Genomic DNA, 144,179 nt, shown 5'->3' with positions numbered 1-144,179 from the left:
AGTTCTGTTTTTATCTAATACACTTGAACCAACAATTATGCTATTTGTCTCACTGCAAATTGCTGACTATTAAGCACATATAAAGATTAACTCAAATCTAAAACCAACACTATAAAATATCACCCACTGAAAGGCCATCTATAAATATGTATATTCAGAAAGATTATTGCATACATATGAGGTGTGAGCTGATAACATTTATTGGGGATATTCTGGAATGGAGCCAGTTCTCTCCTCCATCGGGGTAAGCACTCAGAAATCTACATTAGGAAATCCAATATCATGTTGCCTACATATGGAATTCATTTGACAGACCCAGCTGTTCTGAGACATTTACACTGATGTAATTCACCTAGAAGTAATCAGGGTTAGAAATTTGCTGTCATGGGAAAAGGTAGCACTTCCCCCACAGAGGAAGGCCTTTATCTCTACAGGCAGATTGTACTACCTATGATAATACGCTGGACAAATGAATTCCATATGCCATGATGTAATCACCTGCAGAGGTCAAAAATATTTCTTCTCAGTCTCCCCACCATGAGACAAAATGCATTAACCGTGTTGGCATCAAGCCTAAGCACATCTACTCAAAAGTCAATGCAAGAAGCCTTTTCAGCTTCGGCCCATGGTGGTTGTTTTTTTTTAAAACTCAGAAGCAAGTCCCACTTTCTTCAATGAAGTGTGCTCCCAAATAAATGTGCATAGACTGTAGCTTTAGAATCATATATTCTTAGGGCCATTCCGCACCGGGATCCATGTAGCAAATTGTTTGCTGAACGAAAAATTACCATTTTAAATAGTGGAATTTGGCGTAATGCATACCTGCCTTTGTAGTGAAATCCAGTTGCGTTTCTATGGTTTCCCACAGGGTTCTGGTCTCTGCAAAAATTGCTAGCCAGGAAGCGCTATTGCTAAGCTGTGTCCCGCCCCTGGCCGTCAAGCAGCCAATGGGTGGCCGTTATCATGCTCCCAAACAGCCCCTTTCCCTTTAAGGAAGTTTAAAAAACAACAACACACACACACCCGTTGCAACGAATATGCATTGATTCGTTGCAACGGAGAGACCCATCCAGCTAGCAGGTGGTGTTTGAGCTGCCGTTTCATCGTTGCCACGCTCCCCCCAAGTGAAAAAAAAAATCCCCCCCCCTCATGGGCGCGATTTTTGGCCGAAAACAGTGTGAAAATAAAGTGAAAATAAAGTGAAAATAAAGTGAAAATAAACCAGCAAACGGGCTTGTGCTTGGTGACTTTAAACTGCAGCCAGGGAAGCCTCGCTGGGTAAACGAAGGCTCGCTGGTGCGTTGATCTCTGCTCGCTCGGAGAAAAAAAAATGGAGATTGCTTCGCCGGAAGATCAGAGGAGAGAGCCAGGGGGAGGGACTTTGCAGAAACCGCAACAATGGTAATGCACAGAACTTTCCCGCTAGTGTTGCAGATTGGTTGCAGGAGTGTAGCGCTTTCCGGAGGGTGAATCCACTTTTTGGGATTTCCCTGAAAGCGCTACAACGAAGCGCTTTTTGCAGATCGGTTTCAGGAGTGTTGCAGATTGTCAAAGACGTTGTGCATAAGGGCAAAACTGTAGCGATTTCAATTAGTAACCATTGTGCTATTTTGGACGAATGCGGAAAGCCCCTTAGATTAATATTTCTTTCAGTGAAGGAAAGAGGGCATTTTTGCTGGGATTCTGGCATATGTGCAGCAATATGGAGGGGGGGGGGGTGTTGATTTTTAGGTGTCTCATAGAAACATAAATCCTATTAGTTTCCCTGTGTACAAAGTTGACATTGTTATGATTTCCAAGAGCAGGATTTCAGAAAATGCATAAATACATTCATGCATTTTTATCAATTAATTTAAAAAAGAAGGTTAATTATAAATATATCTAATTAGACTACCAATCTAACATAGGACCCATGATGATATAGTTACATTCTGTCCTAGGAATTGCAACACTTGATTGCACTGCAGTCATTCAAGCCTCTCTTGCTATGACATTGGCCTGTTATTTTCTGTTAGCTCAGCTGGAGTCACAAACTGTGCTGGCTATATTGTTCCCTCAAGTACAGTAGGCTACAGGATAGGCTAATCTTGGCCTTGCCAGAGGTTGACTGTGATGAAACAGCCTCTTGAATTTACAGCTTGTTTACAATTATTGTTGCTCTTCAAGCACAATAATTCAGGGTATTTCTGCACCCTTTAAAATAGTGAAATGCTTGGTCAGTAAACGGCCGCCTACATCCTCCATTTTAAAGCACTATTTGGTGAATCCCAAAACGTGGATTCACCAACATATGTAATGCTAGCTACAGGAGAGCAACCAGCAGCCCACCAGCCAAAGAAAGGTATGGAGGCAAAGAAGTTTTGGGCTGTATCAACAGGGGCATCACATCAAAATCACAAGATGTCATAGTCCCATTGTATACGGCACTGGTCAGACCACACCTGGAGTACTGTGTGCAGTTCTGGAGGCCTCACTTCAAGAAGGACGTAGATAAAATTGAAAGGGTACAGAGGAGAGCGACGAGGATGATCTGGGGCCAAGGGACCAAGCCCTATGAAGATAGGTTGAGGGACTTGGGAATGTTCAGCCTGGAGAAAAGGAGGTTGAGAGGGGACACGATAGCCCTCTTTAAGTATTTGAAAGGTTGTCACTTGGAGGAGGGCAGGATGCTGTTCCCATTAGCTGCAGAGGAAAGGACACACAGTAATGGGTTTAAACTACAAGTACAATGATATAGGCTAGATATCAGGAAAAAAAATTTCACAGTCAGAGTAGTTCAGCAGTGGAATAGGCTGGCTAAGGAGGTGGTGAGCTCCCCCTCACTGGCAGTCTTCAAGCAAAGGTTGGATACACACTTTTCTTGGATGCTTTAGGATGCTTTGGGCTGATCCTGTGTTGAGCAGGGGGTTGGACTAGATGGCCTGTGTGGCCCCTTCCAACTCTATGATTCTATGATTTTATGATTCTAAGTGCAATCTCCACCTCCAATGTCCCGCCCTCGGAGCCATCTCCCTCTCCCTTTTCCCAGGGATGGGAGGTTTTCTTTTTAGCAAACTTCCTGGAGCAACAAATAGGTGTACAAGCATGCAGGCAAAGCAAAAAAAAAATCCCCACAAAGTTGTAGCACAAAGCATGCCTCTCTAAGCTTCCCCCCCACCCCCCCAAAAAAAATCAGGAAGGAAATTCATTTTTAAAAGAAGCAAGACTCTTGATTCCATAAGGGGTGAAAATAAAGAAACACTATGCATCTATGATTCTATGCACAGGCATTTTAACGAGGTATTGAATTAAAAAAAAAACAGCAGGCATTGCTGGCCCTTTAAAGCATGGAGAAAGGAGGTTGGCTGACTGGCTTGATTGACATGTATAAGAGAGTCACGTATAAAGCATGTTTCTCTCTTCCACCATTTCAAGCAGAACTTGTGGAGGGGGAGAAGTGCGAAATGGCGGCAGAGAAGAGCGAGACAGCAAAAAGGTGAGGAGGTGCAATTATATTTAGTGTTATGCCATTCAGCTGGCATAATGCCCTCACTTTTGACCTGCATTTTAAAACTGCTCTAGAAGTAAGTCAGATGCTATTATGAACTAGAAGAGTGGTAAAGAAAGACTAAAACTCCAAGCTTTTTATTAATCTGTATTCTATGTCAGTGGTCCCCAACCTTTCTGAGGCTGGGGACCGGCAGGGCATCAGGCCGCGCCCGCACGGACCACACCCGCGCATCGGGCCACGCCTGCGGGCCGCGCCCGCACGGGCCACGCATGCGCGAATGCGCGGCCCGGCCCTGATTCCCTCTCCCCGCCCTCCCGCAGTAAGAAGCTTCCCGGGCCGCAAGCTTGCGGCCTGGGAAGTTTTTTACTGCGGGGGGGGCAGGGAGAGGGAGCCGCAGCCCGGCGCCATGGCCTTCGCGGCCCGGCACTGGGCCGCGGCCCGCAGGTTGGGGACCACTGTTCTATGTGGTCATAACTACCAGCAAAGTTGTATTCAGGTGAGTAGTCATGTTAGTCTGAAGCAGCTGAATGAAGTTTGAGTCCAGTGGCATTGTTAAGTAGCTGAAGAAGTGAGCATGTATAGAAAAACTTAAACCTTGAATATAACTTTGTTGGTCTTAAAGGTGCCACTGGATTTCAACTTTTTAAACAGCAAAGTGGTTATTTCTGCAGAGTTTGACAGAACAGAGTTCCCATGACTGGCCTGTGCGTGTCCTCCAATAATAAACAAGCATGCATGGTTGTGGTAATCTGGAATGTCTTGTCTCTTGTAGAGTGGGATCTTGATACACGATGACATCAGGGGAAAACAAATCTTACTGGCCCTGTAAAGAAGCCAATGCTAATACAGTGCTGTTAAAAAAAATGACATTGCCACCTTCCTTATAAACTGTTGAACATGAGTGAATTGAAGGCATAAATTGGTCCAAAATGTTTCAGTCAGGCTACTGCCAGGGGTTGGTTACAGGGTCTGTATCATCCCTGTGCTGAAAGATCCATACTGGTTACCCATCTGTTTCCTGACAGAATTCAAAGTCCAGAGTCTCACCTTTACGCTCTGGAGGATCCGCCCCACCCATATTATCCCACCACCAATTAAGAGCTGTCTGTCAAGCTCTACTCTCTGTGCCTTTTGCCTTCAGAGATGAGGTGAGCGTCAACTAAAGGCAGAGCACTTTCTGTGGTAGATCCTCACTTTCCACCATGAGGTTCTCCTGGCATGTGTTTACTTTCTTCTAGGCACCAGGCTAAAACAAGTCTTTTTACTTTGTCTTTTAAGTTACAGGTTTTATCTTATCAGGTTTTTTTAATGGTCTGTTTCTTTTTTATGGATAGTTTTCATCTTGCTTGCATTGACCAGGACTCTGAACAGGCATATATTATAAATAAATAAAAAAAACCAGTGGCTAAGCCTCCCCACACACCTTGATTCAAGCTGGTTTAAAACTAAAAATAGAGGGATTCTAATGAATTGTTGAAACAGGCTGATGAATATTCTGCACACCAGTCTTAGTCCTCATAAAGAGAATTTTTTAGTAAATGTCTTGATTCAGACCATAGGCACCTCAGCTGAAACATTAGGTCCAAGGAAGTATAGCAGCATTTCCTGTTTCATGAATCATCAACCGCACTAACTGGAAAGAAAGTTCTGCTTTCTGGTATCTTAGTGAATCAAAGATAGCAGCCAGCCAGCATTTTCCTTTTAACTTATGACAAAAATCAAAGCATTTTGTTTAAAATAAACAGTATAGTCAGAAACAGTATCTATGGGTGACAAAATAGACCAAAACATAGTGGGCCAGCAGATGAATCAAACAGCTGAAATTGCATACATTTGGGGTTTCCCTTCTCCCTTCAAGACACATCAATCACTTTTGAGAAACTAACAATGAAATTAGTCCAGTCTATGCCTATTGACATCAGTAGGCTAGAGTTAGTTTGCTTAAAATTCCACTGTTACAATCTGTCCTAGTGCCTCATCACAGGTGAAAAGAAAACTTTTGTGGGTAAGCCTTTTGAGGAAACTTTTGCAATACAAAACAGGGGAAGATACTCAAGTGAAGCCTGTAGAGCCATGCTCAGGGTTAAAAGAGGGTGTAGTTGATCAATTGCTGACTAACGAGGACCACTGGAGGAAACTATGAAAACCACTGCTGTGAACTAATTGTGGTATCGTCCCCCTTCCCCCACTTTGCAAACTTCACACCACAGTAAAGTTGAAAATGGCAACCCCCTTACTTTATGGTGATGGATGCTATCACCAAGGTGCCAAGGGTCAAATTGCCGACTCATGATACACGCTCCCCCCCTCTCTGTTATCAGCAAATCAGTGGACCTCAGGGTCTTAAAAATTTCTGCATGTCATTGATATAACAGGGAAAAGGTCTTGCAAACACTGCATTGGGAAGTGTGACAGGAAAAGTATGGATTGTTGGTGTCTAATATCTGTGGGCAATAATGTGATAATGGCGCCAAAGGAGTGTAGGCCATTGTTTGAGAAAAAAGCCCCCAGGCATTCTTTGTATCTTCTTCTCACTATAACTGGAATCTTGTATTGATGAATGCTACAGACACTTCTGGCCTTTTGTAATAGGAGCAATGTATTGCCTGGGAACATTTGCCAAAATTGACTCTGAAAGCTCAGTCTCAGGTATTTTGGAGTGCTATTTGTTAGAGCCAGCTTGGTGTAGTGGTTAGGAGTGTGGACTTCTAACTTGGCGATCCGAGTTTGATTTCCTGCTTCCCCACTTGCAACCAGCTGGGTGACCTTGGGCTTACCACAGCACTGAAAAAGCTGTTCTGACCGCGCAGTAATATCAGTGCTCTCTCAGCCTCACCCACCTCACAGGGTGTCTGTTGTGGGGAAAGGAAAGGGAAGGTGATTGTAAGCCGCTTTGAGACTCCTTCAGAAAGAAAAAAGCGGCATATAAGAACCAACTCTTCTTCTAGAGTAGATACTGTCAAATTATTGCAGTTGCCACAACTAGTCAATGCATTAGACGTTCTTTCTCATGGACCAACTCTAGATCATTATGTGTGCACACAAGCAAAATATATATTTGTTCATCTTTGTACCCAATTAGGGCCCTCGAGGGCCCTAGTCAACAGCTGAAAAAATATTACAAATCAAGTTTAAAACAGTATAATTAAGTTCACTATATAATTTCTGTACATCTGACAAATTGAGTTTATATATTAAGAATGCATGGCCTTTAGGCTGCTAAATCCAGGGAAACTCATTAAAAATACCAACAATTAAAGATTTGAATTGTGATATTTGTTGGAGCAGTAAATTATCAAAGATCAGAATTTGAGTCCAATGGACCAACAAAGTTTAATCAAAGTGTGAGCTTTAATGTGCATGCACACTTCCTCAGGCAGTGCAATAGGAGTACAGATATAAAGAGAGAGTAAATTAGTAGTAAACTTCATCATGAGGATATCAAACAAATATGCAGCATAATGAAGAACAAATAATGCCTTACTAGAATAACAAACTGAGTTTATTTTGGGGTTCAAATGCCATTCACAAAACATAAGGGGAAAAAATGTTAAGGTAGATGCTTTCCCAATTGCAAAGAGAAGTAATTAGAAGAGACCTGTTGCTAGCCCCATTTGTCTCCAATGAGGACCTCAGAGCTGTGGGGGCCAAATGAAAGGAGTGTTGCTGGAGGAAAAGGGTCCATACCAAAGGGGAAAGCCCCCTGATTATACTCCCCTGATGGAATGAGCTCTATCTGTCTCCATCCATACATGGAAGCATCCCCACAAATAACAAGTCATGTTGAGTTTGGTCTCCTGTCCTAAGATCAGAGAGTTGATGTCAGAGTCTAAATTACATTACATACCTCATTACATCACATTATAGTCTCATTGTCCCAAATGAAATAGAATGAAGAGGGGATTGTAAGGAATGCACATATAAAACCTAAATGAGGTTAGCATATGTAGTGAGATAAGAAACCAATTTCACTGCTGTATCCTGGGGATTCCATTGTTTTGAGTGTTGTAATAATTTGCATCTCAGCAATTTCCTTTTCTAGCCTGTTCTTGAAGTTCCTTTGTAATAAAACAGCTACTTTTAAGGTCACTTATTGAATGTCCTGGAAGGTATTCTCCTACAGGTTTCTCAGTCCTGTGATTTTTGATGTCAGACTTGTGTCCATTTATTCTTTGGCAGAGGGTTTGACCCATTTGCCCTATGTAGAGAACAGAAAGGCATTGTTGGCATTTAATGGCATATACAATGTTAGAAGATGAGTGAGTCAAATGGCACCTTTGTATCTGCCATTAAATGCCAACAATGCCCTTCTGTTCTCTACTTAGGGCAAATAAGTCAAACCTTCCACCAAAGAATAAATGGACACAAGTCTGACATAAAAAATCACAGGGCTGAAAAACCTGTAGGAGAATACTTCAGTCTACCAGGTCATTCAATGAGGACCTCAAAGTAGCTGTTCTATTGCAAAGAAGAAAAGGTGGGGGAAAGGATCCATACCAAAGAGGAAAGCCCTCAGATTATACTCCTTTGCCAGGGCCTGTGCAATCCTGAAACTGGCCCTGTTCAGAGAGAAGCTCATTTGTGCTGCAAACCAAAATGTATGTTGGATTTTTTTTGTTATTAATGTACTATATAGAAGGCCAAATTGCCTTCTGGTGCAAGTTGTTTCATACCCCATTATAATTCTGGTTGCTCTCCTGTATTCTCTTCTCTTCCTAGGCCTGTTGTGGTGCCTGTTTTGGTATGTTCAAGAGCTCAGTTTCCCACCTTTTTACTACCTCTGCTCCTATATCTCTGCCAAACAGAAATGCTGTGGTGTCTTCCCCGGTATGGAAATAAAGGGATAAGTGTTACCTGTTGCTGCTATTAGGAAGCAGAGCCAATAAAAATAACATTTGAATGCTTATTCCCTCTCCCCCCTGATTCAGGACTGAGTACTAGACTTGTCCAGAGCCATTAGGCAATTTGCCCCTGTTTTACCCATCTTTTAGTCATCAGTATTTTACACCATCGCCAATGACTTTAAATGTTAGCTAGGAGTTTTGTGGTAATATGGTTTATATATTGTACCACCATTTTCTGTTAATATTAATTTTACTGTTAAGGTTTTATGGGATTGCTAAGGGTAGAGGAACTAAAGAGCCTGTTGATGCGGGTGAAGGAGGAGAGTGAATCCAGCTTGACACTACAACTTTAAAAAACATGCCCAGCACAAAACTGGCCAATAATAAGGGGAGATTTGCGATGCAGTAAGCATGCATGCACGCACAACCCCCCCACATCCAACCAATCTGCTTCACTATTTGCTTATCCTCAGTGATATGTAGAACACATACTTCACAATTCCATAGAGAAAATTGGATTTCAAAAAAAGGTGCAGAGTGCAATCACAGGATTCAAATTAAAGGCATACTGGCTCTAATTCAATGATAATCTTTAAACCGCCCGTGGCGCTGCGGGCGCCGCGGACTAAATAAAAGAGTAAGGGCTGTGTGGGAGGAGTTAGGGCGGGCTCTGTCCGGGATAAAAACTCAGAGGAGCGAATCAGGAGCCGCGAAGCGACTCCTGATTCGCTCCTCTGAGTCACACTCCAGGGCCAAGTGTCCAATTGGGCCAAGTGTCCAAGTGCCCCATTGGACACTTGGCCCGTCTCGAGGACAGCCCGCCGCTAAGTCCACACTCCTCCCGAGCCGCCATCCTGCCCGGATGGCCGCCAGGGAGGAGCCTCGCCCCACTTCCCTGGCCTTGGGGGAAATGGCTTCCCCTAGGGCCAGCGAATGCCCTTCTCCGCCGACGGACCTGAGGACCTGCCGCACGGCTTCCAATATCGCTGACCACAACACGAGGCCGCACCCCAGCCACCAGCCCGGCCCACCCTCCACAATGGTCGCCGACACCACAGGACCCAAGCCGACCTGCCGTCCGCACTCCGACAGCCACTTCCCCCCTTGCGGCCCTCTAGCGAACCATCGCCTCCGCCACCAGACACTACGCTCCCCGGCCACTACCTTCCCAGCCCACGCCGCCCCCAGCCACCACGCTCGCCGCTTCCTCCCTTCCCGGACTGTACCCGCCCTTCGCCGCCGCGACCATCCGCTGCTCTCGCCGCCCTCTCCACCACCTTCACAGCCCCGGACGCCCCCAGACTCCGCGATCGCCGCTTACATGCGTCCTCACCTCTACACAGCCTTTGCTGCTGCTGCTGCGCCCTCCCGACACGCTGGAAGATGGCCGCCGACAAGACCAGCCCGCTGCCGACCCGATCCGTGACCAGCCGCGCCCGCAACCTCGCTGCCCGCCCTCAAAATCACGCAGCGCGCACGGATACCACCCTGCCGCCGCTCCGCCGCGCTGAGCTCTTCCCCAGGACTACAATGCTGCGCGACTCACACCTCACCTCCTGCGCCCCGCCGGTGCTCTCACCAACACATCCACCGTAAGTGCCCCCCTACTACACTGCCCCAGCCCTGCGCCGCCACTTCCAAGATCCATGCCCTCCTTCCGCGTCATCCACGCCTACCAAGGAGCCTTTGAGAGCCGGGGGGGGGCCCACAACCCATCTAGCGCCCATTTTATTCTAATATATAATGGGCTTTTAATCTAGTTGAAAATAAGTGCTGTGTGTGCAGAAAGGACCAGTGTCCCTCTGAGAATTAGCTCCATGAATTTTAAAATTAAAAAAAGAACACAGGAGGTTTGGGAAGCTTTTTAATGCCATGGTTTGACATACAAAGTACTAAACTGAATTACTCAGCCATAGTTGTGCTACCTTGTGCTGGGCCTCTCTGAATTCACAGTTCGATATGTTAGTGCCACAGAGGGAGGCGGAGCTTACTGTGCTCAAGATCAAGCATAACCACAATTAGTCATGGTGATAGTCCTCCCACCGATGGGCTAACTGTATATCTCTCTTCTCATTCCACTACTATTCTTAACTGTGTTCTTTTTCTGGCTAGTTCTTGAGGTAGGATCTGATGCCAACTGCTATTATATACCAGAAGGGCTTGGAAGGCATTCAGCTACTGCTTGAACTCTTGCAGCTTGTGCAAGCTTTCAATCTCCTTTCCAGGCAAACAAAATTTAGCTCAGATGTTTTGCTTGGAGAGCACACATAATAAAATACAATGTTGATTGCTCCGATCACTCAGGGGAAGCATGGAAGGAAAATGCCTTCACTGAACGGAGCTAAAATGTTGAGTGAGACTTAATTAAAGGTGTTGGGTTAAGCTTTTGAGCTTTCACTGATGATCACATGTGGATTTCCCATATATTCTAAGACTTTTTATGCAAGGGAAAAGGCAGAAGAGTAGGAAAGTGGAAAGTGTCTAGGGGGTCAAACTAGACACAGGAGTATATTTATAGCTATGTGTCTGGACTCACTATACAACTAACCAGGGGGAAATTGCCTTTAAAAAATGGAGCATACATTAGAGAATAAAATTTATTTATTTATTTATTATATTTATATACTGCCCGAGGGCTCAGGGCGGTTTACAGAAAACAGGGAGGATACAATTAACACATGGTAACAGGTAACAGTAACAGCAGTAATATTATCTTTAAACTGCCCGTGGTGCCGCGGGCGCCACGGACTAAATAAAAGGCTAAGGGGTTCTAGGGTGGGATGTGTCTGTGATGAGGAAGGGTCCGGATTGGACCCTTCCTCCCGACAGACAATCGGAGGGACCAATCGGCAGGCGCACAGCGCCTGCCGATTGGTCCCTCCAATTCCCAGCCCCAGCAACTGCAAGCCACGCGCAGCGCGGCTCGCAGTTGCTCCCTTTGCTGCTGGCCTGGCGAAGCGCCTCTCGCCGCGTCAAGCCACCGGCCTGGGAGCCCCCGGATCCCTGCCCTCATGGCCGCAGACCAACACAAACCTCCAAGGAGCCACCGAAAAAAGAAAAAAAACCCCAACAAGCGCCATTTCCTGGCTCGCCATCCATAGGGCAGGTTGCCGCCTGCCCGCGAGACCAGGAGGGCCCAGATGCTGCCGCCAACAACGGGACGGGTCGTCGCTGGCCCGTGCAGCCGGGAGCAGCCTGCGCCGCCACCCGCCGCCACAAGACGCCCCCGCCTTGCTGCAGCCGCCGCTCGCCCCGCCTGCATGGAGCCGGGTCCGCCAGCCTGAGCACCGTGGGAGAGCAGCGACGCCGGCCACCCCGCCCACCTGATGCCCAAGCCTCTCGAGACCGCGTACGAGGAGCCGCGCCACCCGTACAACGCTCTGCTTGCCCGCTGTCCCAAGGAGCCAGGATCGCCAGCCTGAGCACCGTGAGGGAGCGGCGCCGCCGCCCACCCGACACCGGAGGTGCCGAAGCCGCACAAGACGAGCCATGCCGCCCGCACAACGCTCCGCTCACCCGCTGTCCCACGGAGCCGCGAGCGGCAGCCTCAACATCATGCTGGAGTGGCGCCTCCGCCCACCCTGCCCACCTGACGGCCGAAGCTGGCCCAGCTGTGCTGCGGGAGCCGCGCTGAGCGGCTCAAGACTCCACCAACCAGCTCTCTCCTGCCCTGCAGCCTGGCTGTTTCCGCTTCCTGCCTTGCACACTCCCTCCGGTAAGCCACGGGCCGGGGGGTGGGCCAGGATTACTCGCTACCGCCTCGCCAGATGGCCAACACCTGGCCTCGGGTACGTGCTCTGGCCCCGCTGCCACCTCTACCTCCACAGCCTCCCTTGAGCCCGCTGTATTTTGATTACAGCGGGCTTATTTTCTAGTAACAATAATAATTTAACATGATAATAACAATGATACATAAAATAGAAATTGTCAGAGCCTCAGCTCAACTCTTACTGGACCCTGTGGGCAACCGATTAATATTCGTCGTAGAGGGGGGGGAGCTTGAGGGCCAGCTGGAAGCGGTGCTTTGGTCGACCTCAAGCAAATGACAGGGGGAGGAGCTCCCTTTTGCAGGCCCTGTGGAACTGTTTAGGTTCTGTCAGGGCCCTGATCTCCTCTGGGAGCTCGTTCCACCAGGTGGGGGCCAGAATGGAGAAAGCTCTGGTTGAGGTCAAGTGGGCTTCCTTGGGGCCAGGGACCACCAGGAGGTTGGATGTAGTAGAGCGCAGGGCTCTCTGAGGAGTGTAGGTGGAGAGGCGGTCCCTCAGGTATACTGGGCCCAGACCACGTATGGCTTTAAAGGTGATAACCAACACCAACTGGGAGCCAGCGCAACTGCTGGAGGATGGGCCGGATGTGGGACCTCCAAGGTGTTGTTGTGAGGACCCTGGCAGCCGCGTTCTGGACTAGTTGCAGTTTTCGGATCAAGGATAAGGGTAGGCCAGCGTAGAGTGAGATACAGAAATCCAGCCTAGAGGTGACCATCGCATGGATCATTGTGGCCAGGTGTTCTGGGGCCAAGTAGGGCACTAGTAGCTTGGCTTGGTGAAGGTGGTAAAATGCCAGCCGACCTACCGTCGTGATATGAGCCTCCATTGAGAGGGAGGCATCAAGTATCACTCCCAAATTCCCGGCAGAGTGGGCCACTTTTAGCTGTACTCCATCCAGATTGGGTAGGCGCGCTTCATCGCTTGGACCTTTCCTGCCCAGCCACAGGACCTCCGTCTTTGAAGGGTTGAGCTTCAGACAACTCTGTTTGAGCCATCCTGTCACCGCTTCCAGGCAGCTGGCTAATGTTTCTGGGGGAGAGTCAGGGTGGCCATCCATCAGGAGGAAGAGCTGGGTGTCATCGGCATATTGGTGACAACCCAGCCCAAACTTCCGCACCAGCTAGGCAAGAGGGCGCATAAAGATGTTAAATAGGGTTGGAGAGAGGATTGCCCCTTGGGGGACTCTGCAAGCCAGTTGGTGACGGCTTGATGAACTCTCTCCTAATGCTACTCTCTGTCCGCGATTCCAGAGAAAGGAGATCAGCCACTGAAGGGCAGTCCCTCTGATCCCGGTATTGGCAAGGCGGTGAGCTAAAAGCTCATGATCTACTGTGTCGAACGCTGCTGAGAGATCTAGTAAAATAAGCAGTGCCTATCCGCGCTGATCCAGCTGGCAGAAGTAAAATTCTGTTACTTCCCCCTAATAACCTTTCTGTGTTTTGTAGCATTCAGAATTCTTCCCATTACTGATTCTGGAAAACAGGCCCTCTCCCCTCCACACGTACACCACCACTCTTCAAAAATGAAGTAGTGTTATCATCTCATCTCATGATAATTTTTAGTTTGGCCTTTAAAATGGTAAATTATAAGATCACAAAAAGGCAATGAAATCCACAGAAATCCCACCAAGAAATCCCATTGTAAATATCAAATAGGTGGGGAAAATGGGGGAGGGGGACAGATAAGGATTAAGCAATGGACTTGGACTACCAAACCCCATGTCCCCGACAATAATGGTTTTTTTTCCTGATTTGCCTGTTTGAGGTTTTAAGAGCAATAATTAAGGCTCTTCATCTTTCTTCCAGCCTAGACTTTAATTAGTTGGCTGGCACAACTCCATGCTGGCTATCCAAATCCACACAGCAGTTATTGCAAAAAGGCTTAACCCTTTGGACACTAATAGGCAAGGGAATATTCTCATGAGAGCTCATGCAGAGGTGTTTTTATTTTTCCTTTTGTGTTACTGAATATGCATGCCAACCTATGATTTGATTCTGGCACGGGACCTTCATATCTGGCCCTGTGTATGATCCACTCTTGTAAAATCCCCATTCCTCCCCCAAAATAGCAGAAACCTTGGAAGAATTGTGTAAATTTTATGCATATTCAAGGCAATGTATAAACAAACAACTTCCCCTCTCCATTCAACCATTTTTTTTCCAGTTATAGACTCATGTACATAGTGAGTCAAGTTGTTTTTACCTCACCTACTAACCAGTGATTCTCAAGGACAATTGCAGCATACAGTACAGAGTGCACTTGATGACTGAACATATCTGAAAATCAAAATCAACAGTTAGGGGAGTGCCCCCTTGACCCCTCCATTGCCCCCCTTTCAACCCCCCACAAAGAGGATTTTGGGGGAAGGGAGTGATGGCCCCTCTGCCCCGATGCAACCCTCCCTGGGGAAAGAGGCCTCTGCATGGGATCCAGCCAGCTCCTCCCCAGGAAGCAATCAAGGAGGCCTCTGAGGGACAGAGAAGCATGACTATTGCTTCCTGGTGGAGATGCCCCAACTAGAACATGGCTGTGCAAATTGCTTCTGAGGGCAGGAGATATTGTTTACCTCCTGATATCTGGGCCCTCCTTTGCTCCGCCCCCCCATGGCTGAGCATGCCTGCATGTGCATCCCCCACCCCACTCCATCGCACCCCACCCCTGGCCAGGAGAGAGAGAGGGAGACGGGCTGTGGGATCCAGTCCCTTTCCCAGCCTTTACCATAGCCTTTGCAACTGGGAAGACCCTGCCACCAAATCCAGCAGTGAGCAAGACTCTACAGCCTTGCAAGAGGTGTTTGGTGCAGAAGAAAGGGAGTCTCAGTGGTGTGTTGCTGATTCAGGATAAGGCCGCTTCAAGATTGTTCGTGTAGGAAGGACTACTTTAAGGGGAGGGTTGCCAACTTTGGGTTGGGAAATACCTGGAGACTTTGGGGGTGAAGCCAGGAGTGGGTGGGTTTTGGGGTAGAGAGAGAAATCATTGTATAATGCTATGGAGTCCCCCTCCAAAGCAGCCATTTTCTCCAGGAGAACTGATGTCTGTTGCCTGGTGGTAAGTTGTGATTCTGGGAGATCTCCAGGTTGGAGGCTGACAATCCTAGCTAGGTCCACTGATCATACCTTCAGCAGCTGGGGGCTATCAGAGCCCAAGTCCTGAATTTGGGACTTGCATTAGTGGTAAGTTGCCAGCTCTGGGTTGGGAAATATTTGGTGATTTGGGTGGTGGATTTGGGGCAGGTAGGACCTTGATGGAGTATAATGCTATTATACTCCCGACCAAAGCAGCCATTTCTCCAGAGGAACTGATTTCTTCCGTCTGGAGATGAGCTATAATTGCAGGAGGTCCTCAAGGCCTACCTGGATACTGGTATCCCTATTTTGGGAAAAACCTCTTTTTGGCATGCAGAAGGTCCCAGGTTTAATCCCTTGCATGTCTGGTTATAAGGATCAGCTAGTAGGGTCTGTGTAAGACCTCTGTCTAAGACCCTGGAGAGCTGCTGCCAGTCTGAGTAGACAATACTGACTTTGATGGACTGAGAGTCTGAGCCCAGGTGAAAGGCAGCCAGGAAGGCCAGAGTGCAGGACGGGAGGGCACCATGCAACATCCTCATCAGGGTGCCCCCATTAGCAGAGGGCGGGAAATGCTTTATATTGAGGGCTCTGGGCTGCCTGGAAAACCTTTTATAAACTGGCTGTCCAAAGCGTTTTGGTGTGATTGGAGGCACTCTTCCCATGTTAAGTGGCAGCCCCCCTACTACTACTACTACTACTACTACTACTACTACTACTACTACTACTACTACTACTACCACCAAAACTTTAAAAGCTCCATCGGTGCCCTTGATCCAGACACTCTTTTTCAGCATAACCTATGTATTTGCCTTAACTGCGCCCCCCCCCCCCTTACTGACTTGTTCTCAACCTTTCCTCTCCATATCATGCAGCCTGTGACATTTATCATACGAGCGGTAACTGGAATAGTAGAACTGTTCTCCTTGGATGACCTCCGCCGCCACCTGGATAGAGGCGGGTCAGCCGTGCTGGTCCTCTTAGACCTGTCAGTGGCCTTTGACATCGTGGACCATGAGTTGCTGGTCCATCACCTAGCCGGCACGGGGATACAGAGCACAGCTATATGCTGGATACACTCCTTCCTCCAGAACTGGTCCCAGAGGGTTGCTGTGGGGGAGGAGTTCTCGTGGCCCTATAGACTCCCTTGTGCGGTCCCTCAGGACACAATCCTCTCTCCCACCTTGTTCAATATCTTTATGTGCCCTCTGGCCCAGCTGATACGGAGCTTTGGGCTGGGTTGCCATCAGTACGCCGATGATACCCAGCTCTATCTCCTAATGGACAGCCACCCGGACTCTCCCCCGGAACCATTAGCCAAATGTTTGGAAGCGGTGTCTGAATGGTTCGAGCAGAGTCGCCTGAAACTCAACCCCTCCAAGACAGAGGTCCTGTGGCTGGGAGGCAGGGGACAGGAACAGGCAGCGCATCTACCCACCCTAGCAGGGGCGCAATCTACCATCGTGCCCCAAGCTAGGAATTCGGTGTGACCATCGACGCCTCCCTGACTATTGGGTGTGACCATCTACGCCTCCCTGACTATGGAGGCGCAGGTCAAGAGAGTAGCGAGCCAGGCATTATTCCACCTTCGCCTGGCCCAACTACTAGTGCCCTATCTGTCCCCTGACCACTTGGCCACAGTGATCCATGCGACAGTCACCTCCAGAATAGATTTCTGTAACATGCCCTATGCAGGCTTACCCTTGTCTCTGACCCAGAAACTTCAGCTAGTGCAAAATGCAGTTCCTGATTGGTACACCTTGGAGGGCCCACATCCAGCCTGTGCTGAGGCAGCTGCATTGGCTGCCAATAGCTGCCCGGATCCGGTTCAAGGTTTTGGTTTTAACCTTTATGCCCATATGCGGGTTAGGACCCACATACCTGAGGGACTGCCTATCGCCCTGTGCTCCCCGCAGGGCCTTACACTCTGCGGGCGAGAACCTACTGATCATTCCCGGCCCTAAGGAAGCACGCCTAGCCTCGACCAGGGCCAGGGCCTTTTCGGTCCTGGCCCGTCCATGCTGGAATGAGCTCCCAGGTGAGCTGCGGGCCCTGTGGGATTTGCCAGCTTTCCGCAGGGCCTGTAAAATGATGCTCTTCCAGGTCTATGGTTGAGGCTGGGGTCAGTGAATCAGGGATATCACCACCACCACCCCAGGAGCCAGGAAGGGTACATCGCTCCCTTCCATTATCTCCATCATTTAGTAGGGGGAGGGTTGGGGATTTTCTGCCGTCATGTTGGTATTTTTTAAAGTCTTTTAATGGGGATTTTAATGGGGTTGAGACTACTGTGACCCACCTCGAGCCTATAGGGAGAGGCGGGAATAACAATAATAACAATAATAACAATAATAACACAGCAAAAGAAGCCTCACATAGCTATGGGAATGGATAGTAGCCTTGCATCTGTACCTTTTGGATGGCTGCCTGGAAGATAGTCAAGGCAGGAAGAGTAATGTTCAGCAGCTATAGCAAGAGCAAGTGACTTTAAGAACTCTGTGCACAATGGTGAGCTGGTATTTGAAAAAGTGGCACCACCTAGATTTTTTCCCATCAGTACCTTTTGGATGGCTGCCTGGAAGAGAGTCAAGGCAGGAAGAGTAATGTTCAGCAGCTATAGCAAGAGCAAGTGACTTTAAGAACTCTGTGCACAATGGTGAGCTGGTATTTGAAAAAGTGGCACCACCTAGATTTTTTCCCATTCCCATGCTCATTTTGCTTGCTCAACTGGACATTAAAATTCCCTTGTCAGGGAGACTTCTTATGAAAATGAAAACAATGATTCTATTGCTGTTAGGTGGATTTGTAACTGGCTGACAGATCGTACCCTAAAAGTGTTTGTTGGTGGTTCCTCATCCTCTTGGAGAAGAGTGACAAGCAGAGGGCCTCAAGGACCTGTCCTTTGGCCTGTGTTATTTGACATCTTTATAAAGGTCTTGTATGAAGGAATAGTGGAGATGCTCATGAGAAGGACAGCAAATACAACAGAAGATAGAATCAAGCTATAGGATGATCTTGACAGGCTGGAAAATTGGGCTAAAAATAACAGTGAATTCCAACATATATAAATGTAAGTTCTGCATTCCTAATTAGCGTATTTTTGAAAGAAGATAAAATCCCAGATTGTTATTGTTGTTAGGTGCAAAGTCATACCCATCGCGACCCCATGAACAATGATCCTCCAGATAGGGACAGAGAAATCTAGACCATTTCCACATGAGGAATCTGTTCCTGGAAGCATTCAGATGTTGGCTTCTCCACATGACGTTGTCTGCATCCTGAGGCTGTTCAGTAGCTGGGTTGAGTTTTGGCCATTTTTAACTCGTGATTTTGGGAATGCACGTCCCATCGGTGAGCAATCCAGGATAAGCCCATATGGAGGAGGAAATGCACAGCTTTGTCCTGACCTTGCACCTGCCCTCCCCTCTCCATTTCCTATTCAGAGTAATGTTCTTTTTTTAATGGCACCGTCCGCAAAGCTACATTGTCAAAGGTAAAATAAAATCTTCTTTAAAGTGGCTGTTTTGGAATCAGGCAGGCAAAACGCAGCCCTTATTCTGTTTTCTGGAGGTGGGGAATGAGCTGGGAAAGAAGAGGGTGGCGAGGGTGATCAAGCATCCTTCTCCCAATCATACAGGGATCTGAGCACCTTATTTTTAACCTGACCATCAACACAAAATGTATTTTTGGGCTCCAAAGATCATGTTCAGCATCTCAGAAATCCACCCAGACAGAAATAAAGTCCCCCCCCCCAAAAAAATACAAATCTCAAAAAAGGGGGGGGGGATGCAGTATCGTTTTGGTGTTTATCAATGTGGCAGTGCTGGTTTTTATTTTTTAAAATGCATCTGTGTTGTGGCATTACTGCATAGCTACACAGAATTTCATGCGTGTGGGTGAGTGGGGGGGAGTTTCAGTCCATGAGAGTACTGCTGTGCTATGATTGGTGGCTTGCTGTGATTGACAAGCCAGAGAATAAATAGCTGTTTGATTGGAAGAACTTCCTGGTCCGTGTTTACTGAACCCACAGACAATTCATCTTGAATGAAACTTAAAGATGCCACTGAACTCAAATTTTGTTCTTTCTCTCCTCCCTTCTTCTCCTTTCCTCACCTTCCTGCCTATCCATCTCAGGAGAATGGGAGAGGAGATCTCAGCTGATGGAAAGAAAGAGGTTTGACCTTCTGTAGTTGTCTGCCCAATTGAGGGAGACAAACTGCAACACAGCAGCAGTGCCAGGGAAGGAAGGAGAGAGTCTTGCTTTTGAGCCAGAAATAGGCCCTTGACAGACTGGTTCCAGTACATGGGCCATATATTTGACACCCTGATCTAGGGATCTAAGTAGGCCATACACTAAATGTGAGTCAACAGTGTGACGGGGTAGTGCAAAAGGCAAATGCCTATTTTGGGCTGCATCAATAGAAGTATAGTATCTGGATCACACAAAATGATGGCAGCATTTCACTATGCTTTGGTTAGATCTCACTTGAAGTATTGCATTTAGTTTTGGTCACAACAGTTTAGGAAGGGTCTTGACAAGCTAGAACATGTCCAGAGGAGGTCAATGAAGATGGTGAGGGGTCTGGAGACCACATCCTTTGAGGCAGTGTTGAAGGAGCTGGGTATATTTAGGCTAAAGAGGAGACAACTGAACGGTGATCTGCTAGCCTTCTTCAAGTATTTGAGGGGCTGTTACATAGAGGAGCTGTTACATAGAGGGGCTGTTACATAAGAGCCTCTTGTGGCGCAGAGTGGTAAGGCAGCCGTCTGAAAGCTTTGCCCATGAGGCTGGGAGTTCAGTCCCAGCAGCCGGCTCAAGGTTGACTCAGCCTTCCATCCTTCCGAGGTCGGTAAAATGAGTACCCAGCTTGCTGGGGGGTAAACGGTCATGACTGGGGAAGGCACTGGCAAACCACCCCGTATTGAGTCTGCCATGAAAACGCTGGAGGGCGTCACCCCAAGGGTCAGACATGACCCAGTGCTTGCACAGGGGATACCTTTTACCTTTACATAGAGGATGAAGCAGAAATGCTTTCTGTTGTTCTCGAAGGTTGAACCAGAACCAATTAACTGAAATTAAATCAGAGGCATTTTCAACTAAACTGTGGGAAGAATCACAACATGATTTCTCAGTGGAACAGACTTCCTTAGAAGGCGGTGGACTCTCCCTCTTTGGAAGTGTTTGAGTTCTGAAGTACCAGTTAAGGTTATGAGTATAGCTAATTCTGTGAATTTAGGCAGAAGTTGAGAGGGACGGTGGGAAGGGGTGAGTCAGTGCTCAGCTCTTGTGGCCTTTTCATACATGCTCAGGGTAACACTGATTACTACTTTGAGAAGAAGAGTCGGTTTTTATACCGCACTTTTCACTACCCAAAGCAGCTTACAATTACCTTCCCTTCCTCTTCTCAAAACAGACACCCTGTGAGGTAGATGGGGCAGAGTGAGCTCTGATAGAGGTAAAAAGGTAACTCTAAAAGGTAACTCAGCTGGCTGCATGTGGAGGAGGGAGTAAACACACTTAGCTCTCCAGATTAGAGGATACCACTCTTAACCACTACACCAAGCTGGCTTGTTAGGGTCAGGGAAGAATTTTCCTCTAAGTCTGATTGGCCAGGGAGGTTTTTTGCCTTCCTCTATGCATACAGTTGGGGTTACTGGGGGAGTGAAGGGGTGAATTTCCTGCATTGGTAGGGGTTGGGCTAGGTGAGGTATTGAAGGGAGTTGCAGTGAATTATGCTTGACCTTGAAAATAAAAAGGAGTTAAGAATGTTTGGTGAGCAGTAGTAATGGCTGTGTTCCCTGTTAATGTCATCAGAGCATTACTTGCATGGCTTTTATCCCTTTTTACGCTGTGTATTCTTACCCTCAGCCAATATTTAATAACCATATATTACAGAGAAATATCTGCTATGATCATGCCTTGAGGGCATGATACCTATCTACTTACCTTCTCTGTGTGAGGTGAATAGTCCTTGCATCCCCAGCTGAAGGATCAGAATAGAAGGTACTGGTGGGTATTGGTATTCTAATGTGCCAGTGAAGATATGCATTAGCTGCTCTTTGCAGTCACAAGAATGACAGAAATAATTTTTGATAAAGTTACACTGCCATTGTCTCTCCCCCTTTCAGTTTTCTTGGAGGATTTCCCACTTTCTGGCCTCTCTCCCTAACTCTTGCCTTCAGGGCAAACCAATTTTACAACAGGCTGTGCTGTAAATTATGCATCTCTTAGAAACCTGAGCTTAATGCACAGCAAATTCAAAGGCATATATCTGAATGGAGCTAAAAGCAGCAGTATAATCCATCTGAATGCCAGGGGAACGAGCCTGTTTCAAATTTTGCCAGATTAATTATAAGCAATGACATTAACTGGCAGAAATGTGCTATAGCAAGTTAACCATTGTGGGAGCTGAAAGAGCAGAGGCTGGCTAATATTCTATTGGGCCCAATCATTATGACACAAAAAAGAAATTGCATTTAACTATTTGGCAGACAGAAAACCAAACCTCACTTTGTGGGGATTTCTGTACCCATTAAATGTAGTTAAATGTTTACCTTACGTAGTCATTATATTCCAGCCCCTCTATATGACATTGCCAACATGCTGTGTCTGAGCAGTAACTGACTGGCTATATCCTCCATTTTAAAGTGCTAGTTGGGGAATCTCATAAAGTGGATTCACCAAACTATTTAGCACTAGATAAGGGAGAACAACCAGCAGGCAACCAGAAGAGGGAAGATATGGAGGCAGAAATGCACTAAAGGCGCCTGCTTCGGCCTGCCCTCACACCCACCTCCTTCTCCCTTGTTCCCAAGGATGGGAATGTCTTTAAAAAAATGGTGAACATCCTGGAACGGGTGATGCCAGAAATTGTACCACAAAGCATCCCTCTCTAAAGTCCCCCGACCCCAAATCAGAAATGAGATTAATTTTCTATAGTATCAAGACTCGTGATTCCATAAGGAGGGGCATTCAAAATGCACTGTGCATCTATGATTAGATGCATAGGTGTTTAAACGGAAAAATATGAATTTTAAAAAATTAGTGAGCATCGCGGAATCTTTAAAATATGGAGAAAGGGGATTAGTTGCCTGGATTGATTGCCAGGTGGAAAAGAGTCATGTATAAAGCACGTTGCTCTCTTCTGCCATTTCCAACAGCAACTGTGGAGGGTAAGAAGCATGAAAAGATGGCAGACAAGAGGGAGACAGCAAAAAGGTGAGGAGGGGCTGGGAGGCGTGATAATATTTAGCGCTACGCCATTCAGCTGGCATAACACTATTTTTAGTGTGTGTGAAAATGTGTGAAAATGCCCTGTCTGTTATAGAAACAGATAGTGAATGTGGTCCTTACAGATAAACGAGACATCAAAATGATGTGTGGCCTTTAATACTGTCAACTGGTCTCCCACTGGCTAAATCTAGCCCCTGAAATAATTTTTGATCCTTGGTAACCTTTCCAAATTTTGGATTTAGTAGAAATTTTGTCCAGTCACCTTGCATTTTCAAAAGTTCTGAAAGAGAAATCCCATTTCTAATTGGAACCTTTCTTGAGCATTGAGTTCTCCATTGTTTTGGAATTGTTACTGTGAAATGGGTTTCCTTTATTAGAGTGTGATAGCCTCAGGTCCATTCCGCTCAGCATTAATGTTGCTGAAGTCTTACCATTGTTTAACGCTATTTTTTTAACATTACTCACAACGTTGTACACAATCTGCAACACTCCCGCAAAAATTGCTTCATTGTAACACTTTTTGGGGAAGCCACAAAAATGGATTCCCCCTAAAAACCCCCGCTAGACTCTTGAGAACAACCTGCAACACATCCAAAAAAGACATGTGCGTTCTTAATATAGTGGTAGCAAGAATGTCTCACCCTAACCTTTTGCACCCGAGCTTCCGTCGTCGCGATTGCCATTTCCCCCCCTTAAATTGGCATAAGCAATGAATAAGAGATGCTTCTTCGGCTGAAATCCCTCCACAAGCAATTGTCTGTAAAGTTTCCAAGCACAATACAGCCCTCTGTTTGACACTGCCCGTAATTTTGGCCAGAAATTGCACCTGGGGGGGGGTTAACTTTAAGAGCATGTAAACGATTAAGTGCCAACTCCTATGCCAGTGAGAAAGGTATTTCTGATACACTGAATGAACAAATATGCATTGCTACAGGTGTTTTCAGGTTTTTAAAAAACAGTTTTTAAAGGGAAGCATAAACACAACAGTTCATTGGCTGCCAGGTTTGATTGACGGCCAGGGGAGGGAGGAAGTGCGGAAAAATATTGCCTCTTTTGGTGCGATTCTGGCGAGACTGGAAACTTGTGCATTATGAGAACAGTGCTAGTGGGAGAGCCTTTTTTCCAAGAAAGATGGCTGTGTGCATTACTGAGACCTGCCACTATTAATTGCAGTGCTTTTCGATATCGCTCAGAATTAGCTACATTGGCGGTTGTGTGGAAAGCCCTCAGAATTACTTAGTGCAGTGTGTGTGGTGAATGTCCCAAATATACTTCTGGCCGTTGGTCCATCCTATAAAGCAAAGCAGCCATTGAGAACACAGATGTTACTCATCCTTGCTTCAAAATCTTTACACCACTCTGCGCCCGTCCCCTTCTCTGCCGATCGCCCGCCCTCCTCCCACGCCTGTCCCCCTCCTTGCCGATCGCCCACCTTCCCACAATGAGTTCAGCCGCTGGGGTGGTGCAGGCCATGATGAGACATGAGCCTGGAGCAGGGAGGGAGGCCGCAGAGACATGGAGAGATGGAGGCAGAGGGAGAGAAAACCAGACAGAAAGGAAACACTAATGAGAAAGGAGAAAAGCAAGGAAGCAAGGAAGGGGGGAGGGACAGAAAGGGAGATAAAGGGATGGAAAACATAAAGGAAGAAGGATGGCTGCATGGCTGCCTGGAAGGATACAAGGATATATGACAGAAACACACGGAGAGAGACACACAGATGGAGAGATAGAGGCAGTGCGAGAGAAATAGAGACAGACACCAGAGAGAGAAGGACAGAGAACAAGGAAGGAACAAACGACTGAAGGAGTTTTAAAGGGCTGGGAGAAATACAGGGAGAAGGACAGACAGTAAGACACTTAGAACAGACAGCCATGGATGGAAGAGACAAAGCAGATACAGGCATTGGTGGGTGGCTGGGTAGAAGGATAGGAGGAAGGCAGACAGAAAGAGAGCAAGGAAGAGAGATTGATAGATCGATGCAGAGACAGTGAGAAACAGACAGAAAGGAGATTGAGACAGACAGGAAGACAGGAAGGGAGACACACTACAAGCCAACACAATCTCTACCCCACCCTTCTTAGAGCTCATGGTCTTTACTCATCGCTGGCCATGCTCCCAAGGCCACGGGAAGCTGCACCCACTCTCTGCCCCACTCGCCTGCCGGGGGAGCTGAGCTCAGGAAGCTTCCTTCTAGCGCCCGCTGTCTGGCAGCCACAGTGGGCTTAAATTCTAATCTACCACAAAGCAAAAAAAAACATTTTTTTAAAAAGAGAGAAAAGGAAATATAGCTGTTCTCTATTTGTTAACTTATGGTAACATAAAAAATAGGTTCCAAAATGCATTTTGTCCTATAAATGCATTTTGTGGGGCTATATTTTTCTATCAGTTTGTGCAAGTGAGAAGTAGCCATGCTTTTTTTTTCCTGCTTTAATTTTACTATGTTGCCAGCTGCAGCTAATTGTGTAAATGTGCCATTTATTTATTAATTATATTTTTAGAGCTCCCAAACCTTTTGATCAGAGCATGCTGCACTACAGTGCGAAGCACAAACAGGAAATGCAAAAAACATCACACTCCTAGCTTCAAAAGCTGCTTTTGTAAATATTTTCTTTTAAAGAGGATAAAAGTCCTTGCTCAGAGTGATTAGTAGCATTATTAAAAACTTCAAGTCATTTAAAATGATGCTTTTCATTTCTTCCTATGGATTATGGTTTCATCTGTACCTGCCTCCAGTTTTTTTAAAATATACGCTGCTGGTTTTCTGTTTGTGATGTGGTTTTTTTGAGGCTCTCATTCTTAATTTTGTGTTTTATGATTTTTTTTAATGTGGAGTCATACTGCCATTGTTGAGTTATTTGTTCAATTCTTAAAACTATATTACTGTTTTTTAAACCCTTTCAGATAATTTTGATTGAATCAGAAGTTCAGTGGACTGTATTAAAAACATAATACTATCTGTAACCATGAATATATAAAAATAAAAATGTTAAGGGGTCCTGGAAGGAGTTTGGCATGACCCTTTACGGGCCAATCAAGTTGCCTGTAAGAGCCTGTATGCCCCTGATTGACTGTCCGTCCAGTGGCTGCCCAATCAAATTACAGCTCCTGCTCCTAACCAACTCTTCACAGTTCTGCCACTTTGTTGAAGTTCTTGACTGCTCAGATGCCTATCCCACGGTGAACTGCCAGGGTTGCATGGGGGCCCTTCGGCTTGGACTGGTCTAATCTAGTCTCGTCTCTCAGGGCTCTGCTGCCTCAGTTCTGCAGGTACAAGCCAGGTCTGAGGGGCCATTAGGGATCCAAAGCTGTTCTAACAAATATTCCCTGCTCTTTTCCTGTTAAAATATGGACTTTTCATAATCTCCACCCTCTGTACTTCTGTACCTTCATGTCCCCTTGAACTTGCTGGGGTCTACTTTTTTCATGTCTCCTACACAGAAGGTCTGCCTATCAAGGAGCCACCAAAAATGTGGGCTCTACAGAATAAAAATTGTCCATCCTCAACATGTCCCTAAGAAGCTTGAAGGGGCCTTTAAAACCCTGTAAGCTAGACTCAGTGAGGGTCCCTTCATCAGACGGTGACCAGATCCAATGAGAATGTGGGGAAAGGAGAGTCAATCAATTGGAGGCAGAGCCCTCTAAGGCCCAGCTTCTGAATTCTTTATTGTAATAATTTTTTTATTTTCATAAAGATAGAAATATAGGATGCAACACGAGTTATTGATACAAAAAGCAGTAAATAAAATATAATCATCATTTGAAAATATACGACCCCACATTGACTCCACAGTGATATAAACTTTTGCCCAAAACTCTAAGAGCCATGAGTCTAAGAGCCATCCACATTTCCACTACATTAAAAAAAAAGGCCTGTTTAGATATACAAAAGAAAAGTTATTATTAATCAACTTACTTGAGAGATCGTAGACCTCACATTAACTGCTTGATACAATCTAAGAGCTATCCTGGCAGATATTTCTAGGTTTAAGTTAGATGCTTAACATTAAACATTTCTTATAGAACAGTATGAGTTTTGGCCCTGTATCAATACCCTGATGAAGGGAGAGGAAAGTAGGGCTTTGCCTTAAAAATATACAAAGAAAAAAAATTACAAAAGGATTTCATAATTTCTCCTTATCCTTAATACAGATACATCTACAAAACCATTTATACTTGACCCATTCTAAGAGCCATCCTGACAGGTATAAGTTGAGAGCTTTGCATTTTCTACAGATCAATATGAGCTTTGGCCCTATAACAATACACCAATAAAAAAAAATAAGGGGGGAAAGCCCCATTTTATATTTCCAGCACTAACGATTATATTACCTATATGCCTACTAAGGAAAAGAAACAAGAGAGAAAAAAGGCACTGCTTCCCCTTTTTCATAAAAATAGCAATGTAGGATACAGTATATGTTGTTAATACAGAGAATAATAAGATTTCCAGGTTTAGATTAAATGCTTAACATTAAACATAGAACAATATAAGCTTTCAGTCTTCTATAGCTTCTCCTTATCCTTAATTCTGATACATCTACAAAACAATTTATACTTGTCCCATTCTAAGAGCCATCCTGACAGGTATATTTTCAGATTTCAGTTGAAAGCTTAACATTAAACATTTTCTACGGGTCAGTGTAGGCTTTGGCCCTAGAACAATACACTAATAGAAGAAAGAAAAAATAAGGGGGGAGAACCCCATTTAATATTTCCAACACTAATGATTATATTACCTATATGCCTACAAAGGAAAAGAAACAAGAAACAAGAGAGAAAGAGACACTGCTTCCCCTTTTTCATAAAAATAGAAATATAGAATACAGTATAACATTAAACATAAAACAATATGAGCTTTCGGTCTTCTTAAGGGGGTCTCATCTCAAGGCTTGCTACATCTTGTCGTTCCCATAGACTTATATTCTGTCCCATTGGCCTTTGGCGTAGAAAGTGCAGTTGTACTCTTTCCCGCAGAATATGCATCGATAAATCTTGAGGCCGTTGCACCTCCTGGACTCCAGTATCAATACAATTTTTTCCCCAAAGAGCTCCTTTAAATCGGTTACTTTCACTGCAGATCCATATTTCTTTTGATTGATTTTTGTACACTGTTGCTTTGAGATGGCTGTATGTCTTTTTAAAAAGGGTGTCCTTATCTGGGCCGCAGAACTCCGGCATCCCATTTTCCGTCTCCAGAATTTCAGATTTCTCTTCTACTGTTGGTTTTCCACCTTGTTTAGAGCTGTCATCAGCCACTGTTATTGATCCATCATTCCTGTTAAAGACTTCTTCCTTGGCATCTTGGATCTCCTTGAAGATATGAATTTCAGATTTCTCTTCTGCTGTTGGTTTTCCACCTTGTTTAAAGCTGTCATCAGCCACTGTTATTGATCCATCATTCCTATTGGAGACTTCTTCCTTGCCATCTTGGATCTCCTTGGAGATATTTTTGACCAATCCATCTATAAATACTTGGAAATCTTGGGTTTGTATCTCTATTAGATGAGCCAATCTTTTTAACATAGACATGTTTTTGACTTTAAAAAAAAAACGGCCTCAAACAATTTTACAAGTGGCCAGTAGAGGTCCTCTGTTTTATCCTCTGGCATATGACGTATTGAAGTCAGTTAAGGCAGATATTCTCGTGCTGGCACAGAGTTCTCGTGAGATCTTCCCATTCACAGCTCTTATCTCTTATCTCCGAAAACCAAAACAATTACAATAAGAGCTTTTGCCAATTAATTCGAGTTGATTTGAGTCCTTCTTCTGCTTAGTTAGGAGAATTAGCCTGCCTCATAACGAGGTGGCTTCGGGCAGAGCAGAGTAAGAGGAGGGGGGAAACAAAGGGCTTTGATGCAGGAAGAGAGACGGAGAAAAAAAAAACGAGAGATACTTGCAGTAAATGATGTTTTGGAACTCAGCCGATGTCCTCCCCTCAGTTCAAAACGTTCATTTGTGGTAAATCATCGTGTAGGGTTGAAGCAGATACTTTAAAATTAAAGAAAGAAAAGAAAGTCCGAGATAGAAAATGGCAGTCGTCCTCTGGACCTGGAACGCTGACAGCCTATAATCCAGGGAGATATACTCCCTAAAGGATTGGAGACGGCCCCAAGAACTTCCTGGGTAGAAAGGTGAGGTGGGGTTTGCGTACCCCTCCTCTTTTCTGCCAATTGCTTGCGCAATTGACCCCTGTCAGGCTTCAGAGATAGCAGAGCAGATGCCCTGCCACCCTCTCAGGACGACATCTTTAGCCTCTTTTTCGCCCAGCTTCTGATTTCTGAAGAGGAATCCCTCTGGTTGGGGGTGACTTGAAGATTCCTTGCCAAATATTGGATGTATTTCAGCAGGACGAAACAGCTGGGGGAAGGAGAAGAGCAACTCTAGCGTTAGTTTTTGAGAGCCATTGTGTGGTAACCGTTAAAGAACAGCAGCCTCTAAACTGGAGAGCTTTCTCAGCCCCTCCTCCCTCCCAGGGTGTCTGTTATAGGGAGAGGAAGGGAAAGCAATTGTAAACTGCTTTGAGTCACCTGAGGCCTGGTGGGTGACTGCAGGCAATTCCCAGTTCTCTCAGAGCTCTCTCAGCCCCACCTCCCTCACCAGCGGTCTGTTATGGGGAGAGGAAGGCCCTCATTTGCCACCAGGCTACCACATCCCACACACAACACCCCTCACCCCCATGCCCTTGCAGGCTGGACACCCTTCCTCTTCCCACCCCAATACCCCCAATACAGTGGGTATTGCCTCTAGTACAAAATGATATCACATATATACAATCTTATATATCTCAATATAACAAGGTTGGGATCATTAGAAGAGTTGTTCTTTATACTCTGCTTTTCACTGTCTGAAAAAGTCTCAAAGTGGCTCACAATTACCTTCCCTTCCTCCCCCCCCCCCCCCACAACAGACACCCTGTGAGGTAGGTGGAGCTGGGAGATCTCTAAGAGAATAGCTTTAACAGGACTGTGACTACTCTAAGGTCACCCAGCTGGATGCATGTGGAGGAGCAGGGAATCAAACCCAGCTCTCCAGATTAGAGGCATTCACTCTTAACCACAATACCAAGCTGGCTGGCTACTAGTCATTAATAACTAATAATTCATTCTTGCTTTAGGACAGGGGAGGGCAGATTTTATATTTCTGAAACGTAGCTCTTTTCAAGAGCCTTGGGACCTAACAATCACGAAATGGTAGCTCAGTAGGTGAAGTAGTCACAACATAACATCTTATACAAAAATTACAGTGTTTCAGAGCAGGTCTATAGTGTTTGGGTGAGGAAACTTTTCTTTTAGTCTTTGCAACACAAACCACTATCACCTCTCCAAATTGTAATTTACCCTGCAGGGATAACATACGCAGGCTTTGATACAGGGGGAAAGAATAAGCTTACTCCTTTCTTGTCTAGAACAGTAGTGCATATGTGCATGTGTGAAGAGGAGAAGAGGCAGTTGTGAAAATGTTGTTTTCCCATTCAGAGCAAAGGTCTGTGTGCACCTCCTTCACATGAAATTTAAAAAGGAGAGAATCTGCTGCGGAAGTTTCAATGGGAAGAATCAAAAAGTGATTACATCAGCCCAGGAAGACTGGTAGAGAGCTGCTTTTACATGCTTGAAGAATGACTGGTCACTCTGAATGACCTTCTGCCCACTCTTAGAACATAGAAGGGTCTTACTGAATCAAAAGAAGGACCATGGAGAATAGCTGTCTTTGGAGCAGCCACAGGTGGTCTAACAGAAACCAGCAAGTGGTCCACTGTTTGTGATCTTCCTTTTGCCTTACCCTGGCTTTCAACACCGCATGTACAGATTCCAGACAAATGAGAGCAGTCTTTTCAGAATCTGGACTAAAATTCCACCTGGAAGGATTGGGATAGATCTGATGTGTACCTGATACATACTTCATAAAGGTCTGTACAACAAGCACTGAGGCAAAGAGGTTTATTGAACAACCATGAAAATAAAATCTTAACCCTCACTTGAAAATCCTGCTAGCTTGTGGCTTCCTTTTTGTGTAGACCACACTGAAGCATCATATAATATTTTGTGGTGTGATGATATACAACAGCTATAAGTTAAGGCAAACTGAAAGCAAGGCAGGAGGATAAGAGGAAATTCAGTCCTTTCTAGCACTGAAAGGGTTTTCTTCTTTATTAAATGTTTGCTATTAAAGGCCTCGTTGTTTTGTACCAAGTCAGGCTGAATAACTCCTGGCTGGCATCCCAGACACAAGTTTTCTGGGTTTGATACATGAATGATGCCAGCCCTGGCACCAACATCTTTTATCCCCACCCTGTTGATCTCTAAGGACACAGTCAATAGAGCCCATATAAGAAGATCCTCATTATGTTGAAAACCAACCAGTATAAGAATCAAGGCTGTTGTGGAAATGAAACAAGCGTCAAGAGTAAGGCCTTTATTCTTGAGACATATTTATATCTGTAGGGGGGCAATACGGATTAAGGCTGTTTTCCCAAGGAGTTGCAGCCTCCCTAACCTGATGCCCATTTATCACAAAGTGTAAGCAACTCTATATTTCACTTAATGTTATTATACAGTTTCTGTTTTATGGGACTCATTATCAGGGTTCAGTAAATATCTGCTCAAAATGGTATGGTAAGCAGATAATAGAATAATTCTTAGATAAAGGAATTTCCCCAGCATAAGGCCTTCTTAGATAAAGGAATTTCCCCAGTCATGAAACACTGCATGAGTCACTTGACTTCTCACATATTCGGTTGAAATTAGAGTCTTTTGTCAAAGGCACATTTTTCATTATGGAGATACCAAATATCTGCTATTGAGAATTAGCTCCACCAATTTCACAAACAGGGCAGAGTGTTTCAGAAGCTTTGCAATGTCAATGTGTGATATATCTCAAGTAGAGGGGAGGTACTTGGAGACAGGATAGGACATATGAGTAGTATTTTTTCTAAGTTAGGTATAAATATGTTGGCATACTGTGATGCAGACAGAAAGGGAAAGGGTGTTCTCAAACTGTGAACCACAAAAAATCATCAGCATTCAGCAATCAGGTGTCATGACAACCACAAGAAAAACATCCTGATGGGTGGGATGGGATGTGGGTGCGATGGTGATATATGGAGCATCTATATCAGTGTTTGCCAGAATGGACATTTGTGGGATATCAGAAGGCTATGAAGGCCCCTACAGATATCTAGGAAGAAGTGCTGGAAGCAGAGGGCCTGGGGATAAAGTTATCTGTCATGATAAAGACACACTTCATCCAAATGCAACCACCATGATCTCATACTAAATGGACTGAAGCAGAAAAATCCAGAACAATCCACCAAATACACAAATTGCAGTGTGAGAGTGCTCATATCTGAAACAACAGCACCCTCTGATTAGTACTGAGTGTAGAGAGACTAATGATTAGAAGGATACAATCATCTGCATATGGCACACCATAATGACTACATTATCATTGTGTGATACAATATCCGATAGTTAAAACGGCTGGGTTTTAATTGTTTTTACAGCACTTGGAACTGCAAGAGTTCTTTGAATCTTAAAAGCAGGATACAAATAATAAATGCTAAATAAATAATTAAATATAATAATGGTAGGGAAAGTTGAAGGCAGAAGGAAGAAAGGAAGCCCCAATATAAGGTGGATTGACTCAATAAAGGAAGCCATCGCCCTCAGTTTTTGTGACCTAAGTAAGGTCGTTAGTGGTAAGATGTTTGGAAGAACATTATTTCACAGGGTTGTCATAAGTTGGAAGCAAGCTGATGACACTTAACCCATACAAAAATATTTAAACACTAGCTTCAAAGCCCATTCTTAAGAATGGGCCTTGAAAGGGTCCCCTCTCCTGGCCCCCGGCCAGGCAGCTTAAGGGTGGGGGCTGGCCAGCTCATTCGCAGGCTTGGGACAGAGCTTCTTAACAGGCAGTCAGCAGGCCAGGAGGCCCTTGTTAGCAGGCCCTGCTTAGCTGGCCGGGAGGCCCTCATTAGCTGGGCCAGTCTAGCAGGCAAAGAGGCCCTCATTAGCAGGCCCTCCACCATGAACATTTACCCAGGGCCCTCTCCCCTTATCTGCTGCTGGCTTCAGGCACTGAGGGCATCTGAGAGCAAAGAGGCTAGAGTCCAGGCATGGAGGGCGGGAGCTGCAGGGGCAGGGCCAATCAGGGTGCAGCTGGCTGCATCCTGATTGGCCCTATTCCAACTTGGACAGCCAGACACGTTCCACCCACCAGGCTGTTTCACAAATACATAGAGGAACCATGGATAAGGATGAGGAAAGGTACCCTACTAAAGCTTTAGTAATTGTAATGCCACACTGTGGTATGAATAAATGCTTGCAACACAGAATTTATTTATGAAAACTGGGGCAGACAATTTTTGTTTTCTTCAGGGGACCCTTAACAACTGTTAGGACAGGCAGAAATTCAACAGGGGCACCTTGACTGCATTGCTATACTAGAAGCAGCAACACATATTTATTTTCTGCCTGCCTGCCAGTCTGAAGCATTTAGTAAAAATTAGTTGTCTCTGGAGACACCAATATAAATGTTCTGTATGCTGTGGCTGAATGATGCACTTCAACATGTACCAGCACATCTTATTCTTTGAATTATGTTTCTTAATCATTTCTTTCTGGGGTGGAGTTACTTGTTATGGGACATAGTGGCTACTATTGCCAGGCGTTGTTGTTTCTTTCTGCGTGAGGATTATACCTACAGCAGTTGAACAGAGTTGTAATCCTCACAGGTCTTTTGAAGAAAAACTCAAAGTGCTAATGATTCCAGTATGGAACATGTCCTTTTATGAGGAGCATTTTTAGCTATATATGGATGAAATGAATATTTTTTTTCAAGTAAAAGCACCTGATTATCTACACAGGGATAATGGTTATTCTAAATAGTAGGTGATCACTAATATGTTCCACTTATCTTAAAACCCTCAGTTTATTTTACTACTATGCTTAACACCCTTCCCATAACTTTTATAGTGAATTTAAATGGAATGAAGCCAGAGGAGCAGATGCCTTGATGGTCAGCATGGTGCTCAAAATCATGCCCAAAATGAACTACCTGCAACTAGGTACACTTTTAAAGAGTATTCCATGCCACTGACACCAGCAGAGATATCTTTCATGCTGCTGTATTACCTAGGCTACTGTCATGCAGTGGGCTAATCAGGACTGACCTGCATTAATGAATTGTCACCAATTTGGCAACCAAAAATCACTTTTACTGGGCTTAACTTCAGGGCTGCTAGTTTATATGTACTAATTTGATTAGATCAGCACTGCATCTGACTAAACCCGCTCTACTTTACCAATCAGTCCTAAGCACATGTGCTTAGAACAAGTCCTATTGAACTCAAGTGTGCTTAGGATTGCAACCTTAATGACTGAACTAGATAAGACAAAAAGCAGACCATACCATGAATTGCCACAATGTATCATTGGCATGGACTAGGGAGCAAGTAGAGTATCAAACTGTTCTGGAGGCATTTTTATACTGTCAGAAAGGATCCCACAGAAAATAAATAAGGAAACTGTTCAGGAGGGCATTTGTATAATGTGAATAAAGTTATAAAACAAGAAAGGTTATGTTTTTGAGGGTTTCCACATTGCACTATATAGATAGAGTGACACCAAATGCTGGTGCCTTCCTTCCGGTGATACTGTTTAGTTTCTGAAATATGTGTGATTATTACATCATGCATTTCCCTGCCCAGTAACAGCCAATAAAATAGACTGGAATGAGCAAACATGCCATGTACAGACAATGTGTCACTCCTTTTGGGAATGAAACACAATTGGTGTCACTTCCACTTTCATATTTAATGGCTGCATGGAAAAGTCATTAGAAGTCCAACATGATAGGCAGAAGAACTAACTTGGAGTCAAAGTACTCAGTTACATGCAATGCAAGGTACTGATTATATTGCCTAAATAGTTCTTGTTAACATAGGTCTTACACTGTACTGAGCAGTTTTCTTTGCAGCCACCCCTCCCCAGCTGAGTTCCTAACTTTGTCTGGGAACATTCTAGCAGCAGTTTCCTGGGCAATATTTATTTTATTTTTCTGTTTGTCTGCCACCCTTGCTCAGTGGGTTCAGGGTGGCTCACAACAGTTCTAAATAAAACATAAAATTATATAAAATCAATAAAACCATAAAATTTGTAAAATTACTGACATTAGAATTACTGCTTGCAATTTCAGACAGGCCACCTCTTTCTCTTTAGAGAGAGAAGGGCCCATTAAATGGCATCCTTTGATCATTGGTGGTGATGTTTGTCAGTATATCAAGTCTTTGGTTGAGGCCAGGCAGCAAGGAAGATCAAGGCACTCCTCTATAAGAGTGGCAGTAGCGCATTTCAACAGTAACCTCTTTCACCCTTCCCTCTAGAATTGTTTTTTTTGGTTGATTATTAGTATGTGATATATTTTACCACCACATCTTATCCCCGAATTGGGGTTTTGATTGTATGTGTTTGTATTTTTTTGTATGTTTTTAGGGGTTTTATTGGGATTTTATTCTATGTTGTAACTTGCCTTGAGCCTTCAGGGGAACATGAGTAATAAATAACATTAAAAAATTAAAAAGCAATAAATAAATAAATAAATAAATAGGGCGCATTAAGTAGGGAGGTCAGACTTTTCATGTTATTTCCTGGAAAGTTCTTGAGATGAAATGTTTCCATCAGCTTAGCCAGTGATCAGAACTTAATCAGCACAGTACAGATATGCTCCCTGTTGGTGTTCCATGAACAGTCTTTCCAGTTTAGCATTAGCTTTGATGGAAAATTGTGGCCTGAATCTTGCCCTTTGATTTACACACTCATCAGTATTTGCTCTGTTGCCAGCTATGCTAAGCATTTGTTTCCCATTTACTTCTGCACAGAATGCAAAATTCAAGCTACTTCTGCCTCAGATTCAGGCTCAGGTGCAAGCTTATGTGCAAGGGCTGAATACACCTGCAATGTCCTTCTCTTAAGCCACTTCCTCTCCATTTTGTGGAAATCTCTTATCTCTTACTCAGTATATAAAGTCTGACGTCACAAACCGACTGGGTAGCCAAAGTATAAGTAGTCAGATATCAAGTACTGTGGTGGAATTATACTAGAAGCACAGAAAGTTACCAGAGGGTAGGGGGCGGGAGGAACCTTTGAACCTGAAAATACTACGGGGGAAATAATCCAACCAATATTAATCCTTAAAAATATACAACTGCAGAATATTCATTTTTCCTTTGATTAAAACATTAGTTTACAGAATTACACTGAATTAAAGCAGCATCATTCCTTCCAATACATGATACTGTATTTCTCTGCCAAAGTACAAAAGTCTTCTTTGATTTATTTTCTCCTCACGAGACAGACACTTAGCTTAAAGGCAAAAAGGTGCCAGTGCAAAATATGTTTATACTGTTAATTTGCTGTTGATGTTGTGCTCCAATCTAATTAAAAATGATTTCCTTGCAAAGTTACCCAAGTTCAGGAAGCTGGAAAAGAAAAAAAATTCTGTGTTGTAACATGTGTTAATAGAAAACCAATAAGAAACATATAGAGGACATTGTGTACTTCTTGCACAGAATGGAAAGAGGTTCACAATGAAGAGCAGGGCAAATTTTTAAAAATGCAACAATTCATGTATTATTTTAGCATGCGCACACGCCCCTTTCCCAAACTGATACAGACAGGCATATCTTCTTGCTTTCCCAGTGTATAATTTCCTTTACCCAAGCTCGGTGAGTGGGAAGTCTAGAAAACAGAGTAGCCTGTCAGCCACTACATACCTACTGTACATTGGAGAACAACTACAAAATGTGTTTATGTGCACGTTAGCATACTACAGGCAAAACCAGTGAAAACTAAAAATCTGGCACAGGAAGAATATAGCTGGGAGAACAAAAGAAGATGAAGCAAAACAAGCTGAGATGAAAGGAAAAGTATGGAGTGTTGTGAATTGGAAATAAAACAGGAGAGACAAAGGAAAACCTGAATGTGTGCCTTTTACAATCTACACATTAAATCGGTGCTTGAGAATTAAAGACATGTGCGACTTTCTTTCAACCAGCTCAATATTTCCTTATCCTTCTAAAACTTACCATCTTCTCTCCCTCTTGGCTCTTGATACTAGGTAGCCTTGATTCATAGAGTAAATAACATACAATTAATATTATGTTCAAGAATAGGACTTCAAGGGCAAACATTTTAATATGCTCTAAATTTATTATACCATTTACCTCTGGAATGATGATTTAGTCTCACAACTTCTCCTTGTCAGTTTTCAGGTGTGGTAAAAATGTAAATATTTAGCTCACCAGTGTGATCACTACGGGAGAGATGAAATAATTGTTTTTCTCAATAGCCAATTACATGAGCTTGAAATACAGATGAATGTGAAGATGGAAAAAATGAGTCAGTGCTCAAGTAGTATTCTGGGGGATGGGAATGAGGCCAGGATGTCTAGGCAGCTAGAAAGCGGGTGGTGGTATTGTAATACTCCATCTCCCAGTACAGCAATTGAGCACAAGATTGGAAGCCACCTTCAAACCGATCTTTGAGGTGGAAGAGTGGCAGCAAGGAGTTGCCTTCTCTCAATATTCACCTCATAAAACTGAGCAATATGTGGAATTATCATTCCTGGATCTGTAAACCTCTGCACAATCCTGTTAAATTCTATGGATACTGTAAGAGGGGAAATAACTTTGCAGTCAACCTGCCATGAAAAACTGTTGTGTATTCCTTAGAAAGCAGGTTAACTGGTGAAAGTAAAACATAACACCTTGTAGACTATGAAGAGGTGCTTTATGCATCCATGATGCTATTCAGGAGTTCTAAGAAGCCTGTTTCCAGGCTCATACTCTACAGCAAGCTTTCTCAAGCAATGTTTCATTAAACCCAGGTTTTTTTTTTAACAGCCCTTGGTTTCCCGGATGGGTGGGAGTTAATTAATTCTATTTTTTAAATTTGTTAAACATTTTCAGGTGATATGACCATATGTGGTCATGTCAACTTGTTCCCCCCCTCCTAAAATGGCCAATGATAGACCTGGAGGATGTGGAAAGGGGGGAATCGGGGGGGGGGGGCTACACAGCTATACTTCCCAACCATATTCTGCATGATCGTGCCACTTCTGGGATTTCTTGAAGCCTGAAGAATTTTTCAGTGGTTTCTTAATGGTAAGAAAGTTGAGAAAGGCTGCTCCAGAGAGCAAAAAAACTATTATTTTGCCACGATTCTCTGTAAAGCAGGAAATAGGCCTCATGTGATAGCTGCAATGAAGATTGTTATGCTTCTATATCAGGTTCTCTGTACACATCCATCAATAGATTTTTATACACCCATATATAATTTCTTCTGATATAGATTTCACTGTCTGTTTATGAAATAGGACAGTCATAGGAGTCCGGGGTAGTGGGGAAGTACACATGCTGTGCCATGTCTTTTCCCCCTTTTCTTTTAGCAACTGGATTCAGATGACAGTTCAGCCTAGGTCATATAGACAAATTCTGGGTGGATCTTCTCAACAGGTTTCCAACAGGGGAACATTCATGACAATTAGAATTCCTCCCAGTAGCTGCTCATCTTTTGATTTAAACAACTGATACATAAAGATTTGATATAAGTGAGGGAAACTTATTCTGCATCCTTGAATCTAAAAAAAAACAAATGATGAGAACCTTCTGGCATTCAAGATTTGTTAATCAATGAACTTCTTGGGGAATCAAAAGAAAGGAAACACATTCTCACATTCCAAGAACAAATTGCAGATCAGTTTTATTCTATTGCTAGGGTATTTCTGCATGAACCCAGTGATCAGGAATGAATCATGTATATTTTCTTGAGTTAAATACTTTCTGTATAGGTTAAAAGAGCCAGAATTCCTGTTTGATACTAGGCAGATATGTAAAGTGCCATGATCTGGCTACATCAATGTCCAAAGAGCAGAATGAATCTATTAAATAATAATGCTGATCAGATTGCCCTCTCCTGGTCCAATCTATATTTGCATGCAAAAAGGCAAATTCCAAAATTGTTAATTGTTATTACTGCCTCTCAAACAAGTTAAAATCTGGCCAGTAGAGCAGATAAAATATTCAAGCAAGCAGGAATGGGCCAACACAACTACAATGCTGCAAGACCCATAAATAGATTTCCCTGCAGCTTTCTAGAAAGAAAGGTATCAGCAACGGCAAGAAGCACTAAATGAACACAGGCTCAGGGGAATAAGAAGTTTACCCTCTCTCCACAGGCTAACAGTACTGGAGGAAATGTATCAGCTTTAAGTGCCAAAAATGCACTGGGGAAATGTTAAATTCTTCCTCTCCCCTGGGCTGAAACCCTCATCTGAACTGGGATACCACATGGTCATTTCCCCTTTTTTGAAATGTGCTCAGATCCAGTGATTTGTCTAGTTTGACCAAGTACTCTCATACATACTGCAGGAATAAATTAGCTCTCTACATGCTTTCTCAATTTCTTCCCCTTCTGAGCAATTTTTTAAATATAGGCAACTAGAACAAGCAAGGTTTAGTCAAAGGTTGTCAAGTTTGAAGGAGTATGCCACACTATGATTGATTATGCATGGGCAGAGAAGACCGAGCCAGTGCCTGCATGACAGGGAGGGCTAATCCGCATTTATGCACGATGCAAGCACCATCTGGGCTCCCTCCTAGCCCTGGCCCGCTTTAGGGCCTCTGATGGCATTGCCTTTTTTGCAGAGCATTCCCTTTCTTCCCACAGGGACACAAAATGTCCTGTTCAGCTTCACGGTGCTTCAGAGCCAAATGGAGCATTTCTACACCCCCCCTTAATGGTGGGATAGTGGCATGCTACTATCCCAGCATCCTGCTGTGCGACCCCTGTGCCCATGGCCCCCCTGCCATGGCGGCAAGGTGCAGTGGAACCTTCCAGCCCCAGAGATGTGCATGCACAAACACAACTCTAAGGTGGACTGTGTATATCAGAGAATTTAGTCCCCCGTGCATACACAGGAAGTGGCGGGGCAGTGAGAAACTGGTGGCAGCCCAGCGCAGCCATCGCCATGCATAATCGGTCAATACTGAACATAGTAGTAAAACAGTTTATACCTTGCTTTTCACTGCCCAAAAGTCTCAAAGTGGCTTACAAATGCCTTCCTTTCCTCTCCCAACAGTCACCCTATAAGGTAGATGAGGCTGAGAGAGGTATGACAGGAATGCTTGGTCAGAACAGCACTATCAGAGCTGTGATGAGCCCAAGGTCACCCAGCTGGCGGCATGTGGAGGAGTGGAGAATCAAATTGGGCTCTCCGGATTAGAGGCCACCACTCTTAACTACACCATGCTGGCTGGTACAATAAATATCTTTGAAACTTGAACTTATTTTGTCCAGTTATTTTGGAATCTGTATGAAACATTTCTCAAGCCCCTTCTATTGTCCAGCCTCCCCCCACCGCTGTCTCTGCTTCTTCTCCTTATTATTGGGATTCCCCACCCCCTTGGGTCTCCCTTTGGTGTTACTGTATCCTTAGTTGAGCTCGGTGTTTGGGAGCTAGCCATGACTGAACAAATTTGATCTCCCCAGTGTTGTTATTTATGTTGTGTTATAAATTGTTACTTGGTTGTTATGATGTTGTATTGAAACTGTATGTTATAGATTAAATTATAATGTTCCATGTAAAAATTTCATAATGTTCCATGTAAACCGCCCAGAGCTGTGAAGAATGGGCAATATAAAAATCCAAATAAATGAATAAATGAATGAATGCATGAATGAATGAATGAATGAATGAAAACTGGAACATTCTATTTTGCTACACTGGATAAAAACAAAAAGCAATGTCCCTCTTGATCTATGAATGGAATGGAGGCTCAGACAATTATGAGGGGCCAGGACAGCTATTGATGGCAGCCTCTGCACTGCAGCTGCACTATGGCATGTTTGGGAGTAGGGGGATGCAAGTGGCTGAAGTAGGAGAGGGAAGTTGGCAAAGTCCTTTCTGCGCACTTGTACCATTTACAAAAGGCTTGGATTCAACTCATTGGAAATACATTTTAGGAAGATTTGAGGGAACAAATCACACCCCTCTTTGTATTTTTTTTTGGGGAGGGGAAGCACAGAAGAAAGTACTCCTAGCTTCCCTGTTCAGTGTCATGGTGGCATTCCCCAACACAGCTAGAATCTTGGCTTGTTATAGAAACCCTAGGCTTGTGTTGTATATCAGGGAAATAATTTTTGCAAAGACCTGATTCTATGTTGGTAGAACTTTCCTTTTAGAACAGGGAAATAAAGCCTCTTTCCAATCCAAGTGGAAGATCACTGTTTTCTCAATAGAGGTTAAAAGTTTTCATGGTTCACTATTATTATATTTATTTCCCGCCACTCCCTTGCGGCTCATGGCGGGTTACAACATCCTAAAATCCCCATTAAAAGACAATAATAACATTACCAACATTACCAGCATGGCGAAGATCGGCAACTCAACTTCCCCCCCTCCCACTACTGGCGGGTGGAGAGGAGGTCCTGATGATGTTTACTTCAGGTCCCAATCCCGAATCCCGGGGGGGGCGTAGATCTATATTATCATGACAACTGTCTCTTTTTAAACATAACAGGACTCTTCTAATGCTCTATTTTAGGACCACCTTTTTCCAGAAGTCCTGATAACTCTGAGAACGGAGAAGTTCCTACCATTCCAAAGCGTGGAGAAGCTGTGTTAGCACAAAACACGTACAACTTACTCTTAGAAGATCATACTTTACCAGAAGCTGCTCATATGTGAGAACAGTTCCATATTTATATTAAAAATACACACACCCCTGAAATCTAATACATTGAATTAACAATCCTTATCTGAGCCTCTTGTGGCGCAGAGTGGTAAGTGGCTGAAAGGCTGTCTGAAAGCTCTGCCCATGAGATTGGGAGTTCAATCCCAGCAGCCGGCTCAGGGTTGACTCAGCCTTCCATCCTTCCAAGGTACCCATCTTGCTGGGGAGGGGAAGGTAATGACTGGGGAAGGCACTGGCAAACCCCGTATTGACTCTGCCATGAAAACGCTGGAGAGCATCCCCCCAAGGGTCAGGCATGACCTGGTGCTTGCACAGGGGATACCTTTACCTTTTTAAGCCAATCCTTATCCATGGTTCCTCTATATATTTGTGAAACAGCCTGGGGGGGGGGGGTGGAACATGTCCAGCTGTCCAAGCTTGAATAGGGCCAATCTGGGTGCAACCAGGCTGCACCCTGATTGGCCCTGCCCCTGCAGCTCCCACCCTCTGCCCCTGGACTCTAGCTTCTTTGCCCTCAGATACACCTCAGTGTCCGGAGCCAGCAGCAGATAAGGGGAAAGGGCCCTGGGCAAAGGGTTGTGGTGGAGGGCCTGCTAACAAGGGCCTCTTGTTCTGCTAAGTATAGCCTGCTAATGAGGGCCTCCAGACCTGCTGACTGCCTGCTAAGGAGCTCTGTCCCGGGCTTGCTAACAAGATGGCCAGCCCCTGCCTGCCCACTTTATGAAGCTGCGAGCTGCAGCCCAAAGCCTCCTTAAGCTGCCTGGCCAGGGGCCAGGGGAGGGGACTCTTTCAAGGCCCATTCTTAGGAAGGGGCTTTGAAGCTAGTAGTAAATAATATTTAGAGCATGACAAAACCACTGCATATAGCTTTTTCTCCACGAAACACTGGGACACAGTATATTGTCATTTAATGCCTGTTATAACAACAACAGTGTTCTAACTAGAAGAGGACAAAAAAAGTGGCATAAGTAACAATAGGCCATGATATTTGGGCCCTCCATTCCTTTCAACTTTGTATCTAGCACTGGAATGAAACCTAATTTGTTACCCTACTATGCCGTAGTATTTAGCGCGATGAAAAATATCATTTATAAACCAAGCATATTTACTAATGGAAACTGAAAGGCTATGTTGTCAGAATATTTTACAGATTTCTGCAAATGGATTTGGAGAGAAACGAAACATAAGAAACCATGTAGATGCAATATGATTCTCTTGGCAATTAGGATACTTTTACGTGTCTAACAAATATGCATAGCAACATTGATTGTGGCCTGGTTGATATCACTCACAGTGCTCAGATCACATGGAGGCATTAACTATCACTGCTAGTTAGAGGCTTCACAGGCACTAGGAGTGATTGGCATGACTGGGGCAGCCCTTTTTCAAGAAAAGCGAAAGGGGACCATACATCCTGGCAAAAAGCACAGAAAAGGGGATAAAGCTTTCCTGAGTGCAAAGAAAAACATATTTAGGAGAATCACCTAAGGACTGGCAGCAGTTTGAACCGAAAAATAAATGCCAGCATTATAGTAATTAGGAACTCACTGACAGGTAGAATCCACCATGGCTGTTCATGGCATATGAACACAATAAAGTTTTAAGGCAGAATGAAGAATACAACAAATGTTGTATTGCTGTAGAAGCAGCAAGTGAGCTTCAAATTAAAGCCTAAATCTCTTATTTAAAAATTGACTGTTACCAGGAAGTGTGTAAACACACCTTATTCTTCATTAGAAAATATGCACCTTCAGAGATCAAAAGGGGTATAGTTAGGCATAGGAAATGTTTGTCAGAAAGCTCATTTTGTGTAAATTTAAATCCTTTGCAGAATTCTCTCCTATAAAGCTCATTTTATAAAGGGTGCTCTAGCACATCGGTCACGTTTACGTAGGATTTGCATGAATTCCACATTTTGTGATAAATCTACATTTTGTTAGATGTTGAAATACATGTGTCATGTATTACTTTGTATTTTGCTAATTATCATGTCAGAAATGGTTTTGCAGGAAGTGCCATAATACAAAGCAGGTATATCAGCAATTTAGCATATTTACAGTTAACAAGTATGAACTGCAGCAGATGAATTACATGAATTTCTCACAATAATATATTTAGAGATATTCATTAAAACATACATATGATAATGAAAACTCACTTTACTATGAATGCAATTTGTATAGCTGCTATTTTAAGCTTTCATAATAACAGAAGTGTGTGATCAAAATAAGTATCTTTCTTACACTAATAATAAATCTAGCAGTTATATTGCCAAGAAAATTTAAGAATGTATTTCCAGTGATATACAGTGCAATAGTAAAAGGAATTACATCCTTCTATTGAGGTTGATGGTATAATTCTGTGACTAATGAAAATATCCTGTAACAGAACTCTTACATCTGCTATGCAAACCTAAAAACAAGACTCTTCTATCCAGCTGTTCTCTGGTAAAACATTAGAGTAAAAACAAGCTTGAAAAAGCTGTATATTTGTAACAGAAACTTTATACTGCTGGGTAAAATGAACATATATTCTAAATAACAATGCTGTTCAGAAATGCAAGTCCCCAGGTCTCCTGTGATTTGATTTTACTCCTCAAGTAAAGTGCAAGAGGCAATTCAACCAAATGCACAATTTCATTCTGAAGGAAATCAAATCAGTAATGTGTGTTATAATAAAACCAGGTATACAATTTAAAGTCCAACAGGTTTCAAAAGACAACTGGAGCATAACTGTGAGCATGACCCATAGTGAAATGTCAGAATGACCAAGATTACCAAGGAATCACAGGCTGACATCATATGCAATGAGTACTTTTTTTTAATACTATTGTGAAATTTAAAGACAGCACTAGGCATTAATTGTTATAAATTATATATGCACACTTCTTCCATTTATATTCACTTGCAAATTCAGTCAGCATTCTAATTTTTATTTCCTGTTTACTGTCAACCAATACATCTACAGTGTACAGAAAACTCATACAGACTTACTAGCAAAATTGACAAAATATTTCAGCTTCTAACAAAACTCTTTCCTTCAACTAAAACAGTTGCATCAATGATACAGACTAGACATCTCCTGGCTTCAAAGGCTGGCAAGTTTTATATCCTTTTGCTTGAATACACTCTCTGGTCTCTTCACTCTGGAAAAAATGTTGAGTTTATGCCCTCTTTCTGCTTTTCATATATACCTTCAGATAACTGAACAACCGCCGTATGTATTAAAGCACATTGTGTAATTGCTCATTAACAAGTTTGATTCAATATGTTTAACAATATCAGTATATAAGAGCCAAGGAGAGAATCTTGGGATTCTTTTGGAAGTCTTTCAAGTTAATTCAAATAAATAAATAGTTTCATTGTTCATTTTATGCAGTTTTTATCTCAGTTTTTGTACCAGGTTTTTCCTGTTGTTTCCTTTTCTTATTCCATTTCCATACTTTTGATAAGACCATCTCTCATGTCAACACAAGGCAAGACGGACTGGATTCTCCAAGTTAGCTTTAAGGCTTTCCAGAAATTTTGAAGCAAGCTCATCATTCACCATTCGGCCATCGCTTGACAGAGTCACGGTCATGAGCTGGTGTTGCTGAAGTTTCTCATTCCCTTCTTCATCCACCACAATCCCAAGTTCTGTTCGAGTTCGTCCCACAGCTAAGATACAGGCTTGAGGAGGATTTATAACAGCAATGAAGCTTCTTATACCAAACATGCCAAGGTTTGAAATGCTGAGGTTGGGGGAAAAGAGAAAAGACATTGAAAGGTAAATATAAACACGGCAGTCACCGGGTAGGGGGGTATCTAGGAGGTAGCCATGGAGGAATTCAAATGTAGGAATGATTAACAAACATGTAATATTTACAAATTTTGCTTAACATTTTGTGATCCAATGTAGATTTTAAAAAACTGGAAATGGCATACAAGAGAAGTCCTCAGCATTCCCTGTTCATGTTAAAATGGTTAGCTGGAATTGATTTATATAAAACTAGAAACTAAGCCCGCTGTAATCTAAATACAGTGGGCGCTAGTGGGGCTGGCGAGTTTCGCGGCTCGGTGGGGCCAGAGCACAGACCCGAGGCCGGGCAGTGGGCGGCCTGTGAGGTGGTGACGATTTGTCCTTCTCCCCCCCTTCCCCCGGCCCACAGCCTACCTGGGTTAGCGAGGGCAGGGAGGAACTGGCTGCGGGCGGGCTGGGGGGCAGCTGCTGGGCTCTTCCAGCGCGGCCCCCCGAGCTATGGACGGCGGGTGGGCGGGGTATCTGGCACCACCGCTCCAGGTTTGCTGCTGGCCGCTCCTGGTTGCCTGAGCTGGCAAGCGAGCAGCGGTGTGTGTGGCTGGGGCGGCCGGCGGGAGCAGTGACGCGGCCACGTCCTGCTGTGGCGGGTGGCGCCGCGGGCTGCTCCCAGCTCCTCCCAGCTGTGCGTGGTGGCAGCGAGGGGTCCTGTAATCAGGCATGGCAGCGCCACGGCCGCTGGGCCCTCCTGGTCTCGGCGGGCAGGCAGCGACCTGCCCTGTCGACGGCGAGCCACGGAATGGCGGCCACTGGCCGCATGCGAGCGCAGTTGTAGGGGGGCGGATCCAGCGGCAAGGGACCAATTGTGAGCCAGTGTACTGACAATTGGAGGGCCCAATGTGGCAGAAGTGGATATGCTCCAGCACTAAAATGTGTCCCCCTGGAAAATGCAGTTGCAGGAGACAAGGGGGGGAGCAGGGTTTTTTTTTTCAAGAAAGTGGGATTGCAAAAAAATTTTAAAGCCCCACACTGCCCTGCAGCACAGTGTAATGCCACAAAGCTGACCGAGGCATTGTTTGCCCCCTTTGGGCCACCATAGGATGACAAGGAGCTGGGCCTGGAAAGCCCGCTCTTTCCTGTTAGGCCTGTGCCATATCTGCATTCTGAGAACTCTGAACATTGTTCCTATATTTATTGTTACATAGAGATTTTGCACAATCAGTGACTAATTAGCTGAAGAACAGTTTCAGAAAATAGATTCTATGTGGTAAAAAGCAATTTGCCAGGGTGTAAAATAAATTTCTATGGTAGGAAACACCACAGGCACCTGGCAAAGTGAGAAATTTTTTTCATGCCTTTGTAAGCGATCTATATTCTAATTAAGTCATGTATCTTAAGTAGTTATCCATCAACAGCGTGCTTTAGAACCTGGTTATAGCAACCATTTTTCCATGATAAGGCCTGAAAGCTCAAGGAACAAATATCCTGCAAAGATAAAACTTATACATAATACCAGAGATGTTAGGTTTCCATAACTATGAATCTAAACTTATTGGTTAACAGGACATAGGTTTATAGTTAATTGGAGAAGCATCCAGTTTCCCTTTATATGGCCAGTGCTTGGGGATACTTTTTATCTTGGAGCTAGTTACTGTACTTAGCTAATGCTTCTAGCACGAAGTTGCATTCTGCTTAGAAATATATGTTACACAGATACACAGAGCAAGGTCAGAGTTGAGTGAGATCAAAGGTATGGCTGGGAAAGACAAGTCTAGTGAGTTCTACTTCTCCAGCTTTTTGTTTTGGAGCAGTAATGCATGCAGAAAAACATGTACTACTACTATGACCAATGCACAGTTGTGGACGACCTCTTCCACCACCAGTAACCAGGCAGTTTAGTGCACAGAATACTAGCCCAGCAGAACATCACAGCATAGGCACGTCACGTAATATATTCCAGGACAGCCAGGTGGATGCATCAGGATGCATGCCATGAGGCCATAGCAGTCTGCTCTCACTCCCACAAACTGCATATAAACAATCATGCAAGAGACAACGAGAGGAAACCAATGGTGGGGAATAACAGACACAAATGCTCCAAACTACAGCCACTACCACCACTCCCATGCACATTCTCAGATTCTTTCATAATTAGGATCACAGTCTAATGGTAAGGGAAATTAGAAGAAATAAATTTCTTACACATAGGCAACTTTCAAGAACAACAACCTTCTGATACATGCAGCTGTGGTAGACCCTGATTTTTAACGGTTGGATAAAACAGGTGCAAGAGTTTATTTTTTACCATTTCAGCAAAGTTCTTACTGTTATATCCTTGGAAAGATAACTGTGAATTACTGGTTGCTTGCCCAGAAATAAATGTTGCAATGTGAAAAACGGACAAATCACTAGTTTGCCACCTGTAGTACTGCAAGCTCTGAACCCAGAGCTGCTTACAACATAAAATCAAAGGAGACAAATTAAATGATTTTGACAGGATCATTTGTGTTTCACAGCATTAAGTCTAAATACGACATCCACACCTAAAAAACCTCTGAATCTCTCAGATGTGGGCTGCAGGAGACTATCTAATCTTTCTGAAAGCACTCTGCTGAGGACCTCAGAAGTAATATTACACCTTTTAATCTTAATACAGATAAGATAAAGGATATGTACATCTGCCTGTTTCTGATTTCATTTAGGTATGCAAGTATTTTTGTATCTGTGCTTCTTTTACATTTGCTCATTTTGAAAGTTATTAGATTTTTTTTAATCACTCACATTTATCTTTTAAGAGTTTTATTAAAACTCTTTTATTATTTATTATCTTTGGCTGGCACACAAGGTTTTCACGTGATCCCTGGAATAAATAAACTTCTGACTTCTTTTCAGTCAGAAGGCTGTAACCTATAGAGAAGGGGGCATTGAAGAGAGTAGCCATCTCAATATAGCTTAGTAGTTAATGTGTTGCTTTAGAACAGGTGAAGGTATTCTTTGCCCCATGTGTGTTTTAAAAGAAATGTTTCCCGGGGGGGGGGGGGGAAGGGCACAGAGGGTTAATACACCATTACATAGCTAAGAGGATTTATAAGGCGTACAAGAATGATTTATGAATCCTGAATTTCCCACAGCATTCTTTATTCTTTTTCTTCATACTTCATAGTTTTATGATTTAAGACTCTTCAAGTTCTAATTGTCAAAGATTTCTGCTTCATCTAAACTAGACAAACATATACAAATGCCTGGGATAAGTCTTTATGATCTCAGGCATATCTGAACACAAACTTACACTGAGTCTGGAAAGACTATTAACTTGGGGGAGGGAAAGAGATCCAAGAGCACAAATAGCAGCCTGGATGTTATGTAGACATGTATCATTTTAACAGCTGCCCAGAGCCCTTCTTCTTTCCTTCTTAGAGCTTTTTCAAGTCCTCTCCTTACATCTAATTTCTTTTTTAAAACCATGCAGAAACAATTTTCAGTTAATCAGATAAACACGTAAGAAGACTAAGAAGTGACAAATATGTGGACAATCTCTCTGAAACTTGGTAGGAAAACAGTTTAGATTCAGAGGAAGTTTGCTTCTCATTTAAGAAAGAAAGTCAAGGGAAAGTAAAGCTCATTTCACTGCAGAAAAGATCACAGTGGTAGATACACCTGCATTACAGGAAGTTTAAGATAGTCAGGTTTAACTGTTCTACCTGTTCTAGAGCATACACATTTAATTGCAGAAGCTCACGTGGTCAGTCAAACAATAAAGAGTAAAGTACCTGAAAGATCCTCCTTGGTATTCTTCTGGTCTCAGTTTTCCATCTCTTGCTCTTTTTGCTAGAGCCTAAATAAAACTCAAAGTATATTATTGAGCATTACTTTCGGTAACATGGAAGAAATTGGTTTAGTTGGTTAAGATTCTTTTAAACACATTTTGTTTAAAATTTCTGTTAGACAGTTGTTGTCCTAAATGATTAGTCAATCAAGAGATTTAGCCAGCTGTTACAATTTCTGACACCTGACCTGCAAGCTGTATCTAGGTTTATATTTCCACACTGGAGGTTTGATCACTCTGGATCTTACCTAGCAATTTCTCTTGTTAACTTGGGTCGCAAAATTTCAATGTATACCGTATGTTGCCTTAGTCAGCATTCTGCATTATTTATATTCAACAGAGCCATGCTAACAAGAAGAAGACCCCAACGGAGAAATACTTTGAACATGTTACATATTGCTCAGTTCAGGAGGATATATGACCCAGCATGCCCCTATCTATGGTGTTGGTCTTTCAGTGCTTTAGAATCCAGCACATAGAGAGTGCTTTCATATTCACAGACGAGCTCTAAGTATCAGTGAAAAAGTAATATTTCAAAAGAATTCTATTAGTAAATATTAAACCACCAATGCTTGCTCGAAACCATTATGATTCAGTTTTGTCATCACCAAGAATACAACCCACACAAGCACAAGCCTATGGGTTGGTATAACAGTGCCAAATCATTGCCTCTGAGAAGTAACAAAAGCATAATTTCTTATGATTTCACATGGTAAACCCTGGCACATGAAACCTTTTAAAATGATATCATCATAGACTGTTCAGAGCAATGATCCAGATTTATTGTAACTGAAAAGTTATAGAAGCTACCCAAGTATTTGTTGGACAGGTGTTACTTTATTGAGTATTGAATATACCAAGTTATATGTTCTATCCCATAATGAATATTGATGGAAAATAGTTGCACAGCAGGCAATCATACATAAAACTGGGCATTCTATTAGCTGATTTAAATCCAAAAAATGGGAGAATTTACTTCGGCTGCTTATAAGATTAAATGGTAACATTTATATTTAATTGGCTAATCATATGCCTATTACAATAAGTAAAACTTTTACAATTGCTTACTACTTTACATGCTTAGCTCAAACAAATGTTATATTAAAGAGGTCATGCATACATTTGACGTTTCTAATATACTCATCCCCTTAGTTGTTACATAACTATATGAAATGTAATTTTTATGCCAACATTGATATTTGCTATATATTGACATGCCCTTCAGCTAGCCAACACAACTACAAAATTTACTGAAAACCTATGGATTAGGAATGGCTAAACATCCTGCAGTAAATCTGCAATTAGATCACCAATTACAAACAAATTCTTAAAGATTGAATTTGGAGATAATCCAAAACCAGTTTAGAATGAGATTCTGCATTTGCAAAATCCTTATATTTAAAATCTTTCATGACCTTGCAGTCCTTAACAGTTAAGTACATCCTCTCCTACAACTGTAACCTCTCCAGCTCCAATTGTTTGAGGATCAATAGTTCCCACCAGCTAATCCCTTTTCTCCCTTGCTGCTCCTTATCCCTCCCAGTATGTATGTATGGCAGCACTGCCCTTATTTCCTTCAAATACTTTGATCTTTAATGGCCTAAGTGGCTCATGCCCAGAATACCACAGGAACTGTCTACTTGCATTGTCTGACCCAGAACTTGAGATCAACACATGGAGTTCCCTTAGGGAAAATGTTTGTTAGATGCTTGGGACCTGAGGGAGGGTATTCTGATGCCCCCCCCCAATGATATGCTACCTTCTGCTGCAAATCCCCCCAAACCAACGGATATTCAGTTCAATCCTGATAAAAAATAACTTATCTTTATGCTATTAGTGATGTGCCCTCCCACAACTCCTAGAGGGTTCTCTTTTTTGAAAGTGAGCCTGGCCCAGCAGCCAGCACTTATGAACTGGGCTATATTTTTCCTAGGTAAATTCTGCTGGGAAGGGGAACCTGAAGACAGAGGGGCTAATGTTGGCTGCTGGGTGGGAAGGAGAAAAGAAAGCAGGAAAAGGGAAGAAGTTAAGGGGCTTTCAGTTAAGAGAAAGAGGAAACAGTGGAGGAGGGAGAAATGAGATGTCCCCCATTAATTCTTGTGGGTCCCTGCAGGCTTACATGCATCTAGAGAACTGTGTTCAGTGCTGGAGGCTCCAGTTCAAAAAAGATGTGGACAGAATGGGACAGTGCAGAGGAGGGTCATGAAAATGACCAGGGGGGCAGAGATGAAGTCTTTGCAAGGAAAGGCTGAAGGACCTGGATATGAGACTGAAGAAGGGGAGATTGAGGGGGGACATGACTTCTCTTTAAGTACTTGAAAGTACTGGAAAGGTTGTCACTTAGGAGGGCATGGAACTATTCCTGATTGCAGCAAAGAATAGGACTTGTAATAATGAGTTTAAATTATGGGCAAAAAGATACCAACTTGATATTAGGATTTTGTTTTTTACAATATGAGTTGTTCAGCAGTGGTGAGCGTCTCTTTGTTGGTAGTCTTTAAACAACTAATCGACAAACATTTGTCAGAGAGCCAGCGTGGTGTGGTGGGTAAGAACAACAGACTCTAATCTAGAGTACTGGGTTTGATTCCCTACTCCTTCCTATGCAGCCAACTGGGTGACCTTGGGCTAGTCCCAGTTCTCTTAGACATGTTCTTGCAGAGCAATTCTCTTAGGACTCTTTCAGCTTCACCCACTTCACAGGGTTTCTGTTATAGAAAGAGTCCCTGCTTTGGAACTCCTTCAGATACTAATAAGTGGATTATTAAAAAATAGTTATTTTTTCAAGCTGATCTTGCAGTGAGCAGGGGGTTGGACTAGATGCTTGTATGGCCCCTTATAATTCTATGATTCTATGTATATCTTAATACTTTCTTGTTTTGAGATACAATGGACATTACAACTTCACCTCATGATGCAGGAATTCTCTGTGACATTAGGAGTCATTTACAATTTTAATAGTGGGCCAGACAATATGAACTGTAAGACATAATATTTCCAAGTCAATGTTGGCTGGCTTACATGTTTCCTTACATGAATCCTCAAGACTTTTGTAACTAGCACCGCCAAGGTAATTTGAATCAAGTCTGATTGTACTGTGTGTGGGGTGGGTGGTGGGGGCAGGGATGGCTGTTCTTGAAAATGGAATTGGCTCCTTGGAACTGCTATTTGCCTCATTATGCCCAGTTTGGTGTAGTGGTTAAGAGTGCGGACTTCTAATCTGGCGAGCCGGGTTTGATGCTGCACTCCCCCACACGCAGCCAGCTGAGTGACCTTGGGCTCGCCATGGCATGGATAAAGCTGTTCTCACCAAGCAGTAATATTAGGGCTCTCTCAGCCTCACCCATCTCACAGGGTGTCTGTTGTGGGGAGAGAAAAGGGAAGGCGACTGTAAGCCGCTTTGAGCCTCCTTCGGGTAGAGAAAAGCAGCATATAAGAGCCAACTCTTCTTCTTCTAATGTGTATCCAGAAATCAAACCATAGATTTTCAGGGCAGTTTCACTTTGGGAAATAGTCCAGAAGGATAGCCTCTGATGCTGCATTATGATCTCCATTTATTCCCCCATCCCAAGTTCCTGTTTAATGAAAAACAAAACAAAACCAGGAATTGTGAATATGGAGCTTTCTGGTGTCTCATTTACACAGACCCATTTTTAAAATCAAGAAAGTAATGCCTTTTCTAACTTAGGACTTCCTTTTTTGGCTAACTTTTACCTCTACAATTTTTTGCCTGATTTATGCCATATGTTGTAGCTTTGTAAGTGCTGTATACATCTTCTTTCCTCTATTTAAAGGTTTATAGCCCAAACATAGCCCTAATTTGTGTCTCCATTTTTATTAAAATCATTTTTCCCTTTTATTTTCCACTATATTAAAATCTGGAAAAAGTACCACACATAAACATCGTCATTTATGCTTAACTTTTGTTCCTGAGCAAGATAGATCCACAGAGAGTTTAGTATGGCTTGAAATATCTTTGAGGCTTATTTCTACTTTCACTAGTGCTAGCAATAATCCCATAAGTTAAAAAAAAATCCCTTTTTGAATAAGAGACCAATCTGTACTTTCTAAGACTTGGATTGAAAAAAAATTAAATAATTTTGTTCTCTTTAGTGTCATCTGTGGAATACTTGTTAACCTGGGGTTTTTTGCCAGTCATATCAGCTCTACTGGCTGAAAATTAATCCTTTATGGCAGCTACAGTATTTGCTGGCGTATAAGACTACTTTTTCCTCCTGAAAAACATGCCTCCAAGTGGGGGGGTCGTCCTATACGCCGGGTGCGCTTCAGTTGGGATAGACATAGCTGCCCATAGTGGCCCATAGTACTGTAATGTAATGTAACAAACTCTATATTTTGAGTGGAAATGTTGGGGGGTCGTTTTATATGCCCAGTCGTCTTATACGCCAGCAAATACGGTAGATAAAATAAGCAGCATAATTGTTCACTACAGGAATTTCTGCTCCGTGTGAGAAATTTAAGAACAGGCATTACACAATTTAAGAACAACTTGCCAATTTACTATACTGTCACAATTTCAAATAATCCATAGGGTGAATGTATGAGAAAACAAATAATTAGCCTAATCATCTGCACAATAATCTAGCATGCCAAATATTCAGCAGTGCCGTCAATGACCAATGATCAAGTAGCCAGTAAACAAAATATTTACTATACAATTTGGGATTTATATTACACCCTATCTTTGGGAACTCAGGGAACAAAGAGGTCATGAGAAAAACCCAGTACTTGTTGGGAAAGGGTTAATTTTTTCCATTGAGAACTAGTATTACTCTCTGTGTTTTTGCTGAAAATGGTACTGTTCTCTTTCAGGGACTTTAAATGCATGTAGGGCAGAAATGAAATGTATTTGTTGACTTTAATCTCAATTAAAATCCCTGAATATTTGCCAGGAAACAAAGTAAGAGATGGTAATTCCCATGGAATGGGACAGTATCACAGATGTTTCATATCCAGCAGAAGACTGAAAGCAAGCTGGAGGATTTTTTTTTTTTTTTAGGCACATCATATACTTGGTTGCAAATCTATGTGCCTTCTATTCTACTCTTAAAGATTACCAAATAAGTGGCAACCAACCTTCGCAGAAGCAGCAATTTCCTGAACTCCCTTGGTTGCAGCATCTTTTATAATTGGTGTAATGAGGCCTCGGTCGGTTGCTACAGCAATAGAGATGTCTATAGACTGCAGCTGCCGGGGGCCCTCTCCATCCCAGGTCACATTCACATCTGGCATTTGCTGGAAGAAGGAAACACAGTGAGACACAGCTGTTAAAGGAATAATGGTGCAACCAATTACTAAGTATACAGAAAACCTTTTAGAATTTATGGAGAGATAGGTATTCACATCTGTGCACAGGTTTTAGCTTAACCAACACAAAGTTAATAACAATGACAAAAGATTTGCCATGCACATCTCTGAACAGATTTCACTTATTAACTGATATTCAAGCATGCCTGTTTTGTCACAAAGCATGAATGTACATTGTAAACATGGAAACTCTATAGCTGGGGACAGCCAGAAGGAATGATAAATCTATATAGTTGCTGAGCTGTTGGTGATTTATTAATACAGAAAATGCATATCCCGTAACCTACACCAACCATAAGGATTTTCTGCCCACATTTTGATTAAAGAAAAATACTGCTGAATACTAAAAGGGCAGGAAACCTACAACACAACTGTGTCAAAAGTAACGGATTAGAAGAGCTGATTTTTTGACATGTGAAACTTGTTAATTTCAAATTTGACATTTTATAATTAGATTGAAATATATCTCAAACACATAGTTGTGATAAGGCTTAAGGCAATAATGTTAAACATCAAGTTGCCAAATTCAATACTTTTTTGTCAACTCCCTTAAAAACTAAGTTACTATAATCAGGAACAATGGAAAACATTCTGAAAAGATTTTTTTTTTTACTTGCAAAGAAGTCTAAAATAGGGTAATTTGAAATATCTGGCCTGGATACTGACTTGGATCCTCAAAAGCACACATATGTGGTTGTGGATCTCCCCCCCCCGCCCATGACTCTCTTGAGACCTCCAACATGCTGCTTTTAGAAGCCAGGAGAATTCCCATGGGCAAAAATCTAGGTAACTTGTGTGGGGCTGCAGTGAAGTGGGGGTGAACCCGGTCAGCATTGTTCTTGTGTAAGGTGACCAGATTTTAACATTGGTAAAACGGGACACCATTGACCGGGGGGGGGGTCTTGATTAAAAATGTGGTCTATATGGAAAAACAAAAAGATTCATAGAACACATAGAACGCAAAAATAGTATTGTAATATATATTTTTTAAATTTCAACATAAGTACAATATGCCAGGTACCCCCAGATGTCCCTCCAAAAGTGGGACAATCTGGTCACCTTATTCTTGTGCCAACAGAAATTCTTGCATCATCATCAGAAGGCTAAAGAAACAGGAAGGGGAGACCAATTTAATCGGGTTTCCTCTCCACATTGCTATTCCATAGCCCCATGGTTTTTGCCCACTTAAGCTCTGCAGCCTCCAGCACCAGCATTTGGGATGGCTCAGCATCAGATTCTTTTAGTCTGGCTATGCAGGTTGGAAGAACTATTTAACAGTGGTCCTACTCCTATCTCATTGGAAAGTCACAAGTGATAGGTTGGGAAAATTCCCATGACATGGACATTATCCTTCAGATGTCACAAGGATCCATTTTATCTTGGATGCTGTTTATCTTCAAAAGGCCACTGGGACAAATTGTCCAGAGGTCTACTCTATGGCATCCCTACAACACAGTTATTGTTTATTCTTCTCTGGTTCAGAAGCAGCTGTACAGTGTCTGATTAGTATCATGGGCTGAAGGAAGAGAAATTTGTCTACATTTTAGGCACAGTGCAATGTCACTCTTCTGACACACAGACACACAGAAACAACGACCCCAGAGACACCTTTAAAGTTAGGCCTTTGTGATTTCAAAACCATTTTTGTGTATATTATAGCACACAAAGGGCTAATTCTGAAGAGGTTTCTGTTTATTTGTTGCAAAAGAAGGGTGACCTCTTCCAGAGATCTCTATAAAAATATACACCTATGGGACTTTTATATTTCTTAATCTACAAATAAAATAAATTGTAGTCATAATTTTATGATTAAAAGCTCCAAAAACGTTTTCTTTCACTGTACAGCAATTTTAGACACCAAAAGCTTTTGCTCTTTATCCTGCCCACCTGACTCAGTTACTAGGCTTATAAAAATGCACTCGTACTAACATTTAATGCAACTAAAATGATAATCCTCCATAGATAAAACAATTGGAGCAGAAGTTATTTGGGAGACCTATCTTTATTGTATCTGCTTCATTTTTATGAGTGTACATCTGTACACTCAGCTATATGCTGATGTTATCTGGGAGGGGGGAATCAGTCCCCTCCGCCCAAACTGACATGGAATACAAGTAAGAGAAAAAATTTAAAATACCTAAACCCAATCTTAACACAATGTATGCCACAGGAATGTATGTAGTACTTGTAATATCAATGAGATGGATACTATATACCACATATGGAGCAGACAAGTGGCAAACATTCCAAATTCTAATGTAAGTATCAGGGCAGAAATCAGTTTTAATTTGCTGGCCTTTGCTGGGGCTGCCTTTCAAAACAGTCCAGAAATATCAGCTGGGCCACAATATAACAGCTAAGCTATTGTCAGGGGTTGGTTATAGGGACTATCACCACTGGACCAATCTGTAGTTATTTTAGGGGGGAGGGAACACCAAGACTGTTCCCACACTAGTGATTTTGTTTGGATTCATCTTTTTAAGTGCTACCTTTTGCATCCATTTCCACGCTAAAATCTGCCTTTCCAGCTGCAGACTTGAATTGCTCTCTCACTTACCCCGCAGCAAGGAAATTCTTGATTACAGCAAGTTCATTTTTCAAAGCGGAACCTAATTTGCATCTGCCAAATAGGAAAATGCTTGCACTAAGGGTTTTTTTTTTTGCAGCTGCCAATTTGAGTTGCCTGTGCATGCCCTATTCCTCATTGCCATTCTCTCTCCATCCTTTCTTCCCCCTCCTTTCTTCCATCCCAAAACATCTGACTTTTTTAAAAAAGGGGGTGATTGCATGACAATGCTGTTTCCAACTGAAAAAAAAACAGTGGTTACACTGCGGCAGTGTTGTAATGTGATCTTATTTTTGACTCACATTTTGAGGGAGGTGGTTGAAGGCACAGAATGGTGGGATTAGGTGCAAGCAGGCACAGTTTTTTCAAAAATATATATTTGGAAAAGGTGAAGGGAGCAAAGCATGATAGGAGGCTGCCTCCAGCCTGCCAGTCAAGTACTCACAACAGAGTCATACAATCATGTACTGTGTCGGGGCTTCTTAAAAAGGAACCTCTGTTCTCAAATATTTTTTTTTGCAATCACTATCTAATACTAATTAAAGTTATCAGAAACCTTGACGGTTGATATTTGTGTTCTTAATAATCATTAGGGGTCACCATGTGGATAAAAATGGCATATTTTAACCATCAATTGGGCCAACAGCAGAAAACATCTAACAAAGAGCTAAGAATCTTCTTTCAGCTATACCATGACTTCAGAAGTATAGAAAATACCTGAACTACTTTTGTGTTCTTTGAACATAATTGAAAACACCTATTTTCACCAAGACTGTTTCCACCTATTTTCAATTAAGTTTTAATTCATCACAACATCACTTGTCATAAAAAAGTGTGAACTACAATGTATTATTAACTGCTACTTACTTTGAGGGTAGAAGCTGTTGCTTTGATAATGAAGTCATTTACTGATACTTTAACGTTATCTGGAGGAGAGAGAGAGAGACAGAGAAAGAAGTTACAATGTGTGGTTTCAGATAATTCAAATTGGTTCCAGATAATACAAATTAATTTCTATTATTAATAAGCTAGCATTTTAAAATAATTAGCCAAGCAGCAAAATGAGATCTTACAAAACTGTACTGTCAAAAACATTAGACAAATTACTTATCCTTACAGTATAAAAGCTTTTATAGCAGCCTAAACATGAATATTAAGTGTTCTGGATATTATCCATTTTAGGCTCTGTGTGTGTGGAGATGGATACTACATAAAATTCCCCTTTTCTTGCCGATATGAGAGAATTTGAAGCTCCCCAAGAGTTCAGACTAAGGAACTTTTTTCATTATTTATTCCAGGTGAATTGAAAGGAGTTCATCTCTAATAGCTTAGACCCATGTATTGCTATTAAGTCCTATCCTGCCATAATGACAGATGAAATTTCATCTCACCATCGGAACTATTAGCCTCCCTACACTTTAAGCCACCAGGGTAGAACATAAACCAGGACTGTCACAAACTTAGGCCCAGCCTTTACAACGTACACTATAGTGCTAGCTGCTGCTGCTACATAAAACAACAGCGCATCCTGGACTAAGATCACCTGACTGAGTTACAGCATATGACTCAAGGAAACTATCACAGTCTCAGACTGAGCCAAACTAGGCTGTCTTCTTGGAATTCTACCCTGTCTGTCTTAGGCTGCATTTTTCACCTCTGACCTTTGCACTCTGGACGGCTCATTCGGACTTCTGATATCCTGTGTTTCTTTCCTCTGACCCTTGAAATGCACCAAAGCTCCAGACATATATACTCACCCTCATCCTGTGCACGAATATCAACTGCACACAGGTGAAGCTAATCATTCTAACAAAGGAAGGTTAGAAAGACCCAGGAAGCCTTACTTGCTGATGCACAAGATCATAACCCCAAGCTACAAAAATGTTTGCCAGATATTAGGCTTCCATTTCAGTGAGATGTTGGTTTATCATATAATTTATTATTCAATATAAATGAACAGAATACTGCTGAGGCTTAAAATGAGGGGAAGTGCCAATCATTCAGGACCAGATACAATGTTATTATGTCAATATTTCATTTACAGCGAATATATTAAAGTCTACTTTCCGTTTTAAAAAGTATACTGGAAGCTTCAGGGCTACTTCAATAATATATGAAGACCTGCAGGGCATTCTATAATACTATGGAATTGCATTAAATAATCCATAAAGTATGATTTTCCATATGGAATAGTTTTCTAGATGAAAGTGGCACAGTTCAACACAAACTATGGCACATAAATAATTTCCTACATCTGCCTGTTGAAGTCCAGTTGATGTTAAAAAGCAGAATTACCAGGAAAATAAAATAAACTTAATTTAGCAGAAACTGATAATAGTACTGTAAGAATCCGAACACTTGTGGTAGCAATCAGAGAACCCATAACTTTATCACATATCACAAAGTGTCCAGCAAATGAATGGCAATTTGAACATTTTAACTTATCAATGTACTTTTTAAAATAAGTTTTAAAATAAACCCAAAAGACAAACTGCACTGTTTCTTTCAATATCCTCTGATGCATGAACTGAAAGATTCAAGAAGATTATCTTGTATATATCAATTTAGCTGTAAACAAGAAACTTGCCTTTCTGCAGTAGCCCTCTGGGGCCTTATGCTGTTCAGATTACTGAAGCGGAGGCATCTCTGCACATTCTGAAACTGGGTTAAGGATAATAGAGAGCAGGTCGGAATTCCAATGACTGGAAAGTCTAAAATGTCTAAGTCAAAGTTTGAGGTTTTGAATGCCTTAATTAACAATTTAGCCTGAAGCACTGCAGTGATGTTGAGAGGTCTGGATTTTTCCAGCACATACAACAATGAAAGTCTTAATATTGCTGAGACAATATGGAACTCCCTTTCCCCCAAGTAGCAGGTAAAAGTCTGTGTTCACTAAGGTATCAGAACTGTTAGAGGAAAAACTAGACAAACAAGATACAAGCTGTTCTGTGCAGACAGAGCATCACAGACCACCAACTCAGTGTATCTTCATACTCCCAGTACAAATATCTCAAAGGCGTTTGTGATATTTTTATTGTTTGACATGACTAATCAGAAATACCTCCTCCTATGGTTGTCAACCTCCAGGTAATAGCTGGGGCTCTTTTGCTATTATAACTGATCAAATCCCTTGGAGAAAATGGATGCTCATTGGTTTACAGTGTCTTTGACCTAACTACAGTTGGTCACAAAATCTGAATCTGTAGCACTTCAACAAATCAGTTTTTGTTCCTGACCCTAAAGCATGATTAAACCATGGTTAAGAATCCACTGATGTCTTGCAGAAGCTTCTGAAAAGGCCACCTGTAGAAGTAGGGCCACCTGAAGGCTGCCGTGAAAAAATCTGCCAGCTTAGAATCATAGAATCATAGAGTTGTAAGGGGCCATACAGGCCATCTAGTCCAACCCCCTGCTCAACGCAGGATTAGCCCTAAGTATCCTAAAGCATCCAAGAAAAGTGTGTATCCAACCTTTGCTTGAAGACTTCCAGTGAGGGGGCGCTCACCACCTCCTTAGGCAGCCTATTCCACTGCTGAACTACTCTGACCATGAAAAACTTTTTCCTGATATCTAGCCTATATCGTTGTACTTGAAGTTTAAACCCATTACTGCGTGTCCTTTCCTCTGCAGCCAGCAGAAACAGCATCCTGCCCTCCTCCAAGTGACAACCTTTCAAATACTTAAAGAGGGCTATCATGTCCCCTCTCAACCTCCTTTTCTCCAGGCTGAACATTCCCAAGTCCCTCAACCTATCTTCATAGGGCTTGGTCCCTTGGCCCCAGATCATCTTCGTCGCTCTCCTCTGTACCCTTTCAATTTTATCGATGTCCTTCTTGAAGTGAGGCCTCCAGAACTGCACACAGTACTCCAGGTGTGGTCTGACCAGTGCCGTATACAATGGGACTATGACATCTTGTGATTTTGATGTGATGCCTCTGTTGATACAGCCCAAAATGGCATTTGCCTTTTTTACCGCTGCATCACACTGCCTGCTCATGTTTAGTTTACAATCCACAAGTACCCCAAGGTCTCGTTCACACACAGTGCTACCTAGAAGCGTATCCCACATCCAGTAGGCATGCTTTTCATTTTTCTGACCCAGATGCAGAACTTTACACTTATCTTTATTAAATTGCATCTTGTTCTCATTTGCCCATTTTTCCATTGTGTTCAGATCTCGTTGAACTTTGTCTCTATCTTCCGGAGTATTGGCCAGTCCTCCCAATTTGGTGTCATCTGCAAACTTGATTAGTAGTCCCTCCACCCCCTCATCTAGATCATTAATAAATATGTTAAAAAGTACCGGGCCGAGCACCGAACCCTGAGGTACCCCGCTACTCACCTCTTTCCAGTCTGATGAAACACCATTGACAACAACTCTTTGAGTGCGGTTCTCTAACCAATTCCCTATCCACCTAACGATCTGAAAATCCAGATTGCAGTCCTTCAACTTATCCATCAGAACATCATGGGGAACCTTGTCAAAAGCTTTACTAAAATCCAAGTAAATGACATCAACCAAATTTCCCCGATCCAGCAAACCAGTTACTTGGTCAAAAAAGGAAACTAGGTTGGTCTGGCAGGACCTGTTGGAGACAAATCCATGCTGACTTCCTTGGATCAACAAATTGTCCTCCAGATGTTTGCAGATCGCCCCCTTTAATATCTGCTCCATTATCTTCCCCACAACAGAGGTCAGACTCACTGGTCTGTAGTTTCCCGGATCATCCTTCCTCCCTTTTTTGAAGATCGGAATAACGTTTGCTCTTTTCCAGTCCTCCGGGACATCTCCAGTCCTTAAAGAGGTTCCGAAGATGATGGACAAGGGCTGTGCAAGTTCTCTGGAAAGTTCTTTGAGTACTCTCGGGTGCATTTCATCTGGACCAGGGGATTTGAACTCATCCAGTGCAGCTAAATGCCTCTCGACAACCTCTCTATCCATGTTAACCTGCCACCCAGACACTATCCTTTGGCTACAGCCATCTCTAGATGTGCCTAAACACTTTGACCTGTGGGAAAAAACAGATGTAAAATAGGCACTAAGCCTTTCTGCTTTCTCTGCATCTTTCGTTAGAGTTTGTCCATCCGCACCCAACAGCGGGCCTATTGCCTCCTTTACTTTACGTTTGCTCCTCACGTAACTGAAAAATCTTTTCTTGTTACAATGGGCTTCCCTGGCCAATCTTAGCTCACTCTCAGCTTTGGCCTTTCTGATGATTGATCTACAGTGCCTAGTAACCTGTAGGTACTCTTCTTTAGAGCTCTGTCCTTCCCTCCATTTCCTGAACATTTTCCTTTTCTTTCTTAGTTCCTCTTGAAGTTCTCTGTTCATCCAAATAGGCTTCTTAGAGCTCCTGCAGTGTTTTCGTATTTCTGGAATAGTCATTGATGTTTTCGTATTTCTGGAATAGTCATTGAATAGCTTGTCACTCACTGCAGCAGGGCACAGGAAGGACCAACAACTGGAGCTATTTTAAGAACCAAGAAGACCCCTTTCAATGACTTTCTAGCTCTGGGTGCACTGTGAACAATTAAGAGACCATCCAAGGACTGGGCTGTGGACTTTGCTTTTTATTATTTTACTAGAGGCAAAGCCCAGTGCACCCAGGAATGCACTTGGCGCTAGGATGCATGCTTAGTCTGTGGCCTTCATGGGTGCTGGCCACATGGCAAAAACATAAATCATGGTTTTGACATCTTCCTCCCCCTGCTTCCCACTCAGTCTTAAGATTCAGTGTGGTGCAGTGGTCAAAGAGTGATGGACTCTGATCTCAAGAGCTGGATTTGATGCCTCCTCCATGTGCAGCCAGCTGGGTTGCCAACCTCCAAGGGAGCCGAGAAAAAGAATCAATAATTGGTTGTGCTATAAAGTCCATTTTGAATAAATTCACTTTATCACACAGCCAATTATCAATTTGTTTCTTGGCTTCTACTTTGTGGGATCAGTAGTGTTTAGTTTTTGACCCTCATGGCCTGGAGATCTTCAGGAATTACAAAACGTCTCCAGGCAGCAGTCCCCCAGGAGAAAATAGGTGCATTTGAGTTTGAAACCCCTCCTCACCCCTCTGGATGCAGATAAGGTAGAGAAAAGCACCTGGCCAGCAGTTGCTAATCTGTGGGCTGGTGTAGGTCCTGCCGGGGGAATTTCACACACACAAACATGCATGTCAAACATGAAAACATTGATTGGCAAAGATCTTACAAAGGATTTTGCAATTTCCGCCTCTATGTCATATTTTCTCAACCTTTTTACCATTGAGAAACCCCTGAAATATTCTTCAGGCTTTGAGCAATCCCACAAGTAGGATCTCCAGGTCCCAGCTGGAAGCTAGCATTCCTGCCATTGTTCAGGAATGCCAGCCTCCAGGTGGGACCTGGAGAACCCCCAGAATGAAAGCTCCTCTCCAGGAAAGAGCTGCTTGTGACAGGGATGGGGGGGGGCTGTATAGCACTCCCCTCTATACAGACTCACACACAGAGAAAGAGAGAGAGAACACAGAAGACAAAATCATTCCTCTCTTCTCCAATTACAAACCTTACGAAGCACACAATCACCTCTCCATGTAGGAAATACCTGAGTGTCTCCTTCCTTGGATTGCTCTGAGAAGCCACTGCCCAGAAGGTCCATATTTAAAGGGAAAGAATCCCATAACAGTCAATGAGCAAGTCAAAAAAGACTTACAACATTCTCTTGCAACAGCTTCTTCTGCCTGTATTCTAGCTACAACTCTTTAAGGCAATTTGTACAGCTTGGTGTAGTGGTTAAGAGCAGTGGCTTCTAATGTGGCGAGCTGGATTTGATTCCCTGCTCCTCCACATGCTGGGTGACCTTGAGCTGGTCACAGTCCTGTCAGAAACTCTTCTCATGAGCAGTTACTATCAGAGCTCACTCAGCATCACCTGCCTCACAGGGTGTCTGTTGTGGGGAGATGAAGGGAACACTACTATAAGCCACTCTAAGACTCCTTTGGGCAGGGAAAAGCTGAGTATAAAAACCAACTCTTCTACTCGGAAGGTGCTACTGGGAAACAGTGTCTCCCCCCTCCACATATCCCCATGGCCTCATTGTGCTTCTGTGCCCCATCTATAGTTTCCCCATCATCCATGACACTGGACTCAAATTTGCTTTGTTGTGATGGAAAGATTGCGGCAAGACCGAGGTGGTATCCATATGGAAAGGGAAAGTCTATATCTTCTCAGTCCCACCCACAGCATTATTTTCCCTGCTGCAATTACCTGTGATGGTTACCCCAAAAGCATTCCTCCCTCTCAGATTGCAAATTGCAAACCTCACATGACTTACTCATGAGTCATACTTACTCATACTTAAGGAGGGGCTTTTCTTGGCTGCCCTGGGTCCCAGCTGGCAGGGGGGCGTTTCTGGGCATCCCACAGCCTCACTTACAGAAGGTGCACAAAGGCTGTGTCAGGAGGCAGCTCATTCCACCCTCTTTCATGTCTTCTGTGTTGAAAGAGGCCAGGGCAACTTACTGGCAGCAGAGCATGCTCTTCCACCAACAAACTTCTGAAACTGGTAAGAAGTTAGAGGCAGAGAGCAGACAGCTTATTAGTTTTTCCTGGCTGTGAGCTTCATCCTGATTGGGGCTAAAGTACCAGTGCAAGCCATTCCTGGCTGAGAGCCATGACTTACACATGAGTAAACATTCCCAGATTACAGGCTTTACCTGGCCACTCTAAGTCCCAGAGGGCTAGCAGGGGGTGGGGGAGACACACTCCCTCCTTCAGAAGTCATACAAAGCCTGCCCCAGGAAGCAGGTCAACCCCTCCCCCCCATTCCTCTGAGTTGACAGAGGCCAGGGCATCTTACTAGAAGCAGGGTATGCTCTGAAGCCGCTTCCTCTTCCACCCAGCAAACTTCTGAAACTGGCAGGTAGTTGGAGATTGAGGCTAAACTACCAGGGAGGGCCATTCCTGGCTGAAGACCATCTACTAATGGGGGAATATTTCCAGGGGAGGGGCAATCAGGTAGAAAGTGAATCATCTGCATTCAATTTGAGCTGATTTGCCATCATTGGCATAGTGCAATTTGAGCTGATCGGCCTTTATTGGCAGAGTACATTTTGAACTGATTGGCCCCCATTGGCAGAGTGCTCTGTTTCTATTGGTAGCACACCCCCAGGGAGGGACAATCAGGTAAGGAGTGACTTTTGTTTACTTATTATTTGGATTTTTTGCCCACCACTCCCAGCAAACTGGCTCATGGCAGGTTACAATACAAGTTTCAATCCCAAAAAGTCCCCAATAAAACCCATTAAAACACAGTAAGTTTGGATTTTATAAAGTTTACTGATGGTGATGGTGATATCTCCTGTGGCTGCCCAGTAGTGCTGCAAATACTTAAAAATACATTTTGGACTAATTTTTAAAATGGCCATTCTTTTACTTTGACCTTTATAAACCATCTTGGGTACCAAATCTTAGTTTTTAGCATACACAAAAGCAGAATGGGAATATCAACTAAGAACATATTATTATTCCAATTTTTTTATAGGAAATAAGTTAAACTCGAAAGGACCTTGTGAACGTTATAGTCTTTGCTAAAGAAGATTAATATTGCAATTCTATGCAAAGTTACTTCAGTTTAACGCCAATTGCTTACAACTGACTTTGAATTTACAGTGCAAATCTATGCAGTCTACTAGCTTATAATGGCATCACTTTGCTTAGGGTTGCACTGTTAAGGTTCAAGCATATATTAAAGAAAATTAATTTGCCAAAATGTTTCAAGAAGAAATGAAGATAAGATCATTTTAAAAAAGGCATCACAGAAAAGACAGAAGCGTGATAGTTCTTCCCAAGTATCAATCTAAGCGGGCTTACACCTGAGCAAATTACCATCTACTCTCCATACTTTTTAGGAATAAGAAAAAGAACACTGGAGGAACATTGGGGAAATGGACAATAACTTTTACTTTTCTAGGAACTTGAGTCCATGACTTTGTAGAAGCTGCTTTCTTCCTCTCTGCCCTAATAAAGTACAGCGGTACATGAGTGGGCAGGAAAACTCATTTTACAGTAGCAATACTAGACACTGTTATAAGGCATTAAGAAGCCAAATAAAATATCACTTGCTGGATTTTTCTACGTCTCTCCCTTCTCCCTGTCTCCAGCTTTTTATTTGTATTGCAAGTCTAAATGACTAGAGAAGAAAAGTTCAAAAACAAACACAAAGCCCAATACAGTTGGCTCAACTGAAAAGGCCTGATCATCATATGAATAAGCTGTACCTGTTTAGAATTCTAATGGCAGACTTTGGCCTTAGCACTGGGCCAAGGTTGCCTATTAAAAGGTAACCTTGGAATTCTTCATCCAAATGACATTTATGCAAGCAAAGCCATTCATGTGAGGAAGCTTATGGTGGACTGTGTTGATTCTTTTTTGCTGTTAGGAATATGGCAATATCAAAGCAGCTTAGCTCTTCATCTGGATGTGACCCCCATGGTCATCAAACACAATTTAATGAAGATCACCGCAATCAGTGGATTGCAACTATGGTCACACACACAGACCCAGTAAGGAAAGAGAAGCAAACTCCCAAATACATCGAAGGGCCAGAAGTCAGATACTGAGCAAAATTCTAATTCCCCAACCTGATAAGCTCCAATTTAGATTTAGACCTAAGCTTTATACGCATTGCTGTCTAAGACAGCTACTGTGGGGCGGGGGGGGGGGGGCAGAATGGACTGCCTATGCAGACTTCACTATAAAATAAAGCCCAGTGAAGAGGGAAGCTTCCGGAGTAAATGATCTGTAAAAAGGTACAGTGACAGATCTATTGAACAAAAGCCCAACAAATATAGCTCCCCTAAGGAGAGATTATTGTAGTCTAAAGAGCACATTTTGTTGCTCTTGAACAAGTTGACTTCTATTTCCCTCTATGGATTTCTTTGTGCAACTTAGGAAAAAATGTTCAGTGACTTCAAAAAAATAAATAAATCTGAACTACCCTTTTTTCCTTCTCCATCTCATAGCTAATACAAGCAGGTCTCAGCTCACAGAATTCTCCTTGCTTGCAACTTGCTTTTCCCAATCTATGCCAAACCTTTAGGGCTTGAAACTTGTTGCTACCCTAAGTCAATACTTGTGAAGCCAATTTTGAGGTATATGCAAATAACTTCTGTACTATAGCTTCTTCATCCGTCCCTGTGCTAGGTTTGACCCTGGAAACAGAGAGCACGGAGACCAACCACTGGCTCTACAAGAAACCCACTCAGCTCAGAATCCTCAGTGGCCTACAAGATGTGGCAATTTCTGTATCACAAAGCACCTTGGTTTGGGGAAATCCCATACAGAGTAGCTTTTGGCAGTGATGAACAAATCCACCCTATAAAAACTCCTCACATCAGGACTCTGCAAGGGTAGGGGAGAGATAAAGAACAGAGAACTCTTGTTCCCTGTATCCACCACAGTTGATCATGGACATCCCTGTGTGTTACAGCAGATTTCCTTACTTCACTTCAGAAAATGTAAAAATAAAAATCAAAGGAGGTGACAAATGCTTGTATTTCATGTGGTATTAGGGGTGCTATCTCCAGGTGGCACCTGGGGATCCCCTGGGGTTACATCTCACCTCAAGACTACAGAGATCAGTTTCCCTGGAGAAAATGGATGCTTTGGAGGGTGGACCAAAACATGGTATCCCACTGAGGTTCTTGTTCCCCTCAGGCTCTACCTCCCAAATCTCCAGGAATTACCCAACCTAGATCTGGCAACCCAATCCCCTATCCCTCATTGATGGCTAGGGAACCTGGCCAACCCTACATGCTATGAAAAATTTATTGAGGCTGAATATTATCCTCTTTTGTTGCCAGTAGTTCAAAAAGTATGTCATCCTCAGTGAGACACTCTCATTGGGCTAAACTGAATAAAATGAAGTTCAATAGGGAGAAATGTAAAGTTCTGCATTTAGGTAGGAAAAACCAAACACACCAATATAAGATGGGAGAGACTTCTCTTGGCAGGAGCATGTGTGAAAAGGATCTAGGAGTCTTAGTAGACCATACATTGAACATGAGTCAGCAGTGTGACTCAGTGGCTAAAAGGGCAAATGGGATTTTGGGCTGTATCAAACGGAGTATTGTGTCCAGATCACAGGAGGTGATGGTACCACTTTACTCTGCTCTGGTTTGGCCTCACTTGGAGTACTGTGTTCAGTTTTGGGCACCCCATGTTAACAAACTGGAACGTGTCCAGAGGAGGGCAACAAAAATGGTGAGGGGTTTGGAGACCAAGATGTATAAAGAAAGGTTGGGGGAGCTTGGTCTGTTTCGCCTAGAGAGGAGATGACTGAGAGGGGATCTCATAACCATCTTCAAGTATTTAAAAGGGTGCCATATGGAGGATGGAGAAGAATTGTTCTTTCTTGCCCCAGAGGGACAGACTAGAATGAATGGAATGAAATTTTTAAAAAAATTCCGTCTAAACATCTGGAAGAAGTTCCTGACGATTAGAGCGGTTTCTCAGTGGAACAGGCTTCCTTGGGAGGTGGTGGGTTCTCCATCTTTAAACAGAGGCTAGATAGCCATCTGACAGAGAGGCTGATTCTGTGAAGGCAAAGGGATAGCAGGTTACAGTAGATGAGCAATTGGGATGTGAGTGTCCTGCATAGTGCAGGGGGTTGGACTAGATGACCCATGAGGTCCCTTCCAACTCTATTATTCTATGATTCTATACTTCCAGGTCATCTGCTAGCTGTAGACCTGAGCTACAAGTCCCCACATGTGTCCATGTTATCCAGCTCTTTGCCCCCAATTTTGTAATGATAATAGTCTTCCAATAGGACTATTAATTAATCTGCTTTACTGAAGATACACTGGACCCACCTCATCAAACAACACAAAACAACAGTTCTCAGACATTGAGTCCACCAGCTCTTCCCATGCCAGACTGACTGGTTCAGAATATACACAAGCTTGTGGCAGAACACACATGAACAGGCAGAACATGTATATCTTTATTATCCAGGGGTAAGGTAAGAGAGCAGAGGACCCAGTCTACTTGTACTCCTTAATTCTACTTTAAGAGATTGATAATGATGTATCACATACATAAAAACTGCTGAACAAATGTTGGGTCCAGAGATCAACAAAGTTTAATTCTTGCTATAAGCTTGCTTTAGATCTGAAGAAGTGTCCCAGCGCTGGACTCAACATTTGTTCTGTTGCTTCAGACCAACACAGCTCACCACCTGAATAGAAACTTCTATTACATTGGCAAAGAAATTGCTATGTTCCAGGGGGGAAACTCTATTTTTCTTTTCATAAAATAGTTTAAACAGTATCTAGTGGAGAAAACGTCAACTCTCAAAAGCTTATGTCTTAGAAACGTTTTTTTAAAGTGTTACAGGACTCCAATCCTTCTACTGCCGATCAGATCAACACAGCTACCCACCTGAAGCTAGTCTAAATCAGTTATCATTTGCCAAATTGTTCACAACCACATCTATAAAACTAACAGCGCAATCCTAAGCATAGTTACACTTTTCTAAGGACAATTAAGTCAGTGGAGTTAGAAGGGTATAATTCTATTTAGTACTGTACTATAAAAAACCAACTTAAGCTTATATATTTGACAGTCAAAAAGGTTCTCAAACCTGAATCATCTGAAGTGATGCCATGCCAATTAGGACCTTCTTAAAAATGTAACATTATTTTATTAGATTTTTATCCTGCCCATCCCCCAAATGGGGCTTATGGTGGCTAGCAACATAGCAATACAATAGTAATAAAACCAGTTTCAATAAAACTCATTTAAAAACTCAGCATGCAACAAACTAATGCTTTTGGCATTCAAAATCAGTAGCATTGGTAGCAGAGTTCACCAAAATTACATTAGTGGAACAATTGTTGTACAAATCTTGTGGGATGTAGACAGGTCCTGCAGGGCATGAGTCTCCTTAGACCAGGCATTCTACCAGGTTGGGGCCATAATGGAAGAGGCCCTCACTATTGTCACATTCCAGCAAACTGAGAGCCAGGCCCACACGTGGCAGAACAAAGGCATTATGGGAAAAGGTCATAATGGAAAAAGCGGCCCTGTAGATACGGCGGTCCCATACCGATTAGGACTTTTAATGGTCCATACCAGCTACTTGCATTTCATTCAGAAACCAGATGGAAGCAAGTGCAGTTGCTACAAAATGGGTTGGGTGAGTGCAAGCTACAGTAAATTGGTCAACAGCCTGGCAGCTGCATTCTGAATAACCTGAAGTTTCCAAAGTACCTTCAATGGCTGCCCTAGTAAGAAAAGAACTGCTGCATGGCAAGGTCAAAGCTGGACAAGTAGAGGGACAGTTGACTGGCCTGGCAGAGGTAAAAGGAAGCCTAATTTGCCACCAAGGACCCACTTGCAAAATAACTTCATACTACTTTACACTTCCACAACATGAAATATAGGAAGTTCACATCTGTTAACAATGAACATGTGCACAGTCTATTTTTCATGTTTTGTTTTTGTGTACAGCATTATTGAGCCACAGGTTATATTGCATGACTACTTAAAGTATTTTGCAAAGGATAACTCAGATTTGCCATTGACTCTCCTCTTCTAGTTTATCCTATTTCACCTTTACCCTCCTAGCCTTGAGACTCACTTTTAAGAGAGTAAAGAAGCCTTTTGGGATCCCAATTCACAATCTGAGAACCAATGAACTAATCTAACTTTTAAAAAGGCTATTTGAAAAGATGTTTCTGCCACCGTGATACTTCTGTTTTTTCCACTTCAATACAAATTATACATCTCTAAGAATTTTAATTTATCTCCCTATGGGAAGGCTAGAAATAACTAGTTTCAGTTATAATGACCAGCCCATTTTAACAGGGCATTTTAAGTCAATTAAAGAAGCAATTTTATTCTATATCATTATATGTAAGATATATGAAATAGTAGCAGGAAACTAGAACGAGCTGCTACAATTGAAACAGAACTAAGGAATCAAGGAAGTTTAAACAGAAATGTAATAAAAGCAAGATTATTTAATCAGTTCAGTATATTATAGCAAAGGTATCATTACCAAGTCAAATGATAATGAAATCTAAAATATTAAGTATGGAAGGCACAAACCAATATTTCCTGCTCCTTTCTTTTGGCAGCCCCATTTACTTTTCCTTTCTATGCTTCCTTCTCATCCATCAGCCAATCTGTCTTTTATCTACTTAATATCTTCAGGTACATTTATTTTGTATTTACTTCATTTATACCCCAAGCAGCTTACATTGTTCTCTTGTTCTCCATTTTATCCTCAAAATAACGCTAAGAGGCAGGTTAGGCTGGCAGTATGTGACTGCCTTTGAGGTCACCCAGTTAGCTTACATGGCACAATGGAGATTCAAACATGGGCTTCCCAGAGCCTAGTCTGAAACTCTAACCACTATACCATACTGGCTATTGAGTGTTGGCTGCTGTTGAATAGCAGCAAGCAGCCAGGCCCGTGGTTGCTGACAGGCCTGGCACCAAAGAGTTTTCTGTCAAAGGCCCAAACAGGCCTTGAAAGGGTCCTGGCCTCTCTCTTTTCTTGACAGAAGCCAAAGCTTTAACTGGCAATTGTTATGGTTGCCGAGAAATTTATTTCTTAAAGAGTCAGGCACAACTATCATTTTGGGTTTTTTTTAATTAATTTATTTGTTTTTTAACACCTAAAGTGTATTTATGATTACATTTCATATTTTTCCGCAAACCTGCGGTGCTTTTCAGGTTTGCAGAAAGATTTTTTCCTGTCTGTTCCAATTCCTGGATTTGCATATCCACAGATCTGGCCACTTAGATATGTTGATACCCATCACTATGGAATATACAAACAACAGAGTATGATTACCAATTTATGCAGTATACTGCATTAAGAACAGCAGTTATAAACAGTAATAGATTCACCTTTTGCGAGTTCTTGCCTGAGCTTCAAAACAGCACCAAGGTCACAGTCAGCAGTAGCATATGAATGAGGTATAGTAGTTTTCGATTCTGTTAATCTCTTAGCAATAACTCTTCTAACATTGCTAGCAGGAATTTCGGTGAATGTACCCTGAAACAATAATATTTTACATACTGAATAAATAAGGAAGCACAATTCAGATCTTGTTCTGAAATACATTAATGAAAATAATGTTCAGTGTCCTCACTTTAGACTGTTACTGTGATGCAAGTGATGGAAGATACACTAATTTTGTTTTTTACTTTGCACTTCCACTACAAATGAAATAATGCCTCCTATCTTTGTAAATACACTTACAGAAAAATAATCAACCCACTACTAGAAGCACTGTTTCACTGGAGACATACACAAAATGAGCCAGACTTGAGTCAAATACCAACTAAGAGAACAAGAAGATTTTTGGAGTATAAGCTTGCAGTAGTCAAAGATCATTTGGTCAGATACTGAACTCAGACCTAGATCTTCCACGGCAGACCAACTGCAACCCTCTGATGTCTTTGTATCTTTCAATAGAAAGAAAATGAATTTACTTTTTACTCTGCCTTCGGTATTTCCTCTCTAAACTTAGAACTTTATCTTCAGTATCATTCACATCTAGGCCTTCTTCAAGTTTCATTGAGCTATGCTTCCTCTGTTATTTGAAAAATGTATTAGGTGCTTGCCTGGTTTTGTCCAATCTTCATGGGAAGATGGTACAGAAAATGTATAACCTGTATACTGACACTTAAACCAACTGCTCCAACAGTAGGACATGTTATAAGCTCTCAGAGTATAGCTCGAACCAGCTGAGAAATAGAGAGAACAAGGAATCCAATAAAGATGCTGGAAAACTCAGTGGTATCGGGCTGGAAAACTCAGTGGTATAATACAGTTCTTTGGATATCAACCTTTCATTCTGAGTTCTAAACGACTTGATTGTCTGGACAGGATTCATCTGACAGAGGCTACTCAAATTACATACTCTTGACTATGTCACACTCTTTGACTTGAGAGTGCATAGTTATATCCTTTCCAATGAAAAACAGCTTTGGAATGGAACAATTTTCAGCAAAGAAGTTGCAGCAGGGAAATGGGGACCCAATACTTCTATTGCCTGCCATTTATCAGATTTTTAGATGTGTTTGTAAGAAAAAAGCAGTTCAGAGGAAGGAGGGCTTTTCTACAGAAAAGCTGTGAGCAAAGCAAATTTTATTTGCTAAACACCTCTCCTTCCAAAGTTACTTGTCTCCAGAAGCAGCAGTTATTGAGTATTAAATACAAACGTCAATAACACAAACATTTAACTGTTTTCCAGCACACAAAACAACCTTTGTGACATTATAGCACTTGCTCCTTGCTAATGGAATGAGTTGAAGTCCTAAGAAAAATCAGTGGGAATAAAGGTGATCATCATTTTGCCACTTCTGACATCAAACTCTGATTTTAAAAAAAAATTATCTCTCCAGATTTTGTTATACATCTAAAATAGTTGCATCTTCTAATATTGAATCTAATGACTGCTTTAGAAATCGCAAGGCAAAAATGATTGAAAACACAGCAGTAATCTCTCAGCAGTTTTCTGATGGAAGAATTAAATCCATATTCACATCTACTTCCATCTCTATAAAACTCACAAGTCAAACAAAGTAATGCTGTCACAATTATTACCACAGAAGAACGTTGTCCTGGCACAGAAACTGGAGGAATGGCAGGACGAGGCATGCGTGCTAATTGTGGGGCTGCTGAAGGCATCCCAGTTGGCTGTGCAGGGGGTAATGAAGCCATCGGTTGTGCTTCAATGGATTTGCTCTTCTTTTTTTGATCAAGAAGCTTGAGAGCATCCCTGCCATTCAAAAGGGCAATAGCATTGTGTTAAAAGAGAGCAACAATTTAAGAGAAACTGACTACCACATAACATATTATTTTTAAAAAAATCCTACTATCTCAAACTGAAGTGAATATGGATTCATAACTACCAAGCAGTTTATTCGAATGTTCTGGGGACTGCAGTGAAAAGATACCACGTAAAAAAACAGTGTAGGTTTTTCAAATATTTCATTTGATATGGGACTTTAATCTTCAATAAAACCAAAGAGGCCAATCTGGACAACCCCCTACTCATGTAAATGTGAGGAGATAAAGTCACTGCATCAAGACAACCACCTCATAAACAAATGTGTGAACTGGAACAGTTTGGCAAAATACACATTTAAAATGATATAGTATTACTGAAAGAACTGGAGTATTGCAACCCAAAAGTTCACTGCAGATCTAATTTTTGGACTCATAGTAATAAAAGTTTTAAGGAAAAAAAAGAGTTGAAGTTAGAAGACCAAGTTCAAGTGTGTGTAAGCAGGTCTTAATTTGGGTTGCAGATCAACCAATAACATAGGAAGTAGGAAATTAAACACATTTGCATTGGACTCTTCTGTTCAAGCAAAGTCCCTCAGGTCCTGTCAACACCTTTTCTAGACCCTGCCTACAAATACAATATATACTGCTTAACACAAAATAAATCAAAATAAATCCCACTAAGGAAAAACAAATATATGGGGCTAGACTTTTGCTTCCAGGTTCTTGTGCAACTGGAAATGTAGATTCCACTTTAAAAAAAAATCTTATTTCACTTTAATAAAGTTTTTTAAGCTAATCATGCCTATCATTTCAATCAATAGTCCAAAATGGTGAATTACCGTAATAAGATATCTTAAATATGAACATAATGAAATGGAAAAACAGTTTCAAATTCTACAACATTAATTTACTGCAAGATTTACTATCTGATCAGCCTATTCTTTTAAGAAAGAAGTTTCCTGGACCTTCGGGGCCATTATGCATGTACCGGTTTTCAATGTAGTCCACCCTTTTAAAATGACCTTTTAAAAACGTTCCTAATTATATATGTGTTCTGATACTGTGTTGTTGTTTTTGCACCAATTATGCATTTGAAACAGAGAACTTCCTCTGTTGTGATGCAATGTCACCTGATCACCACTTTGACACATGCTGCCAGTAGGGCCTCATGGGAATTGTAGTTCATGGACATGGAGACTTCAACAATTAATTTCTGTGGGGATATGCAGGCTTTTGAATGCCCAAACTTTCACTTTCCCCCTCTGGGGTATACTGCTCCTTGTAGAGAGTGGGCAGGATGGACCAAAGGTTCCCATGAAAACTTAAAGCCCCCACCATACCATCCCCTCTCCTGTAAAAATGTTTTTTTAAATCACTGGTGAGGTCAAAATGGGAGCCTCTGCCCATAGTCTTCCACTGTACTACACAATAGCAAGCAGCTGGGCAAATCATGCAAATCAGTTCTTCCTCATGGGGGTAGACTGACCATTGTGGGCCCTGGGATGTCCCCACTGGTAGACTAATGGCTTTCCCTTCCACCTGGGCTGACCCAGCCCTGTGGTAGAAGCCCTTCGTCTGGCCTGCCTGTAATGGAGCAAATGCTTTTTATGCATCCACAGATTTGGCTACATTGAGTATACATTATTAGATATATTGATATTACATTCAGGACATATGTGTTTGTACCAACTTTCCCATCCCCAAATTAAACTTCTCAGCTGGTAACATACGTTCTATATAAGCTATATATCTACAAAATACTTGGGACAGTTTAGAAAGTTCATTGCAAGTCACTAATGTATTTACAGACTATCAAAGATGTTCTAAATGGAAAAATTGTTACTATTAGATTTCTTGTTCCTTTGAGCACACATCCTCCCTGCTTGCCTCCACAACAGACTGTAGAACTTTTTCTCCTCTCTCTCTTCACAAAGTTATTTCTCTTCCAAATAAAACTTATATTCTTTTCAGCAGCCTGGTGCTTTATTTCTTTTTGAATACTTAAACCCTACCAACATGTACCACAGAATTACTCCATCTATTGCAAAACTTCAGTGCATGTGCCCCCTCAAAAAGACGAAAGCCTCTCATTACCTACCCATAGTCCCCCCCCCCCAGTGTGGGGTTGGTAGGCCTTTCAACTCTGAATACCTAAAATACTCATGTTTTCTAGTTTGTGACTATACCTGACTTGATGTTAAATCTTCCTGGCTGACAAGCGAGAAATTCACTCTTCACTAGAATTCGCTCTGAGGTTTTGATCAGCATTTCTCAGAGTTATGAAATATTTTATTTCAATGGAATTCAGATGATATCACAGTGTTAACCAGAGCAACCCTTGAGGCTCACGGATGATGTCTTTTCCATAGAAATATGGGGAAAAGGAAGTCTTTCTGTTAGGGCATAATGACATTGATTTCAGAATGGCTCTTTGTGAGATGAAATGAGTGTAGGGCTGCAATTAGTTTTTACAGAGGAACATGCCAAGAGCCAGTCTCAGAAACTCTACCTTTGGCTTGAGTAAATTTCCACCACAACTGAGGTTAAGCAAGTCATTAGAATCCACCTTATTTATGGTTAATGTTAACCACAGTTCCTGTACAAACAATGTTTAAACTTTTGGCACACACAAAAACCTCCTTTAACTGTGACAGGATAGCTTAAGTAGAGTCATCTGAAGCTCAATCCTTCAAAGACATATGTCCTATGGCTAGGCAGAAAGGGTCCAAGCAAGGAAGCGTGACTACCCAACCTGGATGTTGTACAACTGTCGGTGACTCACTCTGCCAGGAAAAACCTCGGAGGGCTGAAATCCGGCCCGTGCTCCAACAGCTGCAATGGTTACCAGTTGAATCCCAGATCAAGCAAAGGGTTTGGTTATTACCTTTAAGGCCATACACAGTTTAGGCTCACTGTGCTGCCTCTCTTCCTATGCACCACAAAATGTGCTACAACTGGTTACTGAGCTCTGCCAACTACAACTGCTTAGTGATCTCTGGCCCCAAGGAAGCATGGTTGGCCTCAACCAGGATCAGGTTCTGGTAGAATGAGCTCCCAGAAGAGATCTGGGCCCTGTCAAGAGTTAGCAGCTCTTCTGCCAGGCATTTGGTTGAGGTCAGTGACAACATCTATGGGCCCCCCAGAACCCCCTACCATTAAGATATGTCCAAACTGTGGGGTTGCAATCATAATGTTACCTGTGATTAATAAAATGTTCAACCATTGCTTATGTTATGGCTATTGTTGCTGATGCCTCATTGCTGATGATAGTTACCTAACTTCTTGTATACTGTTACACGGTTCATGTTCTTTGTAAACCGCCCTGAGCTGCAAGGGAGGGCAGTGTATAAATGCAATTAATCAATCAAACTATGGAGGGAGTGGGTACAAGGAACAATTCATAGGGATGGAACATGCATTCCAAAGGATTCCTCTTGACTTCTTAAGTACAGTTCCAGAAAAAGCACTACCAAGTTCTGTACTGTCTCATTGTAATTACAGCATCTGTAGGATTTTTTATGTCCTATTCAGTCTCTTGGATGTATAAGAGGCATTTAGTTTCTAAAAAGAGTATTAGGCATATTCATGAAGGTTATATCTAGCAGCGGTTATTAACCATGGCAACTAAATGGAACCTTTATGTTCTGAAATAGTATACTACAAACACCAAATGCCAGGGATAAACAATAGCTAAGGACTGTTCCCTCATGCCCTTCTTTTAAGCTTTCCTAATTGGCTGCATGTGTAAACAGAGACCACAATCAGCCCTCACAACAAACCTACATCCATGAAAGGCATAAACAACCTTGTTTTCATGTTCCTTTTTTCCTGCTTTCCACTTTCCCCTCACACACAGAAATCGACTAAAAACTTGCTGGTTTGAGATGCCTTAAATCAAGTTCCAGTTTGCTATTACAGATTTGCCATGGATTTGGTTTGTGTGTGTAAGGAACATGCTCTGGTGTACCCATGGCAAACCAGAGCTTCAATCATAGCTTTCCAAATCAGAAAGCCCATCATATTTTGTGCTGAACTTTTGAAAATAACAACAACTTTATATTGTTGCATGTTACTGACAGATATCTGTTGATTATGCCTGAAGCCAGCTAGAGTATTGAACATGATCAACCTGAATCTGATCCAGCGAGGAGGAGGAGGAGGAGGAGAAGAAGAGGTGGTGCCACTTTTCTCTACCCGAGGGAGGCTCAAAGCAGCTTACAGTCACCTTCCCTTTCCTCTCTCCACAATAGACACCCTGTGAGATGGGTGAGGCTAAGAGAGCCCTGATATCACTGTTCAGTCAGAACAGTTTTATCAGCACCCTGGCGAGCCCAAGGTCACCCAGCTGGCTGCATGTGGGGGAGCGCAGAATCGAACCTGGCATGCCAGATTAGAAGTCCGCACTCCTAACCACTACACCAAACTGGCTCTTTTGCCATTTGCAAAGGCCATTTGCAATTTTGTTTCCTTATTTTGTCTGTACAGCTCATTTTAGACATCATTCACAATCCAATACAAGAACAAACAGAACTGGTGAATATATACCTGTCAGTGCTAAATCAAACATAAATGTTTAAGCAAAGGAAACACACACAAGAAATTATAAGTGCGAGCAACTGCTATTTTAAGTAATGAAGTCACAAAATTATACAGTCTTCAATTCCTTAATTTAAAAAGCCATAACCATCAGTTACAAAAAAAAATTACAAATAACAGTTTGGAACTTTATAACATTTCCCACGTTAGTAAGAGGTTTCTGCCATGCACATAGTATTTAAAGGCATGAAAACTTACTTCAACTACAGCCTTATAAACTGTTAGCAACTTTTTGATACTGTTACTGGCTTCAATGACTTCCAATTATTAACATATTCATAGCTATATATAAACCTTAATAACAGTAATAAATAATAACAGGGTTAAACAGGATGTACCATTTGTCAGCCCTGAAGATGCTAAAATGTACTAAAAATTACATATACAGCATGCATATATCTTCTTTTAGATGCCACGGTCTGCCATAAAATTTAATTGCTTCCCCTCTGACTTGTATTGGTAATATATGGCTGCTGGTTATGAATGAATTTATTCGTGACATGCAGTGCTATAGTTAAAAATTATGGAAGCAGACTTGAACCATTAAAATCAATAGGGGTTTTGCTACAGATCTCAATAAACTATGGATCACAGTCTTAAACAACAAACTAGACATGTCATGCAAATTCATTTTGGCAATTTGGAAATGTGCAAACCACTGTTCAAATGGAGGATAAAAATATTGTGGTTTTTTGCACAGTTCTTGACATCACAATTTTCTGGAAGTATGTCATATACAGCTCTCTCTCTCCCCACCCCCCACTCACCCCCAAGATGTTTGCTTCAGTTCTGCTTCAAATTCAGTGGATTTATATGGAATATTTTGTTTTCAGGATCTTCTCTTCCATTTAACAAGAAAGAAACTGCATTTCCAGGCAGTAGTAACAAATGGACACAATATCTTCAATCAAGATAAATCCTAGTATCACCAAACAATAACCACATCTTTGCTAGTGTGGACTTATTAGTAAATGAATACTTGTCATTTGCATCTAAATGCGTTTCTAACACATCACAAGAAGTATTACTGGTTAAGATTCAATAACTCTGAATTCCATTTCAATGAAAATTGTGTCTTACTGCCACCTGCAGTTTTCAAAAGAACCAGACTAGGAATTTTCAGAGCAAAATACTGCCACTTGGATTAGTGAAATCCTGCTAATAGGAGATCAGATTCCTACAAGGGACTATGGCAGAACAGATTCTAGGACCACATGAACCCAGGGAGGAAGAACTTTCCACAATGAATGGACATGCAATGCTTTTAAGGGAAATAAAGTGGGGAAGCTAAAAAGAGGTCAAACTGTTATAATGACATTCTAACATCCTCCTTTCCAACTTTTCCTCTATTAAATGTGGATTGAACTCTGTAGTCTTTCACAAAACAAGAAGTCACATCGTGGATCAAATCATGAAATTATTCGAAATTGAGACGCCACAAAGGTGAAATCATCATACAAGAACAAGTGACGGTGAGCCTTGCCTGGATTTATATCCGGCACCCAGCAACATACAATTGCTTGTATTCTTGCTATTCGAATAATTTACCATGTTTCTGGGTTTTAAAAAAATGTAATTTTCTGGTTTTCCTTTTGTAATAATTTTTTTATATTAACCTGCTCCTGCCCACTCTGCTGATGTGTGCTCCTGTATGCTAATGTGGACTTATACTTTGGTTATACATACTACAAGGTTTCCTTGGGTGAATATATTTATATATTCTTTATAAAAGAAGATTAAGGGGCTCTGGTCACCATAAAGATCAGGAGGGAAAGCGTTCTGGTATCTGAAAACTTTTATTTAATGCCATTTCCCCAGGAAACCCGTTCGAGGTGCTTTACAAAATAAAATACAATAAAAACATAACTAAAAACTCAGCCAGAGTATAAAAATCACAACATAGTGAGAATTTAAAATGAGTCTCATAAAATAGTTCCCAGGCTAAAAGCAGATTATTAAAATACTAAAAAACAATTCCTTAATTAAAAGCCTAGATAAAATAGAAATGTTTCAAACTAGCTGCAGAAAGAGAGTGTCATATAGAGTTATAGAGTTATTTAATACAGTTTTGGATCTTGGATTGGGATTACGAGTTGCAGATTGCTTGGGACATCAGGAATATGTTGCTGAAAGGTCTGTGCATGCCTCTAGATGTTTGCGCTTCTGTCACAGACACATAAAACAGCAGTTCTAGCACAGCTTGAGTACGTAACCGTTTCTGCTTGAATGCCAGACAAATAATGACTACAACTAATGTATTAGTTCAGGCAGTAAATAGCTGAAGTGCTGTGGTTAGGACAGGACTGTCACAATTCAATTTATAAGTCGCTCTTCTACAGCTAATGGATATCATTCAATGGATAGTTTGGGTTGTTTAGGAGTAATTCGAGCCAATTTAAAAGTTGCTTTCCATGTCTGTGCATGCATGTGCAATCACTGTGCATGTGAAGTGATTCCCCCCTCCCATCATGGTTTGCCCTAATTCCACTAATATAGACTTCTCAGGTGACAAGGAGTTCTTCTCAGGACCTGAAGCACAGGCCCCCATGAGTATTCCCCAGGCAGACCACCTTGACCCTGCCACAAATAACTGGTTATGCACCCTACCCCCAGTGAACAAGATCCCACACTCACAGAAGTCCCCTTGGAATATGAGAGGAAGGATGACCAGGGCAGAGACAAGGATCTGACAAAGAAACATACAATGAGCAGATTGGTGTCATCTTCTAACATCGAATCTAATGACTGCTTTATAACATCGAATCTAATGACAGCAAGGAGTTTTTTCAGATACTTCCCTATATTTTAAAGCTCTATTCTATCAGGCTGTAATCAGGAGTGAAATATGAAAACAGTATTAAAACCATTTACTGTGACAGACAGGGAGGGAAAGAGAAGTGACGAGATGACATACTCCTTAGTGAAGATTCCTCGAGGGCCTGAAGGAGTGCTGTGATGTGCATCAAGTCCATGTGTCTCCAGAATATTGCGGGCTGCAGGGCTTAAGCGAAAGCTAAAAACAAAAGCAATTAATTGATTAAGAGGACATGTAAAAAAGGAATCCAGGTTCAGTAAGGAAGTTTATGCCTTACACACTGTAGGTAGACAGCAGGGCAGGGTGTCCAAATTGTCATGATACATTTGCATATATTTTAGTTACCATTAAGAAATATGAGGGTGCCTCCATATATCCTTTTCTCTAAAACTCCCATTTCTCAATGTGGTACAGTGGATCATGGGAAAGATTAGAAGACCCAACTCAACTTTCAAAGCATACAACTCAAATCGTGAACACCACATAATGTCTGAGAAATGAGTTCCATTACAAGCCTGGGGTGGAGGAAGGGAAGCTGCTCTGAAACTTCCTTGGGTAGTAAAAAGCGGGGAACAACAACAACAAAAAAAAACAGCTCTTCTCTTCTAAACTGTATCCATGAATATTTCCTACATTTAATCCCAGTTTTCCTTCAAGGAGCTCAGGGAAGCAGATATGATTTGCTCCTCCTCCATTTAATTTCCCCAGCAGAGTGAGAGAGAGAGTAATTGATCTAAGGTCACCCAATGAGTTCATGGCAGCTAGAGATCTGAACCTGGATTTCCCTAGGTGTAGTCCATTTCACTCCTCTTTGATCCCTTGGTTCATTCTGCAAACTTCTCCGGTACCATACAAATACCAAAGTAAACATCAGTGAGGGGTGATATACAAATTAAATAAATAAGTAAAATAAAACAAATAAATAAAATGAGCCCCATTTTCACTAAGATAAAAAGCTAGCCTTGGCTAAGGCTTTGTACCTTGACCAGGATTAATGATGGCAGGTTCCTGAATTCCTAATTGTCTCTAAATAAATAAATAAATAAATAAATAAATAAATAAATTTTCTTACCTCAACCATAGACCTAGTGGAACAGCTCTGTTTCACAGGCCCTGTGGAACTGTCCCAAATCCTTTTGGCCCCCACCTTGGTTGAGGGCAGTTTGACATCCTTGGGGCCAGGGATCTTGAGCAAGTTCTGCTCACTCAATCTTAAGACTCCTTCGGGGGACGTTACAAAACCTCTGAAGCGTGGCATCAGCCACAAAATTACTTACCAGATTCATTTTATAAAATGTACATTCATCCCAATCTGAGCCTCAATATCCTCTCTGTCCCTATCCCTCTCATTTTAGATATGTCCTTGCTGTATGTCAGTTGCTGAGAGATGACACTTTTATCTAGCAATATAACTAAGTTCAAATCTTCTGTTCAATGGACAGCATTTAATTATTGCATCAGGAAAACTGGAACTGGGCTTTTACAGAACCATGCACAGCCTCACAAATGCATCGGGCAATGGTGTTGACAACAACCCCTAGGAATCCCTCCTCCACTTATTCTCCTCAGATGGAATTCCACTACTATTTGGTGAAAGGATAACAGGAACTTCTGTAAGGTATTCTACAACCAAAGATTTCTGTTCTCAATCGTTTTTTATTTGTGATGGATATTCAGCATTAATCATCTGTATACGGATCACATTCAGCAGGTTATCTTTAACATTAATGGTGTTTTCATTCTAGTGCCATGAGGACAGTTTTAAAACAGACTTCCTAAGATCCAAAGCCTGCTTTCCTTTTTAATAAGTATTATATTAACATAACGAGGTATAACAATATTTACTTTTTTGTAACAGAGATTTAGAAGGAAATACAGTCACTTCCACACAAGAATTACACAATTAATTAAAAATGTTTAATAGTGAATGATAAATTAACCAAGCACTCTGTTTCCACAGAGCATAAGGTACTGGAATGTCTATTTTCAAATCCAAAGGGAAGGAAATGTAACCAGATCTATTGAGGGGGGCAATATTGGAAATGAGAGAGAAGTCAAAATTATTATTTGGCGTTTTGAATAAAATTATTTAAAATTATGGAAATAATAGCTGCAGTAGAAAATATCACTGTTCCACATTTTGCATTTCTCACTACAGCTTTTCAGATACATGGTAGCTGAAGCCACAACTACTTGCTTGTGGCCACACAAATTAGGATCATGAGGAAATGGAGATCAGAACCCAGGCCCCCATTCGCCAACATTTGGGTATACTCCAATGAAATAAATCAAATATGAATTATTATGTCATATGCAAGACTGAAAAGACTGGTTTATAATAAATACTGAAAACTCACTGTAGTTTTCCAGGTTGTTGTTCTATTTTAGGCACAGGAGATACAATGGCAGGGGAAGGGACGGCTGCTGCTGCTGCTGCTGCTGCAGGAGACAAGGGAGGTGCATCGGCTGTTTCACTTGGTATTTCAACTTGCTGCCAGTTTTCTCCCTCTTCTACCAGCAAGCCGATGATCGTGCCTAGACGTACATTTTTGCTTCCTTCTTCCTTCTAAATCACCGTGGGGGGGGGGGTAAACCTGGTTATCATTTTAATTTATGTATAGATACACATAATGCTGTCTAGGCTAAAAGATCAATAAATCTTTGTTGGTCTTAAAGGTGCTACTGGACTCTGATTTTATTCTGCTACTTCAGACCAACTCGGCTACTCATTTGAATCTAGGCTAAAAGACATGAGAACTTCAGACAATGTTAACTATTTCATCTGTTAATATAGCCCAGCTTTACTTTTGAAGTTAAGTTAAAGTCAGAGAAACTGGCTGAGGATATTTTAATAACTATTCCAAAAGCTATACCCATGTCATGTATCTCTGTCATTGGTACATCACAAGTTAGCTAACCACATTATTTAAGCCAGCAGAAGCTGCTGCACAAATGACTCTGGGAAGAAAGTTAGTTTAAACAAGCTGAAACAGCATACATAGCAAGTGATCATAGGATGATCTTACTGATAATTGTCTTCAATAGGATTTTTGCAAGTGAGTCAGAAGTCAAAGAATGCAGCAACTAAGCATTTTCAGATCGAAAAGCCAAAACCACTTTGGGTGTGTTCAGACCAAGGTCTGGGGATACAATAGAAACAAAAGTTTGGAAATGCTAAGCTTGAAGAAAGTTGGGGAAATTCAGGAACAAGCCTTCTGATTAATTGTTACAGATCTTTGACTTGGATCTGAAGGCAATGTTCTGTCAGTGCAGCAGTAGCTTCTCTTACAAGACACTTTTTCTGTCTGTAAAAGAGGAAAGATTTTAGATGCCTCCCTGCCATATCTGCAGAGTTTCAGTTTACTTCAGATCTAGTGATAGATAGGAGCACCATATGGGAGGGCATAGAAGGCTACAGTGAAACAGGAGAAACGGGGAATGTGACTTGCTTTAGCTCAAGTCCTTTTGCATTACTTAGGATCCAAGCCTATCACCAGGGATTTTGTTCAACAAGACTAGACATTAGACTGATATGGTTGACACAATACTTCCAGACTAGCTATACATGATTGGGTCAAACCACTTCAGCTTCTCCTTTATGCCGGGCTTCATTTTCCACAAATGGCATCTTGATAAGTGAGACACAATCTCTGATTAAGCAACGTGCTCCTGCCTCTTCTAACCAACCTTTGCCTCCTTTCTCATGCACATACCCCATCCAAAGCTTGCACACTACTTCTAAGTAAAGATTTGCAGGGCTGGACACAAGTTGAGGAGAAAGGACTCACGCTAATAAGGTGAAGGCAGAAATCTTACACAAAAACTTCCCACTACTGGAAGTGATAAAACATGTTAATGCAACACAAGACCAAAGAGTAAAAGCAAAGTAGACCTTGTCTTCTAAAGTGAATAGCAACCATTTGACATTAAAGCAAGGCAACTGTAGCACTTATGTTTTTCTTCTTTTCTCTTTTTCTCTTTTTAAATTCCACTGAACTCCCCTGGTTTTCAGAAGACAGGCACCCTTCTGCTAGTACCCTCGATTCTGATTCCTAGCAGTATCCCTCTGCCATTGTAGGGGTCTGATGCAAGCTTTCTCACACACAAACCTATGGAAATTCTCACACCTAATTTCTTCTTTTTAACTAGGTAGGGGTCCTCCTTTTCTCCCTAGAAGAACTCTTCCTTCTCCTCACTGCCCAAATTCTCATTATTAACTAACTGTCCCAGTTCTCCAGATATTGAGTAGATCTAGTTTCAGCTTTAATAAAGACTCTTCTTCTTTAACTAGGATTTCTCTTCAGAGTAGATGTTCAGCTAAGCCAGGGTATCTCAACGGCTCTGGAAGGGTTTCCTGAATGGGTGGGAGTTAAATAATTATTTATATATGTTTTAAAATTTGTTAAACATTTATCAGGTGATATAATCATATATTGTCATACTGACCCACCCTCCCCCATTCCAAATTGGCCAAAGATGGGCCTGGGGGTGGGGGATGGGAAAGGGAGGCACTCCAGGTGGGCATGCATACAGCTATGCTTCCCAACCATCTTCTGCACCATCACATCACGTCTGGGGTTTCTCGAAGCCTGAAGAATGTTTCAGGAGTTTCTCGGTGGTAAAAAAGTTGAGAAAGGCTGAGTTAAGCACAGGCAGGTCTTTCCTAGTTGCTGCTTCTATCAGAATCATTTCCCTCCAGCACACACTAACTATACTATACCCTCTCAGCTGTTGATGGTCAGTCAGAGTGCTTGGAGTTGCCTGTTGCTCAAGTTATCTCTTAGTGAGAGAATTTAACCCTTCATTTACTTTTTATTCGTTTAACCCTTCATTTAAGTGCTACATAAAACATATTTTACATGTGCACATGTATGCATTTTTGAAAAAATCATACAAAGGAGATACAGTTAAGAGTTTATTGTCTGGTAAGCTATCAGTGCAGAAGTCATAACATACCATTATTTTAGCCAAGATGCCATCATCGCTTGACTCCATGGTAACAACTGCTTTGTCTGTTTCAATTTCACACAATGCATCTCCAACATTCACAGTTTCTCCTATAAAATGAAAAAAATATATAAAAGTAATTTAATATATATATTAATCTCCAACTGAAATGCTGGATTATTGTGATCGCAGATAAACAAGAACAGCAAAGGACCACAGAATGACAAAAGAGGGTACAAGATATACCCTGAGATGGCCCATTATTGCAGACCCTGACTCGGTAATAAGCAGGATTCATGTGATAAACTGTTTAGAGCTTCTAAAAAGGGCTTTCTGATAACCAGTATTTTAATTTGAAAATGTGCTCATGGGCAAGCAGCTCCCCCACCCACCCATTCCCCCACAAATGAGAACAAATCTGAGGCACAGCTGTAGGTCTATTTCTTTTTAGTATCTCTTTAACTGAAACAAGGCATTAATTTTGAATGAAAACCTGTGTCAGGTAGAACACAGCTTCTATACATGGCATATCTCTCTAAAGTAGAATCATTGTAGCAAGCATTTTTGTCCACTTTTAAGATCATATTCACATCTGCTGCCTCGTGATAACAGACCTATGAACACAAAAGCTTTTGCTAAGCAAAGATGCATGGCACTGCCATGTCTTCTATTAAAACAGGATTACTGTGGAAAGATACCTGAATGGTTCTGGAGCCAAAACAATTGAATACACATATTTTCTTTACAGAGTACTAAGGCAACAAAAGGCTTGCTTATATAGCAGACTTGTATGCAATGCAGTTTTTGTTAAAATATGAAAAAAAAAGCTTTTAACAGTCTTGCCTAAAGGAAGGAAATGAAATGACTTATCTTAAACCCTAAATTCGATTTGTTTTTGCTTTCTTTATGAAAAACTTGAAAATGGAGCAGTAACAGCAGCAATTTGCAATAACCCTGTCACTGAAATGACACACACAGCTTTGTCTTGGCTTTCTGTATTACGCTTATGGAAAAGTAAATAGACAAAACTGAGGGACAGTGCAGTGTATATAACTTGGTTGCCTTTGGCAACAAGGAAACAGCTGCCACATGGAAACTCCTTTCAAACCAATATTTGGTCTCTGCAAACATTGTACTTGAAAAGAATGAATAAAAGACTGTTTATCTGTCCAATAAGCACCTGTTAAAGAAACCCTTTTTATTAAGGCCCAAGGAACTGAATAGATATCTATCTTTTACTACAGAGACTTTGTCTGAAGTCTAAGATACTAGCCTCTTGGATCATAAAGAAGTCCTTTATTCAGAATGTCAAAGCTCAGTAGAATATATCATGGCTCCTTAAAGTCCCTAAGGTATTCACGCTCTTTAATTTGGAAGTCTTCTCAGTTCTGAAGTTAAAGATTTAAAGCAACTTTATAAGACAGTTCAAAAGGATATACTAAATAAAAATAAAAATTTGTCAATTAAATAAACTCATATCTGATATGATTGGGGCTCCTCCAGTGCTGGGCAATGTTAAGACCATCTGTTAATTATGGGCCCCCTCTTCCCACTTCCCTTATTAGATGTTTTATTGGGGGATTGAGGACTACTGCCATGGGTTTGTTGTTGTATATTTTTGCTTTGTGTCCTTGGATTGTTTTAATGGGATTTTATTGAGGTTTAAGCATGGACAATTGTAACCCGCCACGAGCCAGTCTCGGGAGTGGCAGGAAATATTTTTTAATAGCAATAGTAATAGTTATTCTGCTTACTTTTTACCCTATTAGATTTGCAAGCTACTTTTTGACCAGGTACCCTGAAGCATTTCACAACATTTGCACAATGCATCTGTAATCAACTTAAAGAAAAAAGAACATACCATTCAGTTAAACAAGCGAAAGATACTTGAGGACTATGACCCAAGTATCAACCAGGGCTGGCCTAAGAATTTTGGGCACCTAGACTACAGCACCTGAGCAGCTCCCCCACTGTGCCACAGGGAGATCACAAGATGGTATCCGTTCCTCTCACCTCCAGACTGTATTAAATTGCTGCTGCCTGCTCTACTCATTCCCTAGTAGTGGGGCAACACCTGCCTTTCTCACACTAGAATGGGTCACCATTGCCCCCCCTCCTCACCTCTCTACTCAGTCAGGTGAGGCAGGTACCTCCCTGGACAGGTTCTGATGTCATAGCCAGGCTAATTGATGCCCCTCTGCTCAGCAGAGCCCTTCTGGTATCAACAAGATTCAATGTAGTATTGTAGGAAGCTAAATGCCAAGTATTCATGGCTAGCTTTGGGCACAAATGATCAATTTATACTTATTTGAGGAAAGGAAAAAATTATTATGGACAGAAATCCAGGTTGGTGATTAACAATGTTTTCCAGAAAAACTCTCTGTCAATGTGTTTTGAAAATAGCCTATTTTTTTTGGAAATCAGCAGCCAGCCAGTATTTCAGCATGGTCACATATTTGTAAATTACACAGGTGAGAACAGAACAATTATCTGCAGTTTCACCTGCACCGAAGTGCGCCTTCAGAAAAAATATTTGTGGCTTCTCAATGTTAACAAATCTGGATTAAGAATTGGAAACAGCACAGATTAAAACAACATGTCTACAATTTGGAGGCAGAAATCTTTTTTCATGGATGGGAACAAGTATGCCCAAATCTCAATAACAGAATAGAATTCCAGTCAGAGCAGTGAAATAAATAGCTTAAAATAATTGAAATCACCCTTTCATTAAAAAAATGATGTCATGAACATTGTCTCAGAGATCTAAAGCTTAGCTCACTGAATCACATGTCTTTCTTTTTCCATTAAGGTTTCAATTTTTAAAAAAGAAATTAGTTGAACAGTACTAACTTAATAAAAAGAAGAATTATGTATGGATGACAAGAATCTAAAGGAGCAGGGTATTATGAATAATATCTCAAAAAGTCATTTTATGAAAGCTAGTCATTGGATTTTTTAAAAAATAAGCCTTTCCTAATTTAGAGAGTACATTATGAACTTGATATATTTTTTCAAGAAATCATTAGTACTAAAGATAGGTGTTATTACATTATTAATTAATAGTGACAGGCTAGAATCCTTGATAAACTATTTTAAAATGTCCAAAAATTTAATTCTGAGTAACTCTCAATAGCCATGTTGGTTCTTCGTCCCTGCTCTTTGTAGGTTTACGGTGAGGGAGATGGAGAAATTCCTGTGAGTGGCAGGGGAGGCCCATCTGACATATAGCAACTTAACCATGTCACTGCCCACATGATCTGGAAATGGCATCACATCTGGGAAACACTCTGGTACTTGGACAAAAACTCAATGGCACGTTTGGCTTTACCATGGCATTTTTGTCCAAATACCAGATAGCTGCTCCAATTTCCCAGATGTGATGACATCACTTCTAGGTCACATGGGCAGTAATGTAGACACAGTAGGCAGTGTCTGTTGGAAATTTCAGTTATCTTGGTTTAAAATTAATCTACTCTGTCACAGAGAATCAATGGATTTTTCTACATGTGGTAACTTGGCCATCCTTTTGGATAGGACAATGGAGCAGATTGAGTTGAAAGCTGCAAAAAAAATTGTGTTAACAAGTAACATTAAGTAGTTCAGATCACCTTCCTGTTTCAGCCATTTCACTATGTTTCCTTCTTCCATGGTGGGTGAAAGTGCAGGCATGAGAATTTTAACAGCAGGGGTACCTGGAGGAAAAAAGAAAAGTAATCTTGAAAATCGTGTTGTGTCATTATCTCAATGTAATATTGAACTTTTTTACTGTTGAAAACCTCCTAAACATTCTTCAGGCTTCGAGAAATCCCAGAAATGGCACAATCATACAGAGTATGGTTTGGAAGCATAGCTGTGTGCATGTCTTCTATCAAGGGTAGTTCTTGCACTTTCAGTTTTCTGGCCATGACTAATATAGCTGCTGTTGTCGCATAAAAGAATAAACTTCTGGTTTGCGTTGGGAGGCACTGCGGTGATATTTAAAAAATTTTTTAAATATAAAAATTAATCAACTTCCACCCATTCAGGAAACCTTTCAAGGTCTGTTAAGAAATCCCAGGATTTCATGAAAGCCTGGTTAAGAAAACCTGATATAGCCTGAAGGACAGGTTAAATTGTGCTTGTGGTGAAGATGATTCACATCCAGTCTAATTTGAAATTTGTGCTACCACAAAATTGCTGCATAATATTCAGCAAAGATATAATAGAGTGAACTGAAAGGGAAATTATTCACTTATGTTTAGTTCATACCACTTTGGTCCCATTACCTAAGTCATTATGATATATATTCTACTGAATACAATTCCCTTGACAACTGTTGAAACAATTAATACCAAAGCATGGTATTAAATTTTTAAAAGATAGCAACCACAAAATTGAATTATGCATGCAGAAAACTATTCTTCTACTTCCTTCCCTGAGGTTCCCTATTAGTTGTATCTGTTTTGTCAACATGAACTGTAACACCAAACTGAACTTCACAGATGACAGGTTGTTAGCAACTATACTCAAGAGAATGTCATTTTGAAATCAGTGTTTAAGGGGAATCTGGAATATACTGTTCTCTTCTCCATTTTATCAGCATAACAACCAAGTTAAGTAGATTAGACTGAGAAAGTGGAACTGGCAGAATCAGTCTTGAACTTGGATCTCCCAAACCCTAGTCTGGCACTCTAACCACTATAGCTCACTGATCAGACCTTCCCATTTAATCCAGGCTGTCAATGAAATTAGTAAGTAATCATTAAAACTTAATAAAGTTTTAAGAGTTTCTTTCAGGTGTTACTTTTATATTATGATATTAGGAGGAGATTTCTTATACTATGGCCATTTCCTTAGGAAAAAGAAAGGCAATTTTCTCAGAGTTACATTAGAAGATAAATAATAAAATGGACCATTACACATTAGGCACAATATGCTCTGATTTAAACAAACAAACTTGTGAATCAGATAGTTTCTTGTGGTTAAACATGCATATATATTAAATCCAAGTGCCTTTGACTAGTGGCATCTAATTTGATTTTTGGAGGCAAGAGAGCTGAAAGGTGTAGGACACGCTGAGACCTGAGTTAATTGTTTTTATATTTTACCTTCTTCCTTCACAAAGAATTTGGCTCTCCTAACTGCTGCCAGTCTAGAGATTCTAGAGAGAGCTTGTCTGCTGGAAGTGTCTTTGTTGATTTATGAAGTTTATCAGACTCTGTTAGTTTCTGTCTGGGCAGAGCGGGGGAGGATCCCCTTGTTGAGGCAGTAACAATTTACCTTCTTCTCTGCTTGGTCAGTCCAAAAGGCTGGAATCTCTTCTGCAGACAGTGGACTGAGCTAATTTTAACTTTAAATTTTATTTTCTTCTTTTTTTAACCTCTTGACTCTCTTCAGTAGGGATAGCCCATTTAGAATTAGTGAGAATCAATGGCATACAGAAAAAGAGACCTGGAAGAGACAGTGTCCCAACCCATCTGAAAATTAATGACCTTTTTTTGCACAAATAGATACTTTATGCAAGTATCTATTTGCATTCCATATTGCAGATGGAGAAGGTTACCCACAGGGTCCAGTAAGAATTGAGCTGAGACTCTCACAAATTCTATTTTATAATGTTATTATTATGATCTTGTTAAGTTATTATTGTTATAATGTTATTACTGTTATCTGTTACCATATGTTAATTTTATCCTTTCCTGTTTTCTGTAAACCACCCTGAGCCCTCAGGGAGGGTGGTATATAAATATAATAATAATAATAATAATAATAATAATAATAATAATAATAATAATAATAATAATAATTTAAAAAGGAAGGCTATGTTTATGCTGCAAAGACAGTTAACCATTCTACTCTCCTAGGCATTACTACAGAGGAGGCAATGAAGGAGGATATGCTTGTAAATTTGGAAGCAGTGCAGTCAGAGGCAGATGGAGGGGTAATATCTTACTCTCAGTCTCACTCTGAGCAAGAGGCTGGGGAGGGTGAACTGTTTAAGCTGATGGCAAGAACAGTAAATTACATCTCTGATTGTATTAATGGAACATCTGATCTGCGAAGTTATCATACATCATTCTCATGCAAGGTGCAAAGGTCCCATTCAACAATGGAATCAGTCAGTACCCAGACACTTGAAGTGATGACCACATCTCCACCCACAGTGAACTATGCATATGGACATGTTAATAGGGAAGTGCCTTTGACAGTTTTGCCTGTGTAACAAAATACAAATTTTCCATTTAGTGTAACAGATGGCTTCTGTACATGCATGCAAGAAACTTGGCTTGTATGTGCTGTAAGGCATTTTGTTAAAGGAAGATGACATGGTGTGGCCTGATCTTGTAAGATCTCGGAAGCAGGGCCAGAACTTGGATGAGAGACCATGAAGGAAGGCTCTTCATTGGCCTTGAAAGAACCTTGTTGTGGTCACCATAAGTGGGCTACAACTTGATGGCAAATACACAGATACTCTGAAAAACTCCAAGGTATTTTTCATTAAGGTAATCATTGATGGTCTCTAATACTTTGTTCCTGCGCAGTCAATAAACGTTTAATCTGCTGTTTTTACTATGTATATATCTATTAGTATTGTTAGAAACTACCTTTAGCATTTGTTAGAATAAATAAATCCCAACACATAAAGCTCACAGATGGTTAGTAAAGAGGATACCCTAAAGCCTGAAAAAACAGTTGTTTCATTATATATCACAGGAAGGATCAAAATGGCTGCCAGCCATTTTTAGCCTCATAGGAGACAACCACTCCATTTCAGAAATCCATTTCAGAAATCAATTTCACTCTTTCCCACTTACTAGTGGGAGGGAGTGAAATGGATGCCAGAAATAGTTGCCAACCATTTTGCTCCCCCTTCCCACTTAGAATCCCAGAAACTAGCTGGCTGAGCATAGGCTGGTCTGTTTCTTTCCTCCAACCTATGCTCAGAAGTGAGGGAGGCGGCAAGGGGGAGACCAGCCCAAAGTCAGTCAGTTTCTGGGCATTCAGTTTTGGAACACCTCAAACTCCAAAGCAAACTGGAATTTTCCAGTTCATATCCATCCTTACTAAGGACCATTGATCTACTTCAAGTGACTTTCCTTGTTCACGCAGGCACCAGGGGCAAGAGACAATAGGCTTCCTCCCAAAACAGTCCAGAGTCAAAGCACAGCTACACAAAAGTCTAAGCATAAAGCCAGAAGGGCATAAGCCATGTCACGGTCCAGAAAGTCAAACCACACAGAAGTCTAAAATACAGCAGCACACAAGACATAGGTAAGTTGTTCTCACACTGGCTCTTCTTTTTCTGGCTGCTTTTATCAAGAGACATTCAAGGCCAAATGTAGCTCTTCAGCCTGCTGAGACATCCAGGGACAAGTTCAAGTTCTCAATGGCTGAGCAGCCTACAGAGTTGCCAGCCCTGATTCTACAGCATCTCAAACTCACAGAGAATGCCCAGTGCTGGGCTGCCAACAGTGCACAATTGTGCTGCTCCTGCACCTCCTTCCATCCCCACCTTCTCTGGCATTCCAAAGGCTCTGGCAATCCCAGAAGTGAGGCTGGCTCTGCAGGGCTCCGCTTCAGCTTCTGACCCCCAAAGTCTCTACTTTGTCTGGTGGGTTTTCCTGCAGCATCCAAGGGCTGGGACCAGCTTCCTCCATCTCTTATTCATCTGAGGGGGTGCTGGCAGGCACAAGATTCCAAGGTTCCAGGCAGAATTTCTCAGCCTTAGGCAGGAAACCCAAAGCATTTGTCTGGTTGACAAGCAGCAGTTGCATTCACATGTTTAGAATATGGGTACTATCTTACATCCCAGGTTTGACCTTCCACCCACTAGTAGCACTTCTGTCTTTCAGAATTAAGCTTTACTTTATTAGCTCACATCTGCTTCAAAACTGCCTCATATTTCAGGGTTTCTACAATCTCTCTGCAGTCAGCTGGAAGCACAAGATATTATCATCTGCTTATTTATAACAACCCAGCCCAAATCCCTGGAGAACCTCACCCACCAGTTACAGGTAAATGTTAAAGACCACAGAGAACAAAATGGAACTTTGCAGGACCTCCCCGCACAAAGGACAAAAAATTGAGCAGCAGTCCCCGAGCACCATCTTCTGAAACGAGCACAGAACAATGCCTTCCAATTCCAATGCAGATAACCAAGGCTATTTCAGTCCCATAATCAGGCCTGAAACCAGACTGGAAGGGATCTAAACAATTTCTCTAATTTAAGGCTTACCCAATGAAACCTCCATGTTAAGTTTCAGTGTACCACTGACAGCCACATAACTGAGGAGGCTATCATTTTGATGTATTGTAAAAAGGACTTTCTGGAAGCCTGTGACTGCCATGGAAGAGGAATATGGGTATATATTCATGAGTTCAGAGCACATCTTTCTGTAATTTTTACAACCACCTTGAGAGCAATGTTAGCATTATCATCTCCATATTGCTGATGGAGAAGGTTTGTTTGTTGAAGCTAAGAATGATTGGCTTATTTAATGATCTTTTGATGGTTGGTCATGGTAGAGACAAGAGTCAAAACAGGATTCCTGACTCAAAGCTCCAAGCCACCACACTACTGCAATTGACTTGGCTGATTGAATCTAACCTTAATCTGAATCAAAAGAACAAGAAGTATGCATGCCTTGCATTTGAATCTATCAACATAGTAGACAAGATCTACAAGCCTGCATTTATTTGAATATCAACATAAAATAACAAGCCACTTTTTTGGTATTAAAAAAATAAAATATTTGTAGAAAAGTATAATACATTAACAATTAACAATATAATACATTAACATAATAAATGAAGATTATAGTGCCATCCTATAAAGCAGCTATCCCCAACCCCCGGTCCAGAGACGGGGACCGGTCTGTGGATCAGTCAATACCAGGCCGCAGCTCCTCCTCGTCCTCCTCTCCAGCTGCTGCCTCGGGGGCTGCCCTGCCACTCTGCCGCCGACTCACCTTTATTGCTCTCCAGCGGCCGCCATGGCTGGGGCTCCCCCTCGGCGTGGCACTGCGCAGCTGCTGCAGAAAGCGCCCTACAGCAGGCGGTAGGAAGTCAGGGGCGCCAGCAGGAAAGCTAGCGGAGCAGGGACTCAGGCAGCAGCGACATCCCTTGGCAAAAGACTACCCCCCCCCCAGGCCTCAGTAAAATTGTCAAGCATTGACTGGTCCCCTATGATAAAAAGGTTGGGGACCACTGCTATAAAGCACTCTTCTATGCCTGTTGAAGTCAATAGGCTTTGAGGGAGTAACTCTGGTTAGGACACCACTGTAAGTTATGTAATCACTAGGGATAAAGCCTGTTGTATCCAGGAATACAATGGGCGCTAGAGCCTCGGGGTGGGAAGTGGAAAGTGGGGACTCTCCCCTTTGAGAAGATGTATGCTGTTTATGGTCCAAAGCCTAGTACTTGGGTCAGCTGCTCCAAAATAGGGTACTGCTAGAACAGGGGTCACTAAACTGTGGCTTTCCTGATGTCCGTGGACTACAATTCCCATGAGCCCCTGCTAACTACACTTTGGCCATCCCTGCCCTAGAGCAACCAGGAGGATTCTGGGGCAAGGATGCATGTCAAAATAGTCTTGGGGCACGTTTCAACCTCATTTACCACTAAGCTTTACCCCACATGATGCCAGCAAGTTTCCAAGGCAAAGATAGGAAGCGCTCTTCTCTCTCCGCTGTAACAGAAGGAAATTGGGCAGAACCTTCTGCAGGAAGGGCTGGGTCTCCAGGGAAGTTCTGAGCAGCATGAAGTGGAAATCTTAGCCTCTCCCATCTTTCTGTGAGCCCCATCAGTCACAAGCAAGGAAACAAACACCAAGGGCAGCCCAGGCTGCAGGTGGAGAACATTTGCAAGTTGCCTGCCACTCACAGAGGACTGTGTCGAGGAGGGCTAATTGGGGATGCAGCAGGCTGGCATCCCCAATTACAGTACCAGAGAATTCACCCTTCAAAACATCCATTTTCTCTAGGAGAACTGATCTCTTTAGTCTGGAGCTGTAATTCAAGGGGGCCCTCCCCTCTCCCTGGCATTCACCCTTGGCCCTCCCCTCTGTTTGTGGTTTAGGCCGGGGCCCTTGGGCTTTTCTTGACCTGCAACTATGCCTCAGAGTTGGCAGGGGTGGCTTGGAGGCATGTGCTGGCAGCCTCCATGTCAGGTTGACGGGAGGGATAGCTCAACAGCCAGTGGGCCCCAGAGTCCGTAATAGGGAGAAAGTGGTGGTTGGGGTAGCAGTGGGGTGGGTGCTCCCCCTCAGAGAAGACACAGGCTGGCTTCCCTAAGTTCTGTAGGCAGGAGCCATAGCCTCAGGAGGGTGAAGCCAAAGAGCCCCCATGCATCCCTGACAGCTCACTCACCTCAGGAGAGGTGGCAGGGGAGGGGTGGAGACTGCAAAGAAGCAGCAAAATTATGTTAAGATGGTTAGGGGCGGGAGTACTGATCTGATTGGGCAGCCACTGGATGGATGGCCAATCAGACACATAGTCACCGATGATGGACCTGATTGGCCCATAACTGTTAGCACCAACTCCTCTCAAGACCCCTTACCAATTTATTTATATGCTCATGGTTACAGATTTTTAACTTGTGCATGCATCCAGTTATCCTTCTGTCTGCTTACAGTAGCTTAGCTATCCGTATTGGTCCAAGACCCTGCCACAGATTCCAAGGTTCCAGGCAGAGGCATTTCTCAGTCTTTGGCCTCATCCACATTCTAAAAATGCTCAACAAGTGCCATGGCACTGCCAGGCACCACAGTGGGGCCCTGGGATCAATGCTAATAAACTGGAACTTCATCCCTACAAAATAGATTTGCTACTAGTAAGTGAAAGATTGGCCTATGAATTGAATTGTCACTTGTTCCAAATGGCATTGCACTCCCCCTAAAGGAGCAGATTCACAGATTCCGGCTGTTGTTTGATGTTGGCCAGAAGCACTTTTCATCAGCTTCAACTGGTGAGCCAGCTGCACCCTTTCTAGGCCAAAAAGATTATTATTATTATTATTATTATTATTATTATTATTATTATTATTATTATTATTATTATTATTATATTTATTTATTTCCCGCCACTCCCTTGCGGCTCATGGCGGGTAACAGCATCCCAGAATCCCAATTAAAACAATAATAACGTTACCAATATTACTGGCATGGCAAAGAACAGCAGCTCAACTCCCCCCCCTCCCACTACTAGCGCGTGGAGAGGAGGTCCTGATGATGTTTTACTTCGGGTCCGAATCCTGAGTCCCCAGAGAGGGCATAGATCTATATTATCAGCCCCAGCCTCAACCATAAACCTGGTGGAAGAGCTCCGTTTTGCAGGCCCTGCGGAACGTTGAAAGATCCCGCAGGGCCCGCAGCTCTCCCGGGAGCTCATTCCACCAGGTCAGGGCCAGAACCGAAAAGGCCCTGGCCCTGGTCGAGGCCAGGCGTGCTTCCCTAGGGCCGGGAACAACCAGCAGATTTTCACCCACAGAGCGCAAGGCCCTGCGAGGGGCATAGGCCGATAGGCGGTCCCTCAGGTATGTGGGTCCCAACTCGCGTAAAGCCTTGAAGGTTAAAACCAGAACTTTGAACCGGATCTGGGCAGCAATTGGCAACCAGTGCAGCTGCCTCAGCACTGGCTGGATGTGGGCCCTCCAAGGTGTGCCAGTGAGGACCCTAGCAGCTGCGTTTTGCACTAGCTGAAGTTTCCGGATCAAGGACAAGGGAAGGCCTGCATAGAGCGAGTTACAGAAATCTATTCTGGAGGTGACCGTTGCATGGATCACTGTGGCTAAGTGTTCGGGGGACAGATAGGGCGCTAGTAGCCAGGCCTGGCGAAGGTGGAAAAACGCCTGGCCTGCTACTTTTTTAACCTGCGTCTCCAAAGTCAGGGAGGCGTCAATGGTCACACCCAAATTCCTGGCCTGGGACGTGATGGTGAGTTGCGTCCCTGCCAGGGTGGGTAAGAGTGCTTCCTGATCCCGCCCCCTACGTCCCAGCCACAGGACCTCCATCTTGGAGGGGTTGAGTTTCAGGCGACTCTGATCAAACCATTCCATCACTGCTTCCAAACATCTGGCAAATGGTTCCGGGGGGGGAGTCCGGGTGACCGTCCATGAGGAGATAGAGCTGGGTGTTATCAGCGTACTGGTGGCAACCCAGCCCGAAACTCCATACCAGCTGGGCCAGAGGGCGCATAAAGATGTTGAATAATGTGGGGGGGAGGACCGCGCCCTGGGGGACCCCGCAAGGGAGTCTATAGGAGCGCGAGAACTCATCCCCCACTGCAACCCTCTGGGTCCGGTCCTGGAGAAAGGAGCGTATCTAGCGTATCCAGATCTTGCCAACTGAAATGCAGGTCCAAGAAACATCTAGATTAGATTACTGAAATGTGCTCTACATGGAGTTGCCCTTTAAGAATGCCTGGAAACTACAATTGGTACTGAATGCTGCAGCCAGAACATCAAATGGAGTCAGCCCTAGAGACCATATCACTTGGTCAATCTACTATGGCTTCTAATTTGCTTCTGGGACCAATTCAAAGTACTAATATTAAATTTTAAAATATTAAATGGATAGTGAACCTATCCACCCACTAGAGTCATCTTCAGGGGCCCTGAGCCTGAAGCTAGAATGGCTAGAATCTGGGAATGGACCTTATCAGTTGTGGTATTAGTATTATGGAATTTCCTCTCAAGAGAGATTAGTCTGTTCTACTCTTTTACTATTTTGTGCCAGCAGGTGAAGACTTTTCTGTTTTGCCTGGCCTATCTTCATTGTCCCTCCTTTCTGTTTATGCATTTTGGTTGAGTATTGTTTTTAATTTTTTATAATAACTAAATTACCAACACAAAACTATTTAATGACTTTCAAGCACTTTTCCTGAGGCCACCAGCACTTTATCCTTCACAATTTCTTTGGCTCTGCAAATATTATTGTTTCGTTTATTAAATTACAGAAGGTATGAACCACTTATTCACAAAGGTGACTAAACACACACCAGTTTTCTTTCTTCTTTGGCAACATTTTCAAAACCTTTAACCCCGTTTCGATAAAAGCAAACCAAGTGGCACTTTTAAGACTAACAACATTTATTCCAGTGTAAGCTTTCCTGAGTCAGACTTGAGGAAACCTAATACTGGAACAAATGGAGGAAAGAGACGGTTTGAAGTACACATTAACTTTAAAACATAACTGCTGTTTTTTTTTCATGGACGTTTACCAATCTCTAAACACAAGGGGTTTTCTGAGGATAATGTCTACCATCAATGGAAATGGAGGCCAGACTAGAAATAAATCTCCAATAGCTCCGACGGGTCAAAGACAGCTAAAGCTAGAATCATACCTGCATTAACCAAAGACTATTAAAGATGTTATCGTAAAACCGAAAACCAGCAGTTTATTAACACATGCAGCTTTGTAAACCTCAACCACAGCACCACACAAAGAGAAATCAGCGATATCCCCTGTCTTTGTTAACGTTAATTTCCTACCCTATTTCTAATTACACATCCTTTCGCACACATGTGCCAGGCCCACCCCCAAATCTTTCTCTCCAATGTCATGATCTTCACGGATGAAATCCAACTCCGGCACTTGGGAATGCATAATTAACAGGGGACGTTGTATCTAACGAGCCAAACACTCACCGAGGAACTCCCCGCTCTTATGCAGAAATTTCCAGCTCCCTGCGGGAGGCAGGGAAGCAAGAGCCCCTCGCGCTACATGCCTGCCGAATAGCAAACTTAGCATTCTTCTACCGCCGCTGCAGCTCAGCCACAAGGAGGCTGCCATCTTTCTCCCCCTCCGAACTCCAGGGCTGTCCTTGTCGCTGCCTGAAAAAAAAAATGCCGCTCTACTCCCCCCACATCAGCCGGCCTACTACTGCCTGAACCAAAATATACACGGGACGGGTTTCCACGAGAGACTTCAGAATAACGCCAAATATCAGCCATATATACGGAAAAGCCATTCCCTGGTTTATGACACTGATTCCGTATGACGAAAGTACAAAAAAAAAAAAAAAAAGCTTGGAAATCTGCCTTAAGCTTGCTACATTTTAAGAAAGAGACAATATAAAAGAAGCAAACCAGGCTTGTAAAAAACGGCGGCAGCCTATCTCAGCACTTCTGCCATGTTAGAGAAAGCTGTACCTTTCGGTTTTCTGCGGCTCCTTTAACTAAAAATGGGACAACGCATCTGACTGCAGATTCGCGTTTCAAACTATTAGTTACCATAAAGAGCAGCTCCTTTAGTATGAGACACAAGCAAATGTAGTGTGTTCATTAAGGATAAATTCCAGAGGGATAAATATATTAGATTGATGGTGCCTGCGAATCAATCATAGAAGCGGTGGTGTGCTTATCTTACTGCTTTCTAAAGACTAAACTCAGAACTACTTGTGGTCTTAAAGGTGCTGCTGAACCCAAACTTTATTTTAGCCTCTTTAACAATGCTAATACTCCAATGCTACATTGATGCCCCCAAGAAAGCCTACTTTCTTGAATTAGATATAATTTCATCAGAAATTGCATCATTTTATGCAGAGTTTTATTTTTGTTTCTACTCTCCAGTGTGCCCTAGGGCTTGTTTCACGCTGCCAAACCTCCTTAGGCTTACCTATTTCACATAGTTGCTGGCCAATTTGTTATTGCCTGAGTAACAGACACCCAGGAGCCCGTCGATTACTGTTGTACGATACAAATAATGACCTACGATTCTACCTTTAACAATTATTATTATTAATAATCATATGGTAAGCTCTTACAAGTGAGTAGTCCCAACAAACTACACTTCTCTGCCAGTCCCGTGCTGTTCAGTGGGGCCATAAACGTGGGTGAGTTCCTTATTATTAGCCAGCCGAGTGAAGTGTCCCCCCCCCCTTCCGAATCCTAGAACAAAGCCCGCCCTGCCGGGCACAGCCTCCTGCTCTGCCTCGGTTTCCTCGAATAAAACAAAATCAGAGCCCAGTGGCACCTTTAAGACCAAGAACGAACAAATCTTTGTTGGTCTTAAAGGTGCCACTGGACTCTGATTTTGTTTTGCCCTGCTGCTCAGACCAACACGGCTACCCACTTGAATCTATGGGCTTCCCCGGTCAGCGGCGCAGGCTCCGCCCGCCTCCCGCAGTCAGGAAGGGCCCGGGGTCTTTCTTCTCTCCGGCTTCCGCGCCGTGGCGGGAGGGGCAGAGCACGGAGACCAGCCTTCTGCTGCCTTAAAGTTATGGCTGAGCAGCGGCGGCCACATGATTGCGCCTGTCACTGTGGCAACAGCTGGGATGGCGCCGAGGTAATGGCACGGGGCGGCCCCCGTTTCCGCCAAGGAAACAGGGGGGAAAGGGCTCTTGAGGTGTGAAACGCTGAGCGCCACTTTTGCTTTCTTCTCGGGTCGAGGCAGGACGTGCCTTTTCTTTAATGTTGATGCCCTTGGTTACGGAAAGGGCTTAGGCCGACATACCAGTTTTCTAGCCAAGCAGAGCTTTTTGACATCTCCACGGCTAGCAGACGTTTTGCAGGCAACTGCAAAACACATGCTAGTTGTATTTCTGAAGTGGATTCCAGTCTACTAAAGCTTATGCTGAAATGGCATTTTGCTAGTCTTTAAGGTGCTCCTTGAACTCCTGGTTGTTTTGGTTGGGTAAAGGTGCCTGGTTAGGAATCGCTGTAGCTGATAAAAGATTAAATGAGAGAAGGCTATGACTACATAAGCCAAAGGGTCACTGCTCTGTTTCGATTCAGAGTGTAAAAAATAGGGACCACTTGTCTTACCAGAGGAACATAGAAGTGGTGGTGTGTTTATCTTACTGCTTTCTAAAGACTAAACTCAGATCTATTTTTAATTTATATTTATTTATATTTATATTTATTTATTTATTTGATTTCTATACCGCCCTTCCATATGGTTCAGGGCGGATTACATATAACATCATAGGGGGATACATGAAATGAGTCAATATACAACAACAATCCAACAGTGGTTCTAAACAACACAACTTCAGTGATCCCAACAATAACAGAAACGTAGCTAAACCCCCTAGAGAGGTCAAACTGCTTCAGGCCATAGAGGGGATGTCTGAGGGGGGACCTGTGGTCAGTCTCAGGCAAATGCCTGGTGGAGGAGCTCCCTTTTGCAGGCCCTGCGGAACTGTTCGAAGTTCGGACAGGGCCCTGATCTCTTCAGGGAGCTCGTTCCACCAGGTGGGGGCCAGGATGGAAAAAGCTCTGGCCCTCATTGAGGACCGACGTACTTGTTTAGGGCCAGGGATCACCAGCCAGTTGGCAGTGGAGGAGTGTAATGCTCTTTTGGGGGGTATAGGCAGAGAAGACGGTCTCTCAGGTACACTGTGCCCAGACTGCGTATAGCCTTGAAGGTAAGAACCAAAACCTTAAGCCTGATCCAGAATTCAATTGGGAACCAATTGAGTTGTTGAAGTATAGGCCGGATGTGAGATTTCCACTGTGTGTTGGTGAGAATCCTGGCTGCTGCGTTCTGCACCAATTGCAGTTTCTGGGTTAAGGATAAGGGTAGGCCTGCATAGAGTGAGTTGCAGAAGTCCAGTCTAGAGGTGACTGTTGCATGGATCACTGTGGCTAGGTGTTCTGCTGCCAAGTAGGGCACTTGTTTGGCGTGGCGAAGGTGGTAGAAGGCCAGCCGTGCTACTCTTGTGACCTGCGACTCCATGGAGAGGGAGGTGTCGAGGATCACCCCCAGGTTTCTGACAGAGTGGGCTACAGTTAAACGCACGCTGTCCAGGTTGGGTAGGCGCGTTTCCTCACTTGGTCCCTTCTTACCCAGCCACAGGACCTCTGACTTTGAAGGATTAAGCTTCAGACAACTCTGCTTGAGCCATTTTGGCACTGCTTCCAAGCATCTGGCTAAGATTTCTGGGGGGGAATGGGGCGATCATCCATCAGGAGGAAGAGCTGGGTGTCATCTGCATATTGGTGGCAACCCAGCCCAAACCTCCGTACCAGCTGAGCAATAGAGTGCATGAAGATGTTAAATAGAATAGGAGAGTGGACTGCTCCCTGTGGGACTCCACATGTGAGCTGATGATGGTTGGATACTCTCTCTCCTATTTCAACCCTCTGTCCACGACCCTGGAGGAAGGAGATCAGCCATTTGAGGGCTATCCCCTGTATCCCAGTGTTGGCAAGGCGGTGAGCTAGGAGCTCATGATCTACAGTGTCAAACGCTGCTGACAGATCTAATAGTATAAGCAGCACTGACCCGCCTCGGTCTAGCTGGCTATGGAGGTCATCCATCAGGGCGACTAGCGCCGTTTCCACCCCATGGCCAGGCCGGAAACCCGACTGAAATGGGTCAAGGGCTGAAGTTTCCTCCAGAAATTCTGACATTTGGTCCACTGCAGCCCTTTCAACTAACTTCCCCAGGAACACTAATTGTGAGACAGGGCGGTAGTTGTCAGTCTTCTGCAGGTCAAGGGATGGTTTTTTGAGCAACGGGCGTACCACTGCTTCTTTTAGTCCTTCTGGGAATTCTCCCGTAGCGAGAGAGAGGTTGATTATTTCCCGGAGGGGGGCCCCAATTCTTATGTCCATTGTTTTTAGGGGCCACGATGGGCATGGTCTAGTGAGCAAGTGGTTGGCCTCATTGCTGTTAGCATCCTGTCCATTATCATTTGAACTATTTTGTGGTTACCACAGCATTGCTTTGAAGCAGTGTTTCTCAACTTTTTCACCATTGAGAAACCCCGGAAACATTCGTTAAGCTTTGAGAAACCTCAGAAGTGCAACCATGCAGAATATAGTTGGGAAGCATAGCTTACATGCCCACCCAGGGACCCTCCGCTTCCCATCCCCTCCAGGCCATTTGGAGAGGGAAAGGTGGGTCGACATGACCATGTATGGTTATATCACCTGATAAATGTTTAACAATTTTTTTTTAAAATATTAAAAACGAATTACCTCCATTCCCATTCAGGAAACCATTCCAGGGCCATCAAAAAACCCCAGGGTATCATGAAACTCTGGTTGAAAACAATCTGCTTTAAAGGAAGAATTGTGTTTGGAACAGATTGTCATGTCAACCCACCTCTGCCTCCCAAAATGGCCAGTTATGGGCCTGGAGGGGGTGGGAAGTTAAGGGGCCTGGGTGGGCATGAACACAGCTATGTTCCCCAACCATATTCTGCATGATCGCACCACTTCTGGGTTTCTTGAAGCCTGAAGAATTTTTCAGGGGGTTCTCAATGGTAAAAAAGTAAAGAAAGGTTGCACTAGAATGTTGTGAGGACCAAGACCAGCGAGTTTCTTATTCTAGAACAGAGAATCCAAAACAAAGATTCTATCTAGGTATCTTTGATGTTCCATACAAACTGAGAAGAATGTTTTTTGTCTAGAGAGAGTGCTTTTTACTAATCTTGGGATCCTGACAAAAGCCCAACCCCCTTGCCCTCTAGAAGCAAATGATTGATTGACTGGATTTATTACCCAACACTGTTGATAAACGTCTCACAGTGGGTTACAATAACAGTAAAAACCCAAATACATAATCATTAAAAATCCAATAGTCCATATTAAAAAATACCCCAGTTATGAGCAAATAAGAGACCCTCCCCAACTCCCCCCACTCTGACCCCCCCCCAGTGCCTCAGGGGGACAAACTCTCCAGGGGTGTCAGTCCTAGCTCTTAATCTCCCATTCAGTATAGCATATGTAGTTGTAGAGGGACCCCCCAATCTTCTGTGCCCTGGCCTCAATCAAAGACTCAGCAGAAAATCTATGTTTTACAGGCCCTGTAGAACTGTGAAAGCTCCTGCAGAGCCCCCAGCTCTTCCGGGAGCTCATTTCACCAGGTCAGGGCCAGGACCAAGGGCCAGGCTTTCCTACATCTCAGATTCTAATTCTTGCTCAATGGTGAAACTTACTGGGTGGGCTTAGGTGTTGCTTCCTTAGCTTATCTATCTGATAACCTGTTCTGGAGCAATAAACTACTCATTTTAGGTATAAATTTCAGTTCCTTATTGTCATTCTGATTTGTTTGACATGCTTTTTAGTACTTGTCCAAAGCACATTTGTTCATGACAGTTTACAAAAGAAAATAGACTGCAGCTAGTTAAAAAAATGAAAACAGCAACATAAACCTGAGAAAGTAAGTTTCTAGATTTAATTCAATTAATCACTAATATTCTTTGGATGTCCTTACATGAAAGAGGAGCACAACAACCAGGATTTGGGGGTGGAGGACATAATGGTTTCCAATTAATATGTGTGCTTAAGTCACAGCCTCTCATTGCAACCCTTTAGGGCTGGGGTAGTCAACCTGTGGTCCTCCAGATGTTCATGGACTACAATTCCCATAAGCCCCTGCCAGCAAATGCTGGCATAAACATCCATGAACATCTGGAGGACCACAGGTTGACTACTCCTGCTTTAGGGTTTCAAGACAGAAGACTTCCTGTGGTGGTTTGCTGTTGCCTTCCTCTATACAGCAATCTTGGAATTCCTTGATGATGTCATCCATATACTAATTAGGGCTGACTCTGCTTAGCTTCTGAGATGAGATCAGGCTAATCTGGGCCAACCAGGTCAGGATTCCAATTAACATACCCTAATTGTAATAGCAAATGTAACAAAAGTGATTGCATACTTTGGTCCTTCTGAGGCTACAATGGTAGGATGAAGACACCATTAGAGTCTAAACTAAAGCTTGGTCAACCAAATCCTGTTAGCTAATAACATTCAAGTGGGTAGTCATATTGGTCTGAAGCAGCAGAACAGCATTTTAGTCCAGTAGCACCTTTAAGACCAACAAAGTTTTATTCAAGATACTAGGGGCCAAGCCCATTGCATTCAGGAATACAACAGGCAGTAGATTGGGGGGGGGGGACTTTGAGGATGGCCTCCCCCTCCCCCAGGACCTGGAAAGGCGGCAAGCAGCTGTTGTCCGGATGGCCTCTTTCTCCCCCAGGACTTGGAAAGGCTGCAGTCAGGAGGTATGTTGGCATTTCCCCAGGTGTGTGGCTCGGTCATCTAGGGGCATGGTGCCCTCATGCGGCAGGACTCTGCAGCCTCAGAGGGAAGTGGAAGGACAAGATGGTGGTCAGGGGTGGGGGACGGAAGGCGATTGGCTGGCCGCTGGACAGACAGGCAAGCTGGTTGGAGGAGGAGGCACTCGGGCGGGACAGACGCTCTGAGTGGCACTTAAGCCATGAGACCAGCTCCTCCTCCAACCCTTATCAGAAATATTAAGTGAAACAGATAAGCTTTTGTGTTCATGCACACTTTCTCAGATACAATGAAATGGGTGTTACCAGATCAGACTTATAGGTAAAGTGTGAGCAGTAAATTAATATACAGCATAATTAAAATGTTTAACAGATTTCAGAACCTTCACTAACGAGTTAGTTTTCTGCTTTATCATTCATAGGCGAATAGTGCTTTTATAGACTGGTACTTTTACTTTTGCATTGGATAGGATAACATTGCTGTTTAGGTCAGACCCACACAGCTTGTGAACTGTCAGTCTGAACACAACCAAACAGTTATTGTGTCATTACATAATGGAATGAGAAATTTTGCCATTAAATTATTTAATTTTATTAGCCTGGATCTGTTTTTGTTGGGCAGATCATGTGTGTGGTGTACCTCATGGGTTTGTTGCTTGTATGACAGTGAACATAGCATTTACTGTTCTCATTAGCGATGACAAGAAACCACACAGGATTGGGATCCGTGCACCATATCAAGGATGGACATTCTTTGTGACTCTCTTTCATAGCTGGTAAATCTGCAGAAATCGAAATGCTGTGTCCTATCTTGAATACACAACCATATGTATGACAATGCTATAAGCCCTTATGAAGCCTGACCTCCCAAGCCTGGGTAAAATTATCTCTTCTACTTCCCATGTCTCCTGTAAATACTGTGAAGGGAAAGGCAGAAGAGTTACCACTAAGTCTGGCAATGACATTACATTCCTGTTCATGTCATCAGGAACATGGTGGGACCCATAACCAGGTTTCGTAATTAATTGGTTTTTAAAGGTTTAATTTCTGTCCATATATAGGGAGTTGTCATCCAGAAGCATCCTGTCTGTCAGGGCAGGCTTCTTATGTAAATGTCATTTTGTGTGGATAAATGATTAAGGTTATCAGCACAGCTGTTTTATCTATTGTTATGTTGACAGCTTATCAGTGCTTCTAATAATGAGACTGAAAGAAGAAACACAAACCCAGTTTTGAAAATTCCAGAAGCTCTGATTACTCTAGTTTGTAGGTTCTACCCTATAATTAAGCTGTACTTCATTTACTCCAAAAATAAAATCCAGAATTCTATATTATGTGATTTATTTTGATTCATTTTGTACAAAACTGACTAATTAAAGGTTCTGTTATTGCTATTTTTAGTCAAGTGATGTGAACCTTATACCTCCTTTATCTAATTATTTTAAATGGATGGAAATTGACTAGTTTGAGAATAAATGTAAAAAGTGGGAGGGGGAGCAGTTCATGCACAAACAGAACTGATTTGCCATCTTTTAGCTCCCCCCTTAATAACTGTTATTTCAAGTACTGTTTCAAATATATTCAACAATTTTACAGAGATTATCTCCGTGTACAAACGTTGTATCTTTTGAAGCTGTAATTTTTAAGTTGGTGACCATAAAAGAGGGTTTCAATCTTTGCTTCAGATGGGTTCAGATATAATGTTGAGCAGGCAGTAGTATAGCATTTCCCAACGAGGTTTACATCAGAGCCCCAGAGGGGTTATATCGGTTGGGGGAGGGGGGGTTACATTTTTAAAATATATATATTTTAAAAGGACCAGGGCGGTTTTCACCTTATATGGGCAGGTCAGTGTACCCCTTACAAAAATGGCCAATGATGGCCCTGGAAGAGATGGGAAAGGGAGGGTCCCAGCCACACCAACTTTTGCCAGCCAAGTCTCCTCCATGATAGATGACTTCTTGATGATGGATAAAATCCATTAAATGAGTCCCCTTGGTGCTGGGGAAGGTTGTTCTGTTGAGGTTTTTTACTTTGCATCAGTCAGTTGGAGGGAGGGGGGCCTACTCTGGTCTCAGGCTCAGCCTGGCACGGTAGGCTGCCACACTGCCACGCTGCTTTGGAGCTTGGGGTGTATATGTGAGGCCCAAGGCCTAGCTCCTGCACACTGTTGCAGTCAGTCACTCCCACTGGATGTGACATGTTCCATCATCCCTTCCCCCACAATGCCAGAAACAGCCCACAAGCCTACTTAGCTAGGCTGGGGCAGACATCTGCCAATCAGTCACCCCCTGCTACTCCCACAGTGCTGAAGTTAAAATGAGAGTACTTACTCCTCTGGACTCCATTTTGGCTATTACCAAATATATGATGGCTCTCAGCTTTATCTCATGATTCCAGATGATCCCAGGGAGGCTATAGAACCCCTGAATGAGTGCTTGGATGTAGTTTAGGGGTAAAGGTAAAGGTATCCCGTGTACAAGCACCGGGTCATGTCTGACCCTTGGGGTGACACCCTCTAGCATTTTCATGGCAGACTCAATATGGGGTGGCCTTGCCAGTGCCTTCCCCAGTCATTAACGTTTACCCCCCAGCAAGCTGGGTACTCATTTTACCGACCTCGGAAGGATGAAAGGCTGAGTCAACCTTGAGCCGGCTGCTGGGATTGAACTCCCAGCCTCATGGGCAGAGCTTTCAGACAGCATGTTGTCTGCTGCCTTACCACTCTGCGCCACAAGAGGCTCAGTTTAGGGGTAGATGCAAGCTAATAAACTGAAATGTAATCCCAAAACACAAGTGCTATTAGTGGATGGAAGTTCAGATTCAGATTTTAAGGTGTCATGTGTTCTGGATGGGGTTGCACTCCCCTTGAAGGAACAGGTTTGTAGGCTGGGGTGCTCTTAGACTTACTGATGGACAAGCTAATGGTGGCTGCTATAGCAAGGAGTGCCTTTTACCAGCTTCAGCTGGTTAGCCGGTTACAATCTGTCCTGGGCATTATGGTGCATGCCCTGTTTACATCTGGATTAGATGTGTTCTTTGTTGGACTGCCTTTGAAAAGTGTTCAGATATGCCATTGGCAAAATGCTACAGTCAGGATGTTGGCCTAAGTGGGTGACTGGAGTTGACAGGAGTAGGTCATAGGGATCATATCACTCCAGTCTTGGTCCATCTACATTGGCTCCAAGTGTGTTTTCAGACACAATTCAGAGTGCTAGTCATAGAATCATAGAGTTGGAAGGGGCCATACAGGCCATCTAGTCCAACCCCCTGCTGAACGCAGGATCAGCCCTAAGCATCCTAAAGCCTCCAAGAAAAGTGTGTATCCAACGTTTGCTTGAAGACTGCCAGTGAGGGGGAGCTCACCACCTCCTTAGGCAGCCTATTCCACTGCTGAACTACTCTGACTGTGAAAATATTTTTCCTGATATCTAGTCTATGTCGTTGTACTTGTAGTTTAAACCCATTACTGCGTGCCCTCTCCTCTGCAGCCAATGGGAACAGCATCCTGTCCTCCTCCAAATGACAACCTTTCAAATACTTAAAGAGGGCTATCATGTCCCCTCTCAACCTCCTTTTCTCCAGGCTGAACATTCCCAAGTCCCTCAACCTATCTTCATAGGGCTTGGTCCCTTGGTCCCTAGTCTTGCTCTTCAAAGCCCTATATGGCTTGGGATCAACATACCTGAAGGACTGTACCCTTATGGAACCAGCCTCACCACTGGAGTCATTTTTGAGGCGCTACTTTGGGCTCCCTTGCCTTCTGAGATTAAGTGGGTGGCAACCTGAGAAGAGGGCCCTGTAGGCCTTCAGTGTGATACAGTTCCATAGAGTCCACCTTCAAGTACAGCAAAGTTGTTCACGGATATTGATCTCTATAACCTGGAGATCAGTTAGCATTCTGGAAACTTACTTGTACAAGAATAAATACCTAAATTTACCTTGAAATATGGGAGCATATTGGCAACTTTTTGTCAACATATTACAGTTTTGTTGGCTTAACAGTAATTCTGTTAATCCTAGTGAATCCTTTTGCAAATGTCTGGTATTATGTTGATATACTTGGCATAAGTAGAAGCTCATCTTAAAAGATGTTCTAGTGAAATGAAACTTACTTCCAACTTATGCAAATATCATTTTTTGCAGCAAATAGCATGTGTAAAAGCTAGACTAATACTTAATGATATGAAATATTTCAAAGTGAGTTTGATTTTGTACTCATCTCCAGAGACACAACATTAACTGGTGTAAACCTGCATAGCTGCATTCTGTTCAATAATGATATAGCTATTTATATTAACTCAGAAGCTGCCCCAGAGTGTTTACTTGGCATCTACTAAAATGTGGTAAATGAAGAATGACATTGCAGTTGTTAATGTTAATTTCAGCAAAACTGCATTTGAAAGTTATCCTTTAACACTGTTACTGATGACAGCTCTACCCTATCGAACTGAATGAGTTTCAGAAGTCTAATTTATTTTTCTCCGATTTAAATTTAAATATTTAGGAATCTTGTAAATGGTTCTTCTTGGGGAAAATATTAATCAGTTCATTTCTAATGAAATATTTAAAATGAAGTCAACTGTGAATCTTATGCCCATATTAAAAAAAATACTTCTTAGAGTTCTGCATCAAAGTGCAGCCAATTTATTTTTTTCTAAAAATGAAATACATTAGTATTGTGACCTTTTTGCCTATCCAAGGAGGTAGAGGTAACAGAAGAAGCACTGCTGCAATCCATTGACATTAGTAAATGCCTTTTGTGCAACCCTTTTCTGTGATACATTTGACCTAAAAGCTGGCACAGAACCACTCTAGACTAAATGGGGACTCCTTGTGATTCCGTGGCCAGGAAACCTAATAGATTTGATGGTGATTCTGATTCTCAGACACTTGTGTACTGACACCTTATGTTTATTATCTTTATTTATTTTTATTTATTTGGGTCAGTTTTTGCATACTCTTACAGAGGGGGGAATAATGCTTCTAAAACAACACTGGCCATTTGCAGTTTTTGAAAGTACTTTAAAAGCCAGCTTGAGCCCTCTAGGGCAGTGGTCCCCAACCTTTTTATCACCGGGGACCGGTCAACGCTTGACAATTTTACTGAGGCCCGGGGGGGGTAGTCTTTTGCCAAGGGACGTCGCTGCCGCTTAAGCCCCTGCTCCGTTTGCTTTCCCACCGGCGCCCCTGACTTCCCACCGCCCACTGGGAGGTGCTGCCAGCAGCAGCTGCGCAGTGCCATGCCGAGGGGGAGCCCCAGCCATGGCAGCTGCCAGAGACCAGCAAAGGTTAGCCAGTTGCAAATTGGCAGAGCAGCCCCCAAGGCAGCAGCTGGGGAGGAGGACAAGGAGGAGGAGCCGTGGCCCGGTACTGACTGATCCACGGACCGGGACCAGTCCCTGGACCAGGGGTTGGGGACCACTGCTCTAGAGAATATTGGGGTAAAGATCTCTCTCTCTCTCTCTCACACACACACACACATCTATCTTACATAAAAATTCTTGCCTGCTTAATAAGGACCATTCAATTAAATCACAGAGCTCTAATTTTAAAGGAACCAATGTGAACAGTTACATTTTCCTCTCTTCTACAGGACAAGCTTCATCCAAGGAATCTTATCCCAGAACTTTGTCGGCAGTTTTATCACTTAGGATGGGTTACAGGGACTGGTGGAGGAATCAGTATAAAGCATGGGTGAGTGGTTAGTTTCTTTTGTTTTCCAGACTGCTGGCCAGATGAATAGTTCAGCAAAGTGATGGGAAAGTGACTGGTAAAAACACTGTGGACATTAAAGCTGGCAGGCATTTTAAAAGAGAAAGCCTCAGCGGCAGTACACTAGCTCAGGAAAAGGTAATTCACATTTATTTCTAATCCCAGATAAGGAATAACTTTTAAAAAGCAAGTAACTTTTAAAAAGCTGTTAGCAGAATATAAATAATTTCCAACATCTGTTAAAACAGTGTGTGTGTGTGTGTTTGTACACACACACACACACAATTTAATGCAGGTGCATTACTTTAAATGGATCTAAAATGAAATATCTACCTGTATTTAACATTGTTGCATCCTGGTAGTAATGGATATATAGCTCCTCTTAGTGGTGATGGAAGGGAAATGGGTTGTCTGCAGAAGGAACTTTCCTCTGCAAGGTTTCTCTAAGTGAAGGCATATGGTGGAAATAATTTTTATTGAATTAAATTGCACACAGGTTCAAGTATTAAAGTGGAGGTACTAAGTTATGCAAAAATGAGTTGTTGGTTTCTCTCATCTTTTTTGTAGTTGGAGCCACTTCATGTTACAGATTCAGGAAATATACTGAGGTTATTTGTTTTATATCTGCTCTGTATTCTGTCACTTGAGAGGCAGTTGTATGTGATTATTTTATTAGCTTGCCTTTTATTTTGGAAAGATTACACATCTTGACAGTGGGGCAGTCTATCCTTGAAAAGTCCCTTGACTCACTTTTTTAAAAGCACTTTTTGAAGTATTTTTTTTAAAAGCAAGTACTCCATGTTGAGGTATTAATATAGTGCAGAATCCTAAACCAACATTTTGTAACCAGGATACCAAATTCTGCAAGTCTGTACCAAATTATACAGCATGCAGGGATTTCATTTATTAAATGCCTGCTTCAGTCAGAAGTGGTTACAGATTCTCTGAGACACTGTCCCATGTATAATTAGGTAACTCACTTTGTTATTCCATGTTCATCACCATATTTTGCAATCAAGAGAAGGAGGGGTGGGGCTAGTAATATTACTACCGGAAGGTGGCTGGGTTCATGGCAAAGGATAGAGTTTAAAATACCTGCTTTATAGTCCATTGTAATCCTCATCATGACCCTGCCTGTACTCTAATGCTTCTATGAGAACAGGAGATGTCTACTAATCTCTCCCCAGTTATAAGAACTAATATATTCCTAGGGGGGTGTTGTATTTTTAAAGACAAGAGTCATGAGAGGTTTATTTATCATTTATTTATCTGTAACCGCTCCTGTGGAGCGGTATTAATAAAAGGCTAAGGGTTACAGGGGAGGTGAGAGGGTGGGCCGAGTCTGTGATAAAAACTCGGGGCACTCGGGGGCCAAGTGGCCAATTCGCATGGCTCCCCATTGGCTATTTGGCCCGTCCTCGGCTGAGCGCTCCGGCGAGTCGCCCATCCAGCTAGGTGGCCGTCCTCACCTCTGCGCTCCCCCTCAGGTAAGTCCTCCCCGCCGGGAAAGGAGCATACGCAGCGGCCCTGCTCCTTTCCCACCGCCCCCACCTACGGACCTTGCCCTGGGAGGGGGGTGCCGCCCGGGGAGGGGGTGGCGGCACAGGGCCGTGCCCCGGAAAAGAAGCAGGACCACCGCGTCGAAGACGCAGCGGCCCTGCTTCTTTCCGTGCACCGAGCAAGCTGCCTTGCCTGGGGATGGGCCTGCCCGCACGCAAGCATGGCTGCTGCGTCCACGCGGCGTCCTTGCTCTTTGCCCACCACGGCCGCCTTGCCGGCAAGTGCAGCAGCGGCCTGTGCTCCCAGCCGCAGCCGCACCCTTCGCAAAGCACAGCTGCCCATGAGTGCAGGGCCCTACCCTGCCTTCGCTGCCCGCCTAGAATAGCCCATTTTTATTAATGGGCTGTTCTTCTAGTTACTTATATTTCTTGACCACTACTCCCAGCACAGCCGGCTCGTGGCAGTTTACATAGATTTAAATCCCCATATAAAACAATACCCAACCAAGTCTAAGAAACCCAGATGGTGGAAAAACACTATCTATAGGATACTCCTTCATTTCCACACCCGCCCTCCCCTTTCAGGCACAATTGTTGCCCCCCCCCCCCAGGAGGTAGCTTCCAAGAAAAGGCAGAGATAATGCTGGAATGTGAAGGTCTTGGAAAGACATTGCTCTCCCCACTTTTGATGGAGTTCAACTGACCATTGCTAACTCCGTTTTAAAAGCTTTGGGGTTATCCCAGATCCAATCTTATTATTGGAGAAGCAAGTTAATACAGCCACAAAAAGTACTTTCTACCAACTCAGCTTAGCCCATAAGATTGCCAAGACTACTGTAATGCACTGTACATTGGACTCCCTTCAAAATCAACTCGGAAACAAATGCATTGCTTTAAAAAAAAATTAGGAAAGTGATGTTCTTTTAGGTTGATTCCACACAAAGGTTTTTCTCTATTTCAGCAACTCTACTCCTGTACCTTTTTATTTGTTTCTATGATACACTGTACTCTATTCCTGCTCAAATTAATAGCCGATCCCTTCCCCCCTTTGATAAAAACTGCTCTTTAAAAACATTCTTTTCCAGCATGTCATTGTTGTAATGATCTTTCTTACATGGCTGGACTGGAAAGTATACTTTCTGTTTGAATGAAAGAAATGGCCCCTTCCTTTGCATTTTCACAGTGATTACCTTGCTGTCCATGCAGATATCAACAAAAGTGAGAATTTTTGAAGACTAGATGATCAGGGCAACATTATGATATTGCAACAATATAAGTGGCAAGTGTTTTTCTTTGCTCTCTGGATAGCACCTGGAAAGTTCTGAAGTCTGATTACCTCTTCCCCCAAGCAATAGGGAGCCAATTATTCTTCACTGTAGACACCAGTGGAACACTCAGTAACTTCCAGTAATTAGAATTACCAAAGGATTCAAGTGTTGCATTATTCTGGAGGGGTGCTATGTAAATGCTATTCAGTATAGTATTATATTCTTGAGCAAATGTTTTTTAAAGATGGGCAGAGATTCTGGATGGTGAGATAACAAGAGCGACGGGGGGGGGGGGGGAGGATATGTAATCCACATCTTCTGTGAAAAGGAAACCACAGATTATCTTGTGCTGTATTGAATCTTTGTTAGAAGTGCAAATTGAGCAACACTCACACTGACAACATGAGGATCCATGGGAAAAAAAACCCACTGCATGGAATCAGCCTTTGTCTTGAAATATCAGTGTGGCTGATTCTCCACTAGGTGACTCTGCTGTGCAAAATTCAAAGTAAGAGCGCCAAAGCCCAGTGTTGTTTCTTTATGATTAAAACACACTTCTCTGAGTTTATATCCTTCTTTCCCCGCAGGTTGTAGACTCTGGTGTCTTACCCCCTCGCTCCCAGACATACTTATTTTGATACATGGCTGCTTGGTTTCAGCAACCTTTATTTCTACTTCAGCCTGATTGGAACATGGGATCTCTGCCTGTTGCAATTAGAGCTAAGGCTATGTTGCTTAAGTTTCAAAGCTTGCAAGATTCAGTCACATGGCACTAAAGACATCTAGCAATAACATCTGAGTCACAGTAATAGTGGATGAACCAGAACTAAGCATAAAGGAGCAGATTAAATCCACTGCTCAGATGAGGATCATAAAATGGTATGGACATCTTCCCCTTGGTTTATAGTGTCTGTAAAAAATATCAGAATTTCTCTTGACTTACATTATTTACTTTCCCCCCAGTCATGAGATCTACATTGCTCCATCTGGTGTCCAAAAAGAAAGAATTCAGGTAGGTAACTTTTAAAAAAAATCTCAAATCTCATCCTTGGAAATTCATCTGCAACCTTATCCATACGTAGAAGCAAGTCCATACAGTGAAGTTTACATATGTGTATACTATCAAGTTACAATTGACATATGGAGGTCCCAGCAAGGGTCTTTCAAGGTAAGTGAGAAGCAGAGGTAGTTTGCCATTGCTTTCCTGTGCACAGACTTCTTTAGCAGTCTCCCATCAAGTAGCAACCCTGCTCAGTTTCTGAACTCTGTCGAGATTATACTAAACCATACCATTTCATCCCTGAATTCTGTCTACAAATATATAAAATGAAACATGGTTAATCAATGAAAACTTGAAACTGTAGTGTCTGTACTGTGTGGCTGGGCTGAAGAATATGGCTTGCATCTCATTTTCAGTGCTAAATTGGAGTGCAACCAAAGTGCCTACCATCTTTTTTAAAAGGTACCTTTTTATAAAGGACATCAAATAACATAACAAGTGTTAGAATCACAGAATCATAGAGTTGGAAGGGGCCATACAGGCCATCTAGTCCAACCCCCTGCTCAACATAGGATCAGCCCAAAGCATCCTAAAGCATCTAAGAAAAGTGTGTATCCAAACTTTGCTTGAAGACTGCCAGTGAGGGGGAGCCCTTGGCTGTTGTTGTATTTCTCAAACAGGTTTGTGAATTTTTGGATGTACGTTGTTTCATTCTAGATGTGTGTATGTGTCTATAAATTATAAATTATAAAAAATATATAAAAAATTATGTTAGAATGCCTAAATAAAAGTTGATGTGTGATCACAGGCAAAATATATGTATTGAGTGCTTTCACGGGTTTTGTTTGTTTTTTTATAGCCGGAAGATATGTTTGTCTGTGACATAGAAGAATGGGACATCAGTGGGCCCCCTCCACACAAGAAATTAAAGAAGAGTCAGTGTACTCCACTCTTCATGAATGCTTATACAATGAGAGGTATTCAGCAATCAGTGTTAATGAAAAAATCAGTACATTCAATGAGATATGAATGAAACAGAATTATACCTTCTCCCTTTCCTCTGTCCACCACCATCTATGCATAGACACAAATGCACACACCTGGAAATACTACTCCTCAGGCTTGGAGGACCCTCAGCAACAAAGCTGAGGCAGTAGAATAGAGTAAGAAGGGCAAATTGTTCATTCACATAAAAGTTTATGTTTGGGGGAGGTGATTTCTGCCCAATTGTTATCAAGCTGTCACTGCATCGATCCAATTTTGCTCCCAGGAGTCCTCCACCTTTCAAGGGTGGAGGGAGCACCAAGGGAGGCTGGCCAGGACAGCATCTCAGAGCAGCTGAGCTGGCTGCAGCTTGTCCTTAGAGTGGCTATCCATGGCCCACCAGGGACAGCAACACCACCATCGGGCCAGCCTTGTTTTGGGAGCCTTGAGGGGAAGGACAGCTTCCCCCTGGAGCTGCTGCTGCTGCTGCCGCATGAAGAAGGCTAGGGCAGCAGCGGTGCCATCCTAGCCAGGCCACAGGCAGCCTCTCTGGAAACAGGTGGTGGGCAGCAGGACCCCTCAGCAGAAATCCTACATGGAAATCCAATATGACTGTGTTTGTGTATGTGTGTGTGCATGCAGGAACAAACATGTTGCCTGCACTTTACACCTTCACAAGGGATCTTTCCTCCCCATTCCCATTGTAGGATTCCTCTCCCCTCCTCTCAAGGAACAGCGAAGACATGATTCAGAGAGAGAGAGAGTGGAAGTGGATCCTTAGAAGGATGCCATGTCCCAGAGTCCTCCTTCCTAAGCAGACATTTTTTCCAAGGGAGTTGCTCTCTGGACAGGTCTTGAGCCTGGGTGGCCCATTGGTGTGATGCAGTCAAGTCAGGGCTCTGGAGGCCCAGAAGTATAGACTGCCCCCTGACCAAGCCTTGGCTAGTGTGGGGACAGCTCTAGAGCCAGCTGCCTCCACAAGTCCACTGATTTGCCTTCCCTTCTGCATGCCAGCCTTCCCAAGGGGGACATTGATTCGGCTTTCTAGAACCCGTTGTTATAACGGACCTTCATACTAGTGTTCAATGCTGCTCAGTGGTAGTGAGCTTGCTTTGCATTCATAATATCACAGGATCCATCTAGCATTTCTAGGAAGAGGGGGCAGGATATAAGGGATTTGAAATCAATGCTCAGTGGCAACTTTTAAAAAACTATTTAAAATATAGAGAATTTTCTTTATTTTGTGCTTTTAGGAGCAGGGGCCGTGATCCATACTCACTCCAAAGCTGCTGTTATGGCCACTCTCCTCTATACAGGAAGCGAGTTCAGGATTACTCATCAGGAGATGATCAAAGGAATCAGAAAATCCACCACTGGAGGATATTTCAGGTAATTTTCTGCAGATAAGGTTTGCTGTGCATTTTCATACCTACCTACTTACTACCTACCTACCACTGATTTCAGAATTATCTTTCAATTAATTTATTTCATCTTTGCATGTTCATCAAATTGGGTATAAGAATAAAATGAATGATGTTTTATCCTTTTTAGTAAATCAATAAGATTTTTTTTTATTTTCATGAAAGAAAATGTATACCAACGTTTTCCTGTTGGCAGAATACAAAATGAAAGAACAATACTTGGTGATTTCTCAGAAAATATGGCACAAATTACATCTACTGAGCTTTAGAAATCTTGGTTAACAAGTGCAGTTACAGCCACAGCAGCAGTTCCTAATAACCTCTCATTTTTTTATTCCTGCATACTTTAATTGGCATGTTAGCAATAAACAGGCAGTGTGGGAAAAACCCTGAACAAGAACATGTAATATGCCTGCAGGAACATCACAAATACAGCAGTGTTCTTATGTATGTACTAAAGGCATTTATTCTAGGTTATATGAAAATATTCTAGCATTATTGACATTTCTGTAACTAAAGCCATATATCTTTATATAATGATGATATGTTATCTCCTAATTATCTGCTACTTTAAAACATGAAGCTCAAACACTTGTCTGTGTTTTATAATTTTGTTATGTTTAAAATCATGTCATGATTTATTTATAATTTCAGGAATGTTTCCAGAATCTGTATAGGCAGTATTCTGCTAATTTTAATGAATCGTTTTTTAAGATCCAGGTAAACTTAATCCCACTTTGGTATTCATTATGTGAACTCCACATGGTACATCTTGGTTCACAGAGTGAATTCTGGAAATGCTATAAGTACTCTGCTAGCAGGCAATTATGACTGGTGGCATAACATCAGTTTAATGAAAGTCAGATCGTATTTTTGTTAACTTCCATTCAAAATACAAGTATTCAAGAACAGCCAAGGAAATGGTTGTACAATGTATAATTTGGAATTCACTGTCACAGTGCATAATGATGGTGTCCCCTGGTATAAATAGTTTAGAAACATATTAAATTAATGTTTCATATCTGTTGGAGCTACTTGCAGTCCTAGCTTTTTCTGTCCTCACCTCATTCTTATGATTGATTACTATATGCCAAGTGAAAAATAACAAGGGATTAATATGCTCTGTTTGTGTTTTCCTGTAACTTTTGACTGGCCACTGTTTGCAAACAGAGTATGATCCAGTGCTCGCTTTCTGCCAACAAAGTGGGGAAGGGAGGAGGTTCCCCTCAGCCTAGGGGTTCCCAAAGCCCCAAGCAACATCTGATGGGCACAGTAGATTGCTTTGAGTGGGGGGAGGGGAGCAAGAAAGTTCTGTTTTGTGAGTCGAGCTGTTTGCAGTACTTTGTATTTAGCCCAGAATGCTAAACAAGTTCTTTTGCTTCTGCTAAGCCAAAAACCTATGTAAATGTCATTAGCCATCCAAAATTAATCATTTTAAACTTCCATTAAATCTCATTAGACTTAAAGTACTTAAATTTACCTGAATTGTGCCCATTATTATTATGCTCCTGAATAGTCCTACTCAGTGCTCTAGTCTAGACCAATGGTCCCCAACCTTTTTCGGACTGGGGGGGAGAGGGAGGCACCGGCGCCCACAAACCAGCAGGCGTGCCTCTCTTTCCCCCCCCCCACGGCGCAACACTCGCTGCACTGGGAGCAATCGGCTGCTTCCCGGCGCAGCGAGCATTGCGCTGCACAGGGGGAGGCGCCGGCACCCACAAATGCCTCCAGGGTCATCTAGTCCAATCCCCTGCACAATGCAGGAACTCACAACCTGTTTTATCCACCAGAGGCCTGATCTGGACCGATTTGGCTTTGGCACCCATTAATATCAATGGTAAATTCTGGCATTTCCACCTTTCCTGGGGCCTGGGGGGGGGTAGGGGTTTCAGTCACAGCCTTCACACTTTTAGGGTAGCTCTAGGGGACTCTCCCCTGACTCTCCCCTGAATTTCACAACGATTGGACCATGGGGTCCTCTTCCAGGGGTCCTAAAAGAGGGTGCCCCGATCTCTCCATTCTATGAATTGGAGAGCCTCTGCCTAAAAACTTCCAAATAAGGAGAACTTACCACTTTCTGAGGAAGCCTGTTCCACTGAGGAACCGCTCTAACTGTCAAGAATGTCTTCCAGATGTTTAGTTGAAAATTCTTTTGAATTAATTTCAACTCCTTGATTCTGGTCCAACCCTCTGGGGCAACAGAAAAGAACTCTGCTCCATCTTCTATTTGAAGATGGTTATAATAGGTAGGATAAAGATGATGTCAGACAGGTTCTTTTTTCAAAATTCTGTAATGTGGTTTAGTATTTTGTATCTCTTTGATAATTTTTATCAAATTTTATCAAATTTGATAAAATTGAAATTACTATATCTGTGCTTTATATAGAAATTATTTTAGTGCTCTGTCATGTGAGAATTATGTAGCAGAATTCTTCTTTTTTTAACGGTTACTAGAAGGAAGCAATTTGATAAGGACCTAAAAAAGAACAGGTCTTCCATTGGGAATATAATAGCAACAACCACACTGTTTTTTCCAGATATGATGATACCTTAGTTGTTCCCATTGTTGAGAACACACCTGAGGAGAAGGACTTAAAGCAGAGAATGGCGCAAGCAATGAATGATTATCCAGATTCCTGTGCTGTATTGGTCAGGCGTCATGGAGTTTATGTTTGGGGAGAAACTTGGGAAAAAGCCAAGACAATGTGAGTGCATCTAGAAAGAAAGCTGTCGTAATGGTAACTACCTACAAGTACTGATCCATGTTACGTTCAGGTATAGCTAAAGATTGCATGGAGATTTTAGGACCACCATAGATGGCAACCTATCCTTCTCTTTCCTTCTAATCAGATATAGATGACCCTCATGCACACCGATGGCCTATATAGCCAGACATATTGTTCTTTCATAATCCTTTCACAAACACTCCTGGTGATGTAAACCCTCATTTCATGGTAGCCTTAGAAATTGGAGCACAAACTTAAAGAAATTATATCCTGTTTTCCAAATAACACCTACTAGTATCACACTGGCTGGAATAATGGTTTTAATAGAGGGAAAGAAGTTACAGGATTACCATTGCACAAATGGGGAGGGGGGCACCAACATGTCATTCTTCCTACAGTCAAAGGTTGCTTAAATTAAATGATTTTTAAAAAATCATCTAGATGCTAAACTCAAATATGTTTGTTCTGTTTTATGTTTAAGGTGTGAGTGTTACGACTACCTATTTGATATCGCGGTACAAATGAAGCAACATGGCCTTGATCCTGCTATAGTTCCTAAAGAAGAAAATGGGATTATTTAATACTTTGACACTTTGTTCCAAGACACTTCTCACGTGTCAATGCAGTTGATCAAGGAGTTTTTTAGGCATCAGTGTCTAAATGTCAGCATTTTATAAAACGTATTCATTACCACTTCAGAGCCACTTTGATTTTGATTATGTGTCATTTTATCCTTGAAGGCTTGTCAACCTGAACTTTCACCTCCATATTGAGGTGCATAGGATCTGGCATACTCCACAGAACAACTGATGGTAATTTTGTCTTGGGGTTGTTCTTATAATCCATATTCTAGAATCTTTTAGGCAGTACAACTTTATCAAAATGTGATGGTTTTGTTTTGCTGTGGTTTTTTAAAAATAAAAAGCTGTATTTCTTTATGAACAGGTAACCTGTTGATTGCTAAGCAAATGTTCTAATCAGCTTTAAATCTGAAAATATTGGAGTGCCATGCTAAAACATTTGAAAAGTATAAAAGTAATGATCTTTTTACTGCCCTCTTCAATTGAATAAATTGAAATACATTTCCCCATGCATTGTTTTCCTTGATGATTCTAAAATGTGTGTGTCAAATACACAATGCTGATTGTAAGAGAATTGTGCTGAAAAGAATTTGTTAGGGAATGGAAAACTGGAATTAAAGCAGTCTATGGAAATAGATAGCATCTTTCAAAGGTCACTTTCACTGTACAAAAGCCTTTAAGAACAACAGTATTTTATCTGCCAATTGGAAAAAATAGGATTTTCTATTTCAAAGCTCTTAATTCACAAATGAGCCCTGATCAGGTAATGGTTTCCCCTTTATCAGACCTAAATGATAAGTCTGGTCACTACTTTCCTGGTCTCCATTGGTACAAAAGGCTCGGAGAATGTTGTACAACATGCTTAAACCCAATCTTGTTGGCCCAGCCATACAGGAATGGACCATAAGGGACTGTACAGCATGGCTGATAACCTTTCACATGCTGCAGAAGGCAATTTTGTCAATGGAATGGAGCTTTCCTTCTCTCTGTCCTGTTACAGCACATCGATCTCATTGAAATACCACTTCCAAGGGACAGGACTCTTAGGAATAGCATGAGAGATCTTTGGAGAGATCTTCAGCAAGAAGGGCTATAGGGAGAAATTAAACCTTAGGAGTAACAATTTTTAACTCTGAGGTAAAACTGGTGTGTGAAGGGAGTAGGAGCTTTGGAAATGAGGTGGTAGGGGAGGAGTCCAGATCTACTATACTTATAACCTTTTCATTTTCAATTAGTTTTTGGCTAGCAGGGCCAAGCATCATACACTTCTTCAAATATCTAGAGTAAAAATGTGTTCTTTAGACATCAAACATGTAATTTAGGGTTTTGTAGACACAATCTGGTAGTTTGCATGAATACATTCATAACCATGACTGTAATTTCCTGTCACAACTTGTGTAATCACGATCTGGGAAATTCTAGGGAAAATCTGAAAGATTATTTGGTTGCCAAGCCCAAACTGTCTAAAAGCTTTTTGTTATTCAGTGTCTCAGTCTTAAATTACCCAGGAGTCTGCTCCACAGCCACAGGGTCATGCTTCTCACAGAACAGACACTACCCACAAAACCTTCTCAAAGGATTACTATAAATTTGCTTTCACAATGACTGCATTTTAAGTCACTCAATAAAATTCCATCTCAAATGCCAAAAAATGTGCTGCAATATTTAGTTGGGTCAAAGCTCTATTATGTGCACCAGCCAGCAGGTTACAATGACTTTTGATATGCCTATCATGCTACAAAAATAAAAAATCCAGTCTACACCTAGGAATGATCTAGCCAAAAAGGAGACAATAAAATTTCACAACATGGTTAGGTGTGTTTTGCTCAGTTTGACTGTAAATAGAGGAGTGCCGATGTAGGAGTATAATAAAACAAGACTCAGGAGAAAGTACATTAGTAATTAATAACTTCACATAAATCCATGTGAACCCATTAAAAACCTTAATCATTGGCTGTAGGATAGAGATTGAACTATGTTTTGAATCAATATGAATTCCCAAACCAAAAGAATATAAAAGAAAAAATCTATGATGACATATTACCCCTGAAAGCTACAAACAGCCTGTGTATGACATATTTTTGCTGGAGGAGAAAATGTGGATGATGGTCTTGTCCTAGCTCTATTTTAGTGATATGTTTTTTTCCTTCCCCAGAATAGCAGAGACTGAGGAACAGATGGAAAGCCCAGCAGTATAAGGATGGCAAGAAAAGCTAAGCACAGGGTAGAAACATTGAAAACTATGCAAAACAGTTGCCACTGATCCCCAAAGTGAGTGTCAGCCACTGGAGAGTGAATTCAAAGAGATGAGGTTCACGAAGGACATTTCCTTAGAATCATAGAGTTGGAAGGGACCTCCAGGGTCATCAAGTCCAACCCCCTGAAGAATGCATAACATTCACATCATTATTTTTCTTTTCTTTTTTCAATGTTCCAGGACCTTTTACTTTCCCCAAAAGTTACTGTATTAATCCATGGCAAAATATCTTCCATTTTAAATGTCCATAATGGATGGATGCAGTTTTACCTTTGGCAATATTTTTATAATTGCATATCACATCATAAAGGTTTTCATAAAGATTAACTTTTTGCATTTATAGTTTTTTACTATATCCTTAATTTCAAAAAATTATTGGATACATTGATTAATCTTATAAAGATATCACAAGCTGATTTTTGGGAACTACATGAAAAGTTCAGTGAAATGAATTTGCAGCTGCTAGGAAATTTGGTCAGTCTTATTAAGGCCAAATCTATTGTTGCTACATTTATTTCAAGGTTAACTGTACAAATGCATTATAAGCTGTTGTGAGCTATACCAATTTCTGAACTGGTATGAGCTAGAAGATAAAGATGAGATACAAAATGATGATCTGCAATATTTTTGCAATCATTTGGATATTCTGTATGAATATATGTATGAGCGATTTGAGAATCTTCTTTCAATCAATCCATTTTCAAATATTGAGGAAGTTGGAGTAGTGAACTACAAAATGACATTGAATTGAAGCTAAAGTTTAATTATTTATTTTATTTATTGGTTTTATAGACCACTCCTCCTCACAAGCAGACTCAGGGTAGTTCACATCATACTGTACATTTCATATACATCCAATTGTAAAATCACTGTTAAAATCTTGCAGTGCATTGTTTTCCTTTCTCTTAATTCGTCAATCTGTCTCTTAATCCACTTGCAGTGCATTGTTTCCTTTCTCTTAATTGGTCAATCTGTCTCTTAATCCACTGTATGGATGTCATATATTTCATCTTTCAGTTTAATTGTTTAAGAAATTATACCAAGAGTTTTGATCACAGAAGAAAATTTCTGATCTTATCCAGCACTATGGACAGTTTAAAAGCTCCTTGTTGCATTCCAACATCATAGTTGGCTGAACGTTGTTTTTAGTGCTGTCATCTAATTTTTCTCCAAGCAAAGGCTTCAGTTTACTGAACATAGCGATTTAAGATTCCTACTAAGTAACATAAAGCATACTATGACCGATTATGCATGGGCCGGGAAATAATAAAAGAATTTTAAGCATTCAGGGCTCCTCAATAGGTTCACAATAATCATGTAACCAGACATCATTCCTCGATTTCAGAAGGAGTCTGAGACCAACACAGTTATGACTCGCCAAAGATCACATAGTGAATTTATAGTGGAGGTCAGAGTGGAACCAGGGACTTCCATTTCATGCTCCTAACGACTATACAATACTGTATATCAGAAATCTTCAGTATTTCCAGAATTTGGACCTACCTTTAACCCTCTGATTATTTGAAGCAGAGTGAAAAGGCACTCTAAGAATAAACATTTAGCTTTCAGATATATGGCAAGTTTTCATCTTTGTTCAGAAATGATCTACATCTATTTTCTTTCTGAGATGACAGATGAATTCCTCAATTGTTTATTTTGGCAGATCCCTTATTGTTTCAAACTAGTTACTCCCTGAAATTTGCATGGATAATCCCTTTCCTTGACAAATAAGAGTATCTGCAGGAACTTGTCTAAAGGATGCTGCTGTACAACTTACTAGTTATTACAGGAGTGCCACTGCATTGACCAGGAAGCCTCAGTGAGAATACCTGGCATGTCATAATATGGGAAATGATTAATGTCTCATATCATGACATAACAGGTATTATTTTAATATTTCCCTGACAACCGATAGATACAATGCCAGACATAATGGAAGTTACTGATGGCTTTTTCTTCACACAAAAGGTCAGAGCACCTCCTTCCCTAGCCTTCCTTCTGCGCTGTCCTCTAACCCTCCAAATTGTTGCAAAGTCCCTTTTCTTACTGAGTGTTTTTTCCAGATGGATCTGACTGCACATTAATGATACCTAATGGCTTCTAGGAAGTATTAAGTCATCCAACAAACTGGGTTATGCCTACATGAGGTACATTTTTAGAGCTGATTCATATATGCATGTTCATTATTTAATGTCTGCATCATCATCATGATTTGTATGTATGGAAGGACATACCACATTTAGCACATCACCTTAAATGAATTGCTGTTCAATGGTGTCATTCAGTTCTATGTCCTTGAAAGAAATCTTGTGTTAGATCCAACCACTTTTTCTGCTGGTGAAAAATGAAAGGATTCCCTTTCACCACCCATAAAAACCATGTAGAATGGGATTTTTGGTGAGGACAAGAAATGGGTGAGATAAAAAGTCAGCTGACTTGATTCAAATCCAAATGTGCAACTTGTGTAAATGGTCAGGTTTCCACTAGGTCATCTCATGGGCCTGTTTTAGTAATGATACCAGACTAGCTAGCTAGTTTGACTTGCCTATTCCCATTTCAGGCTTGCCTCTCTCCTTTTTGAGTAATGCAACTGATTCAATCTGGATCCATAATCTCAAATTTTGCATGAGCAATCATGATCTGGGTGGATAATTTAATGAAGATGCCAGAACCAGCCAGCCTTGTACAGACTTCTTACCTTAAAATCAAGAGAGCTGCAGAGTTCATAGCAGATGCTGGACAGGATACGATTCATTTCAGAGCCAGAGTGCAAGCAGCCATCATAATTAATCGGATGAATATCTGGCTGAAACATTGGAAAGTGGGCTCCTCCTCTAAGACCATGGAGAAGTTTTTGGGCCATTTGCTTTTCAGAGAGTCAAACCTGGAGAAAGTCCTCATGGAGACGAAGGTTAAAAAAAATGTCCACCACCAGGACAGGAAAGTCAAAGTGAAGTTCATATTCCTTTTGGCCATATAGTTCCTTCTCTACCAGACAAGCCAGAGATTATATAACATCAGCACAAGCTAAATTCCAGCCTAGGCCTGTGCAGCACCAGAAACAACCCTTCACTCACCATCAGGACAGGTGGCCTCCACCTAAGAAGATATCCACCTGACTCCCAGATTGGGGGTTGGCTGCAGTTTTTTGTGGAGAACTGGGCTGCCACCACCTCTAACAGATGGGTTCTCTCCAACATTGCCAAGGGGTACAGGATTGAGTTCTCCTCACTGCCACCCAACTATTTTATCCCCTCTCCAGTTCTGTCACAAGATCATAGGAAGGCCATCCTGCAACAAGCAATAAAATATCTCTTAAGCATTGGAGCAATAGAACCGGTGCCGGAAGACCAGCAGTTCCATGACATGTATTCCACCCTGTTTGTGGTTCCAAAGAAATCGGGTGACTGGAGTCCTATACTGAACCTGAAGGATCTGACCCTCTGGGTGAAGCAGTGGAACTTTCTTATGGAATACCTTTGACGCATTCTCAGCACTCTTCTGCAAAGGGACTTCTTAATGTCACTGGATCTTACGGAAGCTTACCCACATGTTCCTATCCATCTGGTTTCCTGCAAGTACTTGTGTTTTTCCTCTCTGGGCTGCCATTACCAATACAATGCCCAGCCCTTTGGTCTTTCGGCAGCACCGTGGGTATTCATCAAGGTTATGGTAGCCTTCTTGGTGGCATGCTTGCAACATGAGGGAATACACATCTATCCATTCCTCAACTACCTCCTGCTCTGGGCATCAAATCAGCTTTCAGTAGAGAGAGGGGGACAGAATGGATCATCTCCATGTTGGACTCCCATGGACCCATTATGCACGGGGAGAATAACGCACATTCGGGGTGGAATGGCGGCAACTAAAATCACTGATAACGTACGGTGCCGGCTACAACCGGCCGCAGCTTCGGTGCGTGCCGCCGAAAAAAACGCGTTAGTGAAACGCGGAAGAAAGCGCAGCTTCCAGGTGACCGGGGCGCAACCAGAAGCGGCACCGGGATTGCCGCGTGCATAATCGGTTACTCTGGGTTTTGCCGCCGTTGCGCCCCATCCCATGCATAACCGGTGTGCTTCGCGTCTTCCACCTCCGCGTTTTCCATATGACCCGAAATCGCTGTTTCGACGGCCGTGCATAATGGGCCATGGAGTCCCACAGGCATGCCAGCAGGAAAAGTGACTCTCACACATGGCTTGGTTGGCTGCTGCAGTTTCAAGGCTCAGCCAGGCTGGCTCATTCTGCTAGGGTGAGAACAGGGCTGGGGCAGGCACCCACTACTCTGTTGCCTCCTGCCACCCCCCAATGCAGTTAAGTTAAAATGAGAGTACATGCCTTTCTGGACTCCAGTCAGTACCATGGGCAATTAACCTCAACCAGCAAGGATTTGCATGACTGTGGCCCCTCCTCACAAACACACAACTATATGTGTATATATGTGTATATATGTTTGTGTGTGTTATATATATATATACATACATACATACATACATACACACACACACACACGCACACATACACACACACACACACATAATATGGCTATATCACCTGACCTACCTCTTTGGTTCCATCTTTAAGTAGTATTATCTAATGAGTTTTGTATATGTCTGTTCTGCTTTGATTCCCCATTCTTTGTTGAATTAAAATCTATTTCTGTTTTATGTTCTATTTCTGTATGAATATTTTATGTATTTGTGTATGGTGATTTGAAGGGTCTCGGAGTTGTCTTTGAATTTCTTTCCTACTGGCCATTTCTCCAGTTATATAAAGGTTAGTGGAGGCACCACTGCTTTCTTTTTTGTCACCCCCACTCCATTAAAAAACCAGGACCCATAATTTCATCTCTCAACTAATGTTGGTGGGAGAAACTGGGGTTACAGTACCATATGTTCAAAAAAGATTTATTCAAGGTGTAAGCTTTTGTGTGCATGCACACAAAGCTCATGCCTTGAATAAATCTTTGTAAGTCTTAAGAAGAAGAAGAAGAGTTGGTTCTTATATGCCGCTTTTCCCTACCCGAAGGAGGCTCAAAGCGGCTTACAGTCGCCTTCCTTTTCCTCTCCCCACAACAGACACCCTGTGGGGTGGGTGAGGCTGAGAGAACCCTGATATCACTGCCCGGTCAGAACAATTTTATCAGTGCCGTGGCGAGCCCAAGGTCACCCAGCTGGTTGCATGTGGGGGAGCGCAGAATCGAACCTGGCATGCCAGATTAGAAGTCTGCACTCCTAACCACTACACCAAACTGGCTCTCATAAGGGTGCCATTGGACTCAAATTTTGTTCTGCTGCTTTACACCAATACAGCTACCCATCTGAATCTATATGTTCTATGAGTTATGTATACTATATGTTTGTATGCAAAATAACAGGACTTAAAAAAAAACAAATTCCTTTTTGTTATCATTTATCATATGAGAATCCACTTGTACCTTCCCAATGAAGGGAAATTCTGCATGCAAAATAGTATTTTATCAGGCTACAAAAAAGAGATAACTGAAAACTGATGAACAAATTGATGATACAGATCAAGTAGACAGATTCTTGTAAATCTCTGTTACAAACATATATAAACGTACCTAAAAAGACTGATATTCATGGGCAGAATTACTGTATGTCTGCTTCTGGCCGAAGATCTCCTGATGCCCACTGCTACCCCATTGGGCAGCAAGAGGAAACTGGTCAGTGAAATGGGGGAAGGGGGAGGGAACCATCATCCCCACATGATGAGGCAGTTTCTGGTAGCAATTCTCTAACATCCACCTCCAGCAGTTCCAGAGGGCCTGCAAGATAGAACTTGGCATGCCAGATTAGAAGTCTGCACTCCTAACCACTACACCAAACTGGCTCTCATAAGGGTGCCATTGGACTCAAATTTTGTTCTGCTGCTTTACACCAATACAGCTACCCATCTGAATCTATATGTTCTATGAGTTATGTATACTATATGTTTGTATGCAAAATAACAGGACTTAAAAAAAAAACAAATTCCTTTTTGTTATTATTTATCATATGAGAATCCACTTGTACCTTCCCTAAAGAAAAGAGCCAATCTGGGCTTTTATCTACCTAATTGAAGCAGAAAATGTTTCAGCAGAGTCAAGGTGGCATCACCTTTGTGTCAGCAGGAACAGAAACAGTCTTCTCCATCATGGGAGGATGCTAACTTATAACCTCAGCCATTTTTTGGTGGCACCCTACAATGTTCTTAAAATTCTAAAAATATCCACAGGCCAAACAAGTTGGACCCCTGGGGCTCCTGTGTTATTGTAAGTTAGAATAGTGGTCTATCTAGTCTAGAGCTGTCAATCATTCTTCAGTCATGGTGACTGTCTCTAAATACCATCAGAACTTTGGGGTTAAATTTCTGGAAGAAGCCATAGGAATTTGTAAAATTTTGGATAGTGTTTGGAAGGTTATAGAGAAAGATTGTTTCTCCCTGTTTGATAGTAAAAGTAAATCCTCAGTGAAAGTAAATCCAGGACAGAGGAATTAAAATATTTCTTCACATGTGAAAAATAATTCTTCACATGATTACACAAATAAGGAGTCAGTACCATAAGATATGGAAATGACCAGGAGTTTCCTTTAAGGAGGATTAGATGTAAACTGTGAGTCTATCTCTGTAGCTATTAGCAAAGATAGCAAAATGGAACCTTCTTGTTCCAAGGTTTCAGAATTGTAAATATCAAGTGTTAAGAAAAAATAACAAAGTTACTGTCATCATGTCCTCCTTCTGAAGCTTTACAGAGGAATCTGGCTGGTCAGTGTTGAAAACACAATGCTAGAGTAGATGGAATGCTTGTATGCTCCAACAGTGCTCTAATGATCTTTCCCAATCCTGCTGCCAGAAAGCCTGGATCCTATAGATGCTAAGAACTGGACTTCGAACCCGTGAATGTAGAGCATATCTTTTACCATGGACACTGTATCGCAACTTAGTTAGTCTAGTGTTTCAACATAAATGTTTTGAATAAAGGTATCTGTTAGTATTTTATGACCATAAGTCCTTGTCCTAAATGTGACAATGTAAGCATCAGAAAGAATAGTCCCTTGAGAACAGAGTAGGCTTAGAGAGTCCAGCAATATTAAAAGTCTTTTTGTGCAAACAAGCTAATGTAAATAATTAGTCTTATAAATCAAGAGACTATCTGTGCAACGTGTACAATAGTGAGTGCATAATTCAGGCATGTAAACAAAATGAGTCCATTCTTGACCTGAGATGTTACCGCACCCAAACTGCACACAATAATGCCTTTCATGTTCTGCATGAAAGGATATACTGCAAATGAATTTTGGTACAAAGTTTAAATAAAGAATTACGAAGTAATAATTAACTCAAAGTGTCATTTATTATGAGGAGATGGTGGAGCATGGCCTGTCTCTTGTTATGCTTCTAACACAATGTTACTCAGTTCAAAACTGGTACAACCGGTTGGTGAGTCACAGGTCCCAAAAGACATGAGATTCTCATCATCCCATACAATGTTTTCCTTTATGAAGCCAATTGTTGTTAAATATGTAAACATCTGAGGAAAAGCAGCACAGAAGGTGCATTTGAATACTTGTGCCTTATATGATCAAGACAATGCATCCCTGGCTAAAAGGTAGCCTCAAGCTTTATTCTGTAGCTAATTATGGTATTTGTATCTAATTTCTAGAATAGTTTATGTCTGATATAACTAGCAAAAACTGGAAGCATGCATAGTTTCAATCAATATTTATTGCCTATTAATCAATCTACAGTGTTGAAAAGGAGTTGTAATTGAATCCAGTGTAAAACGTCTCTACCCACAAGGATTTGCAGGGATCATTTCATTTTCTCCTTCATCACTCTTTCCTTTCCCTTAAAAGGCATATGGTTTCTTTCCTTTTCATGCTTTCTCATCTCCTTCATCAGTCCTCTCATATCCAGCTTTCTCTCCTTCCTGCCCCCTTGCAGCCTCTTCCCAGGAAAACGCTACAGAGTTGCCTTCTTCCAGCCATTGGGCCAAGCTCAGTTGCATAATGTTGGGCCCAGTGGCACAGTGAGGAACACACAGGAACTTGCAGAGGGCACCTCACTTTCCCCTCTATCCCCTCTCCACTATTTCTTCCTTCTCTTCTCCTGGCAACCCTTACATCCTCATCTTTCCTTTCCCCTTCTCATTCACCTACCAACATAACTTTTATCTAAATTGGCCACAGCTTTCTTCTCAAGTGGGAACTGAAAGCAGCTTGAATGAAGGAATGATTTATTATGTTCATAGCATAGCACAAAAATACACACAATACCATATTTAAATTTATTGACTGCCACTCCCGGACCATGCTGTATCATGGCGGTTTACAAAAGCACAATAAAACAAGAACCACGCACATTTCCCAGTGGCCTAAACTAGACACAACCCTCCCCAATTCCCCACACCCAGTCTCAGTATGTACCGCCCACCAGCCTTGGGAAGTTGCCCAAGATGAATGTGGCATTTAAGGCCATAAAGGTCATTAGAGGCTATTGGAGGAGGGACCCAGGTCTTCTACACCCTGGCTTCAGCCAAATGCCTGGTGGAAGAGCTCCAATAATATTCCTCATTCCAGGGGAAGGGTCAGTCACAGGAGGCGAACAACTCAATTATGTTACTAGTTATAGGACCTAACCAAATGCCAGGCAGAAGAGCTCCATCTTGCTGGCACTCTGAAACTGAGCTAATTCCGGTATCTAAGGGACCGCCTACCTGATTATACACCCTGATGAGCATTATGCTCAGCCAATCGCAACAAGCTAGTGATCCCTGGCCCCAAAGAGATGCATCTGGCCTTGACCAGGGCCAGGGCCTTTTCTGCCCCGTCCCCAGCTTGGTGAAATGAGCTCCCTAGTGAGATCAGGGCCCTGGCTGAACACCAGCAGTTCCTCAGGGCCTGTAAAACAGAGATACCAAGCCTTTGGTTGAGGCTAGCATACCTGCTACATCGTGGCAGATTGATGGGCTTTCCCCTATATACAGCCCCCCATTTTTCCATGACAACATCATAAACTGCTCCCAGGAAACCAAGTATTCCTATCCCTGAGTCCAAAGAGGATGGAATCCTGTCTCTATTAGCTGTTGGATATTTATTGTTTACTGCCTATATTTTTAATGAAACTGTTTTATTAATCATGGTGGTTTATCATATTGTATTCTTAAAATGTTGTTATCTGCCTGGGATACAAGTGAGGGATGAGATATAAATCAAATAATAAACAAACAAACCAATATACCTCTTGAAGACCAGGGATCACAAGCCTTTTGGAATTGGTTACGTGTAATACCCATCGAGGGGTGTAGTCAGTCAGGCAGTCCCCAACCACCGGGCCGCAGCTCCCTCTCCCCGCCCCCCCCCCCACAGTAAGAAACTTCCCAGGCCGCAAGCAAATTGGCCGCAAAAGCAGCCGATTCGCTTGCGGCCCAACAAGTTTCTTTTTGTGGAAGGGGAGGAGAGGGAAGCAAGGCCGTACATGCGCAATGCGCATGCATGGCTGATCCATGCATGTGTGTTTGCGCCATGCGTGGCTGCAAACATGCATGCGCAGCCGCGAGATCGCCCTCCCCACCACCACTGGTCTGCAGCCTTAAAAAAGGTTGCGGACCACTGCCTTAGACCATCATATCTACAAGACTGCCTTTTCCCATATGTTCCAGCACAACAGCTTTGCTAAGTGGAGCCAGGTCTTCTACAGGTACCAACCTGCATATGGGCCAAATCTTATACATATGCCTTTTCTTTTGTGTTCTTGACTATGTAGATCTTCTTGGCTGAGGGTGTCAGGAAGACTCCCACTCTCATGGTTTTCTGCAGAACTGAATAATTCAAGAGGGGCTTTTATATGCAGGCAATAGATTTGCACTGTACAAAATGATTCACAAAGTGGCCTATATTACTGTGTATAGTTTGTTGAAATTTGGATCCTACTATGGAGTTTTGCATACTTTAGTATATCATATTAATATTTATACCGTATTTCAGATCTGTTAGACTTCTAGTTGGCTCTAGTTGGTTCTATAACCCTAATCATATCACATTGTTTATTGACTGTCCCATCTGTCAATTGTATTGACTCTGTAACCTACCTAGGCCGTGAGAAATGCGGACTATAAATAATATAAATAAATAACTAAACTGAGTGCTGTTTATACAGCTGCCCTAGACCCTCCAATAAATTCCCCACTGAAAATAATGGTCCCCAAATTCTGGAATTGAATCTTGAGCCATCAATGCTGTATACATTTACAGGTATGGGGGAGGGGAATCCTAACCCCTTCTCAAACTTTTCTTGGCACACACCTCTAGAGATCCCTGGAGACTCATTATCACACAACTCAAGCTGGCCTGGTGGCAGCAGTGGTGACATCCAAGAGCACGATCCAGTAGCTACTACAAACATATTACTTGTCCTGTCAACAGGGTCTGACAGTGGGGAGCACCATGCAACTCAGCCTCACATCAGCAGCCACTGTAAAAACTGCTCATACCACTTGGCCAGACTTTGCATGGTGAGAGGCTACTAGGGGGAGAGAAGGAGGGACAGCTGAAGATAGGGGAGCATATGAAGGCAGGTTGGCTGATGGGTGGGAAGGAAAGAAGAAAGCACAAAAAGGGAAAGGCTATGGGGGCTGCCAGGAAATGAGATGCACCCTACAAGTTCTTGCAGGTGCCCAACTTCTATAATTTATGAATAAAGAAATACCTGGAAATCAGAATCAAAATGTAACTAAAATTTAAATATTTTGCAGTATATACAAACTATGTTATATATTAGAATTATTCTTACCTCATTGAAGTTTATATCCAGGAAACACAAGAGAATATCCAAAGCAGATTTACATAATTACACCCTTTATAATCGGCAAAGAAGAGTGTGTGTGTGTGGGGGGGGGGGGCTCTCTGCAATTCAAGATAACTTCCTCCATGTTTGTTTTGTTAGACGTATTAAAATATGCACTATTGTATCATAGTATTAAAATGATTAGTATCATTTTAAAAATCTACAATCTTTTTCCTTCCTTGTTTTTCATTTTAATTCTCACAGGTTGCTTCTGTGTTAATGATGATCTGTATATTATATGCAACTGAACTTAAGCATGCATTCTGTCAAAACTGGTCCCAAGCCTCAATATATTAACTTGGAAGTCAACTGATATTATTGATTTCATCGGAATTCATATTCATGCCATTGGATGGGATCCAATAAAAAATGAATGGAATGAGTTTAATGTAACAACACACCCCCTCCCTTTGAAGAAGAATTCATGCAAGAGGAGAGGGGTATGATCGCTGATTTCTGCAAATTCTTCTTGAAGGTTCCTGAACCTTCAGGGTCAGCTTTTGGTGGTCCAGAAAGCTATGGGAGAAAGAAAGAACTGATTCATGAATTAATTCAACTCCTCATGTTTTATAGGACTAAAACATGGAGCAAGGTATCCATGAGAAAGGCCAATTATATAGTTATTAACATAGATTGACATCCATCCCAATACATATCCTTATACATTGTTGTTCCTATATATATTTATGAAACAGCCTAGGGGGTGGGACGTGTCTGGCTGTCCAAGTTGGAATAGGGCCAATCAGGGTGCAGCCAGCTTTGCCCTGATTGGCCCTGCCCCTGCAGCTCCCGCCCTCCGTCCCTGGACTCTAGCCTCTTTGCTCTCAGATGCCTCAGTGCCTGGAGCCAGCAGCAGGTAAGGGGAGCAGGTAATGGGAGAGGGCCCTGGGCAAAGGGTCATGGTGGAGGGCCTCCTTGGCCTCCTTGGCCTACTAGGCTGGGTCTGCTGACAAGGGCCTCCGCTGATTGCTCGTTAAGGACTGCTAAGGAGCTGACTAGCTGACTGCTAAGGAGCTCTGTCCTGGCCCTGATAACGAGCTGCCCAGTCCCCACCCGCCCCACTTGATCTGGCTGCAAGCTGCTGCCCAAGGACACCTTAAGCTGCCTGGCCAGGAGAGGGAGCCCTTTCAAGGCCCATTCTTAGGAATGGGCTTTGAAGCTAGTGTATATTATAATATCAAATAATGCATAAAATATGTAGCAAATACTGAGCCATGATAAAATCTAGCCAAATAATCATATAGGCAAATTGAAATACATTTACCTGTCATTTTTCTAATAAAGACAATGGATTAATAAATAAATGCTCATATTTAACATGTTAATGAGACATTCACCATACAAAGTCCAAACTCCCCTTGAATTATCTGCTACTACATGAAAGACGACTGGTGCAATGCTCCATAAAATAGCAGGAAGTCATTCTGACCTCAATTATTAGCTAGGACTAATCCATGAATTGTGACTAATTAGTACCCTTATAAAATATAATTATTTTAGTACCAAAGTAGCAAAGCTCATTGATTTCTAATTGCTTGATTGTTTGGGATCATTAAACCACCACAACAAGAGAGGTTCATCACGCATACTTGCACAAACTTGGAAACTGCTGGCCATCGTTTATTAGGAAGTGGTTAGATAGCTACTGGAACTTGTTGTGCTGTATTAATATGTAAGAATAGGGTGTGAGTAAATGAAAATGCCAAATTTTGAAGCTGGCAGTATGTTTTTATAAACTTGACTCAGATTCCTTATCCGGGGGGGGGGGGGGGGGGACGTTGACATGCTTGGAAATGTACCTGATAGTTACTCTCACAGTTTTCAATAGAAAACATATAACTTCCCCATAATCTAATTGTGACAAATTTGACAGGGATTGTTTCCATCACCTGAGATTTTCTCCCTGCAAAATGTTCCCATTTTAGATGCAGGGTTGTCCGTACCCAGGTGAGGCCTCCCAAACTCAACTCCTCCAAGATGGAGGTCCTGTGGCTGGGTAGAACAGGGCAGGATCAGGAAGCATGCCTACCCTCCCTGGATGGGGTACAGCTTACAGCTCTCCCTACCACCAGGAATTTGGGGGTGATCTTTGATGCCTTCATGTGTAAGGAAGCTCAGATCATAAGAGTAGCTCAAGTGGGATTTTACCATCTGCACTAAACATGGTTACTAGTGCCCAATCATGATCCACGGCAACGATCACTTCCACGATAGACTTCTGTAATTCACTCTACCCAGGCCTTCCCTTATCCCTGACACAGACATTACAAATAGTCCAAAATGAAGCTGCTAGGGTCCTCTTGGAGGGCCCATATGCAGCCTGTGCTGAGGCAGCTGCATTGGTTGCTAGTTGTGACCTGGATCAGATTCAGGGTTTTGGTATTAACCTTTAAGACCACCCATGGCTTGAATCTGTTGGTTGTCTCTGACTCCCAGGAGGTACACCTGGCCTCGACCAGGGCCAGAGCCTTTTCAGTCCTGGCCCCAACCTGGTGGAATGAGCTCCCAGAAGAGCTGAGGGCCCTGATGAAGCTGTCACAGTTCTGCAGGCCCTGCAAGATGAAACTCTTTTGCCAAGCATTTGGTTGAGGCCATGCCAGGAAGTTTGGTTCCCTGCCTATACGGGCTTATCTGCAGGACATCTGGGCAGAAGTTACCCCCATCACGGGGCAGTGGTGTGGAGTTGCTATCAGGAATGAACAGGTGGAGGGGGAAGATGTAGACTGGATTTTTGCTGCTAATATTGTATCTGTACTTTATGTGAGTTTTTATGTGGGTTTCATGATTTTACTGTAAACCACCATGAGCAGGCAGGGTCCAGGAGTGGCAGTCAATAAGAACAGATATAAATAAATAAAATATAACTCATCTCCAAACTACAGATATCAGGTCCTCTGAAGAAAATGGCATCTACAAAGAGTGGACCCCATGGCATTATACCCCCACTGGAGTCCCTCCCTTATCCAAACTGCTCTTCAATCTCCAATAATTGGGGGGGGGGGGAGATTTGGAATGTTATTTTGTATTTGGTTTTAGCTGGGGATGTTTTAATAGTTATTGTAAGCTGCCCTGAACAAAAAGGAAAGGTATAACTTTATTAAAATGTACTTCAATGTTTATTAAACATTTCCCAATCCTGTGTTGGTCAATCTGTACATTACAGAACTTTTCCTTTGTATTCCAGCATCCTGCAATGGGGTTGTAGTCTGTTTAGTATCAAAAATGAACCATGCAGAATCCCCCTTACCTTACTGCTATAGGTCCTGTGCCTTACTTGCTGATCCTTTCGGCTTCACCTGCATAGCTCAACTTCAAGTGAATAGTGTGCCTTAAAATGTAATATGAATAATAGAATAATAGAGTTGGAAGGGACCTCCTGGGTCATCTGGTGCAACCCCCTGCATTATGCAGGACACTCACATCCCTATCACTCATCTACTGTAACCTGCCACCCCCCTGAGCTTACACAGAATCAGCCTCTACGTTAGATGGCTATCCAGCCTCTGTTTAAAAATTTCCAAAGATGGAGAACCTATCACTTCCCAAGGAAGTCTGTTCCACTGAGAAACCGCTCTAACTATCAGGAACTTCTTCTTGATGTTTAGACAGAATTTCTTTTGAATTAATTTCATCCCATTGGTTCTGGTCTGTCTCTCCGGGGCAAGAGAGAACAATTCTGCTCCATCCTCCATATGGCAGCCTTTTAAATACTTGAAGATGGTTATCAGATCCCCTCTCAGTTGTCTCCTCTCCAGGCTAAACAGACTAAACTCCCCAACCTTTCCTCATATGCCTTGGTCTCCAACCCCCTCACCATCTTTGTTGCTCTCCTCTGGACACGCTCCAAATTAATGCAAATATATGTTTGCCTTCTACAGTCTCTTTGAATTGCACATATATCAAGCACATGAGGGTAACAAAAAATCTAGTGAGAGTCCAACGATCACAGGATATATGAAACATATACCTGCTCTGGAACTCCTTGGTCCTGGTCCCCTTTCTCTCTGTCACAGACACACAAAAACTCCTTCTCCCCATTCTCCCTGACCTCTCCCACCTACCGCTCCATCCTGGTCCCTTCCCCTCCCTCTCTTGCAGACACATACGCACCTCCCCCCTCCCCCTCCCCCCTTGCCTTTCTTACCTACCTCTCCTTCCTGGTACCTCCCCCTCTCTTTTTCTCTCACCACCCTTCCCTTCCATCTCCTTACCTGTGGCAGCAGGAGTTCTGTGGCCCTCTGCTGGCAGTGTGACAGAGCACTGAACAAGGCTCTCAGCTGGGCCTTGGAGCTCTGCTAGCACCAGCTGCAGCTCCCCTCTTCCCAGCCCCATCTGCATTCTGAAGAGCAGGACTGGGCTGGGAAGATTCCATTCTTTTTCTCCTAGTTTGAGGAAGGAGAAAATGAAGTTAACATTAAATTTAGGAAGCAAAAGGAAAAAAAAATGTTGGATGAATGTGTTAATATTTCTTTCAAATGATGGTGCCCATCCTTACTTTTCAATGTACAGTGGGGAAAATCTGCTGTTTACCTCTGCCCTTCTCTGTTTTACAAAGTTCAAATTGAAATAAGGATCTTAATCCCCAAGAAGCAGCAGTATTTTTGCTGGAGAAAGTTGCACAACTTGTGGTATGGACCAGTGCCATGTATTAGCTGTGAAGCAAGGTTTGACGTAGCTAAAGAACACCAAGTACAATACTACATTTTATCAAAACCAAACAGCATAACAATGCACACAAGTCCCTCGCAAATATAACAGACCTTTCAGATTTCAACATGATAAAGGCAATATAGAGGACAATTATCAGGTACAATGAGTCTTCCTAAAAGGCCTAGCTGTTCTACTTTGTGTCCCTACTAAAGTCTTGGTCCATTTGACAGGATTTTCTTCTTCTGGAGAGGAAAAGTTTATTTTGAGCCATCTTTAAGATCTAAGGGTTCAATTTCTGGATATTTCTTTAGAATATAATTTCTGATTAGATGCAGCTAGACCTGAAAGAAGGCAGAATTTGTAGAGTTATGATTAAAATCACCTATAAACCTTAACCTCTGCTCTGTCCCCCTGAATATCAAAGTCCCTCATGCCAACAATATGTATTCTTACATAGAATGATAAAAGTCCCTCAAAGCCATAAAAAGTTGCAATGACTAGCATAAAATTGGAACACTGTTCACAGAAATGTCTATTTGGACATCTTACTTGGGAAGAATATCAGAAAACTCCAACAGTTGGACATTACTCCTAAGTCATCTTCTCCCTTGACGTCTTGAGTCCAGTGCCACCTTTAAGACCAACTAAGTTTTATTCAAGGTATAAGCTTTTATGTGCATGCACACTTCTTCAGGTGCATCATGTTTAACTTTGTTCTCCTGCTCCAGGCCAACACCCAAATCTCCACTGAATTTGTCTCACACTGCCTCCAAAATTGAAGACAGACAGCAAGATACCAGAATAATGATACTGGCTGTTATACAATGTTAGAAATTATTTCAGCCAGACCAGTAACATTAAAAATGGATGTGATGGATCAGATATTGATTATTATCCAAATTGCACATTGTTGCATTATATGACATAATAATATCAACTGTGATTTACCTGGAACTTTCAAAATAGTCAAGGCTATATTACCTAATACATGCAGTGCAGTTTTGATTATGGCTGAGTTAGTACTGTATTTCTGAAAATATTGGCTAAAATCTCTAACCCCCATTTCCTTCCAAGGAACTACCTCTCTCCCTGTAATTCAAGCAGTGACACCCCTACATCATTCCCACAAGAAATGTAACATTTCATGACCTATGATCTTTTGATGCTTACCTATCCATCAAAAGATCACAGGTCATGAAATATTGCACTTCTTGTGGGGTGTAACTGCTTGAATTACAGGGTGAGAGGAAGCTCATTATTGATCAAATCTGCTAGTCCTGCAACCTGAGCCCTATCCCCAATTTCCCCCCTCCCATTCCTTGGTAATTTTCTAAGGGCACTGACCAAAAAGACATCACTTTCTCAATCCCATGACAAAAAATTATTCTTGCAGAATACATGCGCAGACTCTTTTTGCACCAGAGTCGCAGCTCTGGGCCACTGCCAGTTCTTTGCAAAAGAGGCAACACAGAGATATCCGCGTTTCCTTGCTATGGGGCATCAGAGAATCTGATTCGGGCCAGGCCCTTACCAGGGCTGGGCCAATGCCAATGTTATCTGGAAGTGGGGATTAGCCCTGCTACCAGATAAGCACTGGCCCGGCCTTTAATTGTCTTGGGGGAAAGTATCAGTGACATTTTCCTGTTTATCATTCTGTGCTTGTGTTTGTTCATATAGTATCCACTGATTAAAACTTCATTGCTGCCTTGCATTAATTCAGCTTTTTTCAACCTTTTGACCATGGACTTTCAGACTTTGAGGAGTCCTGGAAGTGATGTCAGCTGCCATGCCCCCAGAAGTGACATCACCACCCACACCCTTAGCCTTCGTTTTGCTCCCTCCCCCAATATTTACTACTACTATGCCGGCTCTGCCTCATGTAAGTCACAAAGAAGAGCAGGAACTGAGAAGACAACCCAGCCCCCCACCCTTACCACATCACTTCCAAGCTCCTACAGACCCCCTTCAGAACTCCTATGACCCTTGTGTTCCTTAGAGGTTTCTCATCCAAATACTAGCAAGGTGTCATGAACCAAGGCTATTCTCTCATAGGTGACAACTGAGTTCAGAATTATTTATTACATCCAAGAGGGTACATCTGGAAGCATCATGATAGAAAGTTGTTAACTACCCCGAGCTGGCTAACAACTATGATGTTAAATGCCCCAAGCAAACTTGCTGGGAGGGGAGATCCAAATAATCTTAACACGGCCCGCAGCGCCGCGGGCACCGCGGACTAAATAAAGCCATAAGGGCTTTGTGGGAGGACTTAGGGCGGGCTCTGTCCGGGATGAGGAAGGGTGCCGATTGGCCCCTTCCTCTGGACAGACCATCGGCCGGGCCAATCGGCAGGCGCAAAGTGCCTGCCAATTGGCCCGGCTGATTCCCACCCTGCCAACAAGGGAGCAACTGCGAGCCGCCGCCCGAGGGAGCCCCCGCCAGCCGCGCTCCAGGCGGCTGCCAGGGACTCCCTGTGGGGAAAGACTAGCGCCCATTGTATTTAGACATACAATGGGCTTTGCCCCTAGTAAATAATAAATCCAAGTAAGAAATAATAAATCCAATTAATTAAAGTCTATTGCTAAAAACAACTGGTTTAATCAATCTTAGGATACATATAGAAACTCCATGCCCCCGCCAATGCATTACTTTCCTGCCATTTGCTACTTCCAGGGCAGAAGGTCATTTATCTTCAAAAGACAGGCAGAACAAAGCAAAAGCTATGTTTTTACACCTAGTACCCAAAGAGCAGCCACATCTACTCACTAGAGCCATAACATGCAGAGTAACACTCTCTAACCCCTGTGAACAAACTACAATGTGTGCTGAGAGCCATATGAGAAGGGACAGAGGAAAACAGGAAAACAAGAGTTGAGCCTGATGGCTCCTAGGATTTTGGTTCACTTTTTACCTGAATCCATGGCATGTAGTATGGAACTACATGAAACCAAGCTTGACTCCGCTTAACTTCTGTGATTCCAGAGTATGGGAGGGAGCAAGCTGGATTTAGGGAAGGGGCATCCACCTTGGATCACTGTTTAACTATCCAGCATCTAATAGAGAAATATACCTCTACTAATCCCGCCTCAATATATGCTGTCTTTGTAGACTTCAAAGCAGCATTTGACTCCATTTCCAGAGCTCGTCTCTGGGAAAAGCTAGAGTCCACTTCAATAGATCAAAGGCTTCTGATTCTTATTAGATCTTTATACCAGAACACAGCTCTTAGGGTAAGATGTAGCAAACAAGGACATTTAACTGACCCAATTAAAATCTTCAAAGGGGTCAAGCAAGGCTGTGTCTTAGCCCCTGCACTTTTTAACTTCTATATAAATGATTTGATCCAAGTGTTTCAAGATTCAGACTTGCATCCCCCAATATTAGCTGGTTGCCCAATCCCAATACTGCATTATGCCGATTATGTAGTTCTTCTTTCAAGAACTCCCATAGGGATTAGGTGAATGCTTTAAAAACTTGCCCTACATTGCAAAAAAGTACATCTTGAAATTAACTACCAGAAGACCAAGGCCATAGCATTTGGCAAACATCCAAAATCTAGAACATGGATGCTAAATGGGCACAAAATTGAACAAGTAACCAAATTTAAATATTTAGGTGTATATATTCAAGCCCCTGGAGCAAACACATCCATTATTCATGTACAACAGAACTAGGGCAAAGATCAGCAAATAACATATTGAAATTCTATCAAACAAAGGGCAGATTCTTTATACCAGCAGCCCTGAAACTATACTCCACTACATCTCTAGCCCAACTCACTTATTTTTTTGGGGTGCTCTGATATCAGATACTATCAAGCTTGAAAGGATCAAGTCTAAATTCCTTCGGGCACTCCTCCAACTTCCATGCTCCAACTTCCATGCTCCATGGTGCATCTGGAAACAGGAATGTTAATGGTCCAAGACAAAATCTGCCTGTCAGCAATAGGAATGTGGCTGAAATTAATACATAATCCATAGGATATAGTTTCTTTAACCCTGGATGACAACTGGCAGTCATGCAAAGGTTGTATACACACTTTTCTTGGATGCTTTAGGATGCTTAGGGCTGATCCTGCGTTGAGCAGGGGGTTGGACTAGATGGCCTGTATGGCCCCTTCCAACTCTATGATTCTATGATTCTATTCTATGATTCCAATCATCTTGGACTAAGGCTGTCCTCAGAGGAATCCAGAGTCTGGGCTACTCCATACACTTATTATCCAAATTAGCTCATGATCATTAGTTAAGCAGCGGATACGGGGCAGTCGACGTCAACTGGACCTGAGTAAAGCTCCAACTTTTTTGGCCCCATTTAAAACAAGATATGTTCTGTCCCCTGCCACTTATCTGTCTCAGCTGGTAATAAGTAAACAAAGAAGGGCATTTACCCTTGCAAGATACTTCGTTTTGCCTTCAACTCTTGTAGAGGGTCGCTATAAGAACATTCCCCTTACACTGAGACAATGTTTTTGTGGGAGTGGTGAAACTGATACAAGACAGCATATATTGTTTCACTGCCCTGCTTATGTAGACATTCGTAGCAACTTGATTGAACCACTCCTCAAAAAGTTTCCAGAACATCATGATGTAGATCAAGCAAAGAGGATGCTAAGTGATGAATCCCCCCAGGTGACAACTCAGCTGGCTAAGTTTTGTGCCGCTGCCATAAAAATCCGATGCTCTAAAGTAGCATAATTTTAAGTTCTATTTTATGATCTGTTTTAAATTGTATTACATTAAATAACCATATTCTTTTGGTCTCTGATGTATTGACTTCATATAATTTGGTCTGAACGACTGTAATCAAGTTTGATTGATTGATCTGTGATCCCAGTCAGGACTAACTTGTGCAATAAACCAAAAGATATTCAAAAACTGAACAAATAGAAGGGACACAAAATCCATTCCTTGTGCTGGGGCCCCAGCTGATCTCAGGCCTGCCATATGAAATCAAACTCAACCATCATCCAAAAAGGGTTTTTTAAAAGGTTTTATTATTGGTCCTACTTCATTTTTCATGGTTTGTTTTTTGTCCACCAGTCGAAATGCACTCAGCTGGCTTGCTCTACCCTCATCATTTATTAGAAGCCTCTGATATAAGCCTAACATTAATTCAATAAGCCTTTCACTGTGGATTTTAGCATAATACTCCTGTGCAATGAAAAGGAGAGCTTGAGAAGAGGGTAGTGGAGGGACAGCTCCAGTTTCTTTCTTCACAGAACATTTGTGCACAAGTGTATAGTTCAGTGGAATTCTCTGGCAGCACAAGAATTAATCCTATTAGTACATAAACTGCAAATTCAGCTTTGATTGAAGGTGTGGTTTGCTCCCCCCCCCCCTTTCTCTGTCCACTCTCCCCTTACTGTTCTGCAAACACTGTTGACCTGGAGTGGATGCTTTAACTTCAAAGATCTGAGGGCTTCAGACTAACACTAAAATCAATTTCCAAATGAATGCAAAGGTGTTCCAGTTTTTATCAGAGAAAATATGCAAATGTGACATTCATTCTGATTATGTTGTAATATGTATGCTTTAATTACAAA

The 144,179-nt window shown here is 42.3% G+C and overlaps 2 protein-coding genes and 1 long non-coding RNA gene across 7 annotated transcripts; 1 reads left to right on the top strand and 2 right to left on the bottom strand.

Annotated features, from left to right (window-relative positions):
* Nucleotides 1–43,954: 43,954 nt before the first annotated feature.
* PDHX (pyruvate dehydrogenase complex component X) lies at nt 43,955–100,929 on the bottom strand. Of its 5 annotated transcripts, none has more exons than XM_077322147.1 (11): nt 100,795–100,929; nt 89,354–89,437; nt 85,755–85,855; nt 83,156–83,364; nt 80,898–80,996; nt 73,202–73,376; nt 71,497–71,644; nt 57,475–57,533; nt 53,811–53,969; nt 48,658–48,722; nt 43,955–44,882 (listed from the first exon to the last, which is right to left on the bottom strand). In XM_077322147.1, the coding sequence occupies exons 2-11, from the start codon at nt 89,412–89,414 to the stop codon at nt 44,618–44,620; spliced, it is 1,341 nt and encodes a 446-aa protein (XP_077178262.1). In that variant the 5' UTR covers nt 89,415–89,437; nt 100,795–100,929; the 3' UTR covers nt 43,955–44,617. The 5 variants fall into 5 exon arrangements, with proteins under 5 accessions (XP_077178262.1, XP_077178260.1, XP_077178263.1 ...); XM_077322145.1 differs by lacking the exon at nt 100,795–100,929 and adding an exon at nt 100,487–100,636; XM_077322148.1 differs by lacking the exon at nt 100,795–100,929 and adding an exon at nt 100,339–100,443.
* APIP (APAF1 interacting protein) lies at nt 100,841–121,393 on the top strand. Its single transcript, XM_077322154.1, has 7 exons — nt 100,841–101,007; nt 111,285–111,385; nt 115,134–115,182; nt 116,030–116,147; nt 117,408–117,543; nt 120,113–120,280; nt 120,783–121,393. The coding sequence occupies exons 1-7, from the start codon at nt 100,942–100,944 to the stop codon at nt 120,880–120,882; spliced, it is 738 nt and encodes a 245-aa protein (XP_077178269.1). The 5' UTR covers nt 100,841–100,941; the 3' UTR covers nt 120,883–121,393.
* An 8,971-nt stretch (nt 121,394–130,364) lies between these two features.
* Nucleotides 130,365–138,673, bottom strand: LOC143830156 (uncharacterized). Its single transcript, XR_013228367.1, has 4 exons — nt 138,480–138,673; nt 138,196–138,366; nt 137,232–137,312; nt 130,365–134,500 (listed from the first exon to the last, which is right to left on the bottom strand). It is a non-coding gene; the product is annotated as an uncharacterized LOC143830156 (long non-coding RNA).
* Between the last annotated feature and the right edge of the window lie 5,506 nt (nt 138,674–144,179).

Source organism: Paroedura picta, chromosome 2 (assembly GCF_049243985.1).
Source record: "Paroedura picta isolate Pp20150507F chromosome 2, Ppicta_v3.0, whole genome shotgun sequence".
NCBI lineage: Eukaryota > Metazoa > Chordata > Lepidosauria > Squamata > Gekkonidae > Paroedura > Paroedura picta.
This window is presented reverse-complemented; position numbering and strand designations above follow the sequence as displayed.

Excerpts from the sequence above, each read along its gene's own strand:
- PDHX (XM_077322144.1), bottom strand. The coding sequence starts at position 99,513 with ATGGCAGCCTCCTTGTGGCTGAGCTGCAGCGGCGGTAGAAGAATGCTA. Across the intron at positions 83,365-85,754 it reads GCATCTTGGCTAAAATAATG|AAGGAAGAAGGAAGCAAAAA; the intron begins GTATGTTATGAC and ends ACGGTGATTTAG. Across the intron at positions 57,534-71,496 it reads CAGGCAAGAACTCGCAAAAG|ATAACGTTAAAGTATCAGTA; the intron begins GTGAATCTATTA and ends TCTCTCCTCCAG.
- APIP (XM_077322154.1), top strand. The coding sequence starts at position 100,942 with ATGGCTGAGCAGCGGCGGCCACATGATTGCGCCTGTCACTGTGGCAAC. Across the intron at positions 115,183-116,029 it reads TCCAAAAAGAAAGAATTCAG|CCGGAAGATATGTTTGTCTG; the intron begins GTAGGTAACTTT and ends GTTTTTTTATAG. Across the intron at positions 120,281-120,782 it reads TGGGAAAAAGCCAAGACAAT|GTGTGAGTGTTACGACTACC; the intron begins GTGAGTGCATCT and ends TTTATGTTTAAG.